The sequence below is a fragment of the Pogona vitticeps genome, chromosome 1, assembly GCF_051106095.1.
Source record: "Pogona vitticeps strain Pit_001003342236 chromosome 1, PviZW2.1, whole genome shotgun sequence".
Taxonomy (NCBI): Eukaryota; Metazoa; Chordata; class Lepidosauria; order Squamata; family Agamidae; genus Pogona; species Pogona vitticeps.
Window position 1 is genome coordinate 121208540 of NC_135783.1, and position 144179 is coordinate 121352718.

Below are 144179 nucleotides of genomic sequence, written 5' to 3' on the forward strand. Positions count from 1 at the left end.
AGTGCAGTGTCCAAAACTAGAGACAGTACTCTGGATGAGGCCTAACCAGTGCCAAATAGAGGTGAACTAATACCTCATAGAATTTGGAGACTATACTTTTGTTAATGCATCCTCAAATAGCATTTGCCTATACTGCCTAAAGGTCTGTGAGTAAAGATTCCACTACACAACATGTCTAGCTAAAGTAATGACGTACCCACAATCTTCAAATGTCGGGGTGCTAAAACATGCTCATTGAACCATGGACATCCTAAACAGCCTTTCATTTGAGGATTTATGACTTGTTTCCTGAAGGTATACTGAGTGAGAGCATCGTTTCCCAAGGGTATTGGCTACCTTGCATCGCTCGACTGGCGCGGCTAAAATATCATTAACAACATGATCCTAGACATGTCTGTTCAGAAGTAAGCCCTGCTGAGACAAACAGATCTTTTCAAATGTGTCTGTGGGATTGCAACTTAAAGGAGGACATTTTAGACAATCACGAAACATCAGAACTTGGAACAGTTACTTTTTGAATGACGTCTCCCAGAATCCTCCAACAAGCACGGTGACTATATCTTCTGGGAGATTTGGATAAGTTGCCCAGATGGTAACACTTCCAAGCCTTAATCACTTGTTTGGAATCAGAGGTTGAAATCCTGTTGGCACAAGCACACCTGCTGATGTCGTCGTCAGCCTTCTACAGACATAGTACCACCAACAGGATTTCAGCTGTGCGGTGCTACGGGCACAGCAAAAGACAGTCAGTTCATAGCCCTGCTCCATCCATTGTTGTTGCTTTGTTCATGCAAAGTGACCTATTTGAAGAGACCTGACAATTTGTGAATTCTCTCTTTCATCCTTGAGGCTCTAATGCACATGGAGAGCTTTCGGAGGATAAGTCTCTCTTTTTCTGGCCTATTGCTTCATGTGAGCAACAGAAAGAAAACACATGGCAGGGCTGGGATGCACTCCCTTTTCATGCATTGGGTCATCTGGATACTGGATAGGGACACTGAAAAATGGACCTATACCTCAACATTCTACATCTATGCATCCAACACTACGCCTAGACACAGTCCCTGTAAAACATATACAGTGGGGCCTTGACTTGAGAACTTAATCCGTATTGGAAGGCGGTTCTCAAGTCAAAAAGTTCTCAGGTCAAATCTGCATTTCCCATAGGAATGCATTGAGAACCATTTGATCCGTATCTGCCCTTTTCCGTCCATAGAAACTAATGGGAAGCTGCTATTCTGCCTTCGACCACTAGAGGGGGATATTTGTTTCTTTTTTTCCTTAGGTCAAGAAAGGTTCAGGGAAGGCAGGGAAAATACAGTCCAGGCAGTACAGTACCAGGCAGTCTGAAGACTGTCTCCCAATCCACTCTCTAAACGCTGGGAGGAGTGAGGAAGCAGACAGGCACCCTTTTCACTGGCCAACAGTTAACTGAAAGTTCAAATTTTGCACTTTCCCTGCCTCCCACGTGGTTTTTTTTAGTTCTTAACTCAAATCTAAGTATGTAAGTCAAGTCAATATTTTCCTGTGAGAGTGGTTCTTAAGTCAAAATGTTCTTAACTTGAGCCGTTCTTAAGTCAAGACCCCACTGTAATGGATCTTTTTCTGGGCTTTATGCATTGCTTATCAATTGATAGGAATTTGCAAACTTTATTATGAACGCATACAGAGGTGGCGGTTGTCAAATGATATAACAAAATGTTTCTCCAGGGCACATACTACTATCTGCCTAAAAGATTCTATATTTTTAGGTACATATACAGAGGGAGTAGTGAAATACAAATTTCCCAGTACAACCTATCTGGAGCAAACAGCAATATCTAAAACTACTCCTCCCAAGCATTTCAGCTAATGTCCCTCATTTCTCTCTTTTGAAAGAATCCCTACAGCAGCATCAGGTTTATTACTCCATAAATCAGTGAAAAGGCTTACAGTGAAATAATGGTCATCTGCTTCTAAATTAAAACTACATTGCAATAATGCAGACTTGCATGTATAAAAGTACTAATTCGTACAGCCATAGCATTAGTTGTAAGTGTGTGTCTGTATGGGGTGTTTCTCCATATTATGTTTGCAGCACAGTTGTGCAGTAGCTAAATGGACGTTAGCAAGAAAAGAAGGCTAAAATTAGTCTTTATATCGTCATTGTTGGTTTATCTGGCTTTCTGATTGCTGGAACATTTTCAGAAATCCAAATGAATGTTCCTGACAATTAGTACAAAGCATGCAAATTTCCTTGTGGAACGCCCTCTGGCTAAAGATATATGTTGGTGGAAGCATAAAGCCATCACTTTCAAAAATAAAGCTCTGTCAGATTTTGATTCCAAGAAACAGAATAATAAAAATCTGTAGCTTTGAGAGTCCCAAGAATAAGTGAGCTGAACAAACATGAAAAAAAATAATGATAGAATTTCTCATATACTGTTGCACTTTCAAGTTGTCTGTACAAATCTGAATTTTAGTGTAGCAAGTATTGGATTTAGATGTAGAAGTCCTACCTAGTCTGATTTCAAACCAGGCTATTTGCAGATGATATAGTTTGGGCCTATAATTAACCCAGCATAAGGGGCCTGCTAGATTCTTTTCATTACAGTATATCTGAAATTGTGAAGACCAGATGACAATGGGGTGATTAATCTTTGGGTTGAAATGGCAGATTTTGCATCACCTGAAGAAGCAGCAAACATATGGCTGCCGCATAAGCTTTAATGAGACTCTAATTCACCAACTGCAAGGAAGACTGAATAAAGGTTAATGGAAACCACAAACAAACATGGAACAAGGAGGGATTCTGTAAGTGGAACTAAGATAACATATCTTGAAAACAGAGATGCTATTCAAGAGGGGATACTTTTGACTGCCTGATGTTTCAGACCACAGTTCTCATGGCCCTTTATTGTGTCATTGGTCATACTGGCCAAGGCTTCTAGCACTTGATCCAAAACATCTGGAGGAGTAAATTTTCCTTATTCCTTCATACTGTTTTCTGACACGAACCTGTTCAAATGACTTGAAATCAAAACGGGTATAGATTTGTGTTGATCCATGCTACCTAGGTAAGCTGATGTTTCTCACAGACTTATTTCTTGTTTGATATTCTTTTTCTGATATTTAGAGTACAGACTCTGGATATCAAGTGTATAGTTCAGCTGTTTTTAATGTACCCTCTAACTTTCAGAGCTGCTGGGTGGGACTCCACCTCTTGTGTGCATGACTTTGGTCCTGCATGATTATTAATTATTGCTGCCCATCAGTGAAAACCTTTTCCTGTTCATTTACTGAAAACATGGCAAGGAGGAGGATTTTATTGCCACATTACTGAAGTCGATAGAGTAGGTTGGGTTGGTGAGCATTCTGCAACAAAGGCCAATGCTCTTCATGCGTTGCAGAAAATGCACAGAAAATAAAGTATTAACATTTCCTCAAAGAACCCAGCAGACGTGTCTGGATTTGAATTTAGATTGAAAATAAAACTAGGCCCACCATCCAGTCCATTACACTTACCTCTAGGTCACTTCAAGACACCTCACGAGTGTCTCTTATTCTCGATTCTTGGGAACAAACATCCAATATACCTAATCATTTTTCCTTTATAAATTAACTTCTTGATTGGTTTCTGTTTTGACTGCACTCTTTTCGGAGTACTTAAGCTGCCTAATTATGTGCGGTCAATTATCTCTGCTTTCCAGACTATTACACTCTCCTTTTTCTGTCATGACCTTCATCTGGTGTTGAAAGTTTGTAATGAGCATGACATCAATCTCAACCTCCTGACATTGTCAACTCTACTCTCATGCTCTTTGATCTGGGTTTTTCTTCCACTTTTCAACCTTTCTCTTTCCTCTTTCTCAGTTGTTTTGCACTGGCATCTGCACTTTGTTATGAGCCTGTTCCTTTCCTCTCTTGCCGATTTGTTGGAATGTCAGGGCCCGGCAAGGGCAAAATCCCCAACCACATCATTGTTCAAGCACCCATATACCCTGCCAAGTGTCGTCCTTACTCCTGTCTTTTGTACCCATATTGAGTCTCTGCTTTCTCTCTGAAAATCACATAGGATCTTTTAAACTTGGATGATCAGTGTGAGGGAGGTCTAGAGCAATGGTTTCCAGGCTTATATCTGAAGAATCTCATTCGTCCATCATGCTTACCAGGGGTTTGAGATCAGGTGTGGGCTTTTCTTGGTCCCACGGTCTCTCATAGATCTGGCTCAAGGGTACATGAGATATAACCTTCTCAGCAACTTTTCTAAGTCTCTGGAACTTAATGAAACAGCTTGTACTAGCCTTATACAGGCTTTTGGGTCCTACTGGCTGTTTGAAAAAGCTTTCCAACGGGGTGCCTACTCCCACCAAGATCTACCCGTGTCACTCGTGCGAGCCAGGAGGTGAGGCTGAGGAGCCTAACGCCGAGGGAGGCCCAGAAGGAAAAGACAAGAAATTGGGCCTTCTCGGCGGTGGCTCCTCGCCTCTGGAACAACTTACCTCCTTAGATTCGTGTGGCCCCCTCGCTGGGTATCTTTAAGAATCAATTAAAAACATGGCTGTTTAGGCAGGCCTTTCCACCAGATAATCCCTGACGCTCCTGACACCCTTTCTCTCTCTTATCGTTCCTTTCACTTTGTGTAATGTTTTATTATTAATGATTGTTTATATATTAATTTTATTGTAGTAGTATTTTTGTTGTTAGCCGCCTAGAGTAGACATGGTCTAGAGGGGCGGGGTAAAAATCAAATAAATAAATAAATAAATAGAGTGGTCCTGACCCGACCAGATAGGCAGGATATAAATAAAATAAATAATAATAGGTGTTTTAACTTATTTTTAAATTGGTTTCAAAGTGATAGTTTGTTTTTAATGCGATAATTCATTTGATTGTCCTATAATATTATAACTTTTTAAAAGTGATGTGTTTTTAATCTTCTGTGTTTTTAAACCTCGGGTCCTGCATGGGAAGAAAAACAACATAAAAACAAGATGTTGTCGGACTTAGCCTGGGAAATGGCCGGAGATTCTGGGAGTTGTACTCCACCAACATCTGCGGACTTGACATTGGGAGGCACTGGGTTACAAGGTAACAATGAATAGAAATGCCGCTTTGGGTCCCTTATTGGGAGAAATCAGCATATAAATAAAACTAATGAATACATAAATAAAAGAATTGGGAGCATTCATTAATTGCTTGGCTACAGATGTTAGCCACCATAGCCATCCTCAATGTCAGCAATTAAACTTGAAATATGTCAAGAAATAGATAGTCAACATGGCGTGGTGTTGCTCCACTTATATATGGTAGAGCAATGGTCTCCAACCTTGGGCCTCCAGATGTTCTTGGACTACAACTCCCAGAAGCCTTCACCACCACCTCTGCTGGCCAAGATTTCTGGGAGTTGAAGTCCAAGAACATCTGGAGGCCCAAGGTTGGGGACCACTGTGGTAGAGAACTTCCAGAGTACAGTGGGTTATTATTCACCCCATCCTTTTGATTCTCATTATGGCAGTCCATTGGGTACTAATTGGTGGCTGTTCATAACATTCCATTCCAAACTGATGAGGGGAATCACCCTCTCTTTCAGTCCATGGGCTAGCCATATTCTAGCAAGTTATAAAGAACCATGTTTCCCACTCATGGCATAATATACAGCAGGACCCTCTTGTCTGTGGGATCAGTATATGTTTATTCACTTATCTACAGTCTGCAATATTAAACACAGTGGTGCCCCGCTAGACGATTACCTTGCAAAACGGTTAATTCACTAGACGAAGAGTTTTTGAAATCACTATAGTGATTCGCAAAACGGTGTTTCCTATGGGCGATTTTTGCTGGATGATGTTTCGGACCATGCTTCGCAATATGTTTTTTTTTTCTGGGACCCATTTTTGCAAGACAACGATTTTGACAGCTAAGTCCGCGCCTCGTCAAATGGGTGTTTTCGGGACTTTTTTTGTAAGACAGCGATTTTTTACAGCTGAGCCACACTTCATAAAACGGTTTCTCTATGGGCGATTTTCGCAGTGATGACGATTTTCCCCCATTGGAATGCATTAAATGGGTTTTAAAGCATTCCAATGGGGAACCGCATTTCGCAAGACAATGTTTTCACAAGACAGCGATTTTTGCTGAATGAATTAATATTGTCTTGCGGGGCACCACTGTATTAAAATGTTATTTTTTTAAAAAAAAAAACCCTCCATATATGAAGTTACCAGAACTGGCCACTAGAAGGAGCCAGAGATCATGCTATGTATAGCGTTTGCTAGAAAAATAGATTTCCATGGTGCCATTATCAGAACTTTTCAATAGATGGAGCCAGAGACAATGCTATTTATAGTGCTCACTAGTAAATGGTGTTCCACATTTTTCATGTGGAAAAATCTGTGGGGGGTGCCTTTGAACTGATCCCCCACAGATATGGGGCTCCTACTGCATGTCTGTCATGGTTGCTATTACTCCATGTTGTATGCCCAGGAAGGGATCAATGTGATGAGTTCTAAGATGAGGTTAACTGCCAAAGCTAAAGTAATTCATTTTATCATGCTGTAAACTCCCTGGAATAGTGCATTGCACCAATGGGGCAATAAAGAAATTTAATGAATGAATGAAGCAGTATTCCTTTCAAAATAGAGGCCTTTATTGTTGCAGCTGAAGGTAAGTGGGACATTACTTCTCAGAAATAAAACATAGTTATGATACAGATTAGCTTCTGTAGAACCCCTATGTGACACAAGGTCACGATCTCATAAAAACAAGAGAAAACTCTCAGTAACTTAAATACAACATTGCTGCAAGTTAAAGCTGGATAAGAAATCCATTCATCATGCCACAATGATGGTACCTAAATGCCACTGATATTTAGCTAGGTCCTAAATTCTCATTTTTTAAAAAAGTTCTCTTGCGCTAAACAGTGTGGTTGGGGATATGACAAGACCTGAAATGCAATTCACAAATTTTCATATTTCATCGGATTTTTAATTTTGAATGAGAAAGTCAAATGTCAAATTAGCATTTTGAATTGAATGGGGAGGCTAAACATCGGAATCAGATGTTTCAAATTTGTTAATAACCCTTGATTGTTTTGCTTTCAGCAGGCATCAAATATTAAACCTCAGAAGCTATTAAATTTTAATCTACTCTGCAAATTATCTATCAGATACCATTTCACAATAAGCACTATTGTATGCAAGGAACTAAATGCTGCCTGATTAAAAAGAAAATACTGCCTGCAGGCTAGAGGGTCAGCACATACAAATAATAAATGCCATGATGTAAAAATAGTGACAACTATTATGTGCTTATGGTTTTCTGTATCGTAGAAATCTTTTGTTTCTTTGGAAGATTCTAAAGGTTTCCTCACTGAGAAGATTGTTAACAGCATTATTGCTTCTCTAGAAGATGACTGTTTTGGCAAGATGTTGTCACAAGAGTGCTAGGCAGCTATGAAAGAACTAGATAGTTAAGTGTTTAGGGATGTGACCATGGAAACCAAGGCCAAGACTATCCATAACACAATATGGGAACAATTATAATGTGCTGAGACAATGAAGAGAACAAACAGAAAAAAAATAGGACTGCTGGAAGAGAACTTTATAAATACAGTGGTGACTTGCTAGACAGTTACCCCGCATGACAATTTTTTCGCTAGACATTGACTTTTTGCAGTTGCTATAGCGATTTGCAAAACAGTGATTCCTATGGGGGAATTTCGCTGGACAATGTTTGGTCCCTGCTTCACAAACTGATTTTCGCTAGACAACGATTTTGACAGCTCCCTCCGCGCTCGCAAAACGGGTGCTTTCGGGACCTAAGCTTCGCAAGACAGCTATTTAAACAGCTGATCGGCAATTCGCAAAGCGGCTTTTCTATGGCCGATCTTCGCTAGACAACGACAATTCTTCCCCCTTGGAACACATTAAATAGGTTTCAATGCATTCCAATAGGGAAATGCTTTCCACTAGACAATGATTTCGCTAAGCAGCGATTTCAGTGGAACGGATTATCATCTTCTAGTGAGGCACCACTGTACCCTGGACCATCAGAAAGGATCTCAAACTAAGGTCATGGACTATGGTTGAGTCACAAGCTCAACTCACATGATCCATGGAAAGAAAGTTAAGGAATAGCAACAAAAATCTATACAGCTTGTACTTGATCAACATCCTTTTGACCAGGCCCAGATTACAGAACATGCTATCAAAGCCCCAATGTACAAGCCATGGTTATTATAATATTGTGCAAGTGCTGCTTAGCTCCCCAGTCCCTGCTTAATTTTTGCTAGTTAAATTAATCTTTTTTGCAGCCTAGCCAGAGATTCACAATTTTGATAATGCAGCACTGGCTTTGACAATGATGCAAGCACTGGAAGAAGAGGAGGATTACAAGAACAGCAGCGACAATAATAGCAAGAACATATTGATCGCATTGTTCAAAGTTTTACTCTTGAAACCACCCACAGAAGTGTTCCATTAAAGGGGTGAAATATAAATAAAATAAAATAAAATAAAACAAGCAAACAACAGGCTTTATTTCCCCCCATATATTCACACTATTTAATGCAAAAGCAACATTTTCTCAATTGTTATCAATCTAGTACATCTGTTACAATGTATGCATAGTTACAGTGGAACCAATTACCTCCAGAGGCGCTCCAACACTGGAGGCATTCAAGAGACATTTAGACAACCACCTGGCAGATATCCTTTGATTTGTATTTTTGCATTGAGCAGAGGGTTAACCTTGATGGCCTTATGAGCCCCTCCCAAATTCATGATTCTATGATTCTATAATTCTACAATCAGTTGCATTTGTTAGCTGAGTTGTTTATATGGTTTCAGGCACAACACAACTGACCTGCCTCTGTTGGTTATGTTGGTGTGTTTTTCAGCTGTGTGGCTGACAGGGTTTGCTTACATTTAATGCATTTTCAAAATTTAGAAATCAATGTGTGAAAACTGTAACAAAATTAAACACAACAGGTTCGAAAATTATAAGGAAAACTACTAACAAAGAGAATGCATGCATAACAACAACACAGGAAACCTAAGCTCAAGAGGCACATTCCTCACAAAAACCTAACAATTTAGCTTTCCAGTTTTTAAAATTTCAATATGGAGGGAACCACTCCCTGGAGCAGATTCCAGAATCAGGACTTGGAACTCCCACCAACCTCATATGTCTATGAGATGAGACTCATAGTCAAACCTCCAGACAGCTTCATAAGTGTTATTCATTGGCCTGATGAGGCCCCCAATATTTTTCAAGGAGACCACGTTGGGGGTTTGGGGAATGAGAACCAATGTCTAAAGGGATGTTTGTCACACACCCACAGTTCCCCTGTTTGTTCTTCCACACAACCCAGGTTCACTTTCAGGTATGACATTTATTTTTCAACCCTTTTCTGCTGCCACCAGAGGATATATTCCGCACTCTATTACATATGACTCTTAAATCACAGTTCTCCAATATAACAAGGTTTATTTATGTGTTTATCAGTAAATCATGTAAAGTGAATCATGGATGGTCTTATTTTATTCATTCAATAAATTGTGCTTTGGTAACATTCATATTTGCTTAGGTAGAATCATTTTAATCAAGGTATTTGTTTATTTCTTTTCACTTCTAACTCTTTCCAATCATAACTATAAACCATACAAGATTTGTATTTTCCTTGTCTTATTCTCTATTTCTCTATTACCCTTCTCTAATACAAGGCTGGTCCTAACTGCCTAAACTGCTTCTCTCTAAAAAATGAAGTCCCTAACTCTAACTCATATCCCTAACTCATCCCTAACTCAAACTCTAACTGATCTTTAACTGTCTTCCATTTCTCTTATATATCCTTAGTTCCGCCTCTTCTGTTCAACCATTGGTTGATATATCAAGGTTCTATTGTGATGGACAGGAGTGGTTACTGACCTGTCCGTCACAGATGTATTACACATATGCAGCATACCCTTGCAGAGAAAAGTAGTATCATACACTATAGGTTAACAAGTGCCAGCCCTACAAGACTCATTTTCTTTCTCCTAGTTCTAACAAACCAGAGCCTGGCATAAGCAATGTTCACCTGCAATTAAATAATTCCGAACACAGACATTTGTTTTGAGTACCAAGACTGAATGGAGTTCATAATTCTTGCATCTAATCATCGACTGCTGGCTGCCACAACATTTTTTTTTCATCTGAGCAGTATAATTTAGGGTGGGTGGAATCATTGTGCTGTTGCCACAGTTGATTGATGAGAGTTAGAAATCCTTGCTGATCTACAGCAAACCCGCTGTAGTCCAAGTCTACCTCCTGCCCATCTTTGCAATTCGTCATTATAAATCAGCTATCAGGGGCGATGCTGTAAAAAAACACATTCCTGCTAATACAAAGAGCCTATAGGTCCCGTATCCTGCTTCCCATAGGGTCCAACAAGATTTTCCCTGCAGCCCCACAGGAAGGGCAGGAAGAGAATAGCCCTTCTCTTCTTTTGCTCCCAAGCAGCTAGTATTCAGGAGCAGATCAGTGCTTGCTGGAATGTAGGTGAGATCTTCCTGCCATTGTTTTCTACGATTACTGTTCCATACTGGCCAGCAATTCAACAGACATCATCAGAAGCTGAAATAAAAGCTAGTCAAGTGTGAAATACAGGGTCCGTGTGTTTGGTGAATATTCATATAACAGGTTGAGAAAGTTCAATACAGAAGGGAACAAAGGGGAGTTTTGAAGAGAAAAATTAATTCAGCGGTATTCACAATGCACTCGGTGTTTCTATTCATTAAGATCACAAGCATTAAGAAAAATTATCGTCGGGTTTATAAAATTAGAAAGAGCAGGAGAAACAGCTGGTACTCTGGAAAGAAAGAAATCAGTGACGAATGACAAATTTTGTAGCTGCATGCATTAACATCTCATTTTGATTATTAGTTTGACACGAAAACATGGCAAACATGCATTATTGGTTTTCCAGTGTTATACATTAGGTATTAATGTTCCACCAGACAAATTAAACTCCAGACTAAGACTACTGTGCAATGGCAATTAAAGGATTAATCACAAAACAACCTCTGTCATTTCCATGCATAGACTTTCTTTTTCCTTTTTTGGACGGAATCTCTGCATTAAGAAAGAAACCTTTGTGATGCATTAAGAAATGTTCCTTTTTTCCTTGCTGTCAAATTGTTTTTAAAATCCCTACAAATCAAACTCACTACTCTGCTTTGCTGCTCTGTGTGGCCTCAGATTAATCTATACATGTCAATAAATCATAAAGTCTTTTATTCATGCTCAAAGTGCATGCAATCAATTTTACCCACTGCTGAGCTTCTGGTATTATCAAATGTTTTGATCTATCTTTGTGTATTTACTAAATAATTTAGGATTATGATATCGACCCATTACACATTACTTTGAAGAACACAATCTATAGCAACCTAAATATTTTTCTATTTGCCAAAAAGTTCTGTCTGATTGCTGATGGAACACCATCTACGTTTAATGTTGATTTTTTTCCTATAGATTACAATTTCTTCATCCTCATCTTTGTCTTTGTCTTCAGAACATTTCACGTGGTTGGAACATACTTTGCATCATGTAATTATGCTATATTAAAATGTAAATATATTTAATATGCATTGTGCTCTATAGTTAATACAAAATGGCTGACAGTTGAGGAAAGAGGAGAGCTGCAAGTTTGTCATCTGAGGGAGACAAATGGAAAATGAATGGCTATAGCCAACCAATTCTTTGTCTTATTGTTTTAATTTTTCAGCTGTGCCACACACTTGCATGTATATCTCTGTCATCAATGTAGGAGAAGGTATTATCTCACAAAAGAATTCCTGTATGGCAAAGGCCAGCTTTGAACCTTCACTTGGAACCTGTTCTGAACTGCAAAACCAAGGATGAGTTTAAAGGGGATGCCAAGCTCAGCAGGGATGTGCCCAGTTGAGATGGAGGGTATCAAGCTGAGCTGAACGAGGCACCAAGCTGAGTTCAGTGGGTAATTTTTCTTTAGCAACCAATGATAGATTTGCCGTGTTGCACAGCACACTGCCACTATCCAGAGTATGGATATGGGGCTTTTCCTTGAGCAAAGTGTAGCACCATGGTTGACAAAGCAAGCTTTTAAACAGTGCCATTCATGATGGATAGTCATGCTTTGAGAGCTTCTCACACTGCATCAGGGAGCAAAGACCTATTTTAATGGTCCGCCCTCGAAAGCTACCAGATGCTATAGGATTCCAGGACTCCATGAGAGGGATTCCGGCTGATCTGACTGGCGCTCCTGTCGAGGCTCTGGTTGATGGCTGGCTTGCTGCCGCCACCAGGGCTGTTGACACGATCACTCCTAAAGGTCCTCTCCACTGCAGAGCTTGGCCAGAACCTGAGTTTAACCAGGAGCTGCAAGCTATGAAGCAAAAAAAGAGAAGGCTAGAGTGCATTTGGAGGTTATAATCCCGATGGATTATACAGTGGTGCCCCACATAGCGATAATAATCTGTGCAGCAAAAATCGTCGCTATACGGATTCGTCGCTATGCGGAACAAGGAAGCCCATAGGAATGCATTAAAACACGTTTTATGTGTTCCTATGGGCGAAAAACTCACCATTCTGCGAAAATCCTCCATGCGCCCGCCATTTTCGCTGCCCGGTAAGTGAGGAATCCAGGCAAAAACACAGCGGGCAGCCATTTTATTTACCCAGTGGCCATTTTGGAAACGCCAATCAGCTGTTAAAAAAACATCGCTATGCGAAAATCGGTAAGCGAAACGCTTACCAATCATCGCAAAGCGATGTTTTACCATTAGAAACATTAGAAACATCGCAATGTGATCGCTTTTGTGATTGCAAAAAACACATCGCTATGCGGATTCGTCGTTAAACGAATCGCTCGTTATGCGGGGCACCACTGTAATTAAAAAGTTGTCAGGATCGTGACTAATCTTTACCTTACCAGGGCGAGGGCTGCCAGTCGAGCTCACTTTGCTGTCCGGATAAGTGAAGCTTCAAATCAACAGGCGGAACTTTTCCGTATAGTCCTCTATCTATCTGGAATTGGTCTAAGTGATAGGCCTCTTACTAGTATTTCACCTAACCAATTTGAGCATTTTAAAAATCTAAAGTAGAGGCCACTGGGACTTCTCTCCTTTTTTGAATACAGTGGAATGAGCAGAGACATCCAGTGCTCCGCCTTGCCCGATGAGACTCGATCTCTTTCAGCCTGTGATGCCAGATATGGTGGACAAAGCACTTGACTGCTGTCATGCCACCATCTCCTCCCTTGACCCTTGCCTGGCCTGGCTAATCAAAGCACCCAGGCCTACAACAACCGAATGGGCCACAGCAATAATTACTGTGTCTCTCCTCAAGAAGACACTCATTAGGCCCATAACAAAGAAACCAAGTTTGGCGGCGGACAACATTGGCAATTAGAGGCCCATCACCAATGTTTCTTTCCTCACCAAAGTGGTAGAGAGAGTGGTGGCTGACCAGCTCCAGGCTCTTTTGGATGAAACCAATGCCCTGGATCCATTCCAGTTGGGCTTCAGGCCATGCCACGGTACAGAAACGGCATTGGTCGCCTTGTCTGATGACCTGCTGAGGGAGGCCGACAGGGGCAAAGTGTCTCTGCTGGTCCTCCTCAATATCTCAGCTGGCTTTGATAACGTCAACCACGGTATTCCCCCTGGGGAGGCGTTCTGAGCTGGGAATCAGTGGTCTGGCACTTGCCTGGCTCCGGTCCATCTTGGAGGACCGTCCTCAGAGCGTACAGCTTGGGGAGTGTGTTTCGGCCCCCGTGGGGTTCTACAGGACTTGATTATCTCCCCAATGCTGTTTAATATCTACATGCCACTGGGTGGGGTCATCAGTGGGTGTGGGGCTTTGCGCCATCAGTACGCTGATGACACCCAGCTCTATATCTCCTTCTCTCCAACCACAGTGGATGCCATTCCGTCCCTTCAGCGCTGCTGAATGGTCTGAGGCTGAACCCGGACAAGACAAAGGTCCTGAGGGTGGGTGACCCCTCCATCGGTGGTTTGGGAAACTCTCTCTCTTTTGGGGGAGTGACTCTCACTGCGAAGAGTGAGGTTCGCAGCCTGGAGGTCCAGCTGGATCTGGCGCTCACCATGGAAACCCAGGTGGCGTCAGTGGTCCGCTCTGCCTATTTCCATTGTTACATACAGCACTGATGTTACCTGTCTGTCATGGGTTTGGAGGGAAAGTTCCATCCTATGGGGAGTGGAAGGCGGGACATCAGGAGGAGGGGCTGTACTGTATATAAATGTGAAGCCTGTGTGGTGAAGTAAGGAGACACTGGGAGAAGAAGCAGCAGCTGGGAAGAAGAAGCTGGTGTGGGAGTCTGTGTGTCAGACAGGGTACTACTGTGTGTCAGAGTACCAACCTGATAGGTTCAGGTGTCTGTATGGTTAGCCAGAACTGATAGGTTCAGGGTCTGTGCTTCAAGTTAAGGGTTCTGTGTGAACCAAACTGTGTGCATGTATGAATGAGATTAAGCCACGTTACTATATCTTATTCACCTGATCATTTTATTTTCCCTGTGTGTTGGTTTAAATAAACCTTATTCTTTTATTTGTTGAAAATCCATCCCTGGTCTGTGTGACTTCTTATAGGGAATGGTTGGTGGCAGCTTAGTTAACGTGTGGCATATCCCAGTAGGTCTGGGTTTATCACATTGATTGGTGTCCAGCGTGTGGGATACGACTGGTCCAGTTGTCCAGTGGTCCAGCAAAGCCTTGGCACGTGTGCCCAGAGCAAGGGGGGTCTAGTCAGGGACAATCTGAGGCGCGTAGGTAATCTTCTAGGTGTACCTCACGGGGAGGTGCGCTAGTAGAAGAACGTGCCAACTGGGGAGACTAGATTAGGGTGCTCTGAGGCAGCCTGTTTTTGGCGGGAAAAAGCTGAGGCAAAGCTGTGTAGTAGAAGTGATTTAGCCTGCCTGCTGAGAGGCCTAGCAGAGGGGGGTAGGCTCTAGCTTGCAACTGTTGCAAGTAGTGCTGAAGGACAGCAGCAATCTATAGAAAGCTGGCTCTGAGGCAAAAGAGAAAAAAAAAGTGGTCATTTTATTTTGAGGCTTGACTTTTTAAAGCAGCTTGTTCTGAGGGGGGATTATGCCCTTGACTCGAAGCCAAATGGCAGAAATGGGTGAAGTGAAAGACCCCCAGGTTGACCAAGGTTCTGAGGATGAATTTGGCTCAGTGCAAGGTGACAGCACAGGAGAGCAGAACCCAGAACTCAGAAAAATACTCATAGCCCAACAGCATGAACTGAGGATGAGGCAATTTGAAGTGGAGGAAAGGGAAAGGGAAAGGCAAAGACAATTTGAATTGGCATTGGAGAGAGAGAAAATGGCGTTTGAATTAAGAAAACTGGAGCTGATGAACCAGAACAATAATAACAATAGGGATTCTGAGGGAGGCCAATTGTCTAAGGCTGACCTGAAGAAATTCCCTGTGTACCACAAGGGAGATTGTCCTGAGGTGTTCTTTTCCTTAGTGGAAAGAGCGTTTGTGGACTTCTCAGTGAGGGAAACTGAGAAGATGACCATCATGCGATCTTTAATCAGTGGGAGCCTGGCTGAGGTCTATGCCGAGATGCCTGAGGAACTGATGAAAGATTTTGCAGAGTTTAAAAAACTGGTGTTTGCAAGACATGGGATAAATGCGGAACAGCTGAGGCAAAGATTTAGGTCAATCACCAAAAAGCCAGAGCAGACTTTTACCCAAGTGGGGGCCCAATTGGTGAGGCTGCTTGAGAAATGGCTATCTCAGGAGGGGACAGAGACCTTTCAGCAGTTTAAAGATTTAATAGCGCTGGAACAGTTCTATTCAGTTCTCCATGGGGAATTGAAATTCCAGGTGAGGGAAAGGAAACCTGGATCTGTGGCAGAAGCAGCCGAGATCGCAGATTTTATTTATCAAATCAGAAAGCCCTTAGGTGAGGAGAAATCTGTAGGAAAACCCAAAGAAACCTACAGCAAGTACTCTCAGGGACCAGGGAAAAGCCAGCAAGGGGGAGGGGCCCATGGTGAAGGGAAGCCCTCAGACATGAAACCAAGACCTCAGATTTTGGAGGGAAAACCAAAACAAGATGAGAGAGATTCAAAATACACCAGAAAATGTTATTTCTGTCAGGGAAAGGGCCATCTAATCTCAGAGTGTGAGAAATTAAAGCAGCTAAAAGGAATTGTGCCTCAGGATTCGAGTGGGACCAAGCCAAAAGCTGTGTTCTGTGTCCAGAAAGAGCAAGGCTCATTGTCACTGAGGGAGCCTGTTGCCATGGCTACTCAATCTGGAACAGCTACATCTGCTGATCAGGCTGAGGAAAATGGTCCTCTTGTAGAGGTCAGGCGCTGCCTGCTGGTGAGAACAGATTCTCAGTTGTTTGAGACAGCAGGGGTGGACGTAGGAATACTTGACCGTCAGTATCGGGGGCTGCGGGACACTTGTTCTCAGGTGACCCTGTGCCATCCAGATATTATTCCTAGGGAATATGTGATCCCAAATGAGAGCATGAAGGTGGCAGGGATTGAGGGGCAGGTAATCTCACTGCCAGTCGCGGAGGTACCTGTGAACTTTCAAGGCTGGAGGGGAGTTTGGCGGCTAGCGATTTCATCGACTCTGCCAGCAGCCGTGCTCGTGGGAAATGACCTGGCTGAACATGTGAAACGGGTGCTAGTGATTACACGTTCACAAGCCACCACGGGGACAGTTCAGGGGGGTAATGATGAGCCAGAGACGGAAGCAGAGGGGAGTTCAGAAGCTGTGGTGGAAACCTTAACCACAGACAGCAGATTTGGACATGAGCAAAAGGCAGACGCCACTCTCCAGAAGTGTTTTGAACAGGTGACTGACGCCCAGCTAACACCTGAAACCCCAGTGAGATTTCTAGAGAAAAAGGGGATTTTGTATAGAGAGACCCTGAGGAATATCTCAAAAGGGGGAGATGGGATCAGAAGTCAGCTAGTGGTACCTGAAAAGTATCGCCCCATGATCTTACAAAGGGGGCACTCTGACATGTTTGCTGCGCACTTAGGGGTGAACAAAACACAGCAGAGAATCACACAGAATTTTTACTGGCCTGACATAGGGAAGCAGATCAGGGAGTTCTGTAAACAATGTGATGTGTGTCAAAGGCAGGGGAATAGCCGCGACAGGACCAAAGCAAAGTTGTGCCCTTTGCCTGTGATTGACACTCCGTTCAAATGCATAGGGGTGGATATTGTGGGACCTTTGCCCAAGGCCACAAAGAGGGGGAACAGGTTCATTCTCACCATTGTGGACCATGCCACGAGGTACCCTGAAGCCATTCCCTTGTCTAACATTGAAACTAACACAGTGGCAGATGCCTTGGTGGGGTATATGTCCAGGATGGGATTTGCCTCAGAAATAATCACAGATTTGGGAGCATCGTTCACATCAAAGCTCATGAAATGCTTATGGCAAATCTGTGGAATTAAGCACAAGGAAACCACTGCCTATCACCCTGAAAGTAATGGGTTAACTGAGAAGTTCAATGGGACTCTAATGCGCATGATTAGGGCTTACTTGGCAGAGAATCCAAACAATTGGGACCAGAAGCTGCAATCCCTTTTGTTTGCTTATCGATCAGTGCCACAAGCCAGTACCGGGTTCAGTCCATTTGAACTTTTATTTGGGAGAAGGGTGAAAGGGCCCCTTGATTTGATCAAACAAAATTGGGAGCAGATCACCCAGGATGACCCACAAGACGTTGTGACATACATAGACTCTTTAAGGGATGACCTAAAGAGAAACCTAGAGCTAGCAGCAGAGACCCTGCAAGCTCAAAAGGTCAGAAAGAAAGCTTGGGATTACCAGAAAGCCAGGGAGAGGCACTTTGACCCAGGGGAGGGAGTGCTTTGGCCTAGGCTCTGCAGAGAGAACAGACTGCAGCTGGGTATCCCAGAAATAAAATATTTGGGTCACATAGTAGGGGGAGGAGTGATAAAACCCCTAGAGGCCAAAATAGAAGCAGTTCGTGATTGGCCCAGACCCAACACCAAGAAAAAAATCAAATCATTTCTTGGGTTGGTGGGCTACTACAGAAAGTTCATCCCGAGGTTTGGCGAGATAGCGACTCCGCTGACCGATCTGACGAGGAAGAAGACTGATGACAGCATCCCGTGGACCAGCGACTGTGAGGCGGCGTTCCAGAGGTTGAAGGAGGCGCTCGTCCAGTATCCAGTGCTGCGTGCTCCAGACTTCGACCGGGAGTTCATCGTCTACACCGATGCGTCTAACAGCGGGGTAGGAGCAGTTCTTTGCCAGGAGGATGAGAATGGTGACCAGCATCCAGTGTCCTACCTGAGTAGGAAACTTCAAAAAGGTGAGAGACATTTGGCAACCGTGGAGAAGGAGTGTTTGGCCATAGTCTACGCGATCCAGAAGGCCAAGCCTTACATCTGGGGAAGACATTTTGTTCTGTGCACTGACCATTCACCACTGCAATGGTTAAAGACAATGAAAACCCACAATAGCAAACTTATGAGGTGGGCTTTAAACCTACAGGACTATGACTTTGAAGTGAAGGTGGTCAGAGGGTCAGTGAACTGTGTTGCTGACGCCTTGTCAAGAAGACCTGAAGAATGAAGACGGCGAAAGAAACATGGACTATGTATATATATTGATGACAAAAAGTTAAATGTACCTGTTTTTTTGAACTTGGTTTGTATGAATAAAGGTAAATTGATGTAATGTATATGATAAATGTTTAAATGCCTAATTGCTATGGTTAACTTAGAATGTAAGTATAAGTAAGTATGATATGGTATGTATAACTGTTGTTGTGTATTTTATCCAGGTTGTTTTTTGGGAAAAAGCACCTTAGCTTTCCCCCTACAAAACAACTTATAAAGAGGGGAGGTGTTACATACAGCACTGATGTTACCTGTCTGTCATGGGTTTGGAGGGAAAGTTCCATCCTATGGGGAGTGGAAGGCGGGACATCAGGAGGAGGGGCTGTACTGTATATAAATGTGAAGCCTGTGTGGTGAAGTAAGGAGACACTGGGAGAAGAAGCAGCAGCTGGGAAGAAGAAGCTGGTGTGGGAGTCTGTGTGTCAGACAGGGTACTACTGTGTGTCAGAGTACCAACCTGATAGGTTCAGGTGTCTGTATGGTTAGCCAGAACTGATAGGTTCAGGGTCTGTGCTTCAAGTTAAGGGTTCTGTGTGAACCAAACTGTGTGCATGTATGAATGAGATTAAGCCACGTTACTATATCTTATTCACCTGATCATTTTATTTTCCCTGTGTGTTGGTTTAAATAAACCTTATTCTTTTATTTGTTGAAAATCCATCCCTGGTCTGTGTGACTTCTTATAGGGAATGGTTGGTGGCAGCTTAGTTAACGTGTGGCATATCCCAGTAGGTCTGGGTTTATCACATCCATCTGTGGCAGATTGCCCAGCTGCGTCCCTATCTTGATGTTGGGGCACTCACCACTCTGGTCCATGTGCTTGTAGTCTCAAGATAAATATACTGTAACACGCTCTATGTGGGGTTACCTTTGAGATTGATGCAGAAGCTTCAAATAGTGCAGAATGCGGCAGTGAGACTTCTTACTGGGGTGAGAAAACATCAGCATATCTCCCCCACTCTGGCTGCCTTGCATTGGCTGCCCGTTCAGTTCCACATTGATTTCAAAGTGTTAATGATGGCACATAAAGCTCTAAATGATTTAGGACCTTGATATCTAGCGGAATGCCTCCGGCCACCTAGATCTACCTGGACCACTTGTTCTAGCCAGGAAGGGTGGCTGAGGGGCCTAACGCCGAGGGAGGCCCGGAGAGAAAGAATAAGAAACTGGGCCTTCTCGGCAGTGGCCCCTCGCCTTTGGAACAGTCTGCCCTCAGAGATCTGTCTGGCTCCCTTGCTGGGTGTTTTTAAGAGCAAACTTAAGACCTGGCTCTTTCGGCAGGCTTTCCCTCCTGTCATCACTTGAATATTTTTTTCCCATCTTGAACTATATTACTACTGTTGTTTTTTATTTTATTATATTGTTTTTATTCTATCTATTATTGTTAACTGCCCAGAGTAGACTTCGCTCTAGATGGGCGGGGAATAAATTTAATAAATAAATAAATAAAATAAAACTGCAGATACTAGAATTGCAGCAGAAGAGCAACAAAAGCAGAACAGCAACTATGAGTTAACTAAATTTGACCCTTTACATAGACATTACTGGAAAGAAGCCTAGGAGTAGTAGGACACAGGACAATCCCATGGCATGCTGTTCTGTACAAGCCATACATCTTGGTACCATTGCAAACCTTCTGGGTTTCCTGGAGGAAAACTGGGTCATTTTGCCCCAGAACCCTATAAAGTGCCCCCAGTTAAGCTTCTGTGTAGACTGTTGGCCCCTGCTCTGATCCTGACATACTGCTCTACAGAATGTTTGCTGTTGCTATTTTGTTCAATATTTTTATAAAATTGGAAATGGTGTACTAGATGACACTGACTCCCAACATGTACTTGTAACATGAGGAGACCTTTCTCTCTGCTTAAATTGATTACTTTTGTCCCTTAGCAAAACATGTAAAATATATCCTCGGAAGACTGGAAGCCAGAGGATCCCTGCTTGTTAACTAGGGTCTATAACCCAACCATAAGAAAGCCATATCATGGTGAGCTAAAATGTTTTTTTAAGCCACCACAGAGATAAAATTGGTGAGGCAGTCATGAGATGGGCCCAGGCCAAGTAGCTCTAGTTGCAGGCCCTGTTGTAAGGAGACAAGGCGCAGCGAAAGTTTTAAGGAGGGATTCTGTGGTAGAGTAGTTGGGCTGTTTCTGTCACAAAAAGAAATCCACAAATGCTAATAATACAGTGAACAAATAAGCGAGCATGTGAAGAACACAATCTAAGATTTCAGACAAAGTGGTAGTAGAAAGTAATTTTCTGTAACTTCTCCCACAGGAAAAGTAAAGGTATTATGTAAGCCAAACCTTACGGGAGGAATCCTCCCTGAGTGGGGAAGGCCAACTGGAGACCACAATTAGACCTCTGTGACTGACTTCCAGAAAGGTGAAAGAAAGTCTGCTAGAAGAGGTGTGGAATGCGGAGGAGATACTCAAGAAAAGCACACTTCAGTCCCTACCCCCTTGTAAGAAAAGAAAATGAAGCAGAAGTATAATTCTGATTTATGGCAAAGAGAAGCTGAAGGCAAGAATTCTCATGTACTCTAATTGTATGTGATCTGTGCATATAATAATTCCTGCACATGGTTCCCAACTTCATACACATATGCTTAGGTCCTTGTATGGGCAGCAACAGAGTCCCCCTGCCATCATCACATATACCCAAAGCCCCATACACTGTCTGGGCAGCCCTGCAAAACTGAGCATTAGAGAGGCACTGAATTATCAGTCTTAGGGGGTCCTGTACCATCACTGCCCCCCTCCCCCAAAAACAGAAATCTAAAGATAGTATATACATGTATACCCATTGGTAAATACTTCAGTAGTGTTTGTGTGATGAGCAGTTATCCCATACAGCAATACGACTCATGAAGGCTGACTACATAGAGCCATCGAACCGGTGCTCTGCTGACTTTACGGATTAGAACTTACACAGAATTTTAGGTGTTCCATGACTGAGGGTGGGACAGCCTCCCAGTACATTAATTGCCCATTATTTAGGCCATACTATTAAGTGAACACAAGGATTACTCATCAGTGAAGAAAATGGAAATATTTAAAAATAATGGATTTGACAATATCTTCAGCTAGATGCCTTAAAATAAGGAATGTGAGCAATTGAAATTAGACATTCTTCTATCAGGAGACAGGAACAAAACTCAGTCACATGGAAAGATGTTATATCCAGGCTCTTTCTGACCAGAGTCAATTTAGAGAAAAGTTGCATGAAAGCTGTAACAGAGTTGATAACTGTCCCAAAGGTAAATATTCTGCTTCAGAGATAATCCCAGCAAAAGCCAATCAAGACATTTTAAAAAAATCTAGACTCTGAAATGACAATAGCCAGCCAGATTGTAGGGAAAATCTAAGACTGCAGTAAATTCATAGCTAAACTCAAGTAATAAGGTGCCAAAACACAGGGAGAATTAGAGAGAGAGAGAGAGAGAGAGAAGTAGGATGTGGAATCGACATTTAATGTCCTTCATAGATTGGTGTTCTTAAGAAAAGTAAAAGTAATGTAGAAAATATTGCAAAGAGAAGAGATACTAAACTATAAAGAAAAAATATTTGCATGAAAATACTGTGATCTTTTCACCTCATAACAGCAGGAAGCTATAATCAAGCTGACGACTTCATTATTATTTAAGATACGTTACAGAACACGAATTAGTGCTTTGTGAAGTATCATGAATAATTTAAGCTCTGCTGCTCGTGTCAATTAAATGGAAGCGTTCTTTACAATATATCAGATTGCACTATGCACTTGTTTGGTTGTTTCTTAATTTACTATTTCAATCATCCAAAACAGAAACTCTAGTCAGTAATGATATATTCACCATTAAGCAAGCAAAAGTATATACAGGAGAATGTTAGACAAGTTGTTCTGGATTTCACTGAGAATTTTTCTTTCCTTAGTGAATAAACAAAACTATTTCCTCCCTCCCTCCCTCCCTCTCATCCTTCCTTCCTTTAAAGAGGCTTCTTTGGTGACAGCAAATCTTTGGGTGTTGTCTTCATTTTTGTTGTGTGCTGAGGCAAATTCTTGGTGCTCAAATTGCGATGAGTTGCTATGAGACACGGAGATAAATTTTAAAAAACCCGAATTGTGATATTCATCAGAAATTGCTGATATGTGTAATATTAATCACTTTGTATTCCTCAATTCTGGAGGTCCTGCCAAATACAAAGTGATGAATATTTGCCTTTTTTATTTGTCCCTCCATCGGGCAGCTGTTTTGCGGGCCTGCTCTCTCTGCCACCACAGTCCGTCCCCTGCCCCCTTCGCCACCCTACCTTGTCCTGTTGACACTGCTGCAGACGCCACTGCTGCTGCCGCCAAAGCAGAGGCTAGGCGACCAGAAAGGAAACTGCTGTTCTGTCAGGCTAGCCTCATCTCTCTACCTCTGCAGGTGCTGATCAGCTGATGGGTGCCTGCGGAGGCAGAGAGCCTGCTGGCACAGTACTGCCTAGCTAGCTTGACCTCTCTGTCTATGGGCCCAGCCATGCTGGATGGCTAGCCTGATCACCCTGACTCTGTGGGTGCCAATCAGCTGATCGGCACCCACAGAGGTAGAGAGAGCAGGCTTGCTCTCTGGAACTGTGGCTTCTGTCCCAAGCTGCTGCTGCCACCACTGCTGCGAGCAGGCCAAGGTAAGGATGCAAGGGGGAGCAGTGGGAAGGGTATGGGGTTGGGAGGGGTTAGTTGTTTTTTTTAAAGAAAGCCACAGACAGTTTTTTTAAAAAAACACTATAAACCAACAAACCGATTTCAGAAATCCCTGTGGAAATGTGTGGGTCATCAACCTTGGCGACCCACAGAACATGATTAACCGCCACTTTGGCGATTCGTCCCCATCACTAGTTGGTATACACCAATTAGTTCACAGCCTTGGGTCCCCGGATATTCTTGAATTAAAGCTCCCAGAATCTCTCACCACTAGCTGTGCTGGCCAGGATTTCTGAAACCTGTAGTCCAGAAACATCTAGGGACCCAAGGTTGGGAACCACTGCCATATACCATCCCAAACCCTGGCCTTTTGGATTTACTGGCTCAGTTAGTTGAGGCAGTATGTTGACCAGGCTTAGAAAGGAGCACCTAGCTTCACATCCTTCAGTGTCACTTCACACAATCCACAACGTGTCTGAAGAGAGGTTCATGCTCACGTTGTAGAGTCTACTTATGAGCAACAACTCTGGAAAGTCTGTGTTCTTGCCCATGTATAGAGCCCACACACTTGCAGAACCTCTCCTTTTCGGAGTGAAGAAGGTCTGCACCAGCAATGGCGAAGCTATGGCACGCGTGCCACAGCTGGCATGTAGAGCCCTCTCTGTGGGCATGTGGGCCATGTTGAGGCTGCTGCCCTTGCTGGCCCGGGATGGGGCATGGTGCCACTCGCTGCCGGAGCGTAGCTTGAGCTCACCCTGCTGCCTTGTCCCTAACCCAGAGGAAGCCCATGAGCGGCTCTGGAGGCAGCAGCAGCAAGAGGAGGAGGCAAAGGGGGCACCGCGCCCGGCCACCCCTCGGCATGCATCACGGCTGCCTATTGACTGTGGCTCTGGTGCTGCAGGAGAGCAAGCGAGTGGGGCGGAGTGCAGTGCAGGAAGCCTGGGCAAGTCCCCTGCCTATATTTGGGAAGGGGGAGAAGGTGCCCCCTGGCCACCCTCCAGAGGATGTGCTGGCCCGGAGTGTGCCTGCTGATTGGGTAGCTTGGAGGTTGAGACATCTGGCTGCAGCACCAAAGTTTGGGGGGGTTGATCCCTACCCCCCGGGCTTCCTGGACAGGAGCTGGACTCGATGATCTATGCAGTTTGGGCACTCAGGCTCAAAAAGGTCCGCCATCACTGGTCTACAACAATCCCATTGATTTTAGTCTCATAAGAACCCTGATCATCTCAAGAACTATAACAAGACTAAGGTCACCTCCAGGGACTGCAACCAGACTAAGAAGGTTCTATGGGTATGCTGGGATTTCAACTTGTATCTCTGGTCCTCACTGGACATGCTGACCTCAGTATCATACTGTGCCTAGTAGCAGAGACTGATCCTGTCATCTTTCTGCTAGTTTCCTCTGAAGCAGAATCATGCTCAAGAGGACTGATTTCCCAAACATACTTGCTGTCCGGTACCAAGAACTGCAAACACCTCTTGCATTCATGTGTAATTGCCTGCTACAAAATACAGCACTGTATAATTTCAGCCCAGAAATGTCTGTTCCAAATGACCCTTGCCAAGCCAACTTTCAGTGTAAAGAACAATATTCTTATCTTTGTAGTAGTTGTCTCCCTAATTTTATGAGACTGAATTTATTGGGTAGCAGGATAAAATGGCATGCTGTTCCAAAACTGAGAGAGGTTTTCCCACTCTGTAGTTAGACAAAAAGCCTGGTTACCAGAATCAGACCACTCAAACTACATTCTTTCGCTAGAAACAGTGTAATTACTTCAAGTATTGTGCTGCAAGAAGCATTACAAATGCATATTAAAATTCATCAGTTGACATCCGACGAACAGCAAGGTACATATCTCTTCCAACTCACTGTATGGCACATAGATATATAGTGGTTGTTGAGATTCAACAATCCTATTAAGCTACATAAAATAAGGAGATCCAAGTATTTGTGGATATGCATGTCCCATTTTAATGCATTTTTCCCCCTGGCCATACTGCAAAAGTGTTGCTGCCCAAATGGTACTAATTCTATGTAATGTGCTGCTTCATCCTAAAGGTTTTTGCTTGGATGCAATTTCTACGGACAGATGAATTTTACAGCCAACATGGAGACAGTGTCAAATGTGCCAGTAATACTGCTAGCACTGAAAACCTGGGCAGAGACTCAGTGTACACCAAAAACAGGCTGTTCCGTTATATGATGAGCACTTGACACATGAACAAGTTTTGAAATGCTGTGGTAAAGGAACATTGTAAGTTTGGAGTTTCAGGTCTGAAGACTAATATACTGATGTTGAACATTATGAATGAGGAAATTAATTCATTTCTGTTAAGGTTTAAACAGGAAAATATTTAATTTGTTGAAATAACATTATTAATTTATTATAATAAAGGAAATAATTTAAGATAGTTTTAAAATGAACCAACTAAAATAGTTTCAAAATGAAATGAACAGTCCTCTTCTGATTCTTCCCCTTTTGAGGCCACACATTCCCCAGCCTCTCACTCCACTGGTATAGCTACCAGCTAGAAAAGTTAGCTCAAAGCATCAGCAACAATTCAGAAAAGGGCCATGCAGGTCATCCCATCTTACTTATTTGTTTGCCATATCCCTCCGTTCTCCTGGAACTGGTACTCAAGACTCTGTCAAGAAAGGGGACCCTTTATGGGAGCAGCCATGAAGGACTCCATAGCCTGTTATTCCACAGAAACCTATAATCGTAAATGTAGTGTGCAAATGTAGCTAAATCACCTTGCAACCTGATTAAAAGCAAGTACAGTTTAAAAGACAAAGGCCAGAATCCTGTTGAATCCTATTCCCTATCACAGGGAAATCAGAGTGAAGGGACCATTGTCTGAGTATTCTCCCACTGAGACTCCACTCTGCCCATCTGCCTCCCTTCTGCATACTTAATCTCTATGCAAATAGTCCATGACAGGGGTCCCACTGGAGGGAGTGAATTACTGCACATGTGTTTTTTTGTGAATAGGATTATAGGGAAAAATGGTATAACGCTAAAATAAATTAAATGACAATACTGGAGCATTATTAAACTTTTTAAAAAATCATTAAAATAAAAAAGCCCTTTTCTGTTTACCTTCAGTCACTAAAAATTCTTAACTTGATTATTTAACTTATGCTGAATCTTTAGTCTAAACTCTATATATTTCAGCTCTGAAAATGACATCTTATCAATGTAGGCGTCATAAGAATGAGATAAAGCACTGCATTTGAATTGAGAGAGGTGTAGATTGGAGTGCTTTGACCACAGACTTTGATTCCAGGTAGGCATAACAGCAACAGCAGTAACAACATTACATGGAAGCAATTACCATGGGAGGAGGTGAAAGGTCCAACACTGGAGGCATTCAAGAGAAAATTGGACAACTTCTGTCAGATCTGCTTTGACTTGGATTCCTGCATTGAGCAGCGGGTTGGGATCAATGATCTTATAGGACCCTTCCAACTCAAATGATTCTGTACTAGAGAATTGATTATGCAGTATAGTAGACAGAGTGATGGACAATGTAAGAACATCTGGGTTTGAATCCTCTCTTGGTCATGGAAATTCATGGGATGAGGGGTGAGGATGGCACTGATAAATCCACTAAATATCTGTTAGGTTGAAAATGATATCAGGGTCACTGTAAGTTGTACGTGACTTGATGGCACATAACACAGAGAAAGAATTGATTACAGGATGTGGAAAACTGGATATAACAAAATACGATGTCTTGAATCATTAATCACTATATTGTTATTCATCAGTGAACTATCACACCATCACCATATGTTCATTCCACTTACTATCATGCAATGAACCAATGATATGTTTCCTTTTGTTTATGACTTGCCTCGAAGCTTATACAACACAGTGTTTACATAATACAGTGGTGCCCCACTTAGTGATGTTAATTCATTCAGAAAAATAGCTGCTAAGCGATTTCATTGCTAAGCGAAACACGGTTTCCCATTGAAATGCATTGGAAACCGGATAATCCATTCCAATAGGAACGAATTGCCGTCCTTAAGCGAAAATCGCCATAGGAAACATCGTTAAGTGAAACGCGGTTCCCCAATTGAAATGCATTGATACCTATTCAATGCATCTCAATGGGGAAAAAAATACAACAACAAATTAAAAAAGAGTCAGAACAATGTCAAATTTGGTTAACAAATTGGGTCTATTAAGTGCACGTTATGATTTCAAACATTTTAAGCAGTAAACTTTAACTTTATAAATAACAGAAAAACATTTAAAAAACAGCAAACATGAGGCTGTTTAAACCATCGTTAAGCAAAACAGGGGACCCAAAATTTAATTGCTATGCAAAGCAAGGTCCCAACCATCGCTAAGCAAAAATTGCCCATAGGGACCATCACTAAACGAAGCACAAAAACGCTCCGAAAATGTCATCGCTAAGCAATTTCATCGCTAAACGGAGCGCCTGTTAAGTGAGGCACCACTGTATATTAAATAGTACTCTCCCAGTATAATAAGAACTGGACACAATGGAAGTATTATGATGCATTCATTCATATTTTCACTGCAGCTTCATACAAAAATTTAAGGACTCCCCATATGACTCTGTAACACAAGCCCCCCCTCTCCAGGGCCACCAACAGAAAGAGTGGTAGGATCTGAACTTGTTCAGAGGAGTTTAGACACTATATATATTAAAAACAGTGGAAGCACCTAAAATACTCAGTATTCAGTACTGTATTACCAAACCTTACAAAATGATTGGATGACAAAACAGAAACTAGGGGGGAAGGAAGGGGCATGTGGCCAGTACTAAGATTTGGGAGAGGGGAAATCATGGATCTGTGTGAGAAGAAACAGGGTCTGTCTGAGGCAGAGGGCAGAAAAACTTCTGGTAACATGTGGCTAAGAAGTCACAGGGAAGAAAAGGAGAGTGTTTGAATGCTGCAGAGAGCAGCCAGAAAGCAGAAGAGACTGGAATGTGCGGAAATGTGAAAGGTACTACAGAGCCGGAGAGTAAATACGGTAAGTAGGCAAAGCTGAGAAAGACTAACTCGCCCAGCATAATTCACCCAGATATCTGCAATGAAAGCCAGGTCAGCGTGTTAATGCAGGATCAAATCCCGGATGTTAGCTGTCTTGCCTTTCAGAGACCTGGCATTTAGCAACAGTAACGTCAACCTAGGGGGTTTGCCATCAAGGTTATCCAAGCAATCTGAGTTGGGAGACAGATTTTTTTTTTTGAAACACCCCCCCCCCCCCCGCAATGAGCACATTTATTTTCTGCCCTCCTCCCAAGATGTTGATGTCTCCCAAATTTGTATTTATCCCTGCCCTCTATAAATGCAGTGCCTGCTCCCTGCTCCATGAAGGTTATTTGCATTTAGGGAAAGCATTGTGCATAAAGCAGCCCATCTACGAAGCAATTCTACAAGACACTCCATCATTAGTTGAACATCTCATTATAGATGTAGTGCTTAAGAGAGGGGCCAATCTTATCTGAGGAGTTCAGTGACTACACATTAATAACACAATGCATATTTTGATCATCAAAGTGATTCGTGGTTGGAAAGAGGGGCTCTATTCAAACTACTGGGTAATCGAGATGTAGACATAGACATGTGCCTTGAATTGTAAACCAAATGGGAATGAAAGAGCTGATTAGAGAGCTGCAGCTCCTGTTTCAAAGGGCAGTGATATCAGGTTCTTTTCTGCTCCGAGACAAAATATCTTCTTAATCAATGAACAATTCGAGTGGAGGTGCCTGTCAGAAAGGAACAATAAGAGGCATTGTAGATTTATTTTCAGGGCTTGATGAGTCTTCCAGAAAGTAGTTCTTTGTTTAGAAGAAAAGCGAGAAAAGATCCCATAGAAAACAGTATAATGCATTTGGTAAAATATTGATTGACACTGTGAACTAAATTAGAGCCTTGGCAGAACCAGTTTAGAAATCAGAATCAGGGAGGGGGGGTACATGATGCATACCGTATAACAATTGCTGACAAACCATGTCCCTGAGAAAAACAGGTCACTTCGCACCAAATGGGCTTTTTCAGCCCCTTGCTGATTAGAAGACTGCCTATGGACCAAGAAAGCCAAGGAATTATTTGAGAAATTAAAAGAGAAGTAGGGCATTCTGCTTGTACTCCAGAAGGCCAACTTTCCAAGTCTAATCCATCAAACCAAATGCAGCCAATTCATTATTTCTATTGGCCTGCCTGACAGGATGCAACGCTCCAACTTTTGCACTTTGAGACAAGCAATAAAAGAAGTCTTGGGGAATTTCCATATCCACAACCATCCCTACTGATAGACAGGGTGAGGCCATCACCTCAGGTGCTAGGTTTGAAGTGCCATCTTCAAACTTACCACATAAGGGGGCGGGATACCAAGGGAGGGAGGGGCAAATGAGCAGGGGTGGGTGAGCAAGCAAGGTGAGCAAGCAACCACCACTTACCAGGAAGACTGGTGAATGGGGGACTGGCAAGCAAACGGGGAAGGGTGAGCAAGGCAAGCCAACCACAATTTTTAAAAAATTAAAAGCCAGCTATCTGGCATAGCACTATATCAGCTAGCAGAAATTTTTAAAAAGGGGGAAAGGGATGTCCACATGTGTGAAGTCAATTCAATTAATCAATTCCATGTTCATGCCAAAATAAATGGTCTTCTGGTGGAGGGAAAAATAACTCTCTGCCACATACAAAAAAATTAATCAGCATATGCACATGTCTTGTGTAAACACCCAAATTTAAATCAATGTAAAACTTTCTAAACTCAAATTAAATGGGGGGGATGTTTAATGGATCAGGCTCTCAGCCACCAAATGCTATTGTTACACCAAGTCATCCAGTCACTGCACAACCTACAGAAACTGCACTAGGCTAATGAAAGCATAGGTGTTGGATGTCTTCAGATGTACACCTGACACTCACTGAGATGACATATAAGGTCTGAATACTACAGAAGACTGTAATGGTGCAATCCAGTATGCCCTCTGCTACATATATGGGTTGAGTTGGTCCTACAAGATATAACAAAGGTGCAACTATTGAGTTTGATGCTTAGTGCTTTGCTGGCTTATTGGTTAAACAGGGGTCACATGAGATTGGCATAGATGGGGAAAGGATGGTGCAATGAGGAGAAACACTTTGGTCAGAGCACTCTGCAGCCATATTGGTTCTGTGCTAAGGTTACGATGTTGTATCTCTGTTTGGGGAGAAGTGGCCAGAGGCGATATTTCCCTTGAAAGCTGTCAAGTTTATACTTTTCTAGGAGCAAATGTCAAAGTCCAGGTTGCGCCACCTTTGCTACAGCTGCCATGTGGAGTATTGTGGAATTTCAATTCTACCCTCTTTGGGTATGTTGCTGGATGTGTTTCTTCCCTTCTGAATTAATAAACAAGGTTTGCTTCAATCTACCAGTATATAGAGAATTGATCTGATGATAGGTCATCAGGGCCAGAAAGCTGTGTGAGGTTGTAGCCCAAAATCCACTAAGAAGGAATTCATTAAAATATCAACCTCTCCTTGTTGAGGAAAAAATTCATGAATTATTCAATTCAAATCGATATTCTATTGATTGTATCCATCTATGGGTGTTTCAGCCATGTTTTTAATGGTGAAGACACAGCAATTTTTCAAATTATTTCTTTGCTAAAAAGCTGTTTTAGCAAATTGCACCACACATTTTTCTTCTTATTAAAAAAAATAACCACAAAAATAACCAGAGGAGAAAATGAGAGGAAGGAGAATAAGAAAAACAAAGCAGAAAACAAGTATGATAAAATGAAGACTGAACAAATACATTTACTTGTCTGGCTTCATCCTTGGTATGCTTAGATTCTAGATCTAGGTGCTCCAAGTATTTATCTTCTAGATAAATTTCTCTTTTAGGTCTTGGCTGAACAACATTTGGGTCATGGTTCCCTGAGGCTCTCAGTACCCTCAAAAATGTTTTGAAAATACAATCGGGGGGGGGGGGGACTTGTTTCTTTCTGAAGGCAATGGGCTAATATCACCTTGTTTTCAAAATCTCCCAGCATTCCTGCCTCCTGCACCCTGACTGTTTTAAAAACTTTTAAAAATTACAAAGGGCTTATTTAGTTTCAAAAGGCATACAGTATTAGTAAGAACAATTGGGGTGGCTTCATGGGCGTGAGCCTGGCCCTCCAAGGCCCATAATGACCATCTATTTCTCCCAGGTCTATGGAAACTGATCAGCTCTATTCTAGGTTCTGGAAGATGTCAGTTTCATAGGTTCACATGAATAAATTGACTTGTTCTGTTTATCAGTTAAAAGTTTCCTAAGAATCTCCCATCTTAATTTACAGGGACATAAGTATGATTTATTTTATTTCCACCTTAGGTAAATTACATTTAACTGCTTGGCTCTGTTATGACTGTGGTTTTTTACCCCTTGACCCACCATACCACCTTGAAAATATCTTGAGTAGACTTATTCGAGTCACTAGAATAGGTGACTCATCAAATCCCCACTGATTCAATGGACCTCCTACAGTGCAACTTGATATACTAAGCAACAGGATTTCAGCCTATGAATCAGTCCCTTGGTATGTTTTTGTCATAATTACATTTCATATACAAATAGAAATTCTGTACAATTTGCATTTTTTAAATTGCCATAAATGCATGTGATGATCTAGACATACTGTTTTAATTACATCCCCATTTATTGTCTGGACGTGGCATCCCAATGCATACCTGTGATGTTCTACACATGTTACTGTACTTTCCCTATGTGCATATGTATCCAGTGCAAGCAATTTTAGTCAACTCAGAGATAGTTAACTAATTTTATTTTAACCTTTTATTTTAAAAGATGGCACTTTTCATGAACCAGAAACCTGAGGTCCTATAAAACTAGTTTTATAAGATATTGGTACTATAGTTTGTATAAAATAGAGGCAATGATAAAATTTAGTCCACCGATTAGAAATAAATTAGCATATGGCAAAAAGCAGGAGAGGGCAAGCCCTTGTAATAATCTCTGACCCACAGGGAAGAGTTACATCACAAGATTTTGTAGCTAATAAAATGCAAACTATCCCACTCAATAAAATAAAGTAAAACTTGTGCATTAGGGTTCTCCCCCTTTTTAATTATATATGGTAACTTCTGACCACCACTTCATGAAAACAACTATTGCAGGATATAAAACTGGCCTGTGAAAAAATACTATCACTGGAAACCTCCTATGTCACTTTCTGATGTTGTATATTAATCTGATACACATTGCAATACTGAGGGCTTTTATTGGTTTCTTAATTTTTATCTCAGTCTTCTAAAGAGCTACTGTTTTCAGATTATACCCCTCTCTTCAGCAATGCTGGGTTTTGGGTGCTGGATGCTTGTATAGTTCAAAATCTGTGCCCCCCAAAACATAACTACAAAGCATAAAGAGTTGATTAACACACACAGAGGGAGAACAGATAAGCTTAGTGTATTAACTGTACAGCATGCCCCAGAACTGTCCTCAGCCACTGCACCAAGTGTGGGGGCTAGACAGGCCACCATCATCAAACCAGGGGTTGCCTCACCACCAACCACAGGGGCCTCAGTAAATCCAAGCCCCACATTTCTCAGGCTACTTCCTGGCAACAAATAACAGCACAGTGTTTATCAAATATTTATTTATTGTACAGATGATCTTTTTATTGATTGATTTACCTATATTTATTCATCTATTTATTTATTTAAAAAAATGTATAAACATAACCGTGCTGTTCAAATCTGTGCAATTCAAGGGAGAAGTGTACATATGTCTTGTGAAAGACTTATACTATTATTTTGCTGTTGTTGTTTTCATGACCTTTCGATAAAGGTTTTAAAAAGAGACAGAAAGGGAATACAAGCTATCTTAACATGGCAAGGAAGCTTGTCAAGGACTTGTCAAACCTTGCGAGAACTCAACTCCAGTATAACACCAAGTGCTTTGCCTCCTACATATTTTCAGAAACTGGTGAAAAGGAAAAAAAATACCACACAAACACTATAAAACTTCTCTTTTTGTGAAGTGAAGAGCAAACAGACAGCAAGTGTGGATGGGCTGGCTGATTGATTACAAAACATAACAGTTCCCATTTGGTGATGATACTAATTTTAAGCAGTCCATGCAATAAGGCAGTAATGATAATAGTTTTAAATGTGCATGCACAGAAATGTGAGAAAATCAGTCTCCAAAGTGTGCAAAATTTCTCCAGGAAGGACAAGACAAAACAAAACAAAACTTTCCGTCTTGAGCCAGAAAAGAAAAACTTCGCACATCATCTCACTAAACGTATGAGGTTGAGTCGGGCCAAGATTTAGATCCCTCATTCTAGCAAATTACAGAGATCCAGAAAGGTGTGACAAAAATACAGTGGACCCTAGACTTACGGAATTAATCCATATTGGAATGGTGGCCACAGGTCGAAAATTCCATAGGTCAAGGGTCCATTTCCCATAGGAATGCATTTAAAACCATCCAGGCAAAGAAAAAAAAAATCCCAGGCTTCCAAAGCTGTACCCGCTGCCCTCTGTCTCCCATCCCTGGTGCCCTCTGCCTTCTGTCCCTGTGTGGACAGAAGGCAAATGGCACCGGTAACAGGAGACAGAGCACAGTGGGTGCAGCTTTGGAAGCTTGGGAAGCCAAAAGCCGCTCCGCGCCCGCTGCCGGCTTTCTGAGCTGCTTCGCACCCACTGCCGGCTTTCAGCTTCCTGGGCTTCAAACCCCCCTCTGCTTACCTGTTTCCTGTTCCCTTTGCCCTCTGCAGGGACAGAAGGCAGAGGGCACCGGGGACAGGAGACAGGGACATCAAAGGGAGTTGTGAGGCTCGGGAAGCCGAAAGCCAGCAGTGGGGGCGGAGCGGCTCAGAAAGCCAGCAGCGGGCGCCGAGCAGCTTTTGGCTTCCCGGGCTTCACAACCCCCTCCGCTGCCCTCTGTCTCTCGTCCCTAGTGCCCTCTGCCTTCTGTGGGGACAGAAGGCAGAGGGCACCGGGGACGGTAGGCAGAGGCCAGCGGGGATGGCTTTGAATTTCCCGTCCTTTCCCCCCTGCCTTTCATAGGTCGAAGCTCCGGCCACAAGTCAAACTAAAATTTTGCAGCCAGAGCTTTTCGTACCTCTAAATTTTTGTAAGTAGGGAACTTCGTAAGTTGAGGGTCCACTGTAAAACAAAGCCAATTGAAATGCAGTGCATTGCAATCCTGTGATGAGGCCAAAGAGGCGCCCAAGTCTGGGATGAGCCCTGTGCCATCCTCCCAGCTGGTAGAAGGAACGTGGAGGCCCTGCTAATGCAGTGAGGTGGCCCCAAGAGGAGGAGGAGGGGGGGGACTGTTGGTGCATCTTTAGGGATGCCTTTTCTTGACTATCCACTGACACATTCTACTCAGGAAGGACCTAGGAACACACAGAAATACAATGTAAAATGATGCACGCCTTGTGTACTTGGGGGCAATTCCTGACCAAGTGAATTCAAACGCCATCCCAAAGTGGGGAACGAGATTTCCTCCAAAGGGGGCCAACCTGACAACCAGAACATGTCACTTCTGCTTTACTATACTGTGGTTTGCTGAAAACAGTGCTACTAAGCATTGTATTTGCGGAATTACAGCTTGGCGACTTCTCAGTACCAGCTCGTGTCAAACACACATTTAACTCTCGCTGTTGTTATGTGTTGTCAAGTCAGAACTGATTTACAGAGACCCAAACAGAGCTTTCAAGGGGAGAGGTTTCAGGAGTGGCTTCCCCACTACCATGCCCTAGTGAGATTCTGCAGGGATTCAAAACCAGACCTCCTGAGTCCTAATCTATCCACTACACCACACCAGGTATCACATTTAACTCCTATCACTCCCAAAATGCAGGCATTGTCAGTTAAGCCCATCTGGGCAGTGGGATTGGTTAGAAATGGTTCTGCCAGGGTCTGCCTTCAGCCAGCAGACGTGGTCACAGGATAAAGGGATTAAGTAAGGCATGAAGAGACTTAAGCTCCACTAACCACATGTTCTTTTTGCTTGTTTGACAGGTTGGCAGGACTAATGTCAAACTACTAGCAAATTAGTTTTTTCAAAAAAGATAAACAGATTGGGGGGGGGGTCTCTGTGTGGGAAACGGGAGTTAATCCTTTCCCTTATCCTGCTACAATCTTAATAAGAATTGCGTCACCACCAAACTTGCTATGGAAGTCCTGGTGGGAAGCTGGCTTCCCTTGATCAAGGTTTATTGTCATTTCATGTCATTGATTGAAGTTTGTTGTTGTTCTGTGCCATCAAGACACCTCTGACTTAATGGCAACTCTACAAATGACAGATCTCCAAAATGTTCAGCCTTCAACAGCCCTGCTCGAGGCTCAAATCTTTCCCAACATTATCATCTTTTCTAGAGAATCTTGCCTTTTCATAATTTGCCCAGAGTATGGTAACCCCACTCTCATCATTTTTGCATCCAGAGGTAGTTCAGACTTGATTTAATATAGTACTCACTTGTTCATCTTTCTGACAATCCAGCATCATATTTTAAATGTATCAATTTCCTCCCATCAGCTATATTTACTATCCAGCATTTGCACCTGTATATAGTGATCAGGAATGCAAGAATGTGGTTGAACTTAGACTTGGTCTCCAGTGACACATCCTTACATTTGCTGATCATTTCTAATTCCTTCACAGCTGTCCTTCTGAGTCTTCATCTCCTTCTGATTTTTTGGCAGCAGCCTCCATTTGGATTGAAGGCTGAACTAAAGTATACAAAATATTTAACTATTTCAATTCCTTCACTGTAAACATTCACATTGTGTAGTTCTTCTGTAGTCATGATTTTTGTTTTCTTAATGTTCACCTGCAGTCCTGCTTTGGCACTTTCTTCATTCACTTTCACTAAAAGTCATTTCAAGCCATTGTTGACTTCTGCCAGGAAGATGGTGTCATCTGCATATTTTCAGTCATTGGTGTTTCTTCTAACCACTTTCACTTCTCCTTCATCTGAATCTAGTCTGGCCTCCATGCTCTGCATACAGATTGAAGAGGTAAGGTGATAAAATGCACCATTGTCTGATACTTTTCACTATGGGAAACCATTCCACCTCCATAGTCTGTCCAAACAGTAGCTTTTTGTCCATAATACAGGTTAACATCAGGATAATCAAATGCTGAGGCACACCCATTTATTTCAGAACAACCTATAGGTTCTCATGATCCACACCATCAAAGGCTGTGCTGTAGTCTATAAAGTGTAGACCGATCATCTTTTGTGCTCTCCTATAGCCAGCAGATATTTGCAATGTGACCCACTGAGTACCTCTTCCTTTTCGGAATCCAATTTGGACACCAGGCATTTCTTGTTCCATCTAAGGTAAAAGCCTTTGTTACCTAACTTTGCTTGCATGGAAAATTAGAGCAATGATGCTATAGTTATTGCACTCCATCGCCTCTCTTTTTTGGGGCATTGGAATGTATATTGAGCATTGCCATGTGTCATTGTGGAACATTGTTTTGTTTTCCATATTTGTTGGCATATTCTTGTTAGGATTTTGGCAGATTCACTTTTTTTGGCTTGAAATAATTCTGTTGGTATTCTTTCTACCTCTGGTGATTTATTTCTTCCTAGTGCTTTTAGAGCAACCTTCATGTCATTTTCTAGAACTGCAGTTTCTTCACTGTAGGATTCCTCTTCAAAGGAGTCTGTCATTCTTTTATCTCTTCCATATAGGTCTTCAGTATACTGCTTCCACCTTCTCTTCATTTTCTCCTAGCCAGATAATGTGCTTCTCTGTTGGTCATTCAGCATTCCTAATCTAGGCTTAAATTTCCCTTTGCTTTCTTGGATCTTCTGAAATACATCTGTTGATTTCCCCCTTTTGTGGTTCTCTATTTATTTGCACTGGTTGCTATAGTAAGTTCTCTTTGTCTCTACATGACAGTCACTGAAAAACTGCATTCAGTTTTTCAGCAGCAGTCATTTGCAATGGATGATTTGGTGGGAAGCTGGCTCCATTGATCAAGTTGGCTGAATAGATTAGTCACCTTGAGTGTTTGGAAGAAAGGGGATATAAACTGGGGTTGGGAGAAAGATCCAGCATACCTCTGACTCTTAGCTCTTTATACTTTCTGAATGTGATGTTTCCTTTCAAACCCTTCCCCCTTTTTATACCCAGTAAACTTTAACTCTGAAACCTGCCACACATTTGCTCAGCACAGTCAGTCCCTGCAACTAATTTTTCTCCTGGCTTCTCCTCCCCCCCCCCCATGTGTGAAATTCAAAACAGATACCCCGCTGAGTGTTATCTTAATCAGCAAGGTAGCACTTGAGGGCTTTCTTTCTGCTAACAAGTCCCACTGGACAGCACAATCTCTGTGAAACTTTAATATTTTACTGTGATTATACCGGAAAAAAGAAGCTTGGGAGATTTGGTTGTAAATTAAAATGTTAGAAACTTCAGCTTTTGAATGCGCTCACTCACTTTGCATTAGATATCTTGTCTAGAGATTCATTTCCAGGAGACTACGATATGGGGATGCATACAGAAACTGTAGTTAAATTATATCATAATTCAATTAACACTCTGTTCTTAAGCACATTGATTGGAAAGTAGTATCATTCGGTTTTACTGCTCCCCCATTTCAGCATTTATACATTGGCATTTATACATCTATGTAGAGTAAAAAGTGTGTTGCTTATATTCCATTACATAACTCTTAAAGGACTCTCTGGGCACTTTACAATTTAATTATACAGGCTACGTCAGGGACGTGGTGGCGCTGTGGGCTAAACCGCAGAAACCTATGCTGCAGGGTCAGAAGGCCAGCAGTTGTAAGATCGAATCCACACGATGGAGTGAGCTCCCGTCGCTTTGTCCCAGCTCCTCGCCAACCTAGCAGTTCGAAAGCATGCAAATGAGAGTAGATAAATAGGTACCACCTCGGTGGAAAGGTAAAACATTGTTCTCTGGTCACGCTGGCCACGTGGCAATGGAAACTGTCTTCAGACAAGCGCTGTCTCTACGGCTTGAAAATGGGATGAGCACCGCCCCCTAGAGTAGGACACGGCTGGACTAAAAATGTCAAGAGGAACCTATACAGGCTACACGCTACCCCCGTCAACACGCTGGGTATTCAGTTTACTAATCTTGGAAGGTTGGAATGCTGAGTGAACCTCGAGCCAGCGACATGGAATTGAACCCAGGTCATGAGCAGAGTTTTGACTGCAGTAATGCAGTTTCACCACTATGCCGTGAGGCTCACAACAAGCTGTTCAGGTTGGCACCACTTCCAACATCTTGTTATTTCATCCCGGGTTTAGTCTAAAGACAGAACTTTTCCATTCACAGAGAAAGAGGAAGGTACTTCCCCCCCCAAAGAGATAGCTATGTTAGTTTGTTGCTGCCAAATGAGAAGGAGACTTACCACAACATGAACTGTCATAGATGGTCATGAACCTCTGGTTCAGCCCTACCTCCTCCAGCAGGCATCCATTCAGAGGCAGTGCCCAGACGAGGCAGGGCAAGGAAGCCAGAGCACTGCCTCTGAGTGGGCACCTGCTGGAGGATGAACTGATGGTTTGTGATGATTGCTAATTACTACCCATCTTTTCAGGTGTATGAAGTATGATTAGAGGTTCAGGAACAGCACACATGCAAAGCTGAATGAGAGTGAAACTGGATGCAGGAGTGACCATAATATTAAGGCTACCAGCAAAACTCTTAGTAATCACACAAACATCCTGGAAATGAGAAATTCCAACCTTGCCAGTAGGAGGTGGTACCCATTATAGGAAAGTGGGAAGCAGAAGCCCAGGGGATGACAGGCTGCGTCGGAGCCAAGAGAGGCCAGTTAGATATTCACAGAGAGAAGTGGGGGACCTCAAGCAAGCATTCGCAACAGAGGCACACCGGCTGGGCCCTGTGAGTTTTTCCTGTGGTAAGACTCTGACAGGAGTGGCTTGGTGGAAGGACAGCCTGAACCTGAGGTGCAGCAGTGCCCTGCCTGTTGTAATACCTGCCTCCACTGACAGATGTGATATCGAGGCTGTACCTCAAAGGCAAGTTGCAGGGTGTTGTTGTATTGTGCTGAAGAAAAAGGAGTGGGGAGGTAAGGAGTGCTCAGCAACCTCACCTCTCAACAGCCTACTAGTTAACTTCCCGTGGGAGCCTCTTTGCCCCAATGGTTTTCACCTACAAGATCACCTCCAGAGCCCCGGTTAAGAGATAAATGCTGGAAAGACAGGGGACCCTGGGAAGAGAAGCCAGAGACGGAGTGGAAAGTTTGGCATCCGATCTTTTTGTCTCCTGCCCGCTATTTTACTTCAGTTACGATTTAAGGCCTGACCCCATGGTTCCTCTGGGCAGAAAAGGCTCAGATGCCGGGTGTACAGTTAGAAGCTGAGCAAACTTGAGAATTAAATGATGTTTGTTGTTCCTGCTGTGAGGTCCTGCAGTCTTGCAAGTTATATATTATCAGAACTGCTGGATAGCTTGATGGTTTAGGTATCCGGCTGCAGAGCATGAGGTTGGGAGTTAAATTCCCCACTGTGCCTCCATGACAGGGGTTGAATTTAATGATCCATACAGTCCCTTCCAGCTCTTCAGTGCTAAGTAGTAGTAGTAGCAGTAGTAGTAGTAGTAGTTGTAGTAGTTGTAGTAGTTGTAGTAGTTGTAGTTGTTGTTGTTGTTTTTCAAAAACTCCAGGCACAGTCAACTAAAATTATAAAAACAGTGACTGGTATTATATAACAGATACACGTTTTAACCAAAAACCTATCTGTTAAATATCGGTGCAGTACGTATGCTGTTCCTAATATTGCCGTTTCTGTAGCTCTGATTGCGTTATTTCTGAGATCTGCAACTGCAGATTGTTGTGGTAAATATAAATGGTCCACATCACTTTTTGGATGTAGTGTGTCATTAGTTTCCATGTTTTTTGATCTGATTCTTCTAATTCATTTTGGGTCCAATCTATTATTCCACCTGAGTATCTAATTACTGGAACCGTCATGTGTTTATGGCTTTGATTGTATTTACCCCATTTAATTTTGAATTTAAGATTTTCTGCAGTCTTCTGATATATTCCCTTTCTATCCATTCTTTAACTTTTGTGCGCAGGATGTTGTCAGCTTCTAGTATTCCAAGGTATTTATAATTTCATCACTTGATAGTTATTTTATAATATTGCCATTTTTTAACTTTATTCCATCTGATTTTTGGATCTTGCCATGGTGTATAGACAGAGCTGAACATTTGTCAATTCCAAATTTCATTTGAATATCTTCACTAAATATTCTCACTGTGAGTAGCAGTGATTCTATCTCTATGGAACTTTTTGCATATAGTTTTAGGTCATCCATGTATAACAGATGATTGGTTTTTCCTGCTTGTTCTGAAATATGGTAGCCCAATCCAGTTGTATTTAAAATCATTGACATGGGGATTAAAGGTAAAGGTAAAAGTTCTCTTTGACATTTTCAGTCCAGTCATGTCCGACTCTAGGGGGCAGTGCTCATCCCGTTTTCAAGCCGTAGAGCCAGTGCTTGTCTGAAGACAGTTTCTGTTGCCACGTGGCCAGCGTGACTAGGGAACACCATTTTACCTTCCCACCGAGGTGGTACCTATTTATCTACTTGTATTTGCATGCTTTCAAATTGCTAGGTTGGCAGGAGCTGGGACAAGCGACGGGAGCTCACGGCGTTGCATGGATTCGATCTCATGACTGCTAGAGGCTTCTGTGGTTTAGCCCGCAGCGCCACCACGTCCCTCACGACATGGGGATTAGTGAGATGTTAAACAGCAGTAGTGACAAAGAAACCCTTAAATGTTTCTCATTTGATGCTAACTCCATCAGCTTCTTCACCATAGCCCATTTTTCCATGTTTTTCTTGAAAGACCTCTGAATATTTTTACTAATCCCCCCAAAAATTTATGCAGGTGTTCATACAGCTGTGTGGCAATGAGTCAGATGCCTTTTTATAGTCTATCCAGGCCATATTAAGATTTGTTTTTCATCTTTTTTGCATTCTTTAGTATCATTTATCAATAATCTTCCATGCCTCTTGTTAAAGTTCCCTTTCTGTTCCGTTGGGTATAGAGAGTTTTCAATTAAATAATTATGTACTGATTTTGCAAATACTCCTGTGAGGAGCTTGAACATTGTTGGAAGGCATGTAATTGGTCAATAATTCCCTGGGTTCATTGCCCTTTTGATGACCTTTTATTATCAGAAATGTGTAGCCTGTTGTCATCCAAACTTCAGCTGTAGAATTTTGAAGTAAGTGATTAAATTGCACTGCTATACATTTATGGAGACTTGTTAAGTGCTTTAATCAAAACCCATGAAGCTCATCTGGACCAGGTGCACTCCAATTTTTCACAACCTTTATTTGCCTCTTAATCATTTCAGTTGTTATTACAATATGTTTTCCTCTGAGGGGAAGAAGTGTTCCAGGGCTTTTCATCCTAGCCTGATAAATACATTCTATGAAGGACTCTTTCTCCAACAAGGAGAATTTTCTAGATATAGAGTACTCAAAAGTGGTTTACTGTCCCCTTCTCCTAGAGTGCTCCGGCAAACAGACTGGCTCTTGTCCCAGGAAGCACACTGAGGAATCAAATTCCCAACCTCAGGTTCTGCAGCCAAGTACTCCAATCCAGTGAATGAATGCTAACGCTAAAGATGCCATTTCAGGAAATGAACTCTTCCATCTGCTTTATTTTTGAAAAACTGGCCATCTGCCAGGCCCAGGGCCAATGCTATCTCCTAAAGTTGAAGGACTCCGATTCAAATGTTTCACGGGGCCACCAGCCCCTGAAATTCACAATGAGCCATCCTGACCAAATAGGCTCTTCCATTATTTCATTACTGTATGTCTGGACTCTGGAGAATGAAATGTCACCTCATCTTCCAATTTCAATGGGATGTTATAAAAATAAATCGCACAAATGGGATGTTATGCCAAAGAGGGAAGAGCCACAGAAATTCTGGTGGTGAGTAAAGAGAAGCATATACAGTATTGCCTTCAGTTCTAAGTGTGATAGGGCTGGTAGACAAGAAATATACTGGCATGAAAGAAATAGGTTGCCGCTTGTTTTAACATGGTTTGTGGAACAGATATGATGGTTCAGTTGAGATGTCTCCTGTGTTGGGTTGAAGAAGCAGATGAAGGTGGAGCTTTCAAAATGGAGAAAGTGAAAGGCTCTGTACTTTCATATGTGAAGGAGTCACTGGTACAAAGTGTAGGTCAGGAAAGAAATGAGCGTAACACATCAGATGGAGGGAGAGCACCCTCAGGAATCTTCAGCCAAAGGAAATACGCTCTGTCTGTCCCCTGTGGAAGAAATAAAGCAAACTAAATGCATAGCAATATTCCTTGCCTTCATTATCACAGTGGAAAACGATCTTCTCTATTCCTAATGAGACTTGCCAAACTGTGACGAGGCTCCAGGGCTTTGCATGTCTCCAAAGAATATTTGTACTTCATATGCAGTGGTATTTAATAACAAAGTTTGTCATTTGGTGCATTGATATGTATACAATAGGGATCTCTCTGCTTGAAATGGTAACAAGGACAGAGGTTGAAGACTCAAACATTGCACTAGCTCTTTCAGGTTGTAGGTTTTAAAGAAAGAAAAGACTGAAGTGCAATGATTCAGTCATTGTCATGCCTCAGCTCCTCTCGTAGTTCACTGTGGCTTGCGTTAATTCTGATTACTATATATTTTCCCATCATTACAGTTTGGTCTGTCTGTACTGCACCAGGTTCCTGTGTAGCTGGCTGTGGCCAATAAATGATCTCCTTTAATACGAATACTGTTGTGCCTTGCTTTACGATTGCCCCGCATTACAACGAAGCCACATTATGATGATCTTTTTGCGATTGCTTTTGCGATCGCAAAATGATGGTCTGAATAGGGGTTTTTCGCTTTGCAGTGATTGGTTCCCTGCTTCGGGAACCGATTCTTCGCAAAACGACGATTTTCGGACAGCTGATCGGCATTTTCAAAATGGCCACCGGATAAATAAAATGGCTCCCTGCTGTTTTATGGGACGGATTCCTCGCTGCACAGGCACCGAAAATGGCCACCCTGTGGAGGATCTTTGCTGGACAGTGAGTTTCCAGCCCATTGGAATGCATTGAAGGGGTTTCACTGCGTTTCAACTGGCTTTTTATTTTCGCATTACGACGTTTTCATTCTACAGTGATTTCGCTGGAATGAATTAACATCGTAATGCGAGGCACCACTGTATTGCTTTCAGGCCATACAGGAAAAAATGGCACTAAACGTGAAACAGGACAAAATCCTTATGTGCAAAGCTGAATAAAAGGGGATTAAAATATAATCTGTCTTCATTTTATAAGAAGTACGAAAACATCAGCAGGTAACTGCCACTTTTTTCTACCTGGTGGCCCTGTTACCAAAATTAGAGGCTTCTCTAGATAAGGGATTCTCCATCCCTATGTTGAAGATATAACAAATATATTCATTTGTTATGCATTAGTTATATGTATGTCCCACCTTGAGCCACAACTGGTACTCAGAACCACTAAACATGATCAAAAATTGCAAAAATGGAGAAATTCAACATAAAGATACATTGAAAACACAGAGCGGTCCAATAAAAAGGAGCAGCAGCACCCAGCAAGTTAAATCTCCCATGAACAACAAACCATCTTAAATATTAAAAGTCTCACTGAATGGAAACATCTGAATCCAAGGATGGACAGACTGACTGTAATTCTAAGGAAGTCAGAGTTACTCAATCCTGTGTTACTGTCTAGTAGTATGGCAGAAATGTAGCCTAAGCGTCTCTCATTATGTATCTCAACAGACATGCATTTAATAAGGGCCAACATTTCCTCCATGTGTCTGCCTGGTGATATTTTTTAAAAAGCCATATAACTATGGTGTCATCACCCTTTCCTTTTCTCTATAGCTGCTAACAACTGGCAGTCACTTACAGGTAAGATACCGGGTATGATAATGTCACTTTGTGTTATTTTTTGTGAGATGTTGCCACAGAGACTGAAGGCGTGCCCAGACTGGCCCTCCTAGTGTGGACTGGTATGGTCTAAATAGGGTTGGTTGAAGTTAGGAGGGGAGCAATACGCCATTTAGTGCAATCCTAATGGCCAAATGGCATAAAGAGAAAGAGAGGACAGCTATGCATGGTGGTGCAAGGGGAGAAACAGCAACTGATTCAAAACAGAGAGACACCCGCCTGCCCTTTGGCTACACTGAGTTTAGAGAAGAGGAGAAAAGAGGGGGAGGCAGAGAGAAAAGAGCAGGACACGCAGAGAAGTGGTGTGTGCCGTCTCCCACTGCCCCCCCCATCTTCCCAGTGGAGACAAAAGAAAGGGATACCCCACTTTTGCCCCTTGTACTGTACAGAGAGAGAGAGAGAGAGAGAGAGAGAGAGAGGAGGAGGAGAAGGAGAAGGAGAAGGAGAAGGAGAAGGAGAAGGAGAAGGAGAAGGAGAGACACGCATTGCTTGGAGGGTGCAAAACAGATTAAAAAGGAAAAGGTGTGCATGCATCCAAACAAGAGACTTCCCCAACAGGATCTCTCTGTCCAATTTAAAGGTAAAATAATAAATATGGATGTGCCATCAAGTCAGTTCCAACTTATTGTGACCCATTTTCAGGGTTTTCCAGGTGGAGAATACTCAGAAGTGGTTTACCATTCCCTTCTTCTGGGGCTGCTCTGGGACTGTGCCGCTTGCCCAAGGGCACACAGGCTGGCTCTATTTGCAGGAAGCACAGATGGGGGTGGGATTGAACTCCCAACCTCTGGCTCTGCAGCCAGATGCCTATCCCACTGAGCTAGCCAGCCGGCTGATATGTAAAATAAAATAGACTCTCAAATCTCTGCTTCAGATCCACACACATCTCTCCACATTGCCTTCCAGCCACACTTGCCTTTTCTGCTTCTCTTCTGCACACAAGAGAAAAGCAACCCCCTTAACAAAAAAAGGGGGGGAACCCAATATTTCTTTCCTTTCTTGAGCAGTTTGTTTATTGAGCACTTCATAATGCTGGAAATTCAAACCAGAAGGCGCCTTGGGAGGTGTAACAGCCGCAGGACTCAGTTTTAGTCAATCCCCAGCAGTTGCACACACTGGAAATGGCCTAAACCAGAGTGCACCAACCTGCACCAAAAGAGTAGGATGCCCTAACCGGGGCTCAAAAAGATGCAGGTTTGGGTGCCCTGGGCGCAAATTTATCATCTGCATGCTGGAAGAATGAGCAGATCAACCCATCCCAGCAATGCACCAAACAGCAGAACAATCCCTGTCTGAACATGCGCTGACAGGAAAAGACAGGAGACACTGGCAGTCATGTATTGCCTGTAACCTTTTGTTAGGCACTCTCTGAGCAGAAGAGCTACCAGCTGCTGTTGGTACACTGCAGACGCCATCTCATGCTTCAGTCGGAGTGTGATTTCTATGTGGATCCTTCTTGCACTGGCTACCTGGTAGGAGCCCCTCTGCACTTGTCCCTTTGCCTATGTCAGCAGGCCATAGAGTAAAGCCGAAGGGTGGGATCCTCCCCCAATGGTTTCCCATGCACTGGGATGTAGCTGGGATGTGAATCTCTCAGCTGCTTGCTCACAGTGAAAAATGGGGGTGGGGAGGGGGTCAAATGCCAGTCTATGCAGAATTGGTTATTGTGGGTTTTTCGGGCTCTTTGGTCATGTTCTGAAGGTTGTTCTTCCTAACGTTTCACTCTGTGCTCTGGGTCTGTCCTCTGAAGATGCCGGCCACAGAGACTGGCGAAACGTTAGGAAGAACAACCTTCAGAACACGGCCAAAGAGCCCGAAAAACCCACAACAACCACTAGATCCTGGCCGTGAAAGCCTTCAAGAATACTACGCAGAATTGTTACAAACTGTGTGGAAAAGGGCATCGTTTCTGCCCATGATTCTCAGGAAGGGCAGAATTATTTGGCAATTCCTTCTGCAAAAGAACAGGCAAAAATGTGATGGCCCAAACTGGAAAATGAAGACAGGGAATTACTATTGTTCACAGAGAGCCAAGAGATTTCATTGGTATAGGAGAAGGTCTCAGCAAGAAGTATGAACAAGGTGAGATTTGGAAAATCGCTGAGGAAGAAATGTTTCAAGTATTCTTCATATCCCTGTTCCGTACCTGTTACCATCTTACCAGATCCAACAGTTTTTGCCAACGCTGGCAAGAAGGAAGCAGTGCTTGAACTTCATCAAATGTTAGCAGGTTAATAGAGCTAGCCCTACCGTCAGGCAGAGGGAGGCAACTGGTGCTTGGTGCCAGGTGCTGGCTACCCGATGCAACGTTGGTGGGGACATGGGAGAGGGCTCTGGAACTCCCTTTCATGGGTGGCCAGGCTGGCCCCGGCCCTCCGCTGGCCTTTCTGCAATCAGGCAAAATCTTTTCTCTTGAGGCAGACTTTTCCTTAGTGACCGGCTGTCTACGAGAGTTTTTAAATGAGATGGTTTGCATTTTGTTGCTTCTAAATCTATTTTAGTAATGCTTTACCTAACATTTTAAATATAAAGTTACTACAGTAGGACAGCAGTACCTACAAGGGCTCATTCTTTGCTGTATTCACTGGAGGCTTATAGGAATACTGTATGTAGAAGGAATAAAATACTGGGGGCGGGGGCGGAGTGGTGTGCCTCCTCCACTTTACTCCATGAACCAGTTTTACCCTCTGTCTTCCCATTTAGTTTAGCTTTAAAACCCACATCGGGTGGAGGAGCCTTATCTATTCTTACTCAACTTGAATAATTATAATCCACACAAAACAAAGAGTCAAAGAATCAATGCAGATGCACTGCGGGCTTCTATGCGCTTACATTTATTTTAAAGCCTGCCCACCCCTTCTCACCCTCCAAAGCGCTGTAATGACCACTGACAAGATTACATGCAGACAATACACGGTGCGTGATACTCACTTCTAAATGTAGATATTTTAGGTCCTAAGAATATATGGGAGCTCAATCCAATATCTTGGCAACCAGCAACTAGATCTATAAATAATTTACACTTTGCCTAAAGTCAGACAGCCCTGCTATTTAATTTGTTTAGTTGCAGTTAAATCTCTAAATCTTAGGTGGCAGATGTATGGTATTCATCCACATGAAAATGCAAAACAAATAAAACATGCCGCAAACTGTTCTAAATTTCCAGTGAACATGCATCTTTGTTACTGCCAGTTATGGGGATTAAGTTACTTCCCATCTCACTCAATGAAGCTCATGAAACTATTAGCCTGCAGCTTGCAGTATTATTCAGCAATGCACATTCTTAATAGGTAAAATATAGCATACTGAATCAATTCTTGAGAATTCTGTCTTCTGAGCAGTTCTTAAACTAACCTTTATCCTGCGTGGGATTTCTCAGACAAGCAAGTTTATTTGCAGGATATAACACCAGTTTTAAGCAGGAAATGGTTGCTTCCCTGGAAAAAAAACAACCCACTGATGTTTATTTTATTTTGTCTTCTTCCCAACATAAGGGATTCACAGCAGCTCACAAAATGTTTTTTAAAAGCAGCCAAAAAACCACAGTGGATTATAATATTAAGAAGCAATTGAACACTTTATCATATTAAATCAACTGTTGACGTAATAATAATTGAAATGGTTCTCTTCTCTTTGAAGAAACTTTCCCACGCGACATTTAGATAGGACAAGGACGGAGAACTATTCTAGTTACATGAAGCGTGTTCCTATTCTATTACAGTATGGGATAAGGTGTGAAGGCATTCAAGACCCGAGTGACTTCATAATGTGGAGCTGACCTGTAGTGAGTATCTGAGGTAACCAGTGTGCCCTGAAAAGGTTTATAGTATTTTGCAGATCATGGGGACTGCAGGCAGTGAGAGTGGCAAAGGAGAAAATAAGGGCAGAAGAAGGGGCATTGTGAAAACAATGAGACCAAAAAGAAAGGGAAGGAATATGTAGAGTGGCACACAATTTGTTCTACTCAAACATAATCTTTTTTGTATGACACCATTTTGTCCCCTGGGAAGGCTTGCCCATTTCCTACTCCAGATACATAGACATTCAGGGACAAAATTTTATCTGCAGTGGTAAAATGTAAGAGGCAAATGTAAGAAAAATTTTTTGCCCTAATAGCTATGTAAAAACAGAAAACAGAGCAAAATAAAGTGTGCTGCTTATATACCCTAGTGTTTAAAGCACTCTCCGGGTGATTTACAATGCAATTATGTAAGGTGAACATTGCCGCTGCCACCACCACCCCAGCGAGCTAAGTACTCAATTTACCAACCTTCAAAGGACGGAAGGCTGAGTCATCCTTGAGCTGGCTTCAGGATCAAACTCAGGTCCTGAGCAGAGTCTCGGCTGCCAGTGTGCCCCAAGTAACAGCTCCATGCGCTCAGGTATCTGGTTCACTTCCAGCCTTTCTAACTAACCGACCACTCCTTTGAACCACTCTTCACTCACCAAAGTAATCCTAACTTGCTAGACTAAGTTCTGTTTCATTCTTCACTGCAGAAGATAGGCAGCATTTGTTTCCCCATAATAGAGGAAGCAGAGGTCAAACACAGGGGCTTGTTTCCACCAAAAGCAGCAAAGTGCTGTGCATGGAAGCCAGCATTTAGGATCTTCTGCAATTCAGCCTGCTTGCTCTGCTGTTCTATCCCAGAATATATTTCCTTAAAGAACAAATGTAAGCTTTTCTGCATCCTTTACTATATGCATTCAGAGTAGTTACTGTGCTTTATAGCCATAAGTTGATAGCGCTAGCTTCTTGCACTCTGCTAGCATAAATAAAAGACTTACAACTTTAAGCACATACATTTCCCACTTCATGGTAAACTACATGTTGCAGCATTGTGGTGAGTGTTAAGATTTTATTTGCGGAATCCCTACCCAGTTGATGTTATTAAGAATTTGTTAATATGGCCCCAGACCTCAGTTTGTTCTCAGCAGGAAAAAATTAGTTCATTCATTACAAGCTGTTTCTCGTTTTGCTGAGACCCAAATTTCTGTATGGCCTTGTCTACATGTGGCAATGGGAGTGGGCTGGATTTGGCTAAACAGGGTCCCTAGGAGGTCTGTTACGCATGTAGTGCTTAAATAAATTGTACATAATATGTAAGTCTATTACAAGTTGGGTTTTTGAATTTGGTACGTGCACCTAATACACATACCTAATTTCCTCTAATACACACCTCTTCTTTTTTTACTTCTTTGGCTCCTCAACAGAGCCAAAGAACTGTTTAATTTTCCAGTCTCATAAGTTTAATTGCAGATGTCTGATGAAATGGCCTTGTCCACAAAAGCTCACATAAAATATAAATATATATAAAAGTCTTATATGTCTCATAAAATATAAATATAAATATAAAAGTCTTATAAAGTCTATATAAAAAGGTGCCACCACATTTTTTTATTTTATTTTTTAACTTCTTCTTTCTATTTTGCTTCTACCTATAACAATTTCATGAAGTGGCTCTTTTATTAGGAGAGAAATAAAAGAGAAAGGCTCATTTTGGTTTGTTTCCAGCAGTCACATGTGCTGGAAATGGACCAAAACAGAGCAACCCCCACTCATTAAAAAAAAGTACAAGACCTTGACAGGGCCCAGAAAAGTATGGGTAGCACTCTTCTGGAAGTAGGCTGGTTCACTCCAGATTTTTTTTTTTCTGATTGCCATGTTTAGGAGAAAACCAGCCCATTCCTGCAGCAGACCAAACAGTGGGCTCAACACCACAGGAGTCAACCATTTAGTCCCCTGCTTGTTTCTTTCAGCTAAATAGAAACAGTGGTGGGATATAGGCATCAGCATCAGGATTGTATATTGTCTTCAGGTCTCAAGGTGCCACCTGGACTCTCAGGGGATTTGCTGTACTTCCTCAAGTCTTCAGGTGAGGGGACTAGTTTGATGTTGACTGTGACACTGTAAGGCTCCACTCCTTGGCCTTTTGTATTCCCTTTGAAAGCTCAGGGAATGGAGTGTTGTTCACCCCTGAAATTTCAAAGGATGGCATGCTGCTAAAGACTGCAGCATGGAAGGAAGGGAAGTTGTGTTGTGTAATGGATGGAAAAATGGAACAGGACTCAGGAGATCTGGGTTCGAATGCCCATTCAGCCATGGAAACTCACTGGGGGAACAGAACTAGTAAAACCACTCCTGAAATATCTCACTTACTTTGAAATCTCTATTTGGGTCACCATATGTCTAAATTGAAGGCACATAACAACCACAACTGAGATTATGGTGGAGGCAAAAGAATAAAGTTCTTTTATCTCCACGCCACAGTCACAATCTAATCACATTAATCCTCCATGACTACTAATTTAAAAAGCATATTTAGTGTAATATACAGTTTAGTCTTAAGAAGCTGTGCCATTCATAATTGTACTACAGTGGTGCCTCGCTTGATGACGATAATGCATTCTGTTAAAATCGTTGTTAAGTGAAATCGTCAAGCAAAATTAAAAAAGCCATTGAAATGCATTGAAAATCGGTTCAATGCGTTCCAATGGGCGAAATACCTCATTGTGCAGTGGAAATCCTCCATAGGGTGGCTATTTTCTGGTACCTGTGTAGTGAGGTATCTGTCCTTAACACAGCAGGGAGCCATTTTGCACAGCGGGTAGCCATTTTGAAAACTGACAATCAGCTGTTTTTAGATCGTTGTAATGCGAAGAATCAGTTCCCAAAGCAGGTAACTGATCGCAGTAAAGCGGTTTTCCCCCATAGGAACATCATTTTGTGATCACAACAGTGATCGCAAAAAACCCATCGTAAAATGGATTAGTCATTTAACAAGGTAATCATTAAGTGAGGTGTATTTATGACATTTCCCCCCTGGGAATAGCTAGAATAGTCTTGAACATTCAAAGACATCATAGCAGCTCAGCCAGTACATGTGGGTTTGCAAGCTATAGCAGAACAACAGCCAATTTTTAAATTTCAATAAGCTAATGGGTGGGGTAGGATGGGTGGAAAATATAGCAGATTGTGATCAGAGAATGGCATTGAGGATAGACACAACATTTATTTATTTATTTATTTATTTATTTGTTTGTTTGTTTGTTTGTTTGTTTGTTTGTTTGTTTGTTTGTTTGTTTGTTCGTTCGTTCGTTCGTTCGTTCGTTCATTCATTCATTCATTTACTGCATTTACTGCATTTACTGCATTTACTGCATTTATTTATTTATTTATTTATTTATTTATTTATTTATTTATTTATTTATTTATTTATTTATTTATTTATTTATTTATTTATTGCATTTGTTTATTGCATTTGTTTATTGTGTTTATTGTGTTTATACCCTGCCCATCTAGTCAATCGACTACTCTGTGTGGCTTCCAACATATATAATAACAATTTTAAAGATTTTAAACATCAATAAACAAGTTTTTCAAGATGGAAAAATAAGGAAAAAAGAGGAAGAAAAAAAATCAAGTGTTGACTGGCCATACAGAACAAAACATCCAAGTTTTCAGTTGGTTTTTAAAGATGCCCAGTGAAGGGGCCACACGAATCTCTGGAGGAAGGTTATTCCAGAGGCAAGGAGCTATCGCCAAGAAGGCCCAGTTTCTTGTTTTTTTTCGTTCCAGGCCTCCCTTGGTGTCAGGCTCCTCAACCTCACTGTAACGTTCAGCCCTGCCCTCACCTGTCCGTCACAGCTGGGCAGTGGAACAGCAGTCAATGAGGGGACGGAAGGTGGTGCTAAAGGGGGAGGAGCTGGGATATAAAGGGGTGTGTATGGTGTTTGAGAAATCAGTTGGAGTTTGATATGAGTTAGGGAGTGAGTGAGATCTGGAGAGCTTGTTTAGAGGCCTGTGTGCCTGTGTAGTCAGTGAGGGATAGTCTATGTTTTGATTAAATAAGAAACAGTGATTTACCATCGAGATTAACTTCCTGTGATTTACTTATTTTATTTCTTGCAATCAATAAACCATTTTTGTTTAAGAGAAACCCTAGTCCTTGTGATTTAAAGGGATAGGTTGGTGGCAGCAAGAGTGTTTAGTGGCGTGGTGGGCATTCTGAGAGGCCTGAATAGGAGGTGACCTCAGAGTGGCTCAGCCACGTTACACTCACCTCCTGAGTCAATCAGGTGATACGGTAGATTTTGGTGGGAGTAGGCATTCGGTCAAGTATCAAGGCCCTAAACCATTTAGGCTTTATACGTGAGCACTAAAACTTTGAAGTCAACGTGGAACCGAATGGGCAGCCAGTGCAAAGTGGCCAGAGTGGGAGAGATATGATATTTTCTCACTCCACTAAGGAGTCTGGCTGCTGCATTCTGCACCATTTGGAGTTTCCGCATCAGCCTCAAAGATAGCCCCACGTAGAGCGCATTACAGTGGCTTAATCTCAAGATGACAAGCGCATGTACCAAGGTGGTGAGTGCCCCAACATCAAGATAGGGATGTAGCTGGGCTATCCCCCGAAGATGCTCTTTTTTCCTTATTTTTCCATCTTGAACAATTTGTTTATTGATGTTTAAAATCTTGTTATATTTTAAATTGTTATGTGTAAGAAAATAATTTGTTCTGTTATATTCATTGTTAGTGCAAAGGTAATGCTTTGGAGAAGATGGAGGAAACAGAATTATATAAATTTTCAGTCTTCTCTATGCTTTTACTTTCTTCAAGCTTAACAACTACTTTGAGACTTCAGGTTCTTTTATTGTTCAGAGAGTTCATTTTCTGTTCTATCACTTTTTAGAGCAGATGATCTTATCACTGAGAAATTTGCTATCGGCAGAAAGGCAGGAACATGACTCCACATCCTAACCTTGTTCCATTTACTGTTTTGGGAGAAAGCTGCCACCAGAACACTGCATCTACATTTAGCTGTAGGGAAGGACTGACACAACAAAACATTGAGTTAGGTTCCTGGGGGAGAGAAGCTAAACTTTACAGTGGAGAACACAACACACAAGCACAAACCTTCTCCTGTTCCAGTTTTCACACTGAGGACTGTACAGTCGTGCTCCGCTTAACGATTGCCTTGTTTAACTAGGAAATCGCTTTATGATGAGCTTTTTACGATTGCAATTGTGATTGCAAAACGATGGTCTAAATGGGGGAATTTCGCTTAGCGATGATCGGTTCCATGCTTCAGGAACCGATTTTCACTTTATGACAATCAAAAACAGCTGATTGTCGGGTTTCAAAATGCCCCCCCCCCGCTGTGCTTAGGGATGGATTCCTGCCTGCACAGGCATGGAGGATCTTCACTGGACGGTGAGTTTTCAGCCCATTGGAACGCATTAACTGGGTTTTAATGCGTTTCAATGGGCTTTTTAAAATCTCTTTTGACGATGTTTCACTCTACAGCGATTTCATTGGAACGAATTAACATCGTCAAGCGAGGCACCACTGTGTTACAAGTTAGTATATCAAAATTACTCGATCCAGATATTTGCTTTTCCTGTCACCATGCTACAGAGAATTCAATTCTTCAAGGAACAAAACGAAACAAAACAAAAATGGCTTATGAATGTGGGATATTGTACCTTCTTCATCGTGGTCTTCTTTGAATGCACACAAAGGGTTAATACCAGCGCCAGCGTTGGGCCTCTCGGAACATTCTCTAGCTGCAAGAGAAAAGTAACAATGTTTAGGACTACCCCTACTGCGCACGCCCAGCCTAACCGTCCCTCAGTTCCATTTTTCCGCCTAGCGGTTTGGAGCCTCTTGTCTTAGCTGCGTTATTGCGATCGATTTGATTCTTGGTTTTGACCTAAGCTTCGCTCACGGACTACCCTAGCGCTTTTTCCCTTCAACTTGACGACTCGGTGTATTTTTTGGCTTTACTCGGACTGATTTTGGACTGCTCTGCCTTATCCCTTGGACTTGTCGTTTCGGTTTCGCTTACTGCCCTATGTCCCCTTCCGGGCCTTTTAGCAGGTGTGTGGTGTGCGACCGTAAAATTCCCCACCAGGACGGCCACGATACTTGCCTGTATTGCTTGGGGGAATCGCACAATTCCAAAACTTGCCCACACTGCAAAGCCTTCACTAAGGCCGCTCTTAAGGCTCGCCAGCAGCGCCTTAAACTACATTTGTGGGAGTCCACGTTGTCTTCCACGGCACCCTCTGAAGGGGAAATGGCTTCCACTTCTCGAGCAGCTCCTGTTCAGTCGGTCGTCTCCAAAGTTTCCAAAATGTCGAAGAAATCCGCGTCGTCGAAATCGGCCGCTCCTGCTTCGAATCCCGAGCCTCCGGCTTCCAAAGCTAAGCCGTCGAAAGCATCTAAGGCTAAGGCAGCCGCCCAGCTCAAAATGACATCCATTCCACTCTCTCCGGGCTCGGGTTCGATTCCATCACCGATTCTCGAAGAGTTGTCGAGACGCTTCGGGGCCTCGTCCGAGGCACCCGCTCCTCCGACTCGACACACTGAAGTGGCACCACCATCGGGAATGTCTTCCCCGACGCCGAGCCAGTTAGTTGGTGTCACTACTGGTCTCATTTCTGCCCCACATAGCCCTTTTCCTGCGGGCCAGGGGTCGCCTCCGGTGTCGATCTCGTCCGTGCACTCGGACTCGAGATCTCCTCCAGACAAGGCGCCGGTGCGCTCGAGGTCGAACTCCCCTCGAGGTAAACGCTCCCGCAAGGAGAAGCACTGCTCCCCGAGTCGGTCCCCTTCCTCCGACCACTCGAGGTCGAAGTCTCCTCGACGGAAACGGTCGAAGAAGAGACACCGGGCTTCTACCCAGTCCGACTCTTCCCATCGTTCGGACTCAAAATCCTCTAAACACAAACGCTCTAGGAAGAAGCGCCGTTCCCATCGGCGTCGTAGCAAACATCGACGTCGATCCTCTTCTTCCGGTACGGCGGAATCCGACCACCCTAAGCGCCGTAAGCGCCATCGACGTCGACGCAAGCGTTCGAGGTCCCCTTCCTCGTCTTCGACGTCCGCATCTCGAGACCGGTACCGCAAAAAGGTCCGGTACATATATCTGTCTTCTTCCTCGGAGTCGAACCGGCCTCGACGTCGACGCCGAGCTATTCGAGTCGGAGAACAGCCTCCTGCGCTACCTGTTACTCCTCTACCGCAACCGGTTCCTTCCACCCCGGCGCCAACTGCGGTCCCTACTCGACCCCCGACAGCGCCGGTCGACAGCGAAAAACCCCCTCCAAGAAAGAAGAGGGATGTCTTCTCCTCCGATCCGGATGAAGTGTCCACGGAGCACTCTTCGGACTCGGACCAGGAACAACCCCCACCCCTGCCACCGCACGATTTACCTCCCGGTGATGTGGTGCTCTCCGATACGGGTGATCCTCACGCTTCTTCTCCATCTGAGGACTTTTCTTCCTACACCCAAATGATGTCCAGGCTTGCCAAAACTTTAAAGCTGGACCTGAATCTCCCTTCCCCTCCGGGGGAGGACTTGTTCTTCGGAGACATCAAGAAGGACTCTACCGCTCCCCCTAGCATAGCTTTTGTGCCCGTAGTTATGGAGGCCATTAAGGAGTTCTGGGCCCAGCCTGCGACTACACCTAATGTCCCTCGCCGCACAGAACACTTTTACAAGATTCATGGGACCGACACTCACTTCTTACTCAAGCACCCGATCCCGAACTCACTCATTGTGGAAACGAGCTGTTCAAGGCCATCGGCCAAGGCTCACGTCACCCCCGTTGACAAGGAGGGTAAGAAACTGGAAATCATCGGCAGGAAAATCTACTCCCTTGTCACCTTGTTACTTCGGGTCATAAATTATCAGACTGTTCTAGGGGCTTATCACAAGCAGTTATGGCTTAAGCTCTTGCCAGGACTGAAATTGATACCTGAAGATGCTCGGCAAGCCTTCCTGAACTCATATGAAGAAGCTCAGACGGTATCCAAGTATGAGCGCCTTTCCATCAGGCACGCAGCCGAGATCTCTGCTAGAGTTCTCATGTCTGCCATCTCTATCCGACGCCATGCTTGGCTCCGTTCTGCTGACATCATGGAGGACGTCAAGTCAAAAGTTGAGAGCCTTCCCTTTGACGCTACCGGGCTGTTTAACGAAAAGACCGACTCCCATTTGGAAGACCTTCACAAGGCTAAGAGGACGGCCAAGTCCTACTCTGTCCAAACCCAATCTAGACAGCGTCGACCCCAGTGGCGTAAATCTTATGGTCAATATCAGCCCTCTCAACAGTACCGTCCTTACAAGCACTTACCTCAGCAACGCTCTGGCCAGTCCTCTTCTTCTGTCCAGGGCTATCAGGGATACCGGCTTCGTCCGCCTCATCGCCGCCAATCCTTTAAACCTGGAAGGAAACAAAAACAGTATCTTTGACTTTCGGCCCCCCATTTTTACCCATTCACCACCTACCACCCGTCTTCAGCCTTTTCTTCACAACTGGTCTGCCATCACAAACGACACTTGGGCTCTAAAAATTATTCAGCACGGTTACCAGCTGGAGTTTATAAGATCTCCTCCGCTGGGGTTCATAAATCATTCTCCATTCGACTCCTCGCTCGAAGAAGAAATATCATCCCTCTTACAAAAAGAGGCCATCTATACAGTACCACCCCGCGACATACAACGCGGTTTTTACTCCCGCTACTTCGCGGTGTCAAAAAGAGGAGGAGGCATAAGGCCCATCCTCGATCTAAGACTCCTAAACACTTACCTGCGACCCAGACGGTTTCGAATGCTCACGCTAGAGTCCATCATGCATCTGCTGAAGAAAAACAACTGGTTCGTCCTCATAGACCTAGAGGACGCATACTTTCACGTCACTATCCACCCCGACCACCGCAAGTTTCTTCGGTTCATTTTTCAGGGCACGATCTACGAATTCCAGGCCCTGCCATTCGGCCTGTCCACAGCTCCCCGGACCTTCACCAAGGTCATGGCCCCAGTGGCAGCTTACCTTCGTCTCAGGGGCATCCACGTTTACCCTTACCTGGACGATTGGCTCGTGGTCTCCACCTCACGAAGACAAGCCCTGAAAGATACAAAATTCACCCTGTATCTTCTCTCCAATCTCGGTCTCACTGTCAACAGACGGAAGTCTCAGCTCATCCCCTCCAAAGCGGTACAATATATAGGGGTCTGCTTAGACGCCGTAAGGGGTCGAGCATTTCTTCCCCCAGAGAGGATACACAAGATCCAACGGGCCATCAGGAAATTTCATCCTCGTGCTCGGGTGACAGCCCATCACGCCCAACACCTTCTCGGCCTGATGTCTTCTACCACACCGGCGCTCGCTCACGCTCGCCTCAAGCTCCGGTCGCTCCAGTCATGGTTCCTCACTCTTTTCGACCCTATGATGGACAGCCAGAGGAAGCGCCTTCGGGTCACCCCGGAACTAACCAGACAACTCCAGTGGTGGATGTACACACCCCATCTCACGGTTGGCCGGCCCTTTCGTCCACTCCGTCTCACCGTTCAGGTCACAACAGACGCCAGTCCATCCGGCTGGGGGGCACACTGCGGCCGTCACACCATTCATGCTCTCTGGACCCCACAGGAAACCATGCTCCACATCAATCACCTGGAGCTACTTGCAGTTATCAAGGCCTTCAGGTCCTTCCTTCCTCTGCTGCAGGGCCGCGGAGTTCAACTGGTGACGGACAATACTACCACAATGCACTATGTCAACAAGCAGGGGGGAACCCGCTCTCACTCACTCCTGTACCTCTCCATCCTCCTTTGGGAGTGGTGTTACCGTCATCATATCTACCCGGTGGCCATCCACGTAGCCACAGAGGACAACACAGTTGCGGACACTCTGAGCAGGCTTCAACATCAGACACACGAATGGGAGTTGAACCCTCTGGTCTTCCAGGACCTTTGCCACCGATGGGGGACCCCAGTGCTGGACTTGTTCGCATCCCCTCACAACGCGAAATGCTTCCGGTACGCGTCCCGGGCAGGTCTCGGTCTCCACTCGCTCGGCGACGCCTTCATGATCCCCTGGAACCAGGGTCTCTTGTACATATTTCCACCAATTCCGTTGATACAGAGGTCCCTGATCAAACTCCAACGCTCAATGACTCCGGCCATTTTCATTGCACCCTTTTGGCCTCGCCAAGTGTGGTTCCCCACCCTAGTCAGCATGGCTGTGGACTCCATGACCCTTCCGTTGTGGCCGGACCTGCTGACCCAGGAAGCAGGCAAAGTCCTTCACCCCGACCTCGACACGCTCCATCTGACGGCGTGGAGGATCGTCCAGAGATCCAAGAGGTCTTGACCAATGCCATCAAGCCGTCCACGTCTCGCTTGTATGCCTACAAGTGGAAGAGCTTTTTGAAATTTACCCAGCAGAGGGATCTCGTCTCCTCCCCTGTATCTCTCTCTACGCTTCTGCAGTATCTTCGTTACCTGTTTGATTTCCACCTGTCTATCTCTACTATCAAGGTGTACCTTGCTGCGGTTGTCTTCTTCCAGCCCAGAGCTTCTCCCTCTTCCCGCTTTTTCTCCCATCCTACCGTCAGGATGTTTTTGAAGGGTCTCTCTAACCTCCGACCTCCCGTTCGTCCTCCACTCCCTCAGTGGTCCCTACACTTGGTTCTGCATGCCCTATCCAGACCCCCATTTGAACCCATGGCTACCTGTGACCTCAAGATGCTCTCTTTAAAAACACTGTTCCTGGTGGCTATCACCTCTGCTCGTCGAGCTAGCGAGTTGGCAGCTCTCCGCCATGACCAACCCTTTCTTCAATTCTTTAAGGACAAGGTTATGCTTTACCTGGACGTGTCTTTTCTTCCGAAGGTGGTCTCTGACTTCCACGTCAATCAGCCACTTATTCTGCCAACCTTGTTTCCGTCTCCGGCTACTGATGTTGAACGCATGCTCCACATGCTCGATGTTCGACGATCCTTAGCTTTTTATGTGTCCAGGACTAAGGACTTTCGTCTGGCCAACAGACTCTTTCTTTGTTACTTTGGCCCAAAGAAGGGCTGCCCGGCCTCGCCGTCCACTCTCTCTCGGTGGCTCGTATCTACCATCGCCCTTGCCTATGAGCTCAACCACAGAGATCCTCCACAAGGACTTAAAGCTCATTCCACCCGGGCTGTTGCCTCATCGACTGCCTTACTCCGTGGCGTTGACCTGCCCGACATCTGCCGGTCCGCTACATGGTCCAATGCCTCTACCTTCATAACCCACTACAGATTGGACGTGAGGGCAAAAGAGGAGACCAGATTCGGGAGGGCAGTGCTAGCATCGGCTCTTCAGTGACAGCCCACCATCCGGTTAGTAAGCGTGCTAATCACCCTTTGTGTGCATTCACAGAAGACCACGATGAAGAAAGAAAGGTTACTTACCTGTAACGATGGTTCTTCAAGTGGTCATTCTGTGAATTCACACAATCCCGCCCGGCCTCCCCTCTGTCTGTCTGTCACTGGCATCTCTATGACTCGAGGGCCTATGGCGGACAAATGGAACTGAGGGACGGTTAGGCTGGGCGTGCGCAGTAGGGGTAGTCCTAAACATTGTTACTTTTCTCTTGCAGCTAGAGAATGTTCCGAGAGGCCCAACGCTGGCGCTGGTATTAACCCTTTGTGTGAATTCACAGAATGACCACTTGAAGAACCATCGTTACAGGTAAGTAACCTTTCTTTTGTACCCATGACTGAAAAAGCCAGCAAATGGCCCAATATTGCTACACAATATTGTGCCCGCATTGTCAGTAGGAAAAAGGATGTAAAGGTTTACATAGCAAAGGGCAGCCTGAATATAGACAACACCAATGGCAGCAGTCAAAAACAGTCCTGACAATAGCTTTGTGTTTGTGTGACAATTGGTCAACTGATGGAAAAAAGTAGTCAGCTTCATGAATTTTCCCCTGCATAATGTCACTTTGTGAATGGTGACCCTCTAAATTTATGGCCTCCAAAAGGTCGTATCATTTCCAGTCCTGTTCAGGTCCTGCTCAGGGCTTGCAAATTCTAGGCTGTGGTGTCCTTTATTGTATCAATCCATGTCTTTTCCTACTGCTTCTCAATTTCCCCAGCACTTTTCCAGTGAGTCTTGTCTTCTGTTGATAAACCTAATTTAGTCATTTTTGCTTCTAGGTAGAATTTTGCATCTAGGGAGAGGTCAGGCTTAATTTGATCTAGCATCCATTCATTTATCTTTCAGTTCTATAACTATGTGACATACAATTATGTGAAGAGAGATTTTTCAGGTCTGGTCCTAGGCTGTTTACATTTGCACTTCAGTTTCCTTCTGGGGAGATGTATTCCACACACATTTAAAGTACCCAGAGGTTGAAACAGTTTGGCTCTGTTAATTGGAGTGGATGCCAGACTAAAAATGTAAACCCAAACTTTATGTTCTGCAAGGACAGACTTTAATTAGTATGCTTGGCTAATCTCGCTGCACTGGGACCTTAACATTCTATCATATTTTAAAATTATAAACAGAAAAGACATAGAAAGGAAAAAAGAAACACCCAGTGTCTGCCAACTAAGCATTTTGCTTTAAAGCGCATGCTTTTAAATATCATTTTTTGCTTTTAAAACAGGTGAAAAGTAGTACCAAGGAGCTTTTGAAGCAGTACACTGAACCAATTCATATTATAGTGCTGGAGGCTCTAGTAAACCAGTGTAGCATTAACTATACACTCTAAACAATTGTTAAAGTTTTGGAATGAGATTCTGAAATATAATTCAGCTTTCATAAAATTTTATTGTGTCATGAAACAGTGATATCAGTATATCTCAAGACTCTTCTTTTAGATGGGATTTATTTCAGCTGAGATCAGAAGCGACCTTGCTACCTTCTATAAGATGATGTGATGGTTAAACCATTTTCCTGTCTACATATGTAGCCTCATAGAAAATGACAAACGTAGAAAACTTCTGAGCCAGATACTAAATGAAGCTTATTTATAGGACACAGCTTGGCCTTTTCCATCAACAGGGCACAGATGAATGTCAAATGCTGGCAGCTTTCCTTGAACAACTTTTCAAAAATATATCATATAGATTTTTTCACTGTACTGGGACCACAACTGTTTCAGATGCTAATTTTCTGCTGAGTTATATTCATGTCTATGCAGGACAATTTATGATGGGGTGGGAGGAATCAACAAGCTTAAACACTGCTGCATTGGAGCTAATATTTCTCTACCAAGAGCCAGTAAAATGACTCCAAGGCTATTGGAACCTGCCCGAGGCAATGATGGACTGGATGAGAGCCAATAAATTGAGGCCGAATTCCAACAAGACAGAGGTACTGTGGATAGGTGGTTCTAGAGTCCAAGAATTAGGTAGGTAGGCTGTTTTAGATGAGGAAGGACTCCACCTGAGGGAGAAGGCAAGTAGACTGGGAGTGCTCCTAGTGTGTGTGGGTATTTTCACTGTATTAGGGTGTTGTTGATTTACTGTATTACTTTTAAATAATAAAAGAAAAATGGAAAACTTCCTCCCTGAACACAACTGAATTCACCACTGAGTACTGGCCAGTTGTGGATTTGGTTGCGGGCAGATTCCAAGAGGAGAGTTTCTATTTTTATTTTTTTTTATAAGTGATGCTATACAACAGCAATGCCCTAAAACAGTGTAAATGTTTTTATTTACTTCCTCTGCCCCTCCACTGAGGAAGTGCTTAATTTGCCAATATCTTGATATAACTCTCTTCTTCAGCCATTTCACAATACGAGAAAATCAAAGAGGAAGGCAAAGTGACAGCAGTGGGCTCACTTTGGTTCATTTCCAGTAATCACATGTGCTGGAAATGAACAAAAACAGAGCCATCCTACCCACGCACCAAAAAAGCAGAAGTCCCTGACAGGGATTCAGAAATGTGCAGATAGGAATTCTCTGGTTTGCTATAGCAAAAATGTTGTCTGATCACCAGCTTTAAGAGCAAGTAAGCCTGTCTTTGCAGCAAACAGTGGTCTAAATGCCCATGTAGTCAACCTCTTGAGTTACCACCACAGGTCCAGGTGGCCTCAGTGGTGAGAAGTGCTTATGCTATGGTTATGCTGTTCCTGTTCTGAGATGTCTAGCCTAGAAAATCCATGCTAATATCCTCTGAGCTCACCTGAGAGAATTGTGCTCCCCATCAGGTGGCATTGGAAATGGTATAGAGCACTGGCTCTTAACCTTGGGTTACTCAGGAGTTTTGGACTGCAACTCCCAGAAGTCTTCACCACCAGCTGTCCTGACTGGGGTTTCTGGGAGTTGCAGTTCAAAAGCATCCGAGTAACAAAGGTTAAGAACCACTGGTCTAGAGCAGTGGTTCCCAACCTTGGATAACCAAAGTGTTCTTGGACTGCAACTCTCAGAAACCCTGGCCAGCACAACTGTTGGTGAAGGCTTCTGGGAATTGCACAATACCTGGGTTACCCAAGGTTGGGGACTACTGGTCTAGAGGCTGTAGCTACTCCACAATGCCAAGCTTAGGCAGATGTAGTGTGATGAGAGGAAACAGTCCTTCACTTGGATTTTAAGAATGCTAAATTGGTTTATACAAATGTTCGTTGATGATTTATAAAGCCCTACTACAGGAGTGGAAATTACACAACTTGCATGTGCCCCAACATTGTTTTTGTGGGTCCCAAACCTCCTTTATATTTCCCCTGCTAGAAAAAGAAATTCAGCCAGAAATAGAGAATCAGTGCTCCAAAAATGCCTCCATGAGCACTGGTTGCTCTTTAAGCAATGCCAAGGGCTCTGTTTTAGGATGTATTTGTGTGTGTGTGTGTGTGTGTGTGTGTGTGTGTGTGTGTGCATGTGCATGCACATGGACATGAATACATGAGACTTTCTACTACTTTTCAAAAGCAAAAGTGACATCACACTGAGGGGGGGCACAGGTCATAACTGATTACCAGTAAAGGGGGCAGTAAAGTTAGTATTCTTGGTATAGAAACTCTCTGGAGTTGTCCATGCCAGTCCTATGAACAATACTGCTCACAAACATTATACATTCTTAGTACACTGTCCCGTCCTCTAAGTCTTAAAGGATGAGATCGCTAACTCAGAATGTATAATGTTGGGTCCCCAGATGTTCTTGGATTAAAATTTCCAGAAGCCTACACCACTAGCTGTGCTGCCCAGGATTTCTGGGAATTGTAGTCCACAAACATTGAGGTATGCAAGGTAGGGAACCACTGCTCTAAGATATAAGCCAGGTAGCTGATGTTCAGCAGACATGTCCATGGACAAGGGAACGTCATGAGGATGGTTGTATCTAAATTTAAAATACCAAAATACTGTACACAGTTATTTGTGATACCCCCACAAGTATCCAGGACAGTCTTGTTCCCTAGCACTAGTTGTTGGCATGGAAACTGGAGTGGTCCTTACACATATTCTGTGGCCAGAATGCTCCTTATTTTTAGAAATGAGTTTGGAGGATTTTCTTATGATGATTGAGTGAATAGGCTATGAATTCATGTTTAGGGCAGAAATTTTAAGAGTCTTCCAGTATAATATGTCCCAATAAACAGCAAGAGAGCCTTCATTGTTCAAGCCTCACTGGTCACACAGGGAGAAAAAAGATATTGCAGACATGAAAGATATAAATACTCAGTAAGTTTATGTGTGGCTTGCTCAGGTTGCTGAGCTAGCAATAAGTGAAGTGATTGTTCATAAGAGAAGGAATAAGGTGAGGAATTATAATGAAATATGGGCTGCACTTATAGATTATGTTGTGAACTAAACAGAAATGAGAATTTCATATCTTCAGGTTCATATAATTTGTATATGCTCTGCTATGATGTATATATTACACTTTAGATCAGCATTTTGTGGAACTTTAACAGTTGAAAAAGAATTATTGTTAGTATTAAACAGAAAGGATAGTGTGTTAGACAACAAGGGAGAACATGAGCAGTAGATATGTATATTGTATCTGAGGACTATAAAAATTAAGTTATGATCACAGAACCCAAGGTATGATGAAAAGTCACCCGAGGTGTGGGAGTGAAGAAATATATGGATCCTGGAATGGGAAGTTTTGAGGAGATTACATTTTGGAAGGAAGCTATTAAGGGGCCGATGCAAGGGTGGACTTGATCTGGTAAACTCTAGCAGAAGTGAGAAGAGGGTCAGTCTCTTCTCTCTTCTGCACTAGAGTGCTGCCAACTGGCTCTGAGGGCTGGAAAACCCTCTAGAGCCAGACATCAGAAACACAGAGGGCCAAGAGGAAGTGTGGGAAAGTGTCACCACAGTCACCAGAACAACACTGGATTTAGCCTAAATCTAGAAGGGTAAATGGATTCCCTGTGAAAACTGCCTATTCTTTGGAATTGAATTAATGGGAATCCAGCCACACAGCTGTTCTAGGGTTTCATCATCCCATATCCTGTCAACAGCTGAGCTGTCAGGAAGAGGGGAGGGGTAAGCAAGAGGAGGGGAAAGTTGCAGGAGGACTCATCATCCCACCTCCTCACTGGAGTAGTCAGCTGCACGGTGAGGCGGAGAAGCTTGAACTTGGCGATTGGTGTGAAGGGATCAATACACGTGCTGCGGGGTGACCAGTAATTGGACCTTCTGGTTCAGGGAGAGGAGGGACTGGACTTTCGAGGCACCTGTGCTGCCAATATTTCTATTCATATCCCCAGAGATACGAATGAGAATATCCCATCTCTAGATACAGCCCTCAAGATATTATCTGCTTCCTGTTGCATGTGGGTCATATTTAGAATGATCAGCTTTAGTAACTAAGGTATGTTTTTGGGCTTTGCCCAAGTGGTGGCTGCAGCTCAGCGCTAGTTTTGCCAGCTTAATTTGCATACCAATTCCTACATCATCCTTGTGGAAAAATGTTCAGTGTGATGGTTGTGACTCAATCAGTATTACAGGTACCACATGATACTTACCAGAAGCAACGACCAGTGCAAAATGCATCGTCAGGCGTGCAGGAGCAAAGGAGAGAGAGAGAGAGAGAGAGAGAGCCACTCAATGGAGCTGAAAGGTAAAAGGTTGTGTGTGTGTGTTTGTGTGTGTGTTGCTATACTATTTAAAATTTGAATTTAGGAAAAAGATGCAGAAATCTAATGCACTTACTAGAGGCCAGTCTTGCCCCAAAGCCTGTTTTTAGGAAATTAGCATTGGAAGTGACTCTGGTGCTGTAATTCAGGACAAAAGGCAATCTACCCATTTCCATCACTAAACACATTTGCATTCAGTGAATCTGTCAAGAAGGGCCATACTTCTAACTCCCTGACATTGTGTAATAAGTGAATACTAGGTACGTAGAGCTATTTAAATCTCTTGCTACATGATGCAAATTGATTATTTAAAATCCTTTGATCTCCTTAGCAGTAGAAATATTCAAATACAACTTCAAAGTTATTCCACAACTCCTGAGACTTCATAATTTCATCACAAAATTTCCATGATGCAAAAATTATTTAAAAAAAAAAAATCAGTAATACAGGATCACATCCCTTTAAAATGCTGACCTTGGAAGGCCAAAATTAGATGCATTTTATCTTGCTGACAAACAACAGAAGAAAGAGAGGGGATGATCCAGCACACAGTTAAGCATTTTAAGGGCCCATTGATTTTAATGGGGAAGCCAAGCTCTTGCCTAAATCACTCCCACTGAAATCAATTGGACTTCAAAGTACTTACCATTGGCTGGATCCTGCTAAAAGGCTGCAATTGGTCTTTTCCCAGAGTCAATGGCAAAGCTTTTATAACATTAAGAGGTGCTATATAATCATTGTTTTAGCAAATGAACACTACTGCTGAGTTTTGCATAGAAAGTATTTATTTCCGAGAATAAAAATAGGCACAGTTCCTAAAGGCAACTGGACCTGTACTACATTTACCAATAAACCAGCCAGCTATATTCTGCTTCAGGCATGACTGGTGACTTTAAGAAAGTCATTAATCCTTCCAAACCGGATAGTCTTGACTGACCTTTGCAAAATAAATAAAGCTGAGAAAGGGTGTGTCAATTTATCAAAAGGACCTTTAAAGTTTATGGAAAACAGGAACTGAACCAGTCTACTATTGGAGAATTTAGTTAATTCTTTCTATACCTAGCAGAGTACGAGGTACAAACAATAACTGTATAGACGAAGCATAATATAATAGGCTTGGCTCAGTAAACCACCACTTTTCATGGTGACTAGCATTTATATGGTTAAAAATTACTCTGGAAGCATTTTAAGGAAAATAGGTATGTTTACTTACAATTGTGATCCCTACTTACAGTCAGAAAGATAAAAAGTAAAAAGGAAAGCGGAGTCTGAACCAAGTGGGAGACAGACCCTCCAACGCTCAGAGGTCAGGAAAAAGAGAGGGATTAACATGCAAAGGGGAGAAAAATAGGAAGGAGAGGGGTAAGCAAGAGGAGGGAAAAGGAACTTTGCCAATAGGTTAGTGGAAAAAGAGAATCCCTTTAGGTCGCAAAAGACTCCTGCCTACTGATACCCAGCATTACAAAGCATGCAAGACTGTTATTATCTCAATGTCTACTCCCTCTGGATTCAAGATATGTGTTCGAAATTCATTTTCCATTAAAAAAAAAAAACGACCTAGATCAGCAGTGAAGCATAGGGAGGAGGGCTGACCTTCTTGAAGGTGATATTTGACCTAACAAGAAAAAACCACATGTATAAATTTGTGGGGAGATGTTTATCTGGAAAAACTGCCCCTCAGCTTGTACTTCAGTCACAGTCCAGAATTAAGGCTACTTGCAAAGAGTTTACAGCGACTGAGGTGCATTCATAAATTGTTCTTGATCCACTAATTTGACGTTAAACTAAAGGTCAAAAAATGTGTATTCCCTGTGACCAGCCTGATTTATTCTCCACAACATGGCTTCTTCGGAGAAGAAAACTTCAAAACTAACACTTTCAAATTAAAACCATGTTTACCTTCTAGTGACCACTCACAAAACATAGTTTACTGGAATGCAAGATACAGAGGGGAAGCTAAGTATGGTTATGATAAGCACATGTCTTTTGCAACTTAAAGAAGTACCCCTTCAAATAACCTGCTAAATGTATCTTCTAGTTTGTACCCCAGGCCCTAGAAATTGAGGAATAAGAAAAAAGGCAGGCCCAGTGTCTCACCATAATTTTCATTCATCCCATTATTACAGAACTGCTTAAGGACTGTGCATTTCAATTTCCAGGTATTGTATAATAGCATTTTTAGTTTTTTGCTAAGTTTTTACTAAAACTTCAGCAACGCAGATGACACTTAAATCTCATTGTGACCTTGATTACAGCAAAACTGTAAATAAACCTCCCTGTAATCTTGTAATCTCAAGATAAACTCTAGGCATTCTGTGAACAGTGGCACATTCCTCCCCTACTGCCTTTACCCCTATTTGTATGTATTAGAAAAATGTATCACCTGCCTTTCTCTCACTTCTGGTATTCAAAGGGGAATACAGAAGATAAAATAAGAAAAAAAATATTTAAAATAGGAAGGAAAAGTGGGGGGCGGTTTTTTAAAAACACAGATTTTGCAGAAATCTCATTATGTGTATTCTTAAAAGACATGACAAACCAGTCAGACTCGGACTACTGTAACCAATTGTTAATTGATCAAAATCGGATTACTATAGAACTGGTAGCGAAATTTTGGGCGGCATGCCACAGTAGCCAGAAGAGATAGCCAAAATTAGACATTGGTCTTACATTGTTATATTTGTAGTTTTATTGTCTTTTGTTTATTTGGCTTGGCTTTTTGTAGTGTATGTCAGTACTTGAAGCTCTGCATTTAATTTTGTTTTATTTATATGGCTCGATGCTGTAACAATAAATGTGTGTGTGTATTCTTGTAGTGCCCCCACAACAGAGACAGCTGCTTTCCCAGTAGGCATCACTCAAGCTTACATGACTGCCGAGGACCTGGCCGAAACTGGCATTCACTCACTCACCCCCCCAAAAGGGTTAAAATTCAAGCCAGACCTGCCCTGGGCTCCCAAAATGTGGGGTCATTACTGCCACGGTCCAACCAGGGCTACTGTGGGCTCTCAAATGGTGGGTTGCTACTGCCTTAGCCACCACTGCAGTCTCACTCATTCCTCCCACTACCAAAGGACTGAAAGAAAGACACTTGCTGAATGAGTACTTGTTATGCCCTAAAAGCAGTGCTCTGAAGACAATCACACTACACAGAGATGCTGATACACTCCACCTCTCTGGTTTCTTCACCACTGCCGCCAGTTCGCATCTAACAACAGAAGCAATGAGAGCCAGCGCTGAAGCAAGCAAGCCTTTTAGGCTTTTCCCCCAGCTCCCTATGCTGCCCACACTGGGATGCGTTTGCATCTGTGGCGATCCCCCTTTGTGCCCTTTATACCTCTGGGCTCCACAAAGGTAAATACACCTTTTTCGCTGCCACCAGGTATTATCCTAATACCAATTCAGGTCCACACACAGGAGCTGTCACCCCAAAGTGTCATATAATTTCAGGAAGCAAGGGGTTTAAATAAATATTCTTTTGTTATTGAACAAAATCATAAGGAGAATCAAATATGCTTCATATGTTCATGTATATTAAAATCAGGTGTTAAAGTATCTCAGATCATGTCAATATTTCTCTTGTTATACTGATGCGTTCATTCCTGCTTGTTCAATATATTTTACTTTTTCAATTTCCTTTCTTAACCCCTTTTTGCTATTCCTAAACCCTAGCACTCTCTCAATAACTTCTGGTCCCTAACTCTCTCTAAACCTATCTGATTCCAGCTCTTAACTGTCTTCTCCACCTGTCCCAACTGTCATTCTGACTCCGCCTCGCCTGCTCTGTCCTCTGATTGACATCCAGGAATGACGTCATACTTTAGGTTCCGTTACACAGCATCACATCCAATGCCTCACATTCTCTTTACTGGAGAGGGGGAATGCTCCCATCCCCTCCCAGCTGCGTAGCAGTAGGGAAATGGACGTGGCATTAGTCAATATACAAGCAACCAAAGCTTTTCTAAAGTTCAATTTTTTTTAGCAATGGATAGAAAAGTGATCAAAATATTAAGCTAGACAGACAGGCCTTCTTAAGTAGAGGCATTCCATAACTGAAGTGCAGTGACTGAAAAGTCACCTGTCATACTCAACTGCAAAGCAAACGGCAGAAAGACCTCATATTTCAATGGCAACATATCTACGGCAACAACAACAATTATAATGGCAAAGACGGCATTTCCAGGAGATGCCAGAGTTGAAAATAAAGAGTTGGAAATACTCACAAAATACAGAGACCCGGCAATCAAAATGTCTCACTTGTGGATGAAACACACTTCAGTTGTCCCTGTAGTCATCGGGGCTTTGGGAACAATATCAAGAAATTTCATACAGTATTATAAGCAGTTGCAGCTGTCAGAAATAACATCATCAGAGAAAAAAAAAGAAAAAAATAACCAACAGCAATATTAGGAACAGCATACACACTGCCTCGATACTTAGGTTTTTGGTTAAAACCTGTATCTGTTATATAATACCAATCAATGTTTTTATAATTTTTATTGACTGTGCCTGGTATTTTTGAATAATAATGTGATGCCAAATCAGTTCTGAGTTATGATGATCTTTTTCAGGATTTCCTAGGTAGAAAATAGTCAGAAATGATTTTTCATTCTGTTCTTCTGGAGGAGCCCTAGGACTGTGTAGTTTGCTCAAAGCAGTGCTCCAGAAAGAAAAGTAAATGTGTGCATGTGTGTGTGTGTGTGTGTGTGTGTGTGTGTGCATGCACGCATGTGTGCATGTGCACATACGCGCACACATGTGCATGCTCCCATCTCTCCCTCTTCCTATGTGGCTCACCAGAGGTTCAATTACACATTGTGAAGACCCTTTTGTTCATGTTGCTGCTGAAGCCAGCAGGAGTCTAAAGTCAAGAAAAATCCCCCACGTTTCGCATGCACTGTAGGCAAGCCTGCATGGGATGCAAACGCAGTAGAGCTTTGGGTAACTGTTGCAATTGTCCAGCCACCAAAATGTGTGGGCTTCTCTCCCCCAGCTGTAGATTGGCACATTACCATATTTCCTGAGTTTTACCAAACTTTTAGCCTGTTTCACAAGTTTCCCCTCATGCCAGTTTCCACAGTCAGCTTCCCCAAGAGGAATTCTGGCTCATCTCCCATCTCCTCCCCGCCCACCATTATTACATCACAAAGACCCTGGTCTCAGGTTTCAGTTCTTAAATCTCAGATTGAGGGATGCTGCTGTGACAACCCCAGACCTACTGGGATAGGTCACACAGTTACACTAAGCTGCCACCAACCATTCCCTTTAAGAAGTCACACAGACCAGGGATGGATTTTTAAACAATAAAAGAATAAGGTTTATTTTAAATACACACAGGGAAAAATAAACAATCAGGTGAATAAAATAAAGTAACGTGGCTTATTCTCACACATACAAGCATACAGTTTGGTTCACCCAGAACCTTTAACTTAAAGCACAGACCCTGAACCAATCAGTTCTGGCTAACCAACAGACACCTGAACTTATCAGGTTGGTACTCTGACACACAGAAGTACCCTGTCTGACACACAGACTCCCACAACAGCTTCTTCTTCCCAGCTGCTGCTTCGTCACCACCCAGTGTCTCTCAGTGTTTGTCTCAGCATCTCCCTCTCACACACAGGCATCACATATTTATACAGTACAGCCCCTCCTCCTGATGTCCCGCCTTCCACTCCCCATAGGATGGAACTTTCCCTCCAAACCCATGACAGACAGGTAACATCAGTGCTGTTATGTAACACCTCCCCTCTTTATAAGTTGTTTTGTAGGGGGAAAGCTAAGGTGCTTTTCACCAAAAAACAACCTAGGTAAAATACACAAAAACAGTTATACATACCATATAATACTTACTTATCCTTACACTCTAAGTTAACCATAGCAATTATGCATTTAAACATTTACCATATATACAATACATCCATTTACCTTTATTCATACAAACCAATTCAAAAACAGGTACATTTTACTTTTTGTCATCATATATACACATAGTCCATGTTCTTTCGCCGTCTTCATTCTTCAGGTCTTCTTGATAAGGCGTCAGCAACACAGTTCACTGACCCTCTGACCACCTTCACTTCAAAGTCATAGTCCTGTAGGTTTAAAGCCCACCTCATAAGTTTGCTATTGTGGGTTTTCATTTTCTTTAACCATTGCAATGGTGAATGGTCAGTACACAGAATAAAATGTCTTCCCCAGATGTAAGGCTTGGCCTTCTGGATCGCGTAGACTATGGCCAAACACTCCTTCTCCACGGTTGCCAAATGTCTCTCACCCTTTTGAAGTTTCCTACTCAGGTAGGACACTGGATGCTGGTCACCATTCTCATCCTCCTGGCAAAGAACTGCTCCTACGCCGCTGTTAGACGCATCGGTGTAGATGATGAACTCCCGGTCGAAGTCTGGAGCGCGCAGGACAGGATAGTTGATTAACGCCTCCTTCAACCTCTGGAACGCCGCCTCACAGTCGCTGGTCCACGGGATGCGGTCATCAGCCGTCTTCCTCGTCAGATCGGTCAGCGGAGCCGCAATCTCGCTAAACCTCGGGATGAACTTTCTGTAGTAGCCCACCAACCCAAGAAATGATTTGACTTTTTTCTTGGTGTTGGGTCTAGGCCAATCACGAACAGCTTCTATTTTGGCCTCCAGGGGTTTTATCATTCCTCCCCCTACCATGTGACCCAAGTATTTTATTTCTGGGCTACCCAGCTGACACTTGCTGGCCTTTACTGTTAGCCCTGCTGCACTTAACCTCTGCAGCACTAACTCCAGGTGTATCAGGTGATCTTCCCAGGTATTACTGAAGATCCCTATGTCGTCAATGTAGGCCACTGTAAAGTCACTGAGCCCTGCCAAGGTCTGGTCCATCAGCCTTTGGAATGTGGCTGGTGCATTTCTGAGACCAAAGCTCAGGACTCGAAACTCATAGAGACCAAAAGGGCTGCAAAAGGCAGTCTTTTCTTGATCCCTGGGATCAATTCTTAATTGCCAATATCCCTTTGCCAGGTCCAATGATGAGATGAACCGACAACCCCCTATGGTTTCAATCAGGTTGTCTAGCCTGGGCATGGGGTAGGCATCAGGAGTGGTTACACGGTTTAATTTCCTGTAATCAACACAAAACCTAATGCTCCCATCAGGCTTGTCCACAAGGACTATCGGAGAGGACCAAGGACTAGAAGAGGGGACGATTATGTTCTCCCTCAGCATTTCGTCCAGCTCCTTCCGCACCTTGTCCCTATAGGGTCCCGTTACTCGGTATGGGGATACTGCCTGCGGGGGTGCATCCCCTGTGTGGATCCGATGCATCACTCCCTTCACTATCCCCGGCTTGTTGGAAAACACCTGTTGATATTTATTAAGCAGCATTTTTAGTTCTTGCTGCTGGTCTTGGGTGAGTGCAGGACTGATCTTTACCTCCTCTGGGTTGTATTTTACTTCCCCTCTACCCTCCCAGAAGGGTAATTCCGCTTCCTCACTCTCAGCTGCTTTTATTGCGAATAAAACCCTCTGTTCCCCTCTGTAGTAGGGTTTTAGGGCATTCACATGAACCACCCTCCTTGCTTGGTTCTCCTCCTGCTCTATTAGGTAGTTCAGGTCTGACATCTTGGAAATGACCCTATATGGTCCTGCCCATTTGAGCTGCAGTTTATTCTCTCTGCAGGGCCTAAGCCAAAGCACTTCCTCCCCTGGGTCAAAGTGCCTCTCTCTAGCTTTGTGGTCATACCATGTTTTCTGTCTGACCTTCTGAGCTTGCAGGTTTTCTGCTGCCAGCTCTAGATTTCTCCTTAGGTCATTCATCAAGGTGTCTATGTAAGTCACAACGTCTTGTGGGTCATCCTGGGTGATCTGCTCCCAAATTTGTTTGATCAAATCAAGGGGCCCTTTCACCCCTAAGTGTGCAGCAAACATGTCAGAGTGACCCCTTTGTAAGATCATGGGGCGATACTTTTCAGGTACCACCAGCTGACTTCTGATCCCATCTCCCCCTCTTGAGATATTCCTCAGGGTTTCTCTATATAAAATCCCCTTTTCCTCCATAAATCTCACTGGGGTTTCAGGTGTTAGCTGGGCGTCAGTCACCTGTTCAAAACACTTTTGGAGAGTGGCGTCTGCCTTTTGCTCCTGTCCAAATCTGCTGTCTGTGGTTAAGGTTTCCACCACAGCTTCTGAACTCCCCTCTGCTTCAGTCTCTGGCTCATCATTACCCCCCTGAACTGTCCCTGTGGTGGCTTGTGAGCGTGTAATCACTAGCACCCGTGTCACATGTTCAGCCAGGTCATTTCCCACGAGCACGGCTGCTGGCAGAGTAGATGAAATCGCTAGCCGCCAAACTCCCCTCCAGCCTTGAAAGTTGACAGGTACCTCTGCTACTGGCAGAGAGATTACCTGCCCCTCAATTCCTGCCACCTTCATGCTCTCATTTGGGATTATAAACTCCCTAGGGATGATATCTGGATGGCACAGGGTTACCTGGGAACAAGTGTCCCGCAGCCCCCTATACTGACGGTCAATTATTCCTACGTCCACCCCAGCTGTCTCAAACAACTGAGAATCTGTTTTCACCAGCAAGCAGCGCTTTACTTCTATAAGAGGACCATTTTCCTCAGCCTGATCAACAGAGGTAGCTGTTCCAGACTGAGTAGTCATGGCAACAGGCTCCCTCAGTGACACTGAGCTTTGCTCTTTCTGGACACAGAACACAGCTTTTGGCTTGGTCCCACTAGAATTCTGAGGCACCATTCCTTTTAGCTGCTTTAATTTCTCACACTCTGAGATTAGATGACCCTTTCCCTGACAGAAATAGCATTTTCTGGTGTATTTTGATTCTCTCTCATCTTGTTTTGGTTTTCCCTCCAAAATCTGAGGTCTTTGTTTCATGTCTGAGGGCTTCCCTTCACCATGGGCCCCTCCCCCTTGCTGGCTTTTCCCTGGTCCCTGAGAGTACTTGCTGTAGGTTTCTTTGGGTTTACCTACAGATTTCCCCTCACCCAAGGGCTTTCTTATTTGGGAAATAAAATCTGCGATCTCTGCGGCTGCTGCCACAGATTTCGGTTTCCTTTCCCTCACCTGGAATTTCAATTCCCCCTGCAGGATTGAATAGAACTGTTCCAGTGCTATCAAGTCTTTAAACTGCTCATAGGTCTCTGTCCCTTCCTGCGATAGCCATTTCTCAAGCAGCCTCACCAATTGGGCCCCCACTTGGGTAAAAGTCTGTTCTGGTTTTTTAGTGAGGGACCTGAATCTTTGTCTCAGCTGCTCTGCATTTATCCCATGTCTGGCAAACACCAGTTTTTTAAACTCTGCAAAATCTTTCATTAGTTCCTCAGGCATCTCGGCATAAACCTCAGCCAGGCTACCACTGATTAAAGATCGCATGATGGTCATCTTCTCAGTTTCCCTCACTGAGAAGTCCACAAACGCTCTTTCCACTAAGGAAAAGAACACCTCAGGACAATCTCCCTTGTGGTACACAGGGAATTTCTTCAGGTCAGCTTTAGACAGTTGGCCTCCCTCAGAATCCCTATTGTTATTATTGTTCTGGTTCATCATTTCCAGTTTTCTTAATTCAAACGCCATTCTCTCTTTTTCCAGAGCAATTTTCTCTCTCTCTCTCTCTAATTCAAATTGCCGCTGTTTCTCTCTTTCCCTTTCCTCCATTTCCCTCACCCTCAGTTCATGCTGTTGGGCTATGAGTATTTTCCTGAGCTCTGGGTTCTGTTCTCCTGTGCTATCACCTTGCACTGAGCCAAATTCATCCTCAGAACCTTGGTCAATCTGGGGGTCTTTCACTTCACTCATGTCTGCTACTTGGCTTCGAGTCAAGGGCATAATCCCCCCCCAGAACAGGCTGCTTTAAAAGTCAAGCCTCAAAATAAAACGACCACTTTTTTCCTTTTGCCTCAGAACCAGCTCTCCCTAGAGATTGCTGCTGTTCTTCAGCACTAATTTGCAACAGTATCGAGTCAGAGCCTACCCCCCTCTGCTGGGCCTCTCAGCTGGCAAGCTAGCTCGCTGTTGCTACGCAGTTTTGCCTCAGCATTTTCCCGCCAAAACTAGGCTGCCTCAGAGCACCTTAATCTAAGTCTCCCCAGTTGGCACGTTCTTCTACTAGCGCACCTCCCCGTGAGGTACACCTAGAAGATTACCTACGCGCCTCAGACTGTCCCTGACTAGACCCCCCTTGCTCTGGGCACACTTGCCAAGGCTTTGCTGGACCACTGGACAACTGGACCAGTCGTATCCCACACGCTGGACACCAATCAATGTGACAACCCCAGACCTACTGGGATAGGTCACACAGTTACACTAAGCTGCCACCAACCATTCCCTTTAAGAAGTCACACAGACCAGGGATGGATTTTTAAACAATAAAAGAATAAGGTTTATTTTAAATACACACAGGGAAAAATAAACAATCAGGTGAATAAAATAAAGTAACGTGGCTTATTCTCACACATACAAGCATACAGTTTGGTTCACCCAGAACCTTTAACTTAAAGCACAGACCCTGAACCAATCAGTTCTGGCTAACCAACAGACACCTGAACTTATCAGGTTGGTACTCTGACACACAGAAGTACCCTGTCTGACACACAGACTCCCACAACAGCTTCTTCTTCCCAGCTGCTGCTTCGTCACCACCCAGTGTCTCTCAGTGTTTGTCTCAGCATCTCCCTCTCACACACAGGCATCACATATTTATACAGTACAGCCCCTCCTCCTGATGTCCCGCCTTCCACTCCCCATAGGATGGAACTTTCCCTCCAAACCCATGACAGACAGGTAACATCAGTGCTGTTATGTAACAGCTGCTGGCCCAGAAACCCTGCTCTCACGAGTACTTCCGTTAGGAGTTTATCTTTCTGTCTCCTTTCCATCAGAGTCCTTGATGACCCATTTCAACTTACAGAATAAGTGTGCATCCTCTTCTAGATAGGTTCCTGCATACTATAGCTTCAAACAGTTACCCCTCTGGACTAAAACTATCAGAATCTCTCTGCCATCAAGACTTATTGGGAATTCTGGGAATTGTAGTCTAAAAAGTAACAGCATTGGTTGCCGTGCAGGATGACCTTTGGAGGAGACCAATGGGGCAAAATGTCCCTGCTGGTCTTCCTTGACCTCTCAGCAGCCGTCGATACCATTGACCATGGTATCCTCCTGGGGAAGCTTTCTGGGTTGGGGATTAGTGGCCTGGCTTTGTTCAGGCTCCAGTCCTTCCTAGAGGACTGTCCTCAGAGAGTGCAGCTCAAGGAGATTATGTCCAACCCTTGGAATTGTGGAGTCCCCCAGGGGTTGATCATCTCCCCATTGCTGTTTCATGTCTATATGAGGTCTCTGGGAGAGGTAATCAGGAATTCTGGAGCTTTGTGTCACCATTATGCAGATGACACTCTGCTCCATCTCTCCCACCAACCTTCCTGTCCCTTGAGTACTGCCTGGACATAGCACTGGGATGGATAAGAGATGATAGACTGAGATGGAATCCAAACAAAATGGAGTTACTGCAGGTGAGTGTCCCTAATGTCCACAGTTTAGGAGCTTCCCTATTTTTTTGGGGGGGGGCTACTCTCCCTGCTAAGGGTCAGGTTTGCAGTCTATGTGTAATTTTGACCCAGTGTTATCAGTGGAGTCTCAGGAAGTGACTGCGGTCCATTCCATCTTTCTCCACCCGAGGCAGATTGCCCGGCTTGACACCGAGCCCCTCACTGCATTGGTTCATGCCTTGGTAATCTCCAGATTAGACTACTGTAATACTCTTTATGTGGGGCAGCCATGAAGCTGCTACAGAAACTTCAGCAGGTCCAGAATATAGCAGCAGTAGAGTAAATAAATCCAAATATATCTCTTCTATTCTGGTCAGCTTGCACTGGTTACCTGTCCATTTCTGTGCCAGCTTCAAGGTGGTGATGTTGACATATAAGGTCCTAAACAGTTTGGGACTTCGATACCTGGCGGAACACCTTCGTCCAGCGAGATCTGCCTGACCTACTCAATCTTCCTGGACTGGGTGATTGAAATAATAGACCCCAAGAGTAGGGTTGCCAGATACATGGGTACCAAAAGGAGGACATAGAAAGCAAAAAAGGAGGACAGAGGAGGACGTATGGGGGGGTGGGCTCCGTGCGCAGGGTGGGGTGGGTGGGTGGGTGTCACTTTTGGAATTAGGTATTGGGGAGAATAGCTCTTTGATCATGGGCAATACCATGACCATTCAACCTACTCAGTGTTGAAAGGTCAGGACTGGGAAAGTTAAATTTTAAAAAAATCAGCAATGATCAAACAAAATATAAGAGCTACTAAAACAAAGTACACTAGGAAATCACATTAATAAAAGCATAATAAAGTGCAATAAAAAGTTTAAAAAGTTGTGTGTCAGATTTAAAACACTTTACAAAAGCCAGAAAAAAACCCAGAAAGCTTGGATTTCTCTCTTCTTGAGAAATGCAAAGGGTGGAGAAATATATGGCTTTGGATACACACACACACACGGACACACACGGACACACACACACACACACACACACACAGAGAAACCATTTTCTCTACCCTTTGCAATTTCTCAAGCTGAGAGAAATCCACGCATGTGTGTATGTGAATTTCCAGCTCCCATAAGTACGGGGGATATCTCTGCACATGCTTCTGGCTCCTGGACCTGGAAACACACTCTGCACATGCCCCAGAGTCAGGGGTGTGTGGGGCCGGGGCATAAGGGGGGGATGAAAGTGCCTTCTCTTCCCTGGCTTTAGGAGGAAGGAGGGACTGGACCAGCCCCTATTTCCCTGGATCAGAAACCCTCCACAAACCCCAGATCAGCCTTCCCTCCTGCTTGCATCACTTCCTTTTTTATAGTTTTGAATCAGTCTCTCTCTTTCTCATACACACACATACACACACACACACACACACACACACCCTCAATTTTCTACATATATTTAAACAAGCTTGATGAAACCACCCGGTTCCTCTCTCGCACCTTTCTTCCTGCCTTAATTGGAGCCTTCTCTCCCTTGCAGTCACGTCCTTTTTTCATGGTTTTATGGAAGTCAGTATCTCTCTCACATACATACACCCTCCCTCTCTCCCTAAATTTTCTACAATCTTACCTTTAAACAAGCTTGATGAATATACCCTTCCCTCTCTCACACCTTCCTTCCCGCCTTATTCAGCTCCGGCGGAGTAGATTTCACCGTGGTTTGACCCACAGTTTGAGGTTCGGCTGCAGGGGTGGGGGTGGGGGTGAAGATACATTTTAAACTTTTTTTCGCTTTGCCTGCCGGACAGAGGAAATTAGCCTGAAAACGAGGACATGTCCTCCTTTTGCCAGACGTCTGGCAACCCTACCCAAGAGAGGCCTGGAAACAGAAGACTAGAAACTGCACCTTATCAGCCATTGTTCCTCATCTCTGGAATAAACTTCCACCCAAAATTCACCTGGCCCCTTCACTGGGAATTTTCAAGTGATCTCTGTAAACATGGCTGTTTAGACAGGTATTTCAGGATATTACATTGGGATCTTGACTTGAGAACTTAATCTGTATTGGAAGACGGTTCTCAAGTCAAAAAGTCTGTAAGTCAAGTCTCCATTGACCTGCAGTGCATTGAAAACCGATTAATCCCGTAACAGGCCGTTTTTGTTCCATTTTGGTTTTTTTCTGGTAAGTCAAATCTCAGTCTGCAAGTCAAACCTAAATTTTGCGGCCAGAGAAGTCTGTAACTCAAAAAGTCTGTAAGTCAAGCCGTCTGTAAGTCAAGGGTCCACTGTATTACATTAAGAAAGTGGAGTGGTTCTTTCAGCATTTAAGTTAACTGTTCCACCATCTTGTTTTTATTATTTTTTATGCTGTCCTCTTCTTCGTTTAAGTTGATCGATATGTTGACGTTTTTTGTATTGTTATTATGTTTTGTGTGTATATTAAAGTGTTATTTGTTGTTTTATTATGTTGTGAACCGCCCAGAGTGCCCTTGGTAGCTAGATGGTTGGTATAGAAATTGAATGAATGAATGAATGAATGAATGAATGAATGAATGAATGAATGAATGAATGAATGAATGAATGAATGAATGAATAAATAAATAAATAAATAAATAAATAAATAAATAAATAAATAAATAAATAAATACCTTTTCCAAGCTCTACGGCTTTCTTGAAATTTTTACTAGTGAGGAATATTTGAGAATACATGAATAAGGAACAGATGGGAGGCTTACTTATAAATATTCTAGATGAATTAATCAAATTTGTACCAAGTTAAATAAAATAAAATTTAGTAATCCATAACAGGAATTTTGAAAAATGAACAGACTGGCAATATCCACAGTTCTCAGCCACAGCTTCTATCATAACGTAATGCATATTGCATCCAAAATGAAAACTGCCTCCACGTCTGTTCTTCATGCCAGATGATGGAGTTTTCTTTGATAAATGTGTCATAACATTATGCTGCTAAGAAAGCCAGGTCATAATATTAACACTGACAAACAGATGAACCACAGTAAAAACAAGAGTTATTGCTCAAAATGAATGACAGAAGGTTTGGACAACAAAACATTTACTGATGCATAATGAAAGATATATATATGATTTTGTTTTCTAAAAGCCCAACAGATTTATTTGTATGGATAAATTATTTTAAAGCATAAGCTACAAAATCTCCATAACACTGATTTGTATGTTTGCTTATCTCTCTCTGTGCAAACACAGACATGCATGCAACCTCATACAAACAGACACTGATACAATCAAACAAACAGAAACACATATAGACACTTTTACTGGGACAGGTATTTGTGGATGGTTGCATAACTCAAGGCCTGAACAATGCCCGCCAAAGCTGCTGTAATAGAATAGAGCAGCTGCTCACTTCCAAGGTAAAAAATACAACCCGTATTATGTTGCTGTTGCCAATAGTGTACAAACATAAACCAGAAGCATATCTTGGTGTATCAAAGTCAGTGGGTCAAACCACTGTGAAATCTTTTTTTTTCTTCCAACTGTAGCATTTCCTCAGAAATACCCAACTCTACAGTCGAACTTCCAAATTAAGCCCACATTTACCTTTCCATGAACATTCATAAAACAAAGAACTCTTCCCATTGTCCAGCGGACCCTCGACTTACAGACATCTTGGCTTACAGACTTTTCAAGTTATAGACCTCTGGCCACAAAATTTAGGTTCGACTTGCAGCCGGAGAATCAACGTACAGACCAGAAAAAAACCAAAATGGAACAAAAACGGCCGGTTACGGGATTAATCGGTTTTCAGTGCATTGTAGGTCAATGGAGACTCGACCTACAGACTTGTCAACCTGCAGCCACCGTTCCAAAACGGATTAATTCCGTAAGTAGAGGGTCCACTGTATCTGTCAAAAAGGAAGTCAGGGTTCCAGGGAGAACATCGGGTAGAAAAGTTGTCAGATGCAAGAAGGAATGTCACCTCCTACATGATAACCCAATATTATAATTATTATAATATTGCCTATTTTAATGGTTTTAAAGTTTTAATATTGTTGTACGCCACACAGAGACCACTGGTAATTACATGGCTAAAAAAATCTTGTAAATAAATAAATCCTAAGCATAGTCCATGGCACAGCTTTTAGCATTTGTTAACATGAGATAACCATGAAACAAGCCTACTGAAGTACTGTGCTAAAATCTCACACTTATATATTAGTTTAACAATGGCCATCAACATTCAGATGTCATTTTACCAGATCTAAGGAATAACCATGGTAGTGATAACGTCAGAATTGTTTTTTTAAAAAAGAGGGCATCATTTGTTAGATCTTCTTCGAAAACAAGCTCCATGTGAGAATAGACGAGGCAGCTTGCTGAACATAAGGATATCAGTTTATGAAAGCTAATGAAAATAAATGCATTCTTTTAAGTCTTGTGATGGTGGCCAATCCTGTCGTTGCTTCTTCTTCTTCCTCTCCACCTCCCCACACCCATAATAGGAAGAGGCTGCTCTTGATGGTTCATAAAACAGTTATCTCTTATTGTCCTATTGTTACGTGGAAAAAAAATCAGTTTTCCTTCCAAACAGTAAGAGTCCAGAGCTCTTTGAATGTGGTCTCTGTTCACAAGGTTGTTGCAGTACCTGCGCTATTGGGGGTGGGGACTGTGGGGAGAGAATATAGAGTTGTGACAGAGCTACTCTGAAACATCATCTGTCTTGCCATGAAGTACCAGTGAGAAAATAAAATAAAATAGATTGGCAGTGGTCTGTGTATCAACCATTTAATTTAAACCTACATGTATCTGTTCACAGACAGCAGTCTTCACGGGATGTATGGTGAGCTACAGGCAAAGGATAACCCTTCTGTTTTGTATCCTCCTCTATTATTGAAAATACTCACACCCTGGTCCAGCCTCAATCACAAAAACCTTGAAACTTCATGCTATACTACACAGAAGACAAATTCAATAATAAGAATAAGAATTATCCATTTCATACGTGAATAAGAATTATTCATTTCATATGTAACAAAATATTTAGTTGCTTTATCACACTTTGGGCCAATGCTACCCAAAATCGTACTTTGAAATCTGAAAATTTGTTACAATTTCACCACAATTCTCCAACCACCCTCCCCCAGCATCTTCCTACCTTTTTTTGTTGGGTTGCAAAAACTTGGGTGTTCTGTCCAAATGAAAAGATGCATGCATTTTTTTAAAAAAAGCCCATTTGTGTATTTATTTAGAATGTTATGTTCATTTATGCATTTTATCTAATGCACTCAACTCCCACATTGCATTTTAGTCCTTTGGGTTTTTTTTTTGAAGTTTGCACGGTTTTATGTGCATGCTATTATTTTTGGCAGCCAGATTGCCATTTATGGTTACCAGTGCTTCAACCGTACAAGTAGATAGTAAATTGAACCATTATTAATGCATTGCCCTAACATTACCAACAGGCCAGAAGAATACAGATAAATACTTCATAGTTTCTTCTGGAGACTAATTCTGATATTGTACTTCAGAAATATTTATCAAAGTACAAAAGACAAAATCAAGTAATAATTTCATTGCTCCTCAGCATTGATAAGAGAATGGCATATCACCTTAAAAATGCCTGTAAAAATGTCCCTGAAAATGCCTTAAAATGTCCTTAAATATTTAAAATAGAGATGGGGGTATTCCTATTTGAATATGAATATCCCCACTCAACTGGAGCTAATGAGGGTCTGCCCCCTGGGGTCGAACCATCCACTCACGTGTCTGCCGGCAGTGGCAACCTCACCCATCCTTCAAATCACTTCCGGAGCCCTGCTCTCTCCCTACTTGTCTAGCGACTTGGCAGCTGTGCAGGGAGACTCGTTCTCTCTCCCCTTGCCTGGAGTGGCTAGCTGAGCAGGAAGAGTGGGGCTCCTGGAGTGATTAGAAGGATGAACGAGGCCACCACCAGATGCATGAGTGGAAAATTCAACCTCAGTGCGGACCCTCATTAACTCCAGTTGCATGGGGATATTTATATTCAAACACAAATACCCCCATCTCTAATTTAAAAATAACTAGTGTCACTCATTACACCTATGTGACTTGCGAGTAATCTGTTACACCTTAAAAATTATTTTGTAACTAAAGGACTAGTTAAATCACTTATTAACCTAAAGTAACTAGTTAAGGTAATGGTGCAGCTTGTTGCTAGTTGTTTTTCAAGTTCTGCTACTGTGTCCCCAGGCACCCAGGTTCACCCAAAGCACTTCCTAGAGATCGGCATTTCAGATTTTTTTTTAACCATAGATCCAATAATTCCCCTTTCTGGGAGTCCCACCTTCAGGGTCCTGACTTTGCAAATACAGTGGTGCCCCGCATAGTGAGGTTAATCCGTTCCGGATTAACCTTCGCTATGATGAAACATCGCTAAACGGGATGGAAAAAGCCACTGGAACGCATTAAACTTAGTTTAATGCGTTCCACTGGCTTCTTTACTCACCGTTATGCGATGTTTCCTCATTGCGACACCATTTTCGTGCCCTCGATAAGCGAGGGCAGGGCGCGAAAATGGTTGCGGTGGCCATTTTGGGTCGCACGGCGGCCATTTTAGAACCACCGAACAGCTGATTGTCGGGCGTCGCAATGCGAAGATCGGTAAGCGAAACGCTTACCTGTCTTCGCAATGTGATTTTTGCCTATTGGGGCCATCGGTAAGCGATCGCATTAGCGATCCCAAAAAACGGATCGCTATGCGATTTCATTGTTATACGGTGCGCTCATTAAGCGAGGCACCACTGTACTTTGTGTTCACCTGAAGACAAGGCCCAGCTGGCAGGCTACATGTCTTTTGTTGTGATTGTTTAGTTGTTAAGTCGTGTCCGACTCTTCGTGACCCCATGGACCAGAGCATGCCAGGCCCACCTTCTTCCACTGCCTTCCGGAATTGGGTCAAATTTAAGTTGGTAGCTTCAATGACACAATCCAACAATCTCGTCCTCTGTCATCCCCTTCTCCTCTTACCTTCACAACATCAGGGTCTTTTCCAGGGAGTCTTCTCTTCTCATGAGATGACCAAAGTATTGGAGCTTCAGCTTCAGGATCTGTCCTTCCTGTGAGCACTCAGGGTTGATTTCCTTCAGAATGCATAGGTTTGTTCTCTTTGCAGTCCAGGGGACTCTCAAGAGTCCCCTCCAACACCACAATTCAAAAGCATCAGTTCCTTGGCAGTCACCCTTCTTTATGGTCCAGCTCTCACTTCCATACATCGCTACTGGAAAAACCATAGCTTTGACTATGTGGACCTTTGTCGGCAAGGTGATGTCTCTGCTCTTCAAGATGCTGTCTAGGCAAAATGTCTGTTCAATGAGGCGTTAACAATAGCAGAGAAGAGACAGAAAACAAAATGCAAGGGAGATAGGGAAAGTTGCAGAAGGTTGAATGCTGACTTCCAAAGAATAGCAAGGAGAGACAAATGGGCCTTCTCAAATGAACAGTGCAAAGATATAGAGGAAAATAATAGAAAGGGGAAAAACCAGAGATCTCCTCAGGAAAACTGGAGATCTTAGAGGAACATTCTGTGCAAAGATGGACATGATAAAGGACAAAAATGGGAGGGACCTCACAGAAGCAGAAGACATCAAGAAGAGATGGCAAGAATACACAGAGGAACTATACCAGAAAGATTTGGATATCCCGGACAACCCAGACAATGTAGTTGCTGACCTTGAGCCAGACATCCTGGAGAGCGAAGTCAAGTGGGCCTTAGAAAGCTTGTCTAACAACAAGGCCAGTGGAGGTGATGGCATTCCAGTTGAACTATTTAAAATCTTAAAAGATTTGATTTTGATTTTCTTTTCTCCTTTATTGTTTTTTACTTTAATTGTTTTGTAATTTGTTGTTTTATTTTATTGTATTTTATCTTTGTTGTTAGCCGCCTAGAGTAGTCCATCGTGACTAGATAGGCGGGATATAAATTAAATTAAATAAAATAATAAATAAATAAAATAAAGTGCTACATTCAATATGCCAGCAAGTTTGGAAAACTCAACTGTGGCCAGAGGATTGGAAAAGATCAGTCTTCATCCCAACTCTAAAGAAGGGCAGTGTCAAAGAATGCTACAATTACACTCATTTCACACACTAGAACGATATGCTCAAAATCCTCCAAGGTAGGCTTCAGCAGTATGTGGACTGAGAATTCTCAGAAGTACAAACTGGATTTCGAAGGGGCAGAGGAACTAGAGACCAAATTGCTAACATGTGCTGGATTATGGAGAAAGCCAGAGAGTTCCAGAAAAACATCTACTTCTGCTTCAATGACTACGCAGAAGTCTTTGACTGTGTGGACCACAGCAAACTATGGCAAGTCCTTAAAGAAATGGGAGTGCCTGACCACCTTATCTATCTCCTGAGAAACCTATACGTGGGACAGGAAGCAACAGTTAGAACTGGATATGGAACAATATTGGTTCAAAATTGGGAAAGGAGTATGACAAGGCTGTATATTGTCTCCCTGTTTATTTAACTTACAGTATATGCAGAATACATCATGTGAAAGGCTGGACTGGATGAAACCCAAGCCGGAATTAAGAATGCCGGAAGAAATAGCAACAACCTCCGATATGCAGATGATACCACTCTGATGGCAGAAAGGGAGGAGGAATTAAAGAACCTTTTAATGAGGGTGAAAGAGGAGAGAGTAAGAAATGGTCTGAAGCGCAATTTTAAAAAAAAACTGAGACCATAGCCACTGGTCCCATCACCTCCTGGGAAATAGAAGGGGAAGATATGGAGGCAGTGACAGATTTTCCTTTCCTAGGCTCCATAATCACTGGAGATGGTGACAGCAGCCACAAAATTAAAAGACGCCTGTTTCTTGGGAGGAAAGCTATGACAAACCCCTAGAAAGCATCTTAAAAAGCAGAGACCTCACCTTGCATAGTCAAAGCTATGTTTTTTTCCAGTAGTGATGTATGGAAGTGAGAGGTGGACCATAAAGAAGGCTGACTGCCGAGGAACTGATGCTTTTGGATTGTGGTGCTGGAGGAGGCTCTTGGGGAAAAAACAAACCTATCCATTTTTAAGGAAATGAACCCTGAGTGCTCACTGGAAGGGCAGATCCTGCAGCTGAGGCTCCAATACTTTGGCCATCTCATGAGAAGAGAAGACTCCCTGGAAAAGACCCTGATGTTGGGAAAGTGTGAGGGTAAGAGGAGAAGGGGACGACAGAGGAGGAGATGGTTGGACAGTGTCACTGAAGCTACCAACATGAATTTGACCCAATTCCGGGAGGCAGTGGTGGGCAGGAGGGCCTGGCATGCTCTGGTCCATGGGGTCATGAAGAATCGGACACGACTTGGCAACTAAACTTCAAAAATACATATAAAATAATACTTAGTGTGATAAAATACAGCACTGCAGACAAACCAGATGTGTCTATTTGGAGAAAACAAAAGCTTTTTTAAAAAAAAGTTAAGAGACTGGCAGCCTGAAGAATTCATCAGTCCAATAAAAGATTTTGTATCTTTTTCAGTGCATATACATGTTTCCCCCTCAAAGGCACAGCACTAAAATATTCATACTTATTCCAAGCTTCCAAGCTTTGTATTATCCCCAGGAAGGCAGCAGGCAGCTGTATGATCAAGAAGATTAACAGATGTTATAATGGAGAAAAGAGCATTAAGAACTAAGTACACCTTCATGAATGCTGTTTTCTGTTAACAAGAGATGAAAAGTCGTTCTCAACAGAAGCCAATTTTATACTTGTTTTATTATGCACAGAACTGAGAAAGACCAGTTGTAGCAAGAAAAGCCTGCTAGTGACTAAAACGAAGATTAATGCTTGTAAGCCATTTTATATTGCAAAATGGGTTTTTTTAAGAGTAACTCCTCCCTTTAGAACTGGATCCAACCCAAATGTCAGATGTATTCCTTTCATGTTCCTTTGTTCTACACTCATTAGAAAAATTGATTTTATGTGTGTGGTGATTCAGATTACAGTGAATAGAAATTACGCCACATGAACTGTTGGTTAGCTCAGTGGTTTAGGTAGAGGTTAGGAGTTCAATTCCCTGGTGTGCCTTCCTGGTAGGGTCTGGTCTTATTATTATTCAAAAATACCAGGCACAGTCAATCAAAATTATTTTAAAAATGACTGATATTATATAATAGATAGAACTTTAACCAAAAACTTATCCTTTAAATATCGGTGCAGTATGTATGCTTCTGCCATTTTTTGTTGGTCTATTGGTGTTATTCCTGAGATCCGCAACTGCTTATAATACTGTGTGAACTGTCTTGATATTGTTCCCAAAGCCCCAGTGACTATGGGGACTACTGAAGTGTGTTTCATCCACGAGTGAGATGTTTCAATTACCAGAGATCTGTATTCTGTTAGTTTTTACAATTCTGTTTCTTCTGCAGCAAAAACCAAGCCTTCGGTTTCTTTCTAAACTGGTCCTAGTTTCAGCCATGCCTTTGACATAAGACATAAGATATAAGAAATTTATTTGTCATTGCACTCACAAGTGGGTGCAACGAAATGAGGTGCTCTTCCCCAAGGTAAAACTGGACAACACCACTACAAAAAAAAGTATACACAACACTCACCATACAAATATAGATACCCCGTTTCTCCCAGCAATTAAAATTCCACCAAAAACTTATGACCCCGCATTTAAACTCAGTACTGCACTTGGGTAAAAGCTGTTCTTGAATCTGCTTGTCCTTGCTTTCAATACCCTGAATCTCCTTCTCGATGGTACTAATTTAAAGAGCTGATGTCCCGGATGAGAGGAGTCTTTCAGTATGTTAGATATCTTCCTCTTACATCTGTTCTTATACAATTCTTCCAAAGAGGGGAGTGAACAGCCAATGATATTTTGGGCCGTCTTAATCACCCTTTGAATTGCCTTTTTCTCTGCCACTCGTGAACCATACACAGAGACAGTAGGATAATATGCTCTCAATCGAACTCCGATAAAAGGTGGTTAACAAACTCTCAGTCAATTGTTGCTTTCTAAGAGTCCTTAGGAAATACAACCGTTGTTGCGCCTTCCTGATTAACGCAGCGGTGTTTGCACTCTAAGTCAGGTCATTTGTTATGATGGTCCCAAGAAACTTACATTCAACCACCTGTTCCACACAAACTCCATCTATATACAGTGGCTGAATGTCTGCTCTTTTTTTCCTATAGTCCACTATAAATTCCTTGGTTTTTTGGATGTTAAATAAAAGATTTTTTTTTTTTGCACCAGCGGGATAGCTGTAATACCTCATCCCAATACGCAGACTCATCATCCCCAGAAATAAGTCCTACTAGTGTAGTGTCGTCTGCAAATTTGATAATTCTATTACTGCGATGGTTATTGGTGCAATCCGATGAATAAATGGAGAATAATAGTGGACTGAGGACACAACCTTGTGGAGTGCCAGTGCTGAGTATCTTGTCAGTAGAGATGTAGTCATTCAGTTTAACCCTTTGTGGACGATTTGTTAAAAAATCCAAAATCCACAGACAGATAGAATCTGGAAAATCTAGATCTTTCAGTTTGACTATTAATCTGTGGGGTATAATGGTATTAAAAGCAGAGCTAAAGTCCGCAAACAGCATTCTTACATAATTCCCTTGTGTTTCCAAGTGGGATAAAGCCATATAAAGCACAGTATTAATCGCATCCTCAGTTGATCTATTTTCTTTATAAGCAAACTGAAGCCCATCAAAGGAATCAGGAAGGCAGGAGATAATATATTTCCGAACTAACTGCTCAAAGCACTTCATTATGATTGAAGTTAGTGCCACTGGCCTATAGTCACTCAGACTGTTTGTAGGCAACTTTTTAGGCAGTGGAACAATGATGGAAGCCTTGAGACAGACAGGAACTGCACATAGTGTCAGAGATCGATTAAAAATTGCAGTCCATATCCCGGCTAGCTGATCAGCACAGCCTTTTACCACCCAACCAGGAATTAAGTCGGGTCCAGCTGCTTTTCTGGAGTTAACCACCTTCATAGTCTGTCTCACATCTTGCTCATTCACAATGAAGGGGGACTCTGCTGAGTAAATGATGGCAAACGAACAGTTTCAGTTTGATCGATCTTTGTTGAATTATTATCATGCTTTCCATCAATATTTCTCCCAGGTTGTCCATGTAGTGGTTTATTTTTCCAGCTGTTTAATTTATTTTCAAATTGTTTCTTTATTTCTGTTGTTTTCAAAACATTCTCCATTTTCACCTCCTTAAGTAATGTTTCTCTACTATATATAATATTTCTTTACTAAATATACAGTGGTGCCTCACATTACGATGTTAATTCGTTCCAGCGAAATCGCTGTAGAATGAAAACATCGTAAAGTGATTTTTAAAAGCCCATAGAAACACATTAAAACCCGATTAATGCGTTCCTATGGGCTTGAATCTCACCGTCCAGCGAAGATCCTCCATGGCGCGGCCATTTTCGCTGCCTGTGCAGCGAGGAATCTGTCCCAGAAAACAGTGGCCGGCCATTTTTTTAACCCAGCGGCCATTTTGAAACCACCGATCAGCTGTGCGAAAATCGTTGCTTTGCGATAATTGGTTAGCAAAGCAGGGAACCGATCATCGCAAAGTGAAAAAACCCCATAGGAAACACCATGTTGCAATTGCTTTTGCGATCTCAAAAACTTCGTCGTTATGCGATTTCGTCGTAAAATGAAGCACTCGTCTTGCGAGGCACCACTGTAATTATTTAGTCTTATAATTATTATAATTATTATAATTATTTAGTCTTCTTTTTCCCTCCTCTACTACCTTCTGTGTTTTCAGTAATCTACAGCCTCCAATTTTTTGTGGTAAATATAATCTGTCCACATCTCTTTTTGGATGTTATGCATATGTTCACTAAATATTATCACTGTGTTTAGCAATGATTCTATCTCTGTGGAACTTTTTGCATATAGTTCTAGGTCATCCATGTGTAAGAGATGACTGATTTTTTTTCCTGCTTGTTCTGAAATATGCCCAATCTAGTCTTATTCAAAAATTATTGACATGGGAATTAGTGAGACAAACAGCAGTGGTCACAAATAATCCCCTTGAAATATTCCTCTTTTGATGTTTACTCCCCCATTTTCTTCACCATAGGTTTTCTTGAGGAACTTTTGACTATTTTTACTCTGAAAAAAATTTATGCAGGTGTTAATCCAGCTGTGTGGAAATGAGTCAAGTGCCTTTTTATAGTCTATCCAAGCCATGTTAAATTCCATAATGGAACAAATGCAGGAGGATGATCTTGTAGTATCAATACATAAAATCATAGCATTATTGTAGGGGTTGGAAGGGACCTTGGAGGTCTTCTAGTCCAACCCCCTGCCCAAGGCAGGAGACCTCATACCATCCCAGACAGATGACTGTCCAATCTTTTCTTCAAAGCAACCCACAACATCGGGAAGCAAGCTGTTCCACCACTTAATGGTTCTCACCATCAGGAAATTCCTCCTTATTTCCAGGTTGGATCTCCCTCTGACCAGTTTCCACCCACTTGTTTTTGTCCTACCCTCAGGCGCAATGGAGAATAAATTGATGCCCTGTTCCCTGTGGCAGCCCTTCAGATATTGGAAGACTGCTATCATGTCTCCCCCCAGTTTTCTCTTCATTAAACTAAACATGCCTAGTTCTTTTAGGTGATCTTCATAGAATTTAGCCTCCAATCCCCTTATCATTTTTGTTGCTCTCTCTGTATCCCTTCCAGGATCTCAGCATCTTTTATATATATATATATATATATTGTGGTGACCAGAACTGGACACAGCACTCCAAGTGCAGCCTCACCAGCACGGTATAGAGTGCTACTATCACTTCCCGTGATCTTGATGCTTACCCCCTTGTTGATGCAGCCTAGGACTGTGTTGGCTTTCTTGGGAGCTGCAGCACACTGCTGACACATCCTTAGGCGGTGGTCCACCAGGACACCTAAATCCCTTTCAAAGGTACTATTGTCAGGTATCACCTATCCTGTACCTGTGCATTTGTTTTTTTTTTCCTGCCTATGTGCAGGATTTTACTTTTTACCACCACTGAACTGCATCTTATTGGATAGGGCCCAATGTTCAAGTTTGTCTAGATTCTTCTGAATGTTGAGTCTGCCTTCCAAAGTATTAGCAATTCCCCCCAGCTTTGTGTCATCAGCAAATCTGATGAGTGCTCCTTCTATCTCCTCATCCAGGTCATTTATGAAGACGTTGAAGAGCACTGGGCCCAAGACATAACCTTGAGGGACCTCACTGCACACTTCCCTCCACATTTATTTATTTATTTATTTATTTATTTATTTATTTATTTATTTATTTATTTATTTATTTATTCATTCATTCATTCATTCATTCATTCATTCATTCATTCATTCATTCATTCAACTTATATGCCGCCCACTCTACCCAAAGATCTCTGGGCAGCCCTGAGTGCTATTGGTCAGCCAGCTGCAAATACATCTGGTGGTTGCACTATCTATCCCACTTTGTTCTATCTTACGCAGAAGTATGTTGTGGTCTACCTTATCAAATGCCTTACTGAAGTCTAAGTATACCATATCCACTGCGTTTCCTTGGTCCACTAATTTAGTCACTTTATCAAAGAAGACAATAAGATTTCTTTGGCATGACCTGTTCTTAACAAACCCATGCTGATTTCTAGCAATCACCTTGTTATTTTCTAGGTGCCCACAAATCTGCTACTTGATTATTTTTCCAGGATTTTCCAAGGTAATGATTTCAAGTTGATTGAGCTGTAGTTTCCTGGATCCATTCCCCCCCCCTTTTTTTTTTAAGATTGGAACTACATCAGCTCTTTTCCAGTCCTCTGGCAGATTGCCCATGCTCCAGGACCTCTCAAAGATTTCATTCTGTGCTTCCGAGATCACAACTGCCAGGTCTTTTAGTACCCTGGGATGTAAACCATCCGGTCCAGGAGACGTGAACTCGTTCAAAGCAGCTAGGTGTTCTTTTACCACTTCCTTACCTATTTTGACCTGCTTCCCTCTCCTGTCTCCCACAGTGCTGCCTTTGTTTTCTCTTGGCAAATTTCTTTGATGCAGTTGTTCTCTGACTGGCTCTCCTATCATGAAGAGATAATGACAGCACAGTGAGCTGACATGCTGACCTTCTAGTGGGCTATCATATGATATTATTGAATTAGGGCTTTTCCCTGAAATTTGGATTAGTCAGATTTGTTGTTTAAATGAGAAAATTTCTTCTGAGTTAATAAAGGATGCAACAGCCTTTAATTTGCAAGACCTGAGCAGGGCTGTGAGTGATAATATTTTTGGAGGTCACTAATTCATGAGGTTGTTCTAAATCAGAAGTGACTTGATCGCAAGTAACACCATCAGTTGCTCTTCCATTCCCAACAATTATGTGAGCTGCTGTAAGAAATGCCATATTTATTTAGGCTTAAAGTTTTGTTGTTGTTTTTCTAAGTTACCAGAGATCATAATTGTTACCAGAAACATAATTGTTGCCACCAAAGTTTGAATTTATTTTGCAATTTCCACTTGTCTTAATTCAACTTTAAAAAAAAAAAAAAAAATTTCAGAATGTACTCGTAAACAGTCACAGAGGGTGAATTCAAAGACCAATGTCTTAATCTGTAGCTTTAAATCTGTTTCCAGAGTAGAGTCCTGTGAAATAAGTAATAGTACGCCTTCTCCCACCAAGATCTACCCGTGATACCCGCGCGAGTCAGGAGGTGAGGCTAAGGAGCCTAACGCCGAGGGAGGCTTGGAAGGAGAAGACAAGAAATCGGGCCTTCTCGGCGGCGGCTCCTCACCTCTGGAATAACTTACCCCCTGATATTCGTGTGGCTCCCTCGCTGGGTATTTTCTAAAAACCAACTAAGAACACTGATGTTTCGGCAGGCTTTCCCCTCAATCAACTCCTGATCTTTCCTTCTTCTCCTTTCCCCTTATGTCTGTTCTAGTTGTTGAAAGTTGAAAGCTTTTCTTTATGTGATATTGTTTTTATCTACATTGTGGTATTTTTTGGTTGTAAGCCACCTAGAGTGGTCCTAACCGACTAGATAGGCGGGATATAAATCGAATAAATAAATAAAATAAATAAATATTACTCTACATTGGGCACAGGCCCCTTTTTCAGAGCTATGGAACAACCCACAGGTTATTCTTGCATACTGAAGGTAATTTCAGTACCACATAATACAGTTCTTTTGAAGCAAACATTGAATCTTGTTCTTTTCTTGTCATTGATCCTTGTTAGTGTGTTGATGCCATCAAGTCACATTGCCCTGTTATATACCATCCCATTGTTTAATGCATATTTTTCTTGCTCTGAAGCTCTTGAAATTGCATTGGGTTTTGTTTTTTGTTTTTTTTTGGTCCAAAGTTTCAGGAAGGTGAGAAATTGACTCAGGAGGAATCACATTATTCTAAAGGTTTCATGGGGAAGGTAGCATTTTACTCAGAGTGTTAAAAAACATTTCCTCGTTCTGTCAAAGGACTGATCAAACAACGGACGGGTGGACATTATTTTATTTCCACCTAATAATGTCCTACAGCAAGAAAAGCACCCCCGGGCCTTCATCGCTCTCCTGCCTTCACATACCTGAAGTCTATTGAGAGGCCAAAGGGCAGATGCCTATGGCCCAGATGGGAAGTGAAAATAGTAGAACAATACTGTTCACTCTGGAATAGGTTTTTGCTATTATTTGAGTGGGTTTGTGTTATTTTACAGCAAATGGAAAATGCATTTGACGAAGGCATTCCTACAAATGTCAGTGTCAGAATTCTAATGCTCAGGGATAGAAGCGGGTCAAGGGACACTCACTCCACTGCTGTGAGTGCATTGGCTTGCAAAGGGTTGCCATTAAACATACCAGTTCTGAATTCTAATACATAGGCAGCTTCTGGTCTCTAGCTCCCTGAAGAGGCATTACAGCTGCACAGGAAAGGGCCATTACAGTCGTAAATGTGCACCAGAAATCCAGAAGTCCTTTGCCTCCCAAGTCTAGATCAAGGCCTACATAGAGACAGCTCATGGACCAAGCAGAGGAGGCCTCCCCCTCAAAATTTGGGGAAGTGCACCCTCGTGCTTGGTCACAAGCGACTCGTGATCCTACAGGGTTTTCCATAAGATTTGAGAGAACTCTTTTCTTTTGATTTCCAGAGTGATTTGGGGGAGGGGGGATCTATCAAATATAAGAAACCAAGGCAAACGTGTGAGCGCATACAAACGCACAAATGCCTGAACGCCCCTGTCTTACCAACAGCCCATGTGTCTTGTTTTCAGAAAGATTCTGTGGAAGAAATGAGGAACATAACACTTTCTAGGTGTTGTAGGACTGCAACTTACATTATCCCTGTTGCACTACTGTTTAAATCACATTCATGCATCTATACCTATGCCTAGGCTTAGCATATGCGGATTTTATGTACCTAATTCTGCCTCTTCTTTTACAGGGGTGATGTGCAAAAGGCTAACCTGCTTGACAGTGAAAGGCCTATCCAGCCTTTCCAGAAGGAATTGGGAATATTGAGCTACTGACTGCAGAATCAAAATACTGTATCAAACTTCAGATTTCCTCTATGCTAGACCTCACATCAACCATTGGTGATGGATAGCAAGAGGTGCATAAAGGTGGAAAAACTCTGGATTGAAGATTGAACCAAGGTATATAAAATCTCTATTTGCATTTCTTCATTGTCAGTGCTAATGTTGTTTAGCTGTTCTGTCGTCATGATTTTGGTGTCTTAATATTCAACTGCAGTCCTACTTTGGCACTTTCTTCTTTCACTTTTGCTAAAAGTCCTTTCAAGTCATTGCTACTTTCAGCCAGTAAGATGGTGTCATTTGCATATCTTAAATTATTGATGTTTCTTCCAGCCATTTTCACTCCTCCTTCATCTGAATCTAGTCGGCTTTCCGTGTGATATGAGTACAGACTGAACAGATCAGGGGATAAAATATAAAGTTGCTGGTTATTGTAACCTGGCCTACTTCTCAGCTCAGCTCCAGATTTCTGGTCCTGGGAATACATTTCAATGTTGAAATTATTTACCAAAAAGGAGAAACATTTTTCTTAAGAATCATGCTTCAGACTGGAAAGTCTTTATTGAAAAATGTTTCCTGAGGCTTCCTGTTTTGCTACAACTTTACCTTTACCTTGCTGTGTAAGTATGATTTTAAAATATTTATGTACATTCCTCAGTGGGTATCTGGCTGTAAAGAAGAAGATAAAGAGCCAGCAATGCTGAGAGAGTGTGCATATGCTTTCATTTCTGTGTTTCAGAAAACATAAGACACATTAGGAATCAATGTGCCCGTTTTAAGGTTCCAGAGATGGCGTAGGGAGGAAGGCATTTCGTACATGCCTGCAATGGGAAGTGGGCCTGATTTAACTCACTCTTGAACAGAAAGACACAACCATTTTAATAGTTATTTTCACATCATATTACACAGATATGCAAAGTATAACCCATAGACTCAATGCAATTCCTTTGGACGCAGTTGCATCCCTCAGTGTTCTCAAGGCTCTGCTGCCCAATTTCCCCTATTTAACAGCAACAACAACAACAAAAACAACTCAAAAAGCCCTCTTATGCCATCTAGGGGCTTATAGGGCAGTTACACCAGGTTGTGGTACATGAGCTGTTTTAGGCCTGGGGTGACACTAAAAGTCCTGATTCCAAATTCAAAAGGCATTTCTCAGATTGCAATATCCATCCAATATGGCTAAAGAACAAATTACCCAGGCAAGATGAATTCTCAGAAGCAGTCTACTGCAAGAGAGATCCAGAAGAGAAAACGACCAAACAAAACTAGTTGTCACCTTCAGCCCACAACCGAGACCACTCACATGCATCACAAATGATCTTCAACCCATTCTTGACAGAAATACTTCACTCTCCCAACCCTTTGGTGGCAGGCCTATACTTGCTTACAGACAATGCCCCCAATCTTAAGCAACTATTGATACAAAACTATTGCATTAACAATAGTTACCACCTTTTTTCATCTTAGGCGGATAGCCCAGCTGCAGTCCTATCTTGATGTTGGGGCGCTCACTACCAAGATTAGACCACTGTAATGCGCTCTGAGTGGGGCTGCCTTTGAGGCTACTGTGGAAACTTCAGGTGGTGCAGAATGCGGCGGCCAGATTAATCAGTGGTGTGAAAAAATACCAACACATTTCACCCACTCTGGCCGCATTGCATTGGCTGCCCATCCGGTTCCACATCAACTTCAAAGTGTTGATGCTTACATACAAAGCCCTAAACAGTTTAGGGCCTCGATACCTGGCGGAACGCCTACTCCCACCAAGATCTACCCATGTCACTCGTGCGAGCCAAGAGGTGAGGTTGAGGAGCCTAACCCCGAGGGAGGCCCGGAAGGAAAAGACAAGAAATCGGGCCTTCTCGGTGGTGGCTCCTCGCCTCTGGAACAACCTACCTCCTGCGATCCGTGTGGCTTCCTCACTGGGCATCTTTAAAAATCTACTTAAAACATGGATGTTTCGGCAGGCCTTCCCTCCAGTCAATCCTTGATACCCTCTTTCTCCCTTCTATTTGTCTATTCTATTATGTCTATTTCTTTGTAAAATTGTTTTATATTTATTTACTGTTCTATTTTATGCTGTTAGCCGCCTAGAGTGGTCTTAACCGACCAGATAGGCAGGATATAAATAAATAAATAAATAAATAAATAAATAAATAAATAAATAAATAAATAAATAAATAAATAAATAAATAAATAAATAAATAAATAAATAAATAGAAACCAACCAACCAACCAACCAACCAACCAACCACAACCACAACCACAACCACAACAACAACAACAACAACAACAACAACAACAACAACAACAACAACAGAAGTATAGTCTCCAAATCCCACAAGGTACAGGTTCCCCTCTATTCGGCACTGGTTAGGCCTCATCTTGAGTATCATGCCCAGTTCTGAACACCCTACTTCAAGAAGGATGCTCACAAATTGGAACAACTTCAGAGGAGGGCAACAAAGATGATCAGGGAGTTTTAAGACTTAAAGAACTGAGCATGTTTAGTCTTGAGAAAAGAAGAGTGAGAGGAAATATAATAGTACTTTTCAAATACTTGAAAGGCTGTCAATATAGAGGAGTGGCAAAATCTTTTTCCTGAGTGCAAGACACGCAACAATGAGCTCAAGTTACATGAAGCCAGATTTCGGTTGAATATCAGGAAAAATGTCTTGTTAGAGCAATACAGCAATGGAACCAATTACCCTGAGGAGGTGGTGAGTGCCCCAACACTGGAGGCATTCAAGAGAGATTTGGACAACCACCTGGCAGATATACTTCGATCTGTATTCCTGCACAAAGCAGGGAGTTGGATTCAATGGCCTTATAGGTCCCATACAACTTCGTGACTTTATGATTTCTATAACAGACTATACAACACTGATACAGAGTTGAGAACTAAACTTTTCTACGAACCCAGATGACAGCTCTGCCCCTGCATCTATTCTGACAATTCACAAAAAAATATTTCAGATCATTTCAATCTGCCTGGACACTCTTTGAATGACTTGAAAGTCACTGTTTGGAGGTCAGGTGGGGAGAAGTAGTACAAAACAAGACTTGAATGAGAAATATCTGAGATAAATGCTGGAGACCACTTAAAAGGACTAAATATCAATCAAGGGTTGAAGTCATTACCAAATGTGAAATGCTACACTGATTCACATAATTTGCCACTTGTGTTAACTATGGTATTGTTACCATGTAGATTGATAACTGACATTATTCACAGCCTGATAGGCTTAGTAACAAACCACTGTCCATTATCTGTATCTCCCTCTGGTCATAAATCAGAGAGTCATATAGTCTCACTTTTATGTCTGAGGAAGGGGACTCAATTTATTAAAGCTCAAATTAAAATATAGCAGTTAGTCTTTAAAGTGCCAAAATATTTTTGTCTCTTGTTTTTGTTTTTGTGTTTTTGTTTTTGTGTTTTTGTTTTGTGTGAGACAAAATGAGAAGTTACATTGCATCAATTCTTATTTTGGGAAAAGCCACCCCAAAAAACCAAAAAGGGCTTGAGAGGATGAAAATGCTACCTCACATACACTGAAAAGCATGAAAGTGCTTTTTTGAATAATTTGTAAGGAGGAAGAATCCAGTGGGAGGGCCATCGAGCCTGTCCCTAGAAAGGGGCTCCTCCTGTTTTTCAGTTATAATGGTGGATTGGGAGAAACCAATGAGAATGCAGGGGGAATGCTTAGATTTTAAAAAAGGAGAAGACAACAAGTCAGGAAAGAGAATAGAGATGCCAGTGGAGGGGAATGGAAGTTGCAAGAGTAGAGTTCCAAATAAGGAAATAAAGGAGGGAGAGGGGGACATTTGGAAGGATGCAGTGGAGGAGTTGACAGTTGAGGGATATCTAATAGAGAAAAATGGCTGTGGAAAAACCGTTAGAGGAGTGGGAGTATATAGTGAAGGAAGATCCCTGGACAGAGGATCCTGTAATTTTCAAACTACCTAAATCAGAGGCAGAAAGAATATGTAATTATAAACCCCTACCCAATATTGGGGACGTGGTGGCGCTGTGGGCTAAACCGCAGAAGCCTGTGCTGCAGGGTCAGAAGACCAAGCAGTCGTAAGATCGAATCCACGCGACGGAGTGAGCGCCCGTCGCTTGTCCCAGCTCCCGCCAGCCTAGCGGTTCGAAAACATGCAAATGCGAGTAGATTAATAGGGACCACCTCGGTGGGAAGGTAACAGCGTTCCGTGTCTAAGTCGCACTGGCCATGTGACCACGGAAAGATTGTCTTCGGACAAACGCTGGCTCTATGGCTTGAAGAGCGGGATGAGCGCCGCCCCCTAGAGTCGGACACGACTGGACAAAAATTGTCAAGGGGAACCTTTACCTTTACCTTACCCAATATTGGGGAGAAAGATAGAGTAAAGAAAAGAGATAACTCTGGTTAAAAGAACAATCTGAGAAGTAATATGAAAAATTATTAATCCCCTCTCAAAAAGTCAAATAGAAGGGGACACAAACAATGAACTTCAGAGGATGTTATGGTGACAAGAAAATTAGCGAATTGTTGTCTGAATGTAATTGGTCAAAACTTTGGTGTTACACAAGTGTTGATATTGATAAGAAGAATTTTTCAATAAATCTTGGTGTTATTTACTTATATTCAGACTCCTGAATGTAAACATTTAAACGGGTTTGGGCAAAATAAATGGCATGGCAGCAGATTGGTACCCACATAATTGTTAAAATTTGGGTGTTATGCGTGGGACAGCTTTCCAAATTCCAGAGCTAGGCTTCTAAAAGCTGCCCATCTCTGCCCTATTGGGAGGTCAAACTCAACAATGAACCTACATATCATTGGAAGCAGTGATTAATAGATTAAATGTGTCTGACTGAACTTTCTTCACAACAATGCAACTCACATTTGTTTTGTGACTGATCATTAGAATATAAACACAAGGTTCATTTGCAAGTCTAAATGATCAGGCGTGGAACTTTCAAGGAACTGCGGGGCTCAAAGGGAAACATTACAATAACAGAAATTCCTATAACGTGTGTGAGGGAATCAGCAGAAAAAAATATGTAAAATGTCTGAGCTGACCAGGCTGGTCCAAATATTTTGAGAACTGGTTAAGAGCTGCCTGGAGAGAATGGTGAAAACACCATTAATTGCGACTTTGGTGAGTGCAGGGGAAAGAAATACGATTTCTTGCACCTAGAAAAGATCAGAACGAATGCCCAGAGCAGCTAATTAGACAAGCTTGGATGGTACAGCTAGTGCCAATTAAAACACAAAATGTGATGGGTGGAGCTCTCAAGACTGTTGCTGAAGGGATGAGGGGATATAGGGTGGAAGGTGGAAGGTAAGTAGCTGGAAAATCATAATCTTGGAAGGATGCCTTAGGCTGTTCACGCTATGCTTTATATTATCTGCCATGCAGAACTCTGTATGTGCTTGTAAGTATGTACAGCTTTGCGTGCCCAGTCCGGAATGACGAGACAGACACAGGTATATGGGATAACTAGGGCCACAACTTTGTTAACTTATTGATAACCCAAGCTTTCCTTTTTTCAAGGGGGCCTACCGTAATGCCTGAATTGGTCTGTAACTGGAGTCAACCTTGACCTTCCGGCCCAGACCACCAACCAAGTTCCTATAACAAAAGCACACTGTCTTACCGTACAGCACACTTCTGTGTGTCCCATAGCTGTGGTACCCCACATTTGCCCCATCAGCATCCCCTGGGGTCCCCAGCTTCCCCTCCTCTCAACTAAACCTCAGCTGCTGCCCTTCTGAGAGAAGTGGTGATTAGCACCCTCTAGGAGCCTTCATAGAAACTGATCTACCTGTATCTTTTGGCACTATCCACCACAGCATAGGGACTACTTAGTATGTCCCACACCCCCCACCAAGCTGAAACATTTCAGCCCTAATACCCCCTTGTAAGTCATTTAGGAAAATATCCTGTTCCAGATCTGACATATGCACACCACCCTTTCTATACAACTCTTGCCAGGAAACTTTAACGTGAGGATATGTGACAGCTGACCCTAGGCCTCTCCGTACAGCTCTGCTGACCTCTCTGTTTATGCCCTTCTGGGCCTGATCAGTCCTCCTGGGGTCACGTGCGGCCCTCCACACCAAATGTGTAATAATTGCTGAGCATATCATGTGCGTCTTGGGACACCGCAACACAAACACTCTGAGGTCCGCTATAATCTGGAGGACCAGTGACTTGCCCAACCTTTGGGCCAAGTCATCGCCTCCCAAATGAACCACCAGAATGTCAGGGGGCGTATACATAGTACCTTGGGATGCCAGTTCAAGGAACCCCTCCCAGGGCATGCCTCTCCAAAGTGGATTCCAAAGTGGCTACCTTGCTAATGCCCAGATTACGACCCCCAACTGGTCCCGAACTGGTCCAACTGGCATATGTGGCTGCCCCAAAAAATGTAACTATGCCCGCACAATAGAACTTGAATTCGGTCAAAGGGCTTCTCTGGATCTGCAACGACAAAAGAGAACAAACAACGCCGCAGGACCTAAAACTGTGGCAATGGGTGAACATAAGCCTGGAATTTTTGTGATTACTATCTACCAACTTTCTTGATATCTTCAACTGTATACCCAAGGGCGGCTGCTGTAGATGTGGCACCTATTTGAAAAGCACCAACCATGTATCCCAGCCTTGCATAAGGCTTGAGAAGTAATTTTCCAGAACTGGTAATTGTTAGAGGCAACGCATCCTCATGGAGAAAAAACCTTCCTGCATTCTCACCCCTAAGCTGTACATAGTCCTGCGTAGCTGTTACCAGGCATATTTCAGACTCTGAACAACACCCTAACAACAACATCAGACCTTTTCCTAATTGTTCTGCTTTTGATTTTCACAGATGTATGGCAACCTGGTGCTCTGACAATACCACATCCTTCCTCTGCAAAGAGGATAGAAACGTGTCGTGTCTGGATGCCACCACCAGCTCACTTATTCTTAATCATTCTGTGGGGGGGGGACCCAGTCTGAAACAGAAAGCTTCTTTGCTTTTATAAACAAACACATTTGCTATTTTCTGCTGAGGTCCATAGTTTTTAATATAATCTCATCCATTGGTTTAGAAATCAATACCCATACATAACACATATAGAAAAAGCACATTGTTAATTCCTACATTTTTCTTTACTGCATATTGAATTGAAAAGTCCAAAGGAAAAGGCAATAAAAGAATGCCTGATAATGCATTTAAAATAGTTAATGTATTTTTAACAGACTGGCCAAATACAGATTTATCTACCCTGTAGAGATACTCCCTGTCCAAAGGCATGACTATAATGGAATACATTTGTCTGGATGATAGTCTATGTCAAGTAATTCTTTCAATGTTTCTGTCTTCATCTCAAATCCAATGAGTTATGAAGCACTCTGCAGCTTTTAGAGCACAGAAGGAATGAGCACTGTTTTTCAGATTTGCTGATGTATTTGCACTAGTCTCATGAATTTGGAATTTGATCTCCCATCATGGGAATCTGTGAAAGTCTGCATATCTTTTTGATTTGTTTTGTTTTAGTTTTAGACAAGGTATGTATAAGGGGACAACACACGAGCCAGCCCGGGCTGCTATTGTAACAGACTTTATTATCAAGCATGAACTGTCAAAGATCAGTCATGTAAAAGAATCTGGTGCACCTTTTCTTTAAATAGCCTTTATTATCAAGTATGAGTTATTTAAAATCCATCACTTAGAAAGCTTTTTCATCTGGGTAGGATTCCGTAAATTTGTAAGAAAGAGACTGATGATGACAGCTCTCACTTGACCATTCTGCTCTGCTTGCAGGCTAAAATCATGTGCTTGGGACAAATGATGGGAAATATGTGTTCTGATTTATAGGACTGTGTGGTGAGCTGAAGTGTACACATACATATGTTGTGGCCATTGTTCATTTCCACTCATGGAATTGGGGGAGGGGGGCTGGAGGAGCTGCTCTTGATGACCAAACTAGCTGATTCAATTCTTTTCTTTAAAAAAACCCCTCTGGTTTGTGAATGTGGGTGTGATGTTTGCCCCTTTGTGGCCCCTGTTTGTCTCCCCATAACAGAGAGCTCACGAAGGCAAACAAAAAAACAAAAACAAAAACCACACACACACACACACACACACACACACACACACACACACCTTTTTCACACACTGCCACCAGTTGATTTCTTTATCAGCGTACTTTACTTAGGAAAGACAAGGTCCACTCATCACTGTCTTTTGAATAAAACAGGTTTATTGATTACAGATATTTCTATAAGAATTCATAAGTATCTTCTTCAGGTTCATCAACCATCAATAACAATCTTCTATATTATCTTACAGGTTACTATTCACTCCTGAGACTAATCACTCCTCAGATTCCTAAACTGAACTCTCTCTCTCTTTCTCTCTCTCTCTCTTCAAAATCAGATCCAGACTGTAAACTCCACTCCTCCTCTCTGGCTCCGCCTTTTAACATCTCTAGTGGCCCCACCTCTCAACCATATCAGCATAAAACATGAATAATGCATAACATATTCAGCATAACAAGGGTGAACGCCACAGTGGGGTATAGTGCTTCTGTACACATGATTCGAAAAGCCAGGAAATGGCCCAATGTTGCTGCATAATATTGTCCCTCCATTGCCAGCAGGAAGAAAGGATCGTCTCCAAGCCACTGTCCAGTCATACACCCCATTTGTGCTCATAGATTACAACCCAAAAATCATGACTCCAGACACATTCTGGAGTGTTTGTGTGTCTGCAGGGAAAACATTGCAATGGTAGGGGTCAAAATTATGGGATTTGTTCCAAACAGAACCTCCAAATCAAAGGTGCAAGAATGCTGGGAAGGAATGCTGTGATTTAAAAATGTTTTTGATCTTAAATGGCTGCAAAGTCAGAGGAAAAGGAAAGCAGTCTCATTGCTCATGGGTCTCCAAAAGTCCCAGTGGCATGTTTCCTAGAGACATTAATGGACTTCTTTTTGTTCTAGGTGAGAAGAGAGACTAAGAGGCTAACAGCAGGTATTATAAGCATGCCTTCGATCCTGCTGGGAGGAACTGTGAGCTGGCAGGAAAACTGCAACTAGCCCACCCTTCAGCATCATATGTGGCACTGGCAGGCAGCATTGGATGGAGTCCTGTTTTATATGATATGCAGTGTGATAGATTTCACAAGAATACACAAATGAAAGGGCCACAGCTCATTGACAGCACACATTTTAGATGCAGAAAGCCCCATGAGATCTTTAGTTAATCCTTTTTCACTAAGTTCAAAACAGTACGTTGTGTGAATTGGTGACTATTTTTTGACCCCAATGAACATTCTTGTAATTTAGAAGGCATAAAAATGGCCCACGTTCACAAAGAGGTCTGTGGGTGCAGAACCAACTGTTTTGTACCCAGAAATGCACAACCAGAAAACACAAGGTGGAATAAAAAGTACATCAAAATTAAATAAAGCGAAGTAAAATATATATGTATTTGGTCTTGTACAGTATTTCCAGACCCTAGGTTAATACCAGGAACTCCCCATGGTAAAACGATTTTCTCTAAAAGGAGCCAACTTACTGACAACCAGAATACATCACTTCTGTGTCATTAAATAATGGTTCATTGAAAGTGGCACAGGGCATTTGTTTAACAGGGAGAAAACTTGCATGGGCAAAAACCTGTTGGCACCACTGTACCTTGTTGTAACTCAATTTAATTTAAATTCATGGAAAGTTTCTTAGCACCCCATTTCTGGTTCTGGAATTCTCTAGGGTTCTCTTTTGTCCCAAGGGAGATGTTTGGGAGCCTCGGGATAGGCCGGGGGAGCTTTTAATCATAAAAGAATTGTCACCAACAGTCCCTAATCCCTACAGTAGCAACCCAGTTGCATTTTTAAAAAAACTAATTAAAGTCTTCTCCTCCCCTGCCTCCAAAATCCCAAAGTCTTTCTCAGGGGGAGAAAAAGGACTCTGAGGGGACCTTGGAGTCTCTGAAGAGAGGGGATCAGAAAGTTTCCTTAAATATTCATTAAATTTAAATATTTAAATTAAATATTTCCATCCAGGGTATGCTGGCACAAAGGTATGCAACAGGATTTTATCCAACATGGCATATGACTGAAAAGTCTTGTACTTAGTGGCTAGATATCTCATGTAATTTGGCCCTAACCTAGCTCAGTAATGAAGATGGTAGGAACACAAACACACACACACACACCCAAAAAAACCAGCTGCCTAATGTTCAGTATTGAAAAATGAAGATAAACCTCTCGGTTTGCCAGACACTCAGCACCTGCTGCATTAGTACACCTGGGTCAGCAAAATGGCTAATTGCTCGTTTCTCTTACAGCAGGTAAATACTTTCCTGGCTGTTGTGAAATTGAAGGCAGCTCTCAGTACTTTTCATTTAGCACAAACTCAGAAGTATGGGAGGCTTCTCCGAGATTCAAAAGGGTAACTGTGGAAAGGGAAGCTGTCAGCACCTGTTACAGGAAGACAAATTGTGTAGCATTAGCCTAGCTGATCCCAGGAAGAAGTATCATGTGATGACTAACCTGTACTACATGTTTCAGCAACACAGAAATCCCAGCAATGAGTCATTTATATAACACTTCTTTCATATCATGGAGTTATTCTCTGTCAGGGCATAATGCTATGTAAGCCAACAATAACTAAACACCTGTTTACATATGAATAGATAAGAGGAGTGAACAACCTATTTGTTCCTGAGAGCTGCAGGCCAGTGGGTGTGGTCAAGGCTGGAATTAAGCATCAGGGACAGTTGGCGCATTGGTTGGGGGTGACATTTAATTAGTCCCTTCAAACACAATGTTATCTCTATCAATTCTTTCCCTCTTTCTTACACACACACACACACACACACACACACACACACACACACACACACTCATTCATGAGGAAGACTGATACTCTCAATGAGAAGCATGTTTCCCTCCTGCCCGTCATCAGATTTGCTTCCATAGCCCACCAAAGAGTTATCTGACAGTACGTGGGAAAGCAGGAGTTTGAATTTAGTCAAATATTTTGACTCCAGCTCCCAGAATCCCCACGCAGCATAGCCAGGGGTAAATAATTACAGTTATTATAACTCTAATACACATGGAGAGCCAAAAGCTTCCCTCTCCTGAACTAGCTGATAAATATAACATCAATCTTTGTGCCAATGACATGGCCATGTAAGAGCTCATAACTTCTTGACACACTGCACTTCTAAGGATTTCAAGTCACATGATCTCTGGGAGGAAGTAATTGATTAAGCCAAAGAAAGATGAATGGTATCCACTTGTAGGTATCCATGAGAAGCACAATGTGTTTTATAATAGAACAGGCAACCTCTGAGGGCCGAGGAACCCTTGTTTCCCACCCACACACAGTGTGTGTTGGGCTGCACCTCAGCTTCTCAATTTTTCACATCTCCCAGAAATCTCAGGAGAACCATTTGCTGTTTAAATGCAACACATGCACCCTGGGTTGGTCACTTCCATTTTCTAAAAAAGCCTAACTTTAGATTAAATGAGGCCTGAAGGCAAAATTACATTTAAATGGCATATTTCATCCCTTGTAGATTTTACGGTGAAATTGATGGGGTGGGAAGGCTGGGTGTGTTTCCCCATTGTATGTGTTGTACCTACTCACACCTTTGCTTCACCATTTCATATAAGAACATAAGCCATGTGAGGTTTAACCAAAAGGTTATCTGACCAAAGAGTTATCAGACAGGGATCAATCATACACTTACGGGAAACTCATATACAGTACCAGATATGAATGTAAAAAAACCCCCTCTTCTCATGAGCACATTCTTGTTTAACAACTGCCTTTGATACTGCCTCTCATGCTAGAGATAATGTATACCTATCATGACTTATGGTTCATGATAGCATGCTTCTATATTTCTCTCTATGAATTTGTCTCAGACTATTTTAAAGATGTCTGGATTGGCAACTACCACAACATCTTGTGCTAGGAAATATATGAAAATGTATTCAAGGTCCTGTGTCTGAAATCTGCAGCAGAGGTTATTGGCACGATGTGCATCATGTAAGTTTCCACACACCCACATAGATGAGTAAAGCAGCTACAGAGCTGGGAAGAAAAGCAAAAGCAAAGCCTGCTGCTTATATACTGCCCCATAGCACTTAAATCACTCTCTTGGGTGGTTTACAATTTAATTATGCAGGCTACACATTGCCTCCCTAGCAAGCAGAGTACTCAATTTACTGACCTGGCAAGGATGGAAGGCTGGCTACCTGAATCTGTCAGGATTGAACTGAGGTAGTCAACAGAGAACCACTGCACCATGAGGCTCCTCATAAGTAAGTTATAATTTATTCATTTCCCCATTGACAAAATTATAACTAAGTTATATTAAGAATAACAAGGGGACATTTCACTCCTTTTATTGTGGAATAATAACTTTGTAGTTACCTTTATTATTCTAGGTGAGTGACCTCACTAAATAATGAGGAAAGAACATTAGGTGCCTCAAGTGCTAGCTCCTGCTAAATTCCATGCTGTTAAATTCAGATTTTTAAGTAAATGAAAAGTAACAATTTAGTTGCCTCTGAGGTATGGGAAATTGAACTTATGGAAAATTGTAACTGTAATGGAAACAAACTAAATAACTGTTGGGACCTTGGGATTTTAACTGCAACAAATCACTTTTTGAATGTACCTTTCTGAGCTTTCAGCAGTTTGATGAGTCTGTATACACCGACTTGAAGGGACTTAAATTGAGCACAGCAGGACTTACTGATATGTAGGCATGTATAAGACTACTCTATACATCACTTTATTGGTTATCGAAATAATATTAATTGTTTTGCCCCTTCTGTCACATTATGACATAACCAATAACAAATACACAAATTTTAATATGTATCTCTGTAAGATTACATAGCATTGACCACTATAAGATTCCAGACAATATGAAGTAAAGCTATCTTCTAATAATTATTCTTCAAATAGTGCCCTTTTCTCTGGCACAGTATACTGTACCAGTATTTTATTAAATGCAGAAAATCCTGTAATGCCATTTCTCCCCTTTCACCACACACATACAAACACATGAATGTACATGCATGTTCATATACTCTCCAAAATCATGTCCCAATAATATATTTAGCAATCCAAACTCCCACAAACTAATGAATCTTCATCTTCACAAACTTATGAAAAACCTTCTGATTCTCAACATAGTGCCCATCTTCATATGATTATAGTAGTCAGTAGAATGTAATAAGAAGCTGACAGCATATACCAAGATCCAGGTCTATAGAGTCTGTGTCCTGAGCACACTCCTGTACTGCAGTGAGTCCTGGACCCTTTGTGCACAGTAGGAGAGGAAGCTGAACACGTTCCATATGCGTTGCCTCCAATGGATTTTTGGTATTACCTGGCAAGACAAAGTTCCAAATAGAGTAGTCCTAGAACAAGCTGGATTTTTTAGCATGTATACATTACTGAAACAGCGATGTCTACGTTGACTCAGGCATGTCGTGAGAATGGCTAGGTCAGATTCCAAAAGATCTCCTGTATGGAGAATTAGCGCAGGGAAAGTGCTCCAGAGGGAGTTGCGATACAAGGATATCTGCAAGAGGGATCTGAATGGACTTCAACAGATGGGAAACCTTGACAACTGAGCGTTCAGCCTGTAGGCAAGTTACAAGTTAACTTATCATTTATAGCAATGTTCCATATTTCATTATACCATTCCTCCATTTGAAATTCAGACTTTGATTTTCAATTCCTAGCTATTAGTAATCTGGCTGCTGTTAATAAATTGGTAATCAATTCTCTAGTCATCTTATCATATTTCACATTCTCAAATATTGATAACAGAGCTATCTCAGGATTAAATTCAATATCTTTTTCGCATATGTCATTTAGTTCTTTAAAGATTAGTTTCCAAAATGTTTGTACTTTTTCACATTCCCACCACATATGAAAGTATGCTCCAATTTCCTTCTCACATTTCCAACAGACATTTAGATAACTAGAGTTAATTTTATTCAATTTTGTCGGTGTCAAATACCATCTTCCCCTTCATGGATTGCTGCCTTGTCGTGGCGAAGGGGCTTGAGTAACTCAGAGAAGCTATGGGCTATGCTGTGCAGGGACACCCAAGACGGACAGGACATAGTGGAGAGTTCCGACTAAATGCAATCCACCTGGAGTAGGAACTGGCAATGCCACTCCAGTATCTTTGCCAAGAACGCCCCATGATCAAAAACAAAAGGCTAAAAGATATGACGTGGAAGATGGGCCCCTCAGGTCGGAAGGCGTCCAACATGCTACTGAGGAAGAGTGGAGGACAAGTACAAGTAGCTCCAGAGCTAATGAAGTGGTTGGGCCAAAGCCGAAAGGACGCTCAGCTGTGGACGTGCCTGGAAGTGAAAGGAAAGTCCAATGCTGCAAAAAAAAAAAAAAAAAACTGCATAGGAACCTGGAATGTAAGATCTATGAACCTTGGGAAGCTGGAGGTGGTCAAACAGGAGATGGCAAGAATAAACATCGACATCCTGGGCATCAGTGAACTAAAATGGACAGGAATGGGCAAATTCAGCTCAGATGATTCTCATATCTACTACTGTGGGCAAAAATCCCGTAGAAGGAATGGAGTAGCCTTCATAGTCAACAAAAGAGTGGGAAAAGCTGTAATGGAATACAATCTCAAAAATGATAGAATGATGTCAATACGAATCCAAGACAGACCTTTCAACATCACAATAATCCAAGTTTATGCACCAACCAGCATTGCTGAGGAGACTGAAATTGAACAATTTTATGAAGATTTACAACACCTTCTAGAACTGACACCAAAGAAAGATGTTCTTCTCATTCTAGGGGACTGGAATGCTAAAGTAGGGAGCCAAGAGATAAAATGAACAACAGGGAAGTTTGGCCTTGGAGTTCAGAACGAAGCAGGACAAAGGCTAATAGAGTTTTATCAAGAGAATAAGCTGGTCATCACAAACACTCTTTTCCAACAACACAAGAGGCGACTCTAAACATGGAAATCACCAGATGGGCTATATCGAAATCAGATTGATTATATTCTCTGCAGCCAGAGATGGAGAAGCTCTATACAGTCAGCAAAAACAAGACCTGGAGCTGACTGAGGCTCTGATCATCAGCTTCTCATAGCAAAATTCAAGGTTAGACTGAAGAGAGTAGGAAAAACCACTGGGCTACTCAGGTATAATCTAAACCAAATCCCTTATGAATACATAGTGGAAGTAAAGAACAGATTTAAGGAACTAGATTTGGTGGACAGAATGCCTGAAGAACTTTGGATAGAGGCTCGTAACATTGTCCAGGAGGCAGCAACAAAAACCATCTCAAAGAAAATGAAATGTAAGAAAGCAAAGTGGCTGTCTAATGAGGCCTTTGAAATAGCAGAGAGGAGAAGGGAAGCAAAATGGAGGGGAGATAGGGAAAGTTACAGAAAATTGAATGCAGACTTCCAAAGAATAGCAAGGAGAGACAAGAGGGCCTTCTTAAATGAACAATGCAAGGAAATAGAGGAAGATAACAGAAAAGGAAAAACCAGAGATCTGTTCAGGAAAATTGGAGATATTAGAGGAACATTTTGCACAAAGATGAACGTGATAAAGGACAAAAATGGGAGGAACCTAACAGAAGGAGAAGACGTCAAGAAGAGGTGGCAAGAATACACAGAGGAATTATATCAGAAAGACTTGGATATCCCATACAACCCAGACAGTGTAGTTGCTGACCTTGAGCCAGTCATCCTGGAGAGTGAAGTCAAGTGGGCCTTAGAAAGCCTGGCTAACAACAAGGGTAGTGGAGGTGATGGAATTCCAGTTGAACTATTTAAAATCTTGAAAGATGATGTTGTTAAGGTGCTACATTCAATATGCCAGCAAGTTTGGAAAACCCAACAGTGGCCAGAGGATTGGAAAAGATCAGTCTACATCCCAATCCCAAAGAAAGGCAGTGCCAAAGAATGCTCCAACTACCGCACAATTGCACTCATTTCACACGCTAGCAAGGTTATGCTCAAAATCCTCCAAGGTAGGCTTCAGCAGTATGTGGACCGAGAACTCCCAGAAGTACAAGCTGGATTCCGAAGAGGCAGAGGAACTAGAGACCAAATTGCCAACTTGCGCTGGATTATGGAGAAAGCCAGAGAGTTCCAGAAAGATATCTACTTCTGCTTCATTGACTATGCAAAAGCCTTTGACTGTGTGGACCACAGCAAACTATGGCAATTCCTTAAAGAAATGGGAGTGCCTGACCACCTTATCTACCTCCTGAGAAACCTATATGTGGGACAGGAAGCAACAGTTAGAACTGGACATGGAACAACTGATTGGTTCAAAATTGGGAAAGGAGTACAACAAGGCTGTATATTGTCCCCCAGCTTATTTAACTTATATGCAGAATACATCATGCGGAAGGCTGTACTGGATGAATCCCAAGACGGAATTAAGATTGCCGGAAGAAATATCAGCAACCTCAGATATGCAGATGATACCACTCTGATGGCAGAAAGTGAGGAGGAATTAAAGAACATTGTAATAAGAGTGAAAGAGGAGAGTGCAAAAAACGGTCTGAAACTCAACATCAAAAAAACTAAGATCATGGCCACTGGTCACATCACCTCCTGGGAAATAGAAGGGGAAGACATGGAGGCAGTGACAGATTTTATTTTCCTGTATGGAAGTGAGAGCTGGACCATAAAGAAAGCAGACCGCCGAAGAATTGATGCCTTTGAATTGTGGTGCTGGAGGAGGCTCTTGAGAATCCCCTGGACTGCAAGGAGAACAAACCTATCAGTTCTAAAGGAAATCAACCCTGAGTGCTCACTGGAAGGGCAGATCCTGAAGCTGAGGCTCCAGTACTTTGGCCATCTCATGAGAAGAAAAGACTCCTTGGAAAAAACCTTGATGTTGGGAAAATGTTACGGCAAGAGGAGAAGGGGACGACAGAGGATGAGATGGTTGGACAGTGTCATCGAAGCAACCAACATGAATTTAACACAACTCCGGGAAGCAGTGGAAGATAGGAGGGCCTGGCGTGCTCTGGTCCATGGGGTCACGAAGAGCCGGACATGACTAAACAACTAAACAATGACAACCAGACGTTTAACATAGTCTTTAAAAACGGGTTCTTAATTTCGCTTATTTTATATTTCTTAATCATACCAAATAGATGTTTTTAAATATCCACTGGTAATTTTGATTATTCCATTTCCCACCAAATTAACCTTACTGGGTTATATATGATTTCCCCAATGAACCTCAACTGATTAGCCAAATAGTATTTTTTTGTATTTGCTATGCCTTTACCTCTTTTTTTGTGGTTTTATGCCAATACTTTTTATTTATTCTGTCTTTCTTCCCTTCATTGCAGTATTTATTGATCATTCCTTGTCAAAATTTAAAATCATCTTCTGTTAACTGTACTGGTAACATTCTAAATCTTAAAAAAATTTGGTACAATCTTCTTTTTTATCAGTGAGATCCTTCCAAACCAAGAAAGTGTTAAATTAGTGTATTCCTGTAGTTTCTTTTTAATATCTCCTTTTAATTTATTATAATTATATTCCTTTATTTTTTGAATATCTTTTACTAAATCTATACCTAAATATTTAACCAATTTACATATCTTAAAATCATATTTATCAACAAACCTTTCTTGTTCTAGTTTATTATGATTAAAGAACATTTTCTCTGATCACTCCAATTGTGTTTTTTGATCTTTTAATTTGAGCTACCCTAGCTAGAAGCTTTGAGTTGTTATTACTATACTCAAAAAAATTCCTCTTCAAGTATATCAAATCTCTCCAGACCTTTTCTAACTCTGTGCTTTCTAACTCTCTCCTTTTACCTTTAATCTCTAATAATTTCTTATTATCTCTATCTATAAATTATTCACTTTCTAAATTTTTTAATGATTCTTCAATTTTTTATATTTTTCTTCTCTGTTTTTTTAATTCTACATGATTCTCTTATGAAAATTCCTCTTATAATTTCTTTTATAGTGTCCCATAACACTCCTATTTTACTCCAACCTGCTTCATTTATTGACCATATTTCCATCCATTCTTTCTTAGCTCTATCCATTACATCTGTATACTGAAAAATATTGGAATCTATTCTCCATCTTCTAGCTTCTCTGCAATCTTTCTTAACTTTCATCTCCATCATCATTAACACACAATCTGTTATTTTTATCACATTAATATTTGTATCTACTACTTTAGAAATTAAATTTTGAGATATAAACATAAAATCTATTCTTGAATAACTATTATGTACAGAGGAATAAGATGTAAACTTTATTTCCTTTCAATCCTCTCCGTATATCTTTTAAATCTGTAGTTTTCAATATGTTACTCAATAGGGTACTTCTTTTATTCAGCTCATCTTTTTTACATACAGTTTTATCTTTTACCTCAACTAAAACCATATTAAAATCTCCTGCCACAATAACATATCCCTTTCTAACCTTCTCCATCTGTTTAATGACAGTTTTATAAAATTCTCCTTGATTCATATTTTGTGCATAAACATTTACTAACGTATGATCTTCTTCCCCCGTTAGTCCCTGTACTATCAAATATCTATCATTACCATCTTTTACTACATATTTTACCAAAATTTCACAATGTAGAAATCAATATCGCTACACCTTTGGATTTGGATGTCCCAAATCCTTTTTCATAAATGTGTATATTTTGTAATTTCAGTTCATTAACTCCATCCTTTGATTGATGAGTCTCTTGTAGGTAAATAATATCCATCTTGTTCTTCTTCAATAATGTTTCTATTCTCTTTCTCTTTGTTACAAATACTAGGCCTTTCACATTTAAAGTAGCTACCCTTAGATTTTCCCCCATATCCGTTCTATATCCCAACGTTTTTTTGGTCCCATTGTGCATCCCCCAAAACAAAAACACCCCCAAAACACAAATTCACATTGTAACCTATCTAATCCCTATCCCTAACTTCCCACTCTAAACCTCTTTTCCTACCCTCCACTTCCCCATGCTTCACTAAGGTTTGATGCAAGCTCCAGGCAGGAGGGAGATGCCACCCACACTAGTCTGGACCACAGCCAAATCCTCATTCCTATTTCACCCTACTCTGTTTTTCCCCCCTTAGTACCTTCCCTTCTTTCATTTGACTTGTTTATTTCTCTTAACGTCCTTATCCCTTAATCCTTTCTCTCTTCCCCATCCCCACAAAAAGAAACAAAATAAGCAAACAGAACAACAACAAACAAAAGCCAACAAAAAACAAAAAACAAACAAACAAGACAAGACAAAACAAAAGGGTGATTAGGGATAGTGTAAAAAAAAACTTAAAATAACAAAAAATGGAGGGAAGGGACAGTATGAAAAATTTAAAAGGGAAAAAAGATGGAAAGAGAAAAGAAAAAGAAAAAACTGGGGGGGGGGGTGTCTTAAAGCATCAAATGGTTTCTCTCAATCCAGATATCTTCTCTTCGTGTTTCCACTCCTTGCAGGCCTACTTGCTTGCGCCTTGGTCATCTTGGTCTTCTTGCCATAGGCCTCACGCAACTAACAAGTCCTTGCTTTAAAAGAGAAGATTCTGAAGAGGACTATTTTTACATATTTTTAAAAAGAATGGGTGACCCCAGTTGTATCTCCGTCCATTCTTGATTAGAATTGATGTAATGGATTCCATCGTTTTTCTCCACTGTATTGATTCGTTGGTTAAATCCTGATAAATCTATACAGTGGTGCCTCGTTTGACGATTACCTTGTTAGACGAGGAAATTGCTTGACAATTAGTTTTTTGCGATCGCTATTGCGATCGCTAAATGATGATTCAATGGGGTTTTTCCATTTTACGACGATCGGTTCCCTGCTTCGGGAACCAATTTTTTCTCTTAACGACGATCAAAAACAGCTGATCGTCGGGTTTCAAAATGGCCACTCGCTGTGTACAATGGCTCCCCGTTGTGCTTTAGGATGGATTCCTAAAGCACAACGGGGAGCCATTGTATCTTCTGTTGTTGTGCCTTTGTTTTCGCTTCATTCTGTTTTGATAGATCTTCCATTTGCTTTACTCTGTCCTCCAATTTTACTATGCTTACCTTCATCCCCTGTTCTTCTCCCTGGACTGCTTTCATGTCCTTTCCCATCTGTTGACATTTCTTCTCTAAAGAGTCTATTTCGGAAAGAACCTGTTCCAGTTTTCTATCAATCTGGCATGGTATATCTTTAGCCAGATCATTCACACAAGTTGTTAATTCGGCAACCTTTTTTTCCCATGCTGGCTTCAATAAGACTGCTCAGAGAGGTAGCCCTTCCCCCTCCTTTCCAGCAACTTCCTGAGTCTCTTTAGAAACATCTTTAGGAGCAGGGGATTCCACCTCTACAGTATTCGTCTTAAGCATTTGAGACTATGATCTGATGTTTTTTTTCTCTGATGGCTCTCGTGTCTAACTTTTAGAACTCTTTATTTTTTCTCATAAGCAAAGCAAAAGATTCATTGCACAGGAAAACAAAGTAGGTTTTTTTTTACAGCTCATTAGCTGTTCAACTTTTACTCGCATTCCTCCAAGCAAAATGAAAGTGCATTCCTCGGATAAGCAGCTAGGATTTTACAGTTTAAAAAGCACTTCTATCTCTGCTTGAACTTTTCATGAAGAATTTAAGCAGATTTACTCACATTTCAAGAAGGGAAAAAGGCATTTAGCAACTTATTTACATTCAGCAGCACAAGAAGATGAAGACTTAGCTGTGCATCCCGTCCCAGCGGAAGTGATGTCTCGGCCTCTCCCATTTTGAAGAGGCACTTGTGTAGCAGGCTGAGGCAAAGAGGCAGTCCTGAAGCCAGCAAAACCAGGGAGCTGGACAGGGGACAGATTGTATTTGTCCTCAATGTAGAAGGGATTGTCACTCTTGAATTGTCCTTCTCAGCCATACTAGACGCTGTTCCAAGTCCTCCATATGGCCTTTACCATAGTTTCTCAAGACTGAAGGATGCCTAATCTAAATCTAAATGTAGAATGAGCCAGAAAGGACAACACACAAATAGGTAAAAATGGTGCTGCCAGGCCTGCCTTGTCTGAAAGGTGTTGTTTGGATTTAAAATATAACAATATAACACCACCATGCTGGATTAGCAACTCTTTGACAGATCTGATGGAGGAATGTGTCTATTGCTAAAAGAACCTGCTCACCACTAATGGCATGTTGCCATGGCAACAATAAGCCTGAAGAATCCTGTAGTAACCACTTACTAGTTCATTAAAAAAAAAGCATCATAAGATAAAGGATCACCCTCTGAGTTGCCGTATGCTTTTGCCTTTACCTTACGGTAACAAACCTGACTGCAGAATTGAATTATACATAATCACACCATTCCCTTGTACATTAGACTATAATTCATCATACACACAAAAGAAGACTTAATAATAGAGTATGGTTACTGTAGCAATCAGTAACATATTGATGTGTGTTACGTACTGTCCAACTGGAGCTGAGTCCTAGTGATCCTAATAGGGCTTTCAACATACCTGAAATATTTCAGGAGTCGTTTTACCAGGTCTAAACACCACCACCCCATAGAGTTTCCTTGGCCAAGGAGTTCTCAGTCACAGAAGTGAGAACAGAAGATTTCAGATGTTTTCTCTCCCAGTAGGTGAGATTGCGAGACTTTTGTGCATTTTTCATAGTTCACTAATTTTTGTGTGTGAAGAATTTATGGAAGTAGTTATTTTTAAAAAAGCAGAAAAGCTTTTTTTTTTTTTAAGGCAGACAAGTTGCAATTTCTCCCCTTTCGCCACAGACATGCTTTTGCTAATGTTGATGATAAAAATAGCACTAATTTTGAGGGGGGTTGGTAGTGTTTTTGGTTTGGTTTGGTTCGCTCTCATACAGGACCTAAAAATCTTATAGCACCTGACACCCCTTTTTTTGTTGAGGACAAGGCCATGTATGATAATTCATTACATCCCTACAATAATTTTTTTTAAGGTTGGAGACTACAGTTGGCAACACATTCACTTTGTGTTTCATCATTTCAACTTCTTGCAGGAGAGGATTCACTATCTTGTCAAAAGCATTAGCAGAGCAAAAAGCATGCCCGGCATTTCATAATTAACAAGAGAATTTTTACCTCCCCACTCCTCACCCCCAAACACTGGAGAAACCTTGAACAGATGGAATGTATCATGAAAGTCCAGAATAACACAGCAGACCATTTAGTTAGCTATTACTGAACTACACACTCCTGTGTTCACAAAAAATATCTTTCTCATTTTCTGCAGGTTATGAATAGTAAAGGTAAAGGTTCCCCTTGACAATTTTGTCCAGTCGTGTCTGACTCTTGGGACGGTGCTCATCCCCGTTTCCAACCCATAGAGCTAGCATTTGACCAAAGACAATCTTCCGTGGTCACATGACCAGCATGACTAAACACAGAACACCGTTACCTTCCCACCCTGGTGGTATCTATTTATCTTTATGCGTCACCTCACCACTAGCACTAGAAATACAAAATAACAATAAAATAAACATCAGATCATTTGCTGCCTTTTATGGCAACTGATATCCGCTGCCTAAGGCTGCCTCAATGTGCCTAGCGATAAGCCTAGCCCAATTATACTACTGAAATACATTTATTGGTTTTATGTGTGGGGGCAGTGGGAAAAATCTGCAGGCCCCCTAGTCTCATTATGACGCTTTACAGTTTATTCCACATGTGAAGGAGCTGGGTTCCTATTTAAGAAATAAAATTCTAAATCTCATGTGTTATGTGTTGTGAAGAGTTAAGTTTTGTTGAGCACAAACCGCTTCTTTAGTTCTTATATTAAGCCACCTTTACTTTTGTTCCTAGGCTCACCTTCCACCCTTCATTATGAGTTGTGCTGGTTTTTAACCTTCAAGTATATACTGATGAATAGGTATCAAATATACCTCTCGATTCTTATTAATTGTGAAGGATAACCTAATTTTGAGTCTCCTTTATGAGTGTTGAGAAGAAGGGCTTCTTCAGAGGGCATACGCAAATGAAACTCTGAGAGGTTCAGGAGAGCAAAATAATGTGGATGCATTTTACTGTGTGTATACCTTGTAATCTAGTGTGATATCCTTGCTTAATACCCAGCCTTAGCTATCACCTTACAAGGAGTTGTAATAAAACTACATTCTTCCAGAGTCCAGACTCCTTTTCCGTTCTTAAAGGTAAAGGTAAAGGTTCCCCTTGACAACTTTTGTCCAGTCGTGTTCGACTCTAGGGGGCGGCGCTCATCCCCGTTTCCAAGCCATAGAGCCAGCATTTTGTCTGAAGACAATCTTCCATGGTCACATGGCCAGTGCAACTTAGACACGGAATGCTGTTACCTTCCCAGTGAGATGGTCCCTGTTGATCTACTTGCATTTGCATGCTTTTGAACCACTAGGTTGGCGGGAGCTAGGACAAGCGACGGGAGCTAACTCCGTCGCGTGGATTCAGTCTTATGACTGCTGGTCTTCTGACCCTGCAGCACAGGCTTCCGTTCTTACCCATATCAATATAGATTTACTTGAAAGGGTTATTCCAAGGACTGTTAGGACAATGACCTAAAAATACACTGAATAAATAAATAAATACCTGTTTGTTTGTTTACTTTCACTGACACCCTACCTTGGTTCCAGTCAGCTATAGGCTGTCTTCCTGGCTCACCTTTGCCCACATAACAGCCCTGTGAAGTAGGTAAGCCTAAGAGAAAGGGACTGGCCTAGAGACACCCAGTGAATGTAATGATATGGTGAAGACTGGAACCCAGCTCTCTGAAATCTCAACCCACCACTTTAAAGACTAGGAAAACACTGCTGTGAAGTATTTGAACACTTTAAAAGCACTGTATATAAGAGAGGAGTGTTTGTTTCATTGATTTCTTCTGTTTCTATCTTCTCATTCCTTCAGAACAGAGGTTGATGTGTTTAAGTCTCTATCCATTTCATTCCCATAACAAACCTGTCAGCCAAGAAACAGTGTCTGGCTTAAGAAACTTCATAGTTGAATGAAGATTTGCACTTCCTTCTGCGCAGTAGAGAACACCCAGTACCCTCTCATCTCTGTTCTACCATGGTGAAAAGTCCTTAATGTTCTTTGCCGCCTTCATTCTCAAAGTAAACCTCTGAGAGCTGCCACTGTCCTTTCCACTTGTAGATGTGGAAAGCAAGCTGGAGACGCCGCACTTAGTCAACACTGTTGACCAAAACATCAACATCTGCTTTCCTTCGTTCCCATTTGCAAAATGAGGACAACATTAATTTACTTTGGGGATGCGCCATGATCATGTTTAGTGAAACGATTGAAATAAATGTAAAAAGAGCAATTTGTAGCAAAATACAGTGGTGCCTCGCTTGACGATGTTAATCTGTTTCAGCAAAATCAAGGTAGAACAAAATCGTTGTCAAACAAAAGTAAAAAGCCATTTGAAACGCATTGAAAACCACTCAATCCGTTCCAATGGGCGAAATACTTCAGTGTCCAGCGAAGATCCTCCATAGGGTGGCCATTTTCTGGTGCCTGTAATGTGAGGAATCCGTCCTAAGCACAGCGGGGAGCCTTTTTGAACAGCGGTTGGCCATTTTGAAACCTGACAATCAGCTGTTTTCTGATTGTCATAAAGTGAAAAATCGGTTCCCGAAGCAGAGAACCAATCATCGTGAGGCAAAAAAAGCCCTTTGAAACATCGTTTTGCAATTGCAAAAACATTGTCGTGAAGCGATTTTGTCGTTAAATGGGATAATCGTTGAGTGGGGCACCACTGTATTGTGGAATACCCTGCTCACTGTTGCAGTGAGTCAGCCATGATCTCCATTGTATCCCCATTCCATTCATCATTATTCATTTTCTCTTCCACAAGAATTCAGTCAGCATCCCAAGATCAATGAGCATGCTTAAAACACATTGATGTTGTTTTCATTGACAACAATGATTTTATATTTCTGCAAAACCTGTGGTTTTCCCCAAACTAGCTGCTACTTCCCCGTTGTGCATAGATAATGACATTTTGGCTATGAAAAGGTCATCACTCGGAAAACCGAGAATGCTCTTTGTGTAATTTCCCTGGGGGGAGAGGCTACATGCTTCCCTCTTGTGCATAGGTAGTACAGTTTTGGTACCATCTACTGTTCTCCTGTCTGATGTTTTCCTGTTCGCATTTGACTAAAAAGGATGATACCCGTTTGGATCTGGGATAGTTTCTTTGCGAGGCTAATGGATGTTGGTTCAATTCAGCTAAATGTGGTGCCTTCTATTACAGAAACTGCCAGAGGTGTAACCTACTGAAGGTTGTCTGATCATGCAAACTGATGTACTGACAGCATGATCTGGTTCACCATATTTGCTGGTGACCAGATGACGTACTGCAGATCGCAAACCAGCCCGTGTCTGCTCTTTCCCCTGTCTTTCCGCATTGACTTCAAAGTGCTAATGATGACGTACAAAGCCCTAAACGGTTTGGGACCTCGATACATGGCAGATCGTCTTCTCCCACCTAGATCTACCCAAATCACCTGACATAGCCAGCAGGGACGGCTGAGGGGCCTAACGCCGAGAGAGGTCTGGAAAGAAAGAACAAGAAACCGGGCCTTCTCAGCAGTGGCCCCTCGGCTCTGGAACAGCCTCCCAACAGAAATCCATCTGGCACCCTCGCTGGGTGTTTTAAAAGTCATTAAAACTTGCTCTTTAGGCAGGCCTTCCCTCCAGTCAATGAACTGATCTTTATTCTTTCTCTTTTTCATTATCTCATCTTGGCAATGATTTACATGTGTTAAAATTTAATGTTTTAAACGTTTTATGATTTTGTTATTGTGATGTTTTTATCATGTATGTAAGCCGTCCTGAGTAGACTTTGTCTAGGGGGGTGAGGTAAAAAGCTAATAAAAGTAAGGTAAAGTCTGGCACTTTCTGATCCAGCAGCATGGCTGCTCTTTTTTGGGAGGAGGCTGGTTTGATTGGTACCAGTTGGAAAGGTTGCTTTAAAGGGGTCCTTTTAAGATTGTGCCTGGAAACAACCCTTGAATCCAGTGCAATCTTGCTGTCATCATCTCTTGCAGCAACATCAACAATCCATTTTGCATCATCCTCGACAACTCAGTGACCACTGATCTAACACCACCTGGCTAGATCTTTGCATTTCATTATATATTTCTACCTCCTCATTATTACGTCTGAAGTAGCAGGCTGTGGTCCACAGAAGCTCATGTGAAATACAAACTTCTTATTCTTCAAGTGCCAAAGTGTTCATGTGCTTATAATGAAGGCTTGAGGTTCTTTGGGGTTCTATGTCATGCGTGCAGTGTCCCTTTGGTGGTGTAAACATTGACTGAAATCCTTTCAGTGCATCTCCATGTGTGCAAGGTTGATTACATAGTCAGCGGCAGCCTTTTATTGCTTATTGAAAGTGTCCTCCTAAGGGTCTCCTTAGGGCCCTCTTTCATTCTGGGGAAGCCTTTAGGGGTCTTAGAATGGGTGGCAGTCTTTACTGTCCAAACATTGCTGCTACCAGGAACCACGCCACCCCCCACAAGTTTCCCTAGGATGAAAGGGATCGCTAGGGAGACTCAGAACTTAGGGGACTAGGGAGACTGAAACAGTTTTAATTAGTAAAAAAAGGCATGGCTGATGATATCATCAGCCTTGCACACATGAACCTGTGCCACTGAAATGAATTTCTTCTTGTATATCATTGTTCTGCTTTTCTCAACCATTGGCATTTCCAAGTATAGAATAATAAATGTACTTTCTGTTAGAATGGCTGGGCTGGCTAAATTAAAGTTACGCGGTATTACAATAATTGATGGCCTAGCATTTAAACATTTGTGGTTTCTGGAAACAAAAATCAAGCCATCATTGATAGAGGAAAGAAATGGAAGGGTTTTCAAAAGGCTTTTAGTAATTAGCGGTCTAGAGTACAGAAAAGAATCTCAGTAGAATTATGATGAATTGTCTGTCTCTAATAAGCATTATTGATTAAACTTTATGTACATGTAAGACAAAGAATGGGGGGAGCATATCTACATTGCTTCTTCTTTCACATTTACATGTTACATATATCATGTTTCTAGGATCATGAGTATTGTCCCCAGAAACCTAGTATGGAGGTTTCTCTGGAAATCACATGCTAAACATAAACCCATCTTTACTTGGTGATGGATAGATAGCTCAGTGGCTTAGATCTCAGAGCCAGAGGTTGTGTCGATTCCTCACTGTGCTTCCTTGAGAGGGGCAGGACTGGGTGATCCAGAGGGTCCCTTCCAGTTCTGCAGTTGAAAGGTAGTTGTTGTGGTGGTGGTGGTTAAGGTATTAAAGCCTTCTCTACTGCTGCTCTCAGACTTTGGAACTCCCTCCCACAGAAGGCTAAGCTGACCCCATCTTGCTTGTCCTTCTGCAAACAGGTGAAGACCTTTCTTGCCCGGCAGGCTTTTCCTGAGTGACTGGCTGCCTGAGTGCAGTTTTTAAAATGGATTGTTGTATCTTACAGCTTTGAATGTGTCTTGGTGTCTTTTGAATGTCTTTTTTATTGTTTGTGTACTCACTATTGTTAGACGTGGTGGCGCTGCAGGCTAAACCACAGAAGCCTGTGCTGCAGGGTCAGAAGACCAGCAGTCGTAAGATCGAATCCACGCGACGGAGTGAGCGCCCGTCGCTTGTCCCTGCTCCCGCCAACCTAGCGGTTCGAAAGCATGCAAATGCAAGTAGATCAATAGGGACCACCTCGGTAGGAAGGTAACTGTGTTCCGTGTCTAAGTCGCACTGGCCATGTGACCACGGAAGATTGTCTTCGGACAAAACGCTGGCTCTATGGCTTGGAAACGGGGATGAGCACCGCCCCCTAGAGTCGAACATGACCGGACAAAAGTTGTCAAGGGGAACCTTTACCTTTAACTAACTAACTAACTAACTAACTAACTAACTAACTAACTAACTAACTAAATAAATAAATAAATAAATAAATAAATAAATAAATAAATAAATAAATAAATAAATAAATAAATATTGGTGTTTTGCTAACTCTGGTTCAGTTCTAAAAGGCTTGCATTTTTGGATCAAAACCTTTAGAGAAAGTCACCCACATTTAGTAACCATAGAAATGTTTTATATTTTTAGCTATTCTTCCTGCCCCCCTCCCAGTGTATGGGGACAGTTTTTTCATTCTTTCCCTCCCCTCTTTTGCCTCTCTTCCTTGCTTCTGTTCATAATACTGCTTGTGCTGATCTTTAATCTTTTTTTGGGGGGGAGTGCAGAAGTGTAGGTCTAGACCCCTGAAGTCTGTACTAGATTTTTAGTGATCACAGAATAGCCATTAGTGAGCTATCTTGCTCAGCCTATAAAACCTTCCCTGGATGAATTTCACCCAACACTTTGATACTATGCCCTCACAATATGATTTCCAGATTACCCAGCAGAATACATGACCTTTTAGTTCTTAGATTCTTTGGGTTTCACTCTACTACTTGTAGATAATGTATTGCTTTGCACTGCTTTCTAGTTTATCCTTAGGAAGAATAAATGGCTACTAGAGACTGGATACTGTCATATTTACATTTTAAACAAAAGGATTGCATATTTTCTACACAGGTCATAAACAAATCGTGCCTAAGTTTGATGCTTCCATTTGTTGTCCCCAAATGACAAGATCAGCTCTATGTAGCAATGGGTGAATGCATCTGTTTTTAGACATGATAGTTTTCTTAAGTAATGGCCAAAATCTTTTTGCACATTTTTGCCTGTATAAGGGGAATTGCATAATCATTGCTGCTGCTGAAAAGACTTCAATTTCAGGGTGCACCCAGCTCACACCCAATGAGATCAAATCAGGTGCACACCAAAACTGGAAAAAGAAGTATTTAATTAGTGCCAATCTGCTACTGACAACAAGAGAGGGAGCTGTGTCTCTCTAATTAAATTTCCTCCCACCTCTTTTTAGACAGTCTGAAGACAAAGCAATGTGTCAGCCAGCCAGCCCTGTAGTGACTCAGTTGTAGTGAATCTGTTAAGATCTGTGAATAACTGGTCACTATTGTTCTATAAAATGTTGTTTGTTTTAATCTGTGGAGGAACTGTGAGTAAATGGAACATTTCATTCTTTTCTCTCATTAGTGTCTCTGAGATTGAGATAGTAAATGCCAGCTGAGGAGGACTAAGCAATTAGAGGTGATCTGATGAGAAGAGACTTGAAGCTAGTTCTGCTCTGTAGGTCCCTGAAATTTTCCCCTCCATAGCTAAAGGTTTTTAGCCATAAATTTCCACAGCGACAAAAGGCACAACCTGCATAGCCATGAACTCCTATGCCTTTGTGGTTGTAGTGCTGCCTTAGCTCCTTCTGTTCATGTTTTATCTGTTTGCTCAACTGTGCTCACTTTCTGAATACAGAAAATAAGTTTTTCAGAAGAGAGAGAGCTAGTATGGCAGGAGAGAAGAAGATGTGCTACCTCTTATAGTGGACAGCCTCATAAGACATGGTAAAAGAGGCATGCCATTCAAACCTGTACCCAATGGGGTACAGGTAAATTAAGCTCTTTTTGACCTGAGTCCACGGCTTCTTAGTTTTCCTGTGTGACCTTAAACGATCGCATGATAGTAGAGGGAAAGCAACATCCATCCATTTTCTCCATCCCATATATGATTTTATAACACTCTGTCCTATCTTTTACACAGTCATATTCTTTAAGAAATCTAAAAACTGCAGATGTTCTAGATTTTCCTTGTATGCAAAATGTTCCATAAATTATTCAATTCAGATTTGTAAAAATTGAAATCAAATATGTGTTTCATGCTGATGAGCTCAGCTATTAGTAATGCAAGTTTAAATAAAGATGAAGGGGAAGAGTGAAAACACCTTTGAATGAAAGTTATTTAGTAAACAACTAGTGGTGCATGTATGTAATTTTATTGATGCCTTGTGACAGATACACTTGTGTTGTTTATATCTTTTATAATTGTAGAATGAGATGCACATATATATATAGCATAGTACTGATAAGACTACATGTTACATTGGACATGGAATTGTTATCAAAAAATGGCAGTCCACATAAGGAAGCTTCAATATAGAGCAATAGCAAATAAAGAATTATCTCTCTACTGTAATGAGTTATCAGACTATTTGATTATCAAATACAATAGAATGTCAGTATCAGTCAACATACACATGCCGGGGTAAATCTTAAAGCCATTCAGTATATTTTTGACAGCATAACTAGCAAGAGAAGAGTTAGATATGAATAGTATCTATGGTATAAAAGGGGATGAGATTAAAGGGAGGGAATAAGGATGATGAAGGAGGAGAAAGAAAAAAAGGTTTGTGTGGTTTTTTTAAGGGGATAAGGCCTTAGGATAAAAGGGAATAATTTTGGATAGGAAAAAAATTTGGAAAGTCAATAAAATGTAAGTATACATGTTTGAATATCAAAGTTTTTATCTCCTCTGTTTTCAGACAGTAATGAATGACCACTGGAATGAAAGCAAACTATGAATAAGAAGTTAAAAATTCTCCTTGGAAGTAAAAGAGAAGTAAAATAATGCAGCGCATAAACATAAACCCTATTACTGCTTCAATTTAGGACCAAACCAGACTTGACTTATGAGTGCAATGAGCATGCATTTGTGCATGTGAAAATAGCAGCCAGGTGGTTGGATAGCTCAGTGGTTTAGATATCTGATTGTGTACCCAGAGATTGGGAGTTTGATTCCCCACTGTGCCTCCTGGGAGTAGAGCCAGCCTTAATGGCCTTGGGTAAGATTTTACTTTCTTCGGCTCCATGGTCACTGCAGATGGTGACAGCAGCCAGAAAATTAAAAGATGACTGCTTCTTGGGAGGAAACTGATGACAAACCTAGACAGCATCTTAAAAGGCAGAGACATCACCTTGACGACAAAGCTCCGGATAGTCAAAGCAATGGTTTTCCAGTAGTGATGTATGGAACTAAGAGCTGGACCATAAAGAAAGCTGACCGCCGAAGAATTGATGCTTTTGAATTGTGGTGCTGGAAGAGACTCTTGAGAGTCCTCTGGACTTCAAGGAGATCAAACTTATCAATTCTGAAGGAAATCAGCCCTGAGTGCTCACTGGAAGGACAGATCCTGAAGCTGAGGCTCCAATATTTTGGCCATCTCATGAGAAGAGAAGACTCCCTGGAAAAGACCGTGATGTTGGCAAAGAGTGAAGGCAAGAGGAGAAGGGGACAATAGAGGATGAGATGGTTGGACAGTGTCACCGAAGCTACCAACATGAATTTGACCATATTCTGGGAGGCAGTGGAAAACAGAAGGGCCTGGCGTGCTCTGGTCCATGGGGTCACAAAGAGTCAGACATGACTTAATGACTAAACAACAACAACAAAAGCTTCAAAATCCCAGGGTACTCCCAGAAGAAGGGAATGACAAATGACTTCTGAATATTCTCTACCTGGAAAACCATGAAATGGGTCACTATAAGTTGGTGATTATAAAATAGCAGCCATAGCTAAACTTGAGCAGCCTGTGGATAGTTGCATGTGAGGAAGATGATATTTAACTCTTTCTTTTGCGGTTCTAACAAAACCCACCTATGAGAAATTGCTATTTGCATCCATCGACAGAACAGAAATACAAGAATTTGTGTGTCCATGTACTGAAAAATAAAATGAGAAACAGAAATACAAAAGCTAATAAAAATGATCACATAAAGCACAGTGTGCTTTATGTGATCATTTAAATGCCCTCATATTTCCAACTTGCTTTGTTTGAGAGAAAAAGGAACATGTTTCAGCTCAAAGAAAAATCCCTGATTCCACCATCTCAGAGAGTTGGTGACCCTTCCAAAGTTTTCATCATTTCTTCTTGCAAGTCTCACACCTGCCTTGCTTAAACATTGAAATCTGTTTTGATGAAGTAAACCAACTATTTGCCTTCCACTTCTAGCATGTCAGATCCTCTTTTTTGTAGTGACATTCTGCGAATCAGACATGAACATCAAATGCAAATCTTGAACTTCAAATATTGTTCACAGGGAGCTTCAAAGCAAATCAAAACGGGGCCCAAATTAAAAGTCTCTGTCATTTTAAAAGCTTTACTATGAAAAGGTCCCCTGAGATAATCAAACAAAAAAGAAGAACAGACTGTTGAATCTTGACTTTTTCAGACTGGTTCCAAAAAGCATGGTGGGAAGTATTTGATGCTCTTCTTTACCGAGAAAAGCAAATGGAAAAGTTATGATCATGCAATACAGTATATATCTCCCACCCCAGAATACACCTAGCTGTCTCTATGACTTGATAACATAACTCCCCGAACCTCTTTTTCATTTCTTTCTCTGCCCCATTATCCCTTTTCATTTGCACTTTATGTGAGCCTTGTGGCTCAGTGGTTAAACTGCAGAACTGCAGTCAAAACTCTGCTCATGACTGATATTCCATCCGAGGTAGCTAGCTGACTTGAGGTTTGTTTAGTCTTCCATCCTCCTGAGATTGATAAATTGAGTATCCAACTTCCGGGATGGGGTGGGGTGGGGGCAACGTGTAACCTGTACAATTAAAACTGTAAACTGCTAAGAGAGTGCTCCAAGCTTTGCTTTGCTTTGAACAGCTAGAGTGGCTTTGGACTTAAAGGAGCGAACAGAAACCCCAATGCCTTACCCTCCCACTCTGTTCTTATGCAACACCGTATCAGACATTTGCTTGCATCTTCCACTCTATCATAAGCCTAGGGAGATATTTTTAAAGTAGCATATTATATTATGGGAACAGAAATACTATTGCTACTCAATACTTTTCACCACTATGTGTGTTCATAATAATAATAAAAAAATTCCCCATGAATTCTATGGACGGGGGGGGGGGAGATCATATACGCTAGTGTTGCACCAAAGGTAATACAGGCACTATTCACACCGTTGTGTAACATCAGAGCCACTTGTAGAGTGTTGCTGAGGAACAATTTTATGCACATTCTATGTTCTGTGCAACTGGAGGCCAGGGCCAGTCAGGGTTTCTAACCATGAAGAAGAGTTCTATATATGAACACCAGAGTCCATGTCAGACAGGTATTTAGGGGCTACTGACAGCAGCCAGTTGACAGAGTCTTCATTCATGTTTGAAGAGCTGTACCATGGTGTTCAAAGCTGATGCATGTTTAAGGATGAAATGCTTAGCTGTGTGGTGAGTGTTGAACTAGTCAATCAACAGCAGACTGATTGCCTAGCTGGGATGCAGGATGGCTTTGGAGGAGACTGATGAGAGATCTTCACATTACCGGAGCAAATCGTGTTCATATCAGTGCTGTGTCAAAAAGTTGTCCCACTTCCTGTGAAAAACAAGGAAAGTTCTCATTTTCCGAAGTAGGAGGAAATTTCAGAGAACTTCTCATTGGTGAAGCTCAAAACTGAACAGGGGATGGACTCAATGGCCTTGTAGGCCCTTTCCAACTCAATAATTCTATTATTCTATAAAAATTCTGGTGCATACCTTATTTATGAGGTGGCTAAGGATGTATTTTCTTTCACTGTACTATTATTTCTGTGATGACAGACACCCCACACAGCCTCTTTACTGCAGTTAAAGCCCATAAGGTAGCATCTCCTACATGCTTTTTGAGATCTGGAAGTGTAGGAACCCAGGAAAGCTCCAGAAGTACAAAGAAATGCCCAACAGACACAAAAATCCAAATGGAGCAGCCTTAGCACCCACCGAGCTCAAAAATAATAACATCAAAAGAAATTTTAAAAAGCCTCTAAAATAGATTCTTCTTCCATGGCGAAATAAAACTTTTGAGAGGAAAGTTTTTGGTACAACACTAACTCCACTTTCCTTCTGGAGGTGGACACAACATTGTCCCCCTTCATACATGCTGAGGATTTACTAAGATGGAAGTGTTCGTTCGTTTAGTTGTTTAGTCGTGTCCGACTCTTCGTGACCCCATGGACCAGAGCACGCCAGGCCCTCCTATCTTCCACTGCCTCCCGGAGTTGTGTCAGATTCATTTTGGTTGCTTCGGTGACACTGTCCAACCATCTCATCCTCTGTCGTCCCCTTCTCCTCTTGCCTTCACACTTTCCCAACATTAAGGTCTTTTCCAGGGAGTCCTCTCTTCTCATGAGATGGCCAAAGTATTGGAGCCTCAGCTTCAGGATCTGTCCTTCCAGTGAGCACTCAGGGTTGATTTCCTTTAGAATTGATAGGTTTGTTCTCCTTGCAGTCCAGGGGACTCTCAAGAGTCTCCTCCAGCACCACAATTCAAAGGCATCAATTCTTCGGCGGTCAGCTTTCTTTATGGTCCAGCTTTCACTTCCATACATCACTACAGGAAAAACCATAGCTTTGACTATTCGGACTTTTGTTGGCAAGGTGATATCTCTGCTTTTTAAGATGCTGTCAAGGTTTGTCATCGCTTTCCTCCCAAGAAGCAGGCGTCTTTTAATTTTGTGGCTGCTGTCTCCGTCTGCAGTGATCATGGAGCCCAAGAAAGTAAAATCTGTCACTGCCTCCATATCTTCCCCTTCGATTTGCCAGGATGAGATGGGACCAGTGGCCATGATCTTAGTTTTTTTGATGTTGAGTTTAAGACCGTTTTTTGCACTCTCCTCTTTCACCCTCATTACAAGGTTCTTTAGTTCCTCCTCGCTTTCTGCCATCAGAGTGGTATCATCTGCATATCGGAGGTTGTTGATATTTCTTCCGGCAATCTTAATTCCAGCTTGGGATTCCTCCAGTCCAGCCTTCCGCATGATGTACTCTGCATATAAGTTAAATAAGCAGGGAGACAATATACAGCCTTGTCGTACTCCTTTCCCAATTTTGAACCAATCAGTTGTTCCATGTCCAGTTCTAACTGTTGCTTCCTGTCCCACATATAGGTTTCTCAGGAGATAGACAAGGTGGTCAGGCACGCCCATTTCTTTAAGGACTTGCCATAGTTTGCTGTGGTCCACACAGTCAAAGGCTTTTGCATAATCAATAAAGCAGAAGTAGATGTTTTTCTGGAACTCTCTGGCTGTACATCTTTGTTATTGTTGTTATGTGCTGTCAAGTCACCTCCAACTTATGGTGACCCTATGAGAGATCTCCAAAATGTCTTGTCCTCTATAGCCCTGCTCAGCTCTTGCAGACTCAAGCCTGTGACCTCCTTTAGGATCAAATCAAGCCTGAAATATCTCTGAAGATGTTGAAACTGAAGCTGTCCTGCTTTGGGCACACCATGAGAAGGCAGGGTTCTCTGGAAAATAGAATATGCTGGAAAAGGTGGAAAGCAACAGGAAAAGAGGAGGACCAAATATGAGATGGACGGACTCCCTAAAAGAGATCATGAACTTTTGTCTGCAAGAGCTGAGCAGGGTGGATGATGACTGAACATTATGGAGTGTGATCATTCATAGGATCGTCATGAGTTGAAGGTGACTTGACCACACATGACAAATAACGATGCTCAACTGCAGTCCTGCTTTGATGCAGTCTGCATCTTTAGCACGGATAACACACATCTATAATGATCCCTCAGAAATGTCAGATTTGAGAAAGTGCTCATGAAACCTGTAGAATAGCAATTAGTGTTTACCTAGAATTTCTGAAAACAATTTTTCTTCTGAAAAGTATTAAGAGAAATTTCTTTTTCCTACTTTCCCAGAAATAGAAGACCACTATGCAGGATTTTCTTTACTTTCTTTCTACCATTTTTCTGGCACCTACCTCCCTATTATCACCACAGTGCTCCAGAATAATGTTTGGTAGCAGAGAATCTAAATTGGTTACCATACTGCTGATTAGTTCCTGTTGCTGGATTAGCACTGCCATTTTTTAAAAAAAAAATCTATTTAAAACCTCCAAAGTTGTGTTGCTGCTACTGAGAAAATGAGTTTCACTACCCACAAATTAAGTAAAGAAAACTGAAAGGCCATTTGGACACAACTACATGTATTTCTTGAGGAAATATGAATGTAGAAACCAAGGAGGATTTGCAGGAAAAGATCACCAAGTGAACAGTGTAGCTGAACGAATCTTCTCTAAAGTTCCCTTCAGAAGTTGTTGCCTTTCTGGGCTGTCAGAGCCCATGAGGGGAAACATGAACTAAAACAGTGTGGCTATCATTTGTAAGTAGGAATCAGTCAGTGGTTGTTAAGAACCTGAGCAGAACATGCTGGGTCCAATGTCTAGAAAGGCCAGTCTAGCTCAGCATCTTCTTCTCACTGTGCCCATGCAGATGCCCACTGGAAGCCCACAAACAGGTGATCAATCTCCCCTGGTTACTGATTTCCCCCCCGGCAGGTATCACATCAAAGCTTGTGCCTGAAGAGAAACTTATGTTTTCTTCATAACCACCTACAGCTTCATCCTAAACTATTATTCAAACTCATTTCTGGGAACTGGGAGCTGTGTTAAATCTGTTACAGTAAGGCTGACAATGAATCTTACAACATAGAAAGGCTAACAAGTTTCACTTGGTGTAAGTGTTTGTGTACTGCAGTCCATTTGACAAGCCCAATGAGATGTAGTCCATGAAAGCTTAAGGCACTGGTTCTTAACCTTGGGTTACTCAGGTGTTTTTGAACTGCAATTCCCAGAAACCCCAGCCAGCACAGCAGGTGGTGAAGGCTTCTGGGAGTTGCAGTCCAAAAACACCTGAGTAACCCAAGGTTAAGAACCACTGGCTTAAGGCAAATAAAACTTGGTAGTCTGTAAGATGGCACACGATTTTCTCTTCTACTAAATCAATTAACCCCTGCCTGGTAGTTACGTAGGAATATAGGGAGCTGCCTTATATTGAGGCAAACTCTTGGTCCATGGGTTGTCAACACTGGCTGGCGGCAATGGCTTTTCAGTGTGTCAGGCAGGATTCTTGAGACACTACCTGGAGACATCAGAGACTGAATCTAGAATAATCTGCATGCAACACAGTTGCTCTGTCCCTCAAGCCCTGCCACTCTCCTCTTCGTTCTAAATCTGTTTTAAGCCTATACACTGTTATTTGGGGTTATATTGCTTTACGATTTGTCTCTTCCAGGAAAAACCTGCATATGATTGGGTGGCTGGTTATTTAACAGAGCCAGGTATTGCGTGATGGCCTGTTATTGGTGTTATTTTTTTACACTAGTAGGATGTTAACAGTGTTTAAAGCAACCAAATAGTACAGCCCTGTATAAAAGCAACATCTATAACAAGTGTAGTAAGTACATTTATAGACTAGCTTATGCCCTCTCATGGCAGTAAAAGTCAATTCTGGATTGCTTTAGGAAGAACTATAAAAATGTAAATTATGAAGACAGACCTGATTTGGTCTTATTGCCTTGGCTGAGTTCTAACACTTAAACTTGGAATATATGGCTGGTGGAGGTAATTAATACTTGGCAATTTGCATATTCAGAAGATACTGTACTATTTTTCTCTCAGCCAGGATGAGATGAATGAGCAGAGGTTCCTGAGATCACTTAACTGGGATTCTGGATTTGAAGTATTTGCCTACATTTAAATGTGTACAATTCCTCATATCATGTTATCTGAACTCTATTATATTGCCCTGATTTTTCATAGCACAAAAGAGGAAATAAAATGGATTGTTTCATCTGATGCAATGGAAAATACTGGGGAAAGTCAAGCACAGAGATAATTTAAAGTGAATGCAAAATTTGAAATGGAGATTCACATTCATACTATGGTAATGTGATACACTCAAAAGGAACAGCCTGGCGTGGATTCATATAAATGGCTCATTCTGTATCACTGAGAGTAGATAATAAAACAACCACACAAAAGCTGTGATTATAAAAGGATGTATAAACAAAATATACTTTCCCCTTTTGATACTGATGTCAGTGAGATGAATCTCAAGCACCAAAGTGCTTACTTTGAGCATACAACATCCTATGTTGGAGTCAAGCATTTCTGTGTTCTACTCAAAGGAGAATGAAAATGCTCATTACACATCATCCTGATTGTTGCTATGTGCTGTCGACTCATGTCTAACTTACAACAAGCCTAACAGGGATTTCAAGGTCCATGAGATGAGTTTACCATTGTAGTCCCACCAGTGAGTTTCCGTGGACACGTGGGAATGTAAACACAGGTCTCCTGGGTCTTAATCTGACACTTCATTCCCTATAACACACTGGCTTCTATAACTCTCAACCACCAGGATTGAAAAAAGAACACCTGGCATCAAATGAGTTGTGGTTGTGGCAAGTTTTTATGACCACACATTGAGAGTTGTAGCACTAGGATTAAGGCTAAGGTGAGGGTTTTAGTTACTGTGTTTCCCCGAAAAGAAGACAGGGTCTTATATTAATTTTTGCTCCAAAAATGCATTCGTGCTTATTTTCAGGGGATGTTTTATTTTATTTTCGTGTACAACAATTTACATTTATTAAAATACAGCCATGTTATCTTCTTCTGGTTGCTGCACAATGCTGCGCAATGGTGGAGGCTGGGGTTTCACTCAAATGGGGCTTATTAAGAGCCTCGTGGCACAATGATTAAACTCCTGTACTGCAGCCAAAACCGTGCTCACGAACTGGGGTTCAGTCCCAGGTAGCCGGCTCAAGGTTGACTCAGCCTTCTATCCTTCTGAGGTCAGCAAAATGAGTACCCAGCTTGCTGTGGGGGGGGGCAATGTGTAGCCTGCATCATTAACTTGTAAACCGCCCAGAGATTGCTTGAAGCATTATGGGGCGGTATATAAGCAACATGCTTGGCTTTTGCTTTGCTTTATTTTTGGGGTAGGGCTTATGAACAACCTGAAAAATCATACTAGGGTTTATTTTCAGGTTAGGTCTTATTTTCAGGGAACAGGGTATATATACATGTGTTGTATTTCCTGAACTCACTGAGAATTCCTTTGTTCCTCTTGAAAGAGGCCAACTTACTGGGGAAAAAGAGAATATGTCACTGTTGTTTCTCAGCACCAGAATGGGATGGTTTGGTTTTTTTTTTTTACCCCAATACATGATGTTCACTAGGATGAAAAAGGACCTTAATAGCAAAACAGAAGAAATTTGCTGAGTTTACATTGTCCCCACAGTTCTTTTGTCCCTAAAAGACAAACTGCATGTAGCAAGTAGCTGAAACTCAGGGACATTCTTCACAACCTTTCAGGGGACAATGTTGTTGTATGCCTACATTGTAGGTCAAGTTGTGATGTGATTTGAAAATATGTGACGGTGGCTCCTAAACATCCCAAGCTGGAGTGCTTTCCACTAATGCAAAGCCACTACGGGGTGCACAACTAGGCGTGTAATTCCTAGGAAAGGAATTTTTAAGAACCCAGTGATGCATCATATGCAAAAGCAAAAAAGGAAAGAAAGGAAAGAAAGAAAAGAAAACAACAAAACCAGTATTGTGTATCTTGTGCTTTTCTTCAGATATGAAAGCCATAGTGCAACACTCTTGGGATTTTCTTTTTTCTTTTAAAGGATACCCTTTAAAGGAGATACTTTCCAAAGGATTCCCTGACAGCAAACATACTATGATCAAAGACTCTATCACTGTCATTGTCCGTTCAGTCCGCTCCTGCTGCAGTTAGGTCACAACGTAGATGTGGCTTCAGAGATGATCTGTAGTTGTTTTATCTTGGAACTGCTAGAGCAAAGCTGAAAGCACAGTCCTCCGTGCAGTCTGGAGGACAAAAATAGCATTCTGGCCTGTATGTGAAATAAAACCCAGGTAGCACATTTCTAAATGAAAGTGGATCACCCCTAATTGAATATACAGAACAAATGCTTCTCTTTGACAACTGACTGCATTCGTAGCCAGAGCCAAGTTTGTTGGGTCATGCATGAGTTAAGTTGGAAGAATATCTACAAACAGAGGTGAGGAAAACGCAGCCCTGCAGTATGGCCAGTGATGAGAATCATACACATTCCAGTTCATTGACAACTGAAGCCACATGTTTATTTTCTGACCTATACGAAGAACCAGACCAAGGACTGCAGAGATTCAGTTTCAAATCCCTACTCACCAAGGAAAGCACACTGGTTGACTCAGGGCCAGTAACTTTCTTTCACCTCCTAGGTGTGTTGTGAGCATAAAATGAAGAGGGAGGCAAACAAGAAACCATGTATACGTCTTTGAATTCCTTGGGGGAAAGATATAAGCTTAATAAATAATAAATATCCTGTCTTTTTTGACATACATAGACCCTTTTCAGAGTTTTCTAGAATATTCAGAAGTGGTTCACCATTTCCTTCTTCAATGGGCACTTATAAGACTGCTGTGTGGCTTGCCCAAGGATACAGAGGTTGTCTCTTCTCCTGGAATAAACTGTGATGAAGCAAACTCTATCCAGAAGATAACAACAGCAAACAGTCTTGTCACACTTTAAAGACTAAAAGGTGTTGGCTGGCAAATATTTTCAGGGACTTTAACCCTCTTCTTCACATATATGTAGCAGATACATCTGAAGAAGTGGGCGACTGTCCACAAAAAGCTCGTGCCAAATAAAACATCTTCGCTTTTAAAGTGCAATAAATGGCTGCTTTTGCTACATACTGTATATGCTTGCTTCTCCGCATCCTTGAAGAGATACCATGGGATGGGTCAGCCCGAATCTGCCAGCCTAACCTAACCTTCAGAGCCAAGCAAGATGTTCAAAGCTGGGTTCCCCCGATATTAAAGCCAACACCATATGTGCACTGCATTGGACTTACCCTGCACAATAACAACTGCGAACATTAAAAATGATGAGAAATGTTTGCAAAAATGCTCAGTCATGCCGTAGGGCAGCAATCTGTGTGTCCTCCCCACAACATGTGTTCACTACACATCATGGCATACATTACACACGAATCTCTGCTTCACCTTTTATGATTGTTGTGCTTCAAGTTATGCTCTATCTCCTGATGCATTCTTTGGATCTCAATCCAAACTAGAAAGGCTGGAACTAGGAAACTGTGTTTCTCCCACCCTCAAGTTCTTGCCTTGCTTTTATTGCATAATGTTTTATATGCAGGTCCTTCAGAGTGTTTGACAAAACTCAGAAACAAATGTGGTAATCTTTTATTTTCTTTGTTGTAGGCACAATGCTTCAAAGATTGCCATACAGATAAATGCATGAGCCCTGATATAACTCAAGATACAACATTGTATTGGTTGCTACTATTGTTGGGTGAAGCCTAGATTCTGGTAGTATCTCACATTACAGGTAGAGCTTATTCCTCAGGGGCTTAGTGAGCTAAACGAATGACTAAAATATCTGAAGAAAACGGCAACTTCTTTCCTTTTGTAGTGGGTTTGCTCCAGCAGCTGCTGTCGGTTGCTTCAGCAGATTGGTTTTATGGAGCTGACAGGTGGGCAGGTGTCGAGACAGATTTTGTCTGGGTCCTCTTTGTTGTTTCATTTGTAGCTTATTTTGAGAGGTAGAGCTGCGTTCATTTCACTGTCATCAGAAGCTGTCCATTTGTGGAGAAGGAATCAAAGGCATGGGAGTAAATCAAAGCAGCAAAAAAGAGCTAACTGGATTTCTGTGAGTTTTTATTCTCCCTCCCACTCCTACAACTCCTGGTCTAAGGGTCTTCTTTTATCTCCTTATCTTTCTAATTCTACCTTTGATTGCCTTCCACTGAAAGCCAATTCATAGGAGAGGTGGGGTAGACAAACATGAGTTTTTCTATCCAGGTGTCCCATTGAGGACTCCTAACCTATGCATAGCCTGCTTTCATGCAGCCTTCTAACCCTACAAGCTGCATGCTTCTCACTGAGCCAAGATTTAACAGTGCTCAGATGTTACATGCTCATAGTCCAGGGTTTTATGCATCCATTTATTGACTGATTCTGCCCATCATCTTTTGCATGAGCTCAAAGTGGCACATGTAAAACTTCACAACAGCTCAAGTGAGGTGGGTCAGACTGAAAGGCAGCAAAGGGCCCAGTGGAAACTTGAATTTCAGTTTCCGAAGTCCACATTTCGTACTCACCATTACTCTACACTCATGCTATAGAATGAGATCAGAAGAGGTTCACAACCCATTTGCCACAATAGTAGGTTGTGTTAGGAAAAACACAATGCAATGAAAGATTACAGAAATAGTCAAAAGACAGGCTTTCTCTGAAGAGTTAAAAAAAACCCCACAGGCTTGCTTTAAAGAAAGTAATGGAGTGACAGATCTCCAGAAAGGCACATTTTGCCATGCATCTTCAGGAAATTAGTATACAATTTGGTAAGGGATATTCAAAGTATTTCTTCATTACAAAAGCACAAAGCAGTTGTGTTTTTCTCAGCTCTGAGTGTGTTCAGTAAACTTTCTCTCAGGATTTTTGAGACCAGGCTCCTGGCACCAGTCTTCAAAAAATGAACAAACATGTGAGGTAAGATTGAGTATTAGAGAGTCAGAGAGTTTAAGAAGACAAAAGGAAGAACACATGTAAAGGCTTGAAAAAGAATCAAGGGTGTTTGCTGGAGAGGACAAATGTAGAAGATATAGAGATACAAAATTTTGTATCAGAAATACAAGCAAAGATAAAAGAATATCGAATATTCTTTTATGCAGAATATTGAAATGGAAATTCAATATTCAGTCAATTCAGAGGAATTTAATATATTTGGATAGCTCAGTGGTTTAGGTATCTGGACTGCAGAGACAGATGATGGGAGTTCCATTCCCCACTGTGCCTCCTGTGAGTAGAACCAATTTTTTAGCCTTGGGCAAGAAGAAGGGAAGAATAAACCACTTTTAAGTATTCTCTACCTAGAAAACCCTAAAAAAAGGCTTGCCATAAGTCAGAAATGACTTGACGGTACATAATGATGATTATTAATACAAATTTGAGAATGTTGACCACAGCCAAACCAATTTTTTGAAAAGCTAAGAGTTTAATTTGAGTAGTGAAAGGGCAAAAAAACATAATTTGGTTAAGGATAAATTGGAAGTCTTTTGGAGGGATTTTTTTTTCATAATTTATTTATAGGGAGGAACCTTTATTTCGAAAAAATAGAGAACACATTGAGAAAAATGTGGGAAATAAGCTTCAAGAATTGGATGGGGAACAATCAGTTAAAGAAGTGACATATAATTAATAAAAGGTAGGAAAGACCCTTGGAATACATGGGTTGGGACTGAAGTACTATATATGTTTTAGAAAAAAATTGATCACTTAAGTTAAAGTCTCTTTTTAACAAAATAATGGAAGGGGCAGAGATTCCACAATCTTGGAAACATTAATTAATTGATTAATTCCCAAAATAAATAAAGACCCAACAGATCCTGGAGTTTACAATCTGGTCTCTTTAATAAATCAAGATGCAAGACATTTACAGCAATATTAGCTAAGAGAATGTAAATTTTGACTGCTAAGTACATTGAAGTAGATTAAACTGGTTTTATAGTAGGAAGACAAACTAGGAAAGTATTAAATGTAATAAACATTATAGGAAAACAAGAACAGAATAATCTCATTAAATATTGCGTGGAATAGCTAAAATTAAAAATGATAATAAATAAATTAGGTTTTGAGGAATGGTTTAAAGTTATGATAAATCAGGTATACTCAGAGAACATTGCATCTGTGTTAAAAATGATGGTATGACAGAACAGATATTCCCGGGCTGAGGCACTAGATAGGGATGTCCCCTTTTCCCAATATTGTTTCCTTTATTTATAAAATTGTTAGTGAATGTTATTAAAGATGATAAATCTTTATAATCAGTGTTATATGTTTAAGGGAAAAGTTCAGTGAAATTCATTTGAAGATGATACATTTTGACAACAGAGAATCAATTTATAGTGATGGATTAGGTAAAACCGCATTAGAAAGAATCTGGAAAGATAACAGGGTTACAGATAAATGACTTTATTTATTTTTCTGTTATTGTTTTTTTGCCCATGGTTGCAATCTTGTGTCTTTTGGGAGCCTTTTTGCAGTGCAGGGGTGGGTGGGGGTGGTGATTATTTTATATTTATATTAGACTTTTGTTGGAAACCGCCCAGAGTAGTGGCATGCCACAAGATGGTGCAGAATATAAAATAAAATAAAATAAATGGAGATGAATAGGGAAAAATGAGATTAGCATACAAGAAACAGTAAACATTTGGGGATAAGTGTTCAAAGAACCTACAACATTTGAAATAGGAAAATTTTGATATACTGAAACAAGAAATTAAAAAGAATTGAGATGGTTTTAGGAAAATTGGACTTTCGTGGTTTGGTAGAATAGCAATATGTAAAATAAAATTTGGAATAAGTATTGAAAAATAGTTATCCCATCATTTCCCCCATTACATCCAGCTGTAGAATTACAGTTTTCCAGGAAATTTGAAAAAACTTGAAAAGGTTTATTAAGGGTGAAAATTTTATTAGATTAAAAGATTGGTTGGAAATGATGGTAATAAAGAACAAATATTAACAGTGTTAGGTTCACGAGGAATATCCTGGTCTAATCATATTCAGTTAGAGCAATGGACTAAAGACGAGGCAAGAAGCAAGATTAAATGCAGGGATCTTACAAGGATTAAAGAAAGGGTAGTATAGAAGGAAAAGTATTATGTCAATACGATTCAGGAAAAGAAATAAGTACCACAATGTGGAAGAATATATGAGAAAAAAGAATATTATCCTATGAGGATAAAGGAAAAAATTATAAATTAGTTTGGAGATGTTATCTAACATTGGTGAAATTAAATCATATAGATTCTAAATATTCTAATTTACGTTATAGAGGGTGTCAGTAGGAAATAGGTAGTTACTTATTTCCATATATGGTGGAAATGTGAGAATATACTGGAATTTCTGAAGTTGTTTGTTAAGGAAATAAAAGAAAATAATTAGATTAAACATACAAGTTTGTCCAGAGATAGCTCTCTTATCAATATTTAGTGGGGAGCAATAGAGTTGGGTTACGAAACAATTAGTTTCCAACTTATAAACAGCAGCCGGGAATGACAGCAAGGAATGGGAAAGTTAAGCATGATTTCTCACTGGATGGATGGTACAAAGAAGTTTGGAACATAGCTTTCAATGACAAATTAATGGGATATGAAAATTAAGAAGAGTTTGTTACACAAACATATTGATATATGGGAAGTTTTTATAACCCAAACTCAAAGCAGTGGTCAGGGTTCCCCACACACACACATTTGTCAAAAAACAGCCTTGACAATTTATTTGTGTTTGGGTGAAAAATAGTTAACTGATGAAAAAAAAAAGAGTCAGCTTCTGGGATTTCCCCTTGCATAGTGTCACTTTGTGAATGTTAGTGAGCAGAAAAGGGTACCCTGTAGTAGACCATCTTGACTGCTGCCATTGGAGTTGTCAACATTCAGGTGGCCCTTTGCTATGTAAAGCTTGGCATCCTTTTTCCTGCTGGGAACGTGGGCACAATATTGGGCAGCAATATTGGGCCATTTCCTGGCATTTTTAAATCATGGATATAGAAGCACAATATCCCACATTCATAAACTGGAGGCTTTTTGAAGAATTGAATTGTTATTTTACAGCTGCAATTACATTATTTTAGACCTCTTTTCTGTGCACATTCATCTTTTCGAGTGTTATTATTGTTGTTACATTTTTGGTTCATGAAGATCATTTGTAATTTTAGTCTCAATATTTTAGGCTAAAATGTTTGCCTTTCTCCTTCAGCTTTGTCGATGAAGGAGTCAATCAATCAAACCATACTCTCTCAGTCCCAAATTAGGTACCAGATTATTCTAGCTGTGGATAAAAGTATTTATGTGCATTTAGGGAGAATACCCCATGTGAAATGGTGCTAAATCTCTTTGAATTACTTTTCCTGTTAGAAAAGAGCATTAAAGCTTTTGATGTTTGGGGAATTTTTCCATGCCAGTTAGATAAATGGAATGAAATTAATGCAAAAAATATAATCAGTTGAATGTTTAAAGACCTGGTGATTGAGAGAACTATTTGGTTATATAATAGGCTCCCAAGAAAGATCAATTACACATGCTAGACCTCACCTTTGTCAGAAAATGTATTCCATTGACTTAAGAAAGAAAAACAAAAAACAAAAACAAGACTAATGTTTTAATGTTTTAAGAGGCCAGAACATATACGTTCTTTATGCAGTACTACCAAGTGCCCCCAAACAGAGTGAATACCAACCTTCACATCTGAATGATGACAATCTTGGAGAAAACATCAGGAATGCATACAAGCATAAACAGTTGAGTGTTTCTACTTGTTGATCAATTCTATTTAGATAACTACCACCATTCACTGCTGTTTTTCTCCATTCTCAACATTCACAAAACACAACTGGGAGACTGCCAATTATTGCGGTTCAGACCCAAATATTCACTAGTTCTGGTTTGTTTTGTTTTTTAAGGCACCCAATCTTATCCAGCCTCCCTCTGTTTGGTTGAGATGCTGCATTTTTAAAGAATGACCACTAGAGTGCTGCAGGTATCCATTCAAGATGAATTTCTGAACGTCTCCAGACACTTTGTCAGCCCTGTGGCTTAGCAAACATGGCCTGTAAATAAAGATTGCGGCTGTGTATTTTAAATGGCTTATTGCATCTGCTTTGCCTTGCCTGGAAATCAGCTATGATGGAAGGGCTGACAGGCTTTTTGTTGCTGTTGTTTAATTTTATTACAAGGGCTCAAAAGTTGCAAATGTAGACCAAGTACAGATGCTGCTTAATGCCATCATGCTTTAAAAGACATGGAGTAAGCAATTTCTGAAAATCCATGCCTTCTCAGTTATGTACAGTGTCTATAGTTGTATTGATATAACTGTAAATAAATAATTGATGTGCGTGTTTTATTAATTTGTTGGTTCTGAGGCAGTGCAAAGGTCTCTCTCTCTCTCTCTCTCTCTCTCTCTCTCTCTCTCTCTCTCTCGTAAACAATGGGCCGATAAATTTGAGTCTGTGTGGAGAAAGCTCAGATAATATGGTTGATCGGAAATGAAATGGAAAGTATGGAGATGCTATGGCCATGACAGCAGTATTACTGCTGAAATGAATAAAATATTCAGGAGAGACTCACCTAGCATAGTTCTCGGGCAAATAAAGAGGCTTGCCATATCACTAAAACATCTGCATCAGATTTCACTCTTTGGGATCTGGTTCTTTGTGTAGATTATCTGGAAACAAACATAACAGAATAATCCCATGTTGTATTCATGTAAAGGAGGGTACAAGTAACTACATAGCTTACAGCACAACTTGTGATTTGGTTCCAGAGAGGATCTTGGTCATCCTTCAATACACTGAATGCTTTGATAAATGGCAACCTGTTGGGAAGTTTCAAGGTGTGTGGTGTAAGATGTAGCTGAGAATGATTGCTTACCTAGTTGCAATGACAAGAACAGAACTAGGGAGGAAAGTTCCAAGGTGACATTTCATCACCCAGACTTCGTGGAACTGGAAAGCACATTGCTTCTGGGCAAATGTGCAAAAATGGATTGAACCAGAGCTGATTGTGTAATTCCAAGACTATAGGGCAGAGCGAGGAGCTGCTGTTCATTCCCCCCCCCCCGGGCACAGCGACAGATCTTTTGTATCTGATATAGCATGCATAGAGTTTAAAAGATAGTTGACTCTTTGAATCCCGGGAAGGGAGTTGATCCGCTGACACCAACTTTCTAGCCACTGCAGCACCTGGGTGGGGGGCTCTGGCTGATGCCACTGTTTTGGGCTCTATATCTCCTTGCAGTCTTTCTGCAGGCCATTTTGAAGAGAAAGATTTCTGCTGTGGTTTAGAAGCCATTTTGCATGCTGGAATACTCTTTTTCTTTGTCCTTTCATGCAGCTTTGTTTACTAAAATAATATTATTATACTATTTGTGTGGTCACTGTATGTGACTGGAGTGGTAGATCAGAATTAGGACCTTGTGTAGCACCTCCCCTCGCCTGTCATAGCCACTCACTTGTTTCACCTCCATTTGGAGGGAAAAGTAATTCTTATTTAATGTTCACATTTTACTGGAGATCTCAACATGCTGAGATAAACTCACAGGCCTGGGGATGGAGTGAGTCCAAATGTCTCCTAAAGAGTACAGAGTGGGCTGGTTCCAGTCTGTATGACCTTTATTCAGGAGCACAATGGGTCTGTTCCTGAAGGTCACACAAAGGGTCTGCTTCTGAATCACACCTCTATGAGAAACCCATTGTTTCTTTTCCCTAATGAAGTCTGTGAAACATCTCTTATGAAAACAACAACAACACACGCAACCCAGTTCTATGGTGAACAACCACTCACCTTCAAGGTGAATTATTCCTGTTTATTCAGGATGTGGATAACATTAAATGTGGATTTAATGTTAGGAATAATTTTCTTACCTGCTATATATGTAGCAGGCCAAGCTATTCTGGTTACATGGAGCAGATATATATGTATATGAATGAATATGCACACAGCTAAAGGCAAAGCATAATAGATATAACTGCAGCAAAAAGAAGTGTTATGCCCAATCAGAAACAGCTGATTGGGAAGCATGTGTGTGTTCTGTGCTGTCAAGTCAGGACCCAATTATAGTGACCTTCACAGGGTTTTCAAGGTAAGTGAGATGTTTAAGGAGTGATTCTACCAGTTCCACCCTCACATTAAGTTTCCATGGTTGACTAGGGATTTGAACCCTGATCTCCAGAGTCCTAGTCCGTCACTCTGTCCACTACACCACACTGGTTATATGGATAAAGCGACTAAACTCACCAGTTGCATAAGATTAAAGGAAGGAAGGCAAAATTATAATGGATTTGGAGGGAGGGAGGGAGGGAGGGAGGGAGAGTTTGAGTTCATTTCTGGTTTCTGTGAAGACTGTCTGCAGTCACTAATAAAGAAGTCCAGACGGCACCACCAATACAAAGTAAAGCTGAAGCATTCATTTACAGAGAAACACTGGAAATGGCTCTTTGGTCTTCTACATAATGCTTTTGTTACAGGTGGATTTTGCTGAAGTTACTCTCACATCTTAAGACAAGGAGTTTGCATCCAATACCAACATACATGGTGAAAAAGATTCCATTGACTCCCATTGCTGCCTTTGGCTGGCCAGACAGGAGCTGTAGCAGCCTTCTGTGCACCCTCCTAGATGACTCCAGTATTGGAGTCAGTAAGTGGTCTGGAATAAAAAATGGGCAGGAGTCACGATTATTGGTTGCTTTGTTTGATTTGAGTTTGATTCTCCACGGTACCTCCTTAACAGGGGCTGGACTTGATGCTTTATAGGGTCCCTTCCAGCTCGGCATTTCTAAGATGATGATGATGATTGGTGGATAGCTCAGTGGTCTAGGTATCTGCCTGCAGAGCCAGAAGTTGGGAATTCGATTCCCCACTGTGCCTTCCAGGGGAAAAGAGCCAGCCTATGTGGCCTTGGGTAAGCTGCACAGTCCCAGGACACCCCCAGAAGAAGGGAATGGTAAACCACTTCTGAGTATTCTCCACCTAAAAAATCCTGAAAGGGTTGCCATAAGTCAGAACTGAATTGACAGTACATGATTATTGTATTGACTTGATTTATATTCCACCTTGTTTCTAAAAATGGGAATCAAAGTGACATAGCATTATATCCATAGATGGGGGTATTTATATTCATATATCAATACAAATATCCCCACACAGGTGTCCACTCATGATTTCGCCACTGATGCGAACTTGTCAGACCTTCCTATCGTGCCATTGTCCTCAATCGATTACCCAGTCGTGACAGGAGGTGGGATGACAAGCCTTTCTTCTAGGTTGGAGAGTGGCTAATCCATTGCAGAGAACAGCACAACAGAAAGCCTCCACAGAGCTGGTGGCAGCGGCAAAATTGCAAGTGGACAGTCTGGCCCCAATGGCCCGGACCCTCGTTATTTCCACCTGTGCAGGGATATTCATATTCGTATGCGAATACCCCCATCTCTAATTATATCCCCAAATAGCCAGATGAACTTTGCTTAAAGTACTCAGTTTGTTAAAGTCTGTCTGGCATGATTCAGGTTTGTTTTCTTTTTCAGAAGGGAAGAGATGTTGCGAGAGGGGGGTACAATATTGGATGCACTAACACTAGGTATCAGTGGGAGAGGGCTTGACAGTTTAAGGTGATTGTCCTCTGCCACTGATTAGAGGGGTGAAGGTTTTTCTATCTCTGGCACTTGGCCAGCCCCTTCTTCTTGCTTGTTTGCTTCCATTGTTTCGTTATTGATCACCC

At 41.9% G+C, this 144179-nt stretch overlaps 1 long non-coding RNA gene across 1 annotated transcript; it reads left to right on the forward strand.

The window, feature by feature from the left end:
- Positions 1-24647: 24647 nt before the first annotated feature.
- Positions 24648-94271, forward strand: LOC140707608 (uncharacterized). The gene is made up of 2 exons (XR_012087769.2): positions 24648-28332; positions 94039-94271. It is a non-coding gene; the product is annotated as an uncharacterized LOC140707608 (long non-coding RNA).
- The last annotated feature ends 49908 nt before the right edge of the window (positions 94272-144179 follow it).